The 144,179-nt window shown below is 40.3% G+C and overlaps 2 protein-coding genes and 3 pseudogenes across 7 annotated transcripts; 2 read left to right on the forward strand and 3 right to left on the reverse strand.

Moving 5' to 3' along the window:
• Nucleotides 1–5,587: 5,587 nt before the first annotated feature.
• LOC147830337 (U4/U6.U5 tri-snRNP-associated protein 1 pseudogene) lies at nucleotides 5,588–6,743 on the reverse strand (annotated as a pseudogene).
• Nucleotides 6,744–6,853: 110 nt separating this feature from the next.
• On the reverse strand, nucleotides 6,854–44,605 carry LOC110348702 (U4/U6.U5 tri-snRNP-associated protein 1 pseudogene; annotated as a pseudogene).
• Nucleotides 44,606–46,380: 1,775 nt separating this feature from the next.
• LOC101714699 (vacuolar protein sorting-associated protein 26A pseudogene) lies at nucleotides 46,381–47,456 on the forward strand (annotated as a pseudogene).
• Nucleotides 47,457–53,172: 5,716 nt separating this feature from the next.
• On the forward strand, nucleotides 53,173–110,513 carry Scaf4 (SR-related CTD associated factor 4). Of its 6 annotated transcripts, XM_087213171.1 has the most exons (22): nucleotides 53,183–53,621; nucleotides 58,334–58,437; nucleotides 58,646–58,726; nucleotides 77,188–77,271; nucleotides 77,909–77,953; nucleotides 79,483–79,644; nucleotides 81,043–81,178; nucleotides 81,496–81,635; nucleotides 82,182–82,358; nucleotides 86,668–86,891; nucleotides 87,203–87,305; nucleotides 88,779–88,946; nucleotides 89,539–89,624; nucleotides 90,022–90,212; nucleotides 91,259–91,359; nucleotides 91,732–91,845; nucleotides 93,177–93,333; nucleotides 94,820–94,977; nucleotides 96,226–96,391; nucleotides 96,478–96,564; nucleotides 96,722–96,913; nucleotides 109,225–110,513. In XM_087213171.1, the coding sequence occupies exons 4-22, from the start codon at nucleotides 77,200–77,202 to the stop codon at nucleotides 110,157–110,159; spliced, it is 3,414 nt and encodes a 1,137-aa protein (XP_087069297.1). In that variant the 5' UTR covers nucleotides 53,183–53,621; nucleotides 58,334–58,437; nucleotides 58,646–58,726; nucleotides 77,188–77,199; the 3' UTR covers nucleotides 110,160–110,513. The 6 variants fall into 6 exon arrangements, with proteins under 6 accessions (XP_004842333.1, XP_004842335.1, XP_004842334.1 ...); XM_004842276.3 differs by lacking the exons at nucleotides 58,334–58,437; nucleotides 58,646–58,726 and having other exon boundaries at nucleotides 53,173–53,621; XM_004842278.3 differs by lacking the exons at nucleotides 58,334–58,437; nucleotides 58,646–58,726 and having other exon boundaries at nucleotides 53,173–53,621; nucleotides 96,788–96,913.
• A 2,457-nt stretch (nucleotides 110,514–112,970) lies between these two features.
• On the reverse strand, nucleotides 112,971–118,935 carry Sod1 (superoxide dismutase 1). Its single transcript, XM_013071287.3, has 5 exons — nucleotides 118,734–118,935; nucleotides 116,271–116,364; nucleotides 115,033–115,102; nucleotides 114,125–114,242; nucleotides 112,971–113,181 (listed from the first exon to the last, which is right to left on the reverse strand). The coding sequence occupies exons 1-5, from the start codon at nucleotides 118,803–118,805 to the stop codon at nucleotides 113,074–113,076; spliced, it is 462 nt and encodes a 153-aa protein (XP_012926741.1). The 5' UTR covers nucleotides 118,806–118,935; the 3' UTR covers nucleotides 112,971–113,073.
• Between the last annotated feature and the right edge of the window lie 25,244 nt (nucleotides 118,936–144,179).

Below are 144,179 nucleotides of genomic sequence, written 5' to 3' on the forward strand. Positions count from 1 at the left end.
ATTCTTGGGTCAGTGGTGGGGCAATCTGATGGGGAAGTCCGAGGCAGAGTCGAGAGGCTGATGAGCCATCCTGGCCATCCTGTTATTTTGCAGCCACTTAATTACAAAACATGTCACCCCCACAAAATAAGTTAGATGGTATATCTCAAAACCCCATATGAAATGTCCCCCATTACTGGTGTATGTGTGGTCAGTGGGAGCATTTGGTGTCCCAAGGAAATTAAAAGCTCTTAAGGGCATGAGTGGAGCTGACTTTAACCCTCCCCACACCTGGAGGAGCAAACTCTGCCCTGAGAATGTTGTGGAAATGTGGGTCCAGTGACCGTGGCTTCCAGTGAAGAAGGAGGGACTTAATGGGGACCCTGGGGATTGTGAGCTCACAGGCAGGGAGAATGCAAACAAGCATCCCTTGTTCCTCTCCATGTATAAAACAATGTGTATTGTGCTATGAAATTATTAATGAAATTATGTTTTTAAGGCAGAAGACCTTAAAACATGGGAAAACAACTAGGCTTCCTGATTTTTCCTCTGAAAGCAATGCCGTGGGGTAATTTGGGTCCTCCCAGATTTCACATGTTGGAGTCCAAATCCCTAGTGCCTCAGATGGCGACTGTACTTGGAAACAGGCTCTGTGAGGAGGTAATTAAGTTAAAATGAGGTCAGAGGGGTGGGCTCTGGGGCAAAATAGCACGCATCCTTGTAGGAGCAGCATAGGACACAGACACACACAGCGAGGACTGTGTGAAGATGCACACAGAAGGCCACCATCTGCAGGGCCAGGATGAGGTCTCAGAAGAAACCGTCTTTGCGCACAACCTGATCTTCTGAACTCCAGCACTGTGAGAAGATACATTTCCAGGGCCGGGGGATGTAGCTCAGTGGCACTGCACCTGCCTCACAAGCGCAAGGTTCTGAGTTCAATCCCCCTTACCAAAAACAAAAAAAAAAAGGAAAAAGAAAGTACGTTTCTGCTGTTTAAGCCCTTAGTCTGTGGTGCTTTGTTATAGCTGCTCTAGGTCTTACTTAATACAGCAAGTTTATAGTTTAATTTTGTATACTTTTAAAGTTTGGAGAAAGTACATCAGTTTTGAAATGACATACTTGGTACGTGATTACTGTAAAATAACTTTGTAAACAAAAAAGGAAAAAGAAATGTCTTCCCAGAACTTTCTCTAAACAAAAATATATGCATGTAAATATACAAACATTTTGAATTGAATAATAATATACACATACAGCCGATAATCAACTTCTTCACTATGAACTTTTGCTCTTCCATCATAGGAAACATAAATTTAATTGTAATGATTGTGGATCTCCAGCATATAAATGTAATTAACTCATTTAATCAGGCTTCTATTTAACATCTACATTTTTTTCTTCTTTTTCTTTTTCTGATATGGACACAGTTCATCCATATTTGCACATTTTCCCAGTAATTTCCTAGGAGACTGCTATAGCAAGAAAAAAATGCTACTGCCACAAGAAACCCAAATGTAAATAAAGAGCAAAATAAGGTCGAGATGATAGGAAACAGGAAAGTAGACTTTTTGGAGTTGAAGAAAAAGGGGAAAGAGGATGGAAAGATACCATATACATGCAGCAATTCCCTAGTTATTACATATCACAAACATATACCAGTAAAAAAAATTTTTTAAAGAAAGAATGCCATTTACAGACTTGCAATACCTGTTTAAGGAATTCGTTTTGCGCTCTACTATATCCCAGCACCTCAGACCTCCAGCACAAAATAGAAGCTAATCGGTATTTGTTTAATTAATTGACATTGCCAGACTCGGTAGAGGTACCCATTGAATGTATTTCAAATCTATTTTTAGAGGTCACCCAATTAAGAGTGGTTTAAAAACCCAACATTCTTGATTAGTCAGAGCATGGCAGAAATGAGGGCCCACAGGTGCCTTGGCATCCAGGACATCAGGGATGTTTGCCTTGCACCTGAGCCAGAGCACTGCCTCTTCCAGGTGAATGTCTCCCCAAAATCTGTGCTTTTGGCAATGTGTGGACAGGAGAGAGTGGAAGTGGGTCGGCCTAAGTGGGTTATCACTATGAAAACTGGGGGCTTGCCTGCTGCGCAGGCGCAAGGACCCGAGTTCGATCCCCAGTACCAAAAAAAAAAAAAAAAATGAAAGAAAGAAAACTGGGGGCTGGAGGTATAGCTCAGCGTTAGGGTAGAGGGTTAGCATTTACAAAGTCCTGGTTTCAGTCTCTAGCACCACACACACATAATAAAACTCCAACAAGAAACAAAAACAACAAAAAAGTAACCACACACACACACACACACACACACACACACACCCCAGCCCAGCTCAGTTTTTCACAGAAACCAGCCCATAGTGCTTCCAACCTCCTCTTCCACAGAGACAGAAAATCAACCTTTTCTCTAGATCAGTGGCTCCTCCTTGTATATCAAATACTTGAACCACCTACTTTATTAACCTGAAATGGAATCCGTAGACAGCAGGACCACAGCATGCCTGTGTGAGTGCTTGTGTCTAGCTCCAATAGGAGACATCAGTAAGAAGTCACACATGAGTCTCACCTGTAAACTCCCCGTGAACAAGGCAGACACAAGGGTACACTGAATCAGGCGTGTTATGCTGGCAACTCAGATCCCAGGCTGGTGAGGCAGTGCCCAGAAACGTGAATGACTCTTGGTAAAGTTCCCACAAAACAGGGCACAATGTTCTTTCTGTTTATACAGTAACTGTAGGACAGGGAAATTCCATGTAGATAAAAAGCATATGAAACTAATCTAGACTAAACTTGATTTAAACATGGCATAATGTATACCTGTATGGAAGCATCACGTGATGCCCTACAAATATATATTATTTTCTTGCTTTATGCATTAGTTTATAAATTAATTTAAAAAGAATAACCAGGCATGGTGGCACATGCCTTTAATCCCAGCACTCAGGTGTCTGAGGAAGGTGATTGCCATGAATTTGAGGTCAGCCTGCACTACATAGTGAGACTCTGTCTCAAAAAATAAAAATGAAAAATAAGAATAAAAAAATAAAGGGCCGGGGATTTAGCTCAGTGGTGCCATTGCCTGCCTCGCAAGTGTAAGGTTCCGAGTTCGACCCCAGTACCAAAAAAATAAAAGAATAAAAAAATTTAAAACAACAGTATTTGTGTTAGATATTTACAATAGAGTTTGGGTCTGGTTAGATTATTATCAGTTGGTTTTTCATTTACACAAATGACCAGCAGGGCATTCAAAAATAATGAAGGCTAAGAAATAATTCACCATTGTGTGTGTGGGGGGGAACACCCACCTGCAAGAATGACTTGCAGGATGGGGAAGTGATTGGATCACGGGAGTGTGATATTCATAGTAAACTAGCCCACTGATAAGTATACAGCTGAATGTGCTGTTGGGAAGTGAAGCCTGGTCAGAGGAAATGGGTCGCTATGGGCGCGGCCGGGAAGGGTCTGTCTCCCTTCTCCTCCCTTGATCTCTGTGCCTCCCACCATGCCATGGACTGTTTCTCCTCTGTGACACCCTTCTGCCATGCAGCCCAGCCCTGGGGCCAGCCAACTATGGACTGAAACCTCTCCAAACCTTGAGCCAAAATAAACCTCTCCTTTACGTTGTGGCTGTTGGATATTGTGTCTCAGTGACCAGAAAGTAGCTAAGACAAGAATGAAGTAGAACATCTCAGCGATGCCAAGTTGGGATTTTACATATTTTTATTTTCAAGTGACAAATAATTATTCCATATATTTATGGGGTACGGTGTGACATTTCAATCCATTTATACAATGTGAGGTGAGTAGATTAGGATAACTGCCATATCCATCTCTTCGGACATACATCATTTCTTCGTGTTGGACTTATCAGAAACCATCACCACTAGCTATTTTGAAATATTTAATTGTCAATCATAGTTATCCTGCTGTGCTACAGAACATTAGAAGTTTTTCCTCCTTCCTACTGTAACCCCACACTCATTAGCCATCCTCTCTCCATTCCTCCCTGCCAGACTGGTTTTATCTCCAGACATAAGCAAAAAAAAAAAAAAAGTTCAAAATAAGAGAGTTTACATCTCTGGGGCTGCAAACATGTGGCATACAGATCACCCTCCCCTCCTTTCTTGCTCACAGATGGACAGAGGGTGATGTGGATATAAATGATCATCCTCAAACACTACTCCAAAGTCTAAGGAGCCTCTCTTGAAGGCGGGAAAGGAGTGGTGGCATTGGAGAAGCCCCTGAGGAACTGATTGCTAGACATTCACTGTGTTACGAAGGTGTCTAAAACTACGTTGGGGCTCAGCAAGGAAGATCACCACCCTCTGTCCATCTGTGAGCAAGAAAGGAAGGGAGGGTGGTCTGTATGCCACAGGTTTGCAGCCCCAGAGATGTAAACTCTCTTATTTTGGACTTTTTTTTTTTTTTTTGCTTATGTCTGAACCACAACATTGAAATTGCTTTTTGGCAGTGAAAAAAATGCAACTGACTCACATCAACCTCCATTTTCCCACATTTTGCAAAACATTTCAGAATTTAGAGTAAAGATTGTATTCAAATATTCAAAACCATATGCATTTCACTGAGCAAAGAGAAATAGACTCACTGACAGAGAAATAGAGAAAAATAGAACTGCATAGCAGATGTGTAAGGCATGGTTCCTGTCGGGAGCAGTCTGGATGAATGTACACACAGTCAGGTCCAAAATTTAAGAATCAGATAAATCCTTGCACTTAACTTTGCTTATGTTTTCCGTCCGTGGCCTGCCCCCTTGTGGACATGTTAATAAGCAATGAATTCACTTGCGATTGAATTTACCCAGCACAAGGGGGAAATACGGAGTTTATAGAGAAGGGTTGTTCCCCCAGGACCTTCTGAACAAAGGAAGAAATAAGCTGTGGCTGCTACTGCTGGTGGTGGTGATGGTAGTGGTAATGGTGGTGGTGGTGGTGATGACACTCTCACAACTTTATGGAATAGGTACTTTTACAGTCTATTTACACATGAGACATTGAGGCACAGGGCAGTCACATCACTCACTCAAGGTAACAGCTAGGATGTGGATAGAAACACAGAGCCTCCCAATATCCTACTCTAAAATGTGAATTAAACAGATTTTCCTAAGAATTAACTCTTACACTCTGGTTACTCTTCAAGTCTCATAAATCTTTCACTTTTTACTAAGAATTTGTTCCTAATCAGAGTTAAGGAAAAGTGCAAGTGAGGCTTAGTTATGACTAACCCACTATGGAGACATGGATATAAATGATCATCCTCAAACACTACTCCAAAGTCTAAGGAGCTTCTCTTGAAGGTGGGAAAGGAGTGGTGGCATTGGAGAAGCCCCTGAGGAAGGACAGGCTTGGAGGGAGAGAGATTCTTTAGCTGGAGGACTGGGCTCAGGCAGCCAGAAAGCAGACATGTCTGAGTCAAGAAGAGAGTCTGAAGGTGGTCAGGCAGGAGATTAGGGCATGGCAGAGTGGCTGGACAATAGGGTATGGCCTGTCAATCACAAAGATGCAGGACATATGCACAGAACAGCCTCCTGAGCTGTGCACCTGATACCAATCAGAGCTCTGTCTTCAATTCTTCAGGCAGGAGATGTGATAGGCTGACCTAGACCTGACATCAGGATGGGGGTGTAAAAGATGGCAGCAGCCATTGGCCTCATGGCCACTGCCTTGTTTCTTTGGTAGTGTCTCACTGAGTGCAGGGTGTATTTTCTTTTCTCACATTCACTCTGCAGAACGCTTCTTTTCAGAGAACTCCCTTCTTTTCTCCCTTTTATCTCTGTGTCCTTCACCTGTCTCATTCAATTCTTTGAACAGGACAACAAGAGTCTAGAAGGGACCCTGGGCGCCCCACCACCCCTTAACATTGGGAGGGTCCCAAGTAAAAAAAGCTTATTTGCCTTACAAGTTGCCCAAAAGACTGCCATTGGTATGTGCAGACTTGGTTAATTTTCTAGGACAATAGTGAATTCACTCCTTAGAAGGCTGGGATGGCTGTGTCCAAAGATCATGCAATGGTTAAAATCATCACTTCACAGCATTAATCATGAAGTTTCTTTTTGTTTTTGTTTTAATAAGGAGGGAGGTTTATTTAACATCAAGGTGGGGAGGGGGCCAAACGGTGACCAGTTCACTTGGTGATGGTGTTTGCGTCCATGCCCTTGCTGCTGCTGCTGCTGCTGCGCACAATGTTCAGAGTCTTCCCTGCCTTCTGCTTCTCCTGGAGCAAAGCCACCGTGCCCAGGGGTGTGTCGCTGGAGCTCATCTTCCTCAGGAGGGCCTCCTTGTCCGGCTTCTGCTCCATCTCCATCTTGCTCGAGCCCTTCCTATGGAAGCCATGGGACAGCTGTCGGGAGGCCTCCTTAGGTGTGAGCTTCCTGCCTGTCGCATCCACATACTCGATCTTAACGTGGGGCTTGTGGAGGTTCTTCTCCTTGAAGTCCTGAGTGCTGCCACAGTACAGCTCTCGCCCGCTGTACTTGTCCTCGAGTACATGGCCATCTTGTCCCCAGTGCAGTATGGAGCTGAGGGCAGGGACTTGGGGGCCCCCACCCGGGCACCTTCTGAACTGTGGTCCCCAGCAGACCTTTGTTCTGACACAGGAGCAGGGCAGCGGCCAGCCCTCTGTTCGCCATGGGCTCCTCATCCAGGACGGTGGTGGAGGAGGCAGCGAAATCCTGCGGCTGCTCCAGCCCAAGTTCTCTTCCCCACCTGCCTGGCTCAGCACTCCTCATCCGGCCCTGAGCTCCTCTTGCTCCTCCGGGTTGCCAACCAGCCCGCAGATAGGGATCTAACCCACGGCATCATCCGATGGCCAGGCCGGGGCGCAGGCCCCTTCTGGGTGTCTACCCAGCCCCAAGCCCTGAACTAAAGCCCCCAGCTTGAGGCTGGTTCCCAAGAGGCAGCAAGTCACCTGCCCACATGACCACCTCCTTCTGCTTCTTTTGGATTTTCTTCACCCTCCGCTTGGTCTTTTTAAAGGTCAGCATCTCCTCGGGGGATCAGGTACTCAGAGGCCAGCCGTGGCCCCACCGAGCTCAGGGACTGCGCCTGAAGCCGCGGCTCGGGCCAGATCCGGCCCAGCTCTGGCCGGAAGGAGAGGGACCGCTCACTCTCCGGCTCCTCGTCCTACTTGGCCAGGACAGACAAAGGTTTGGGCCCCTTCTTCCTTCGCGGCTCCACGTTCTGCTCAGCCGATCCTTAGCCACCAGCTTCACGTTCACGCACATCCTGCCCGTCCTGCAGCACATCTTCGTGCGTGAGGGTGAGGATCGCAGTCTCCCCTCTCCGCAGGACTCAGCGGCTCGAGCACAGCCAAGCCCTGCAGGTCCCGGGCACGGAACAGGTCCGGCTGCCTCTGCCCAAAGTCCTCCTCCCCTCCCGCAGAGGGCTGAGGCCGAACCCTTGGTCCATCTGGTCCCTCAGCTGGGAGGCCTCGGCCTGGTTTAACCCCGCCTCCGCCGCCCACTCGCGTGCTTGCTCCCACACGCCCCGCTCCCTTCCTCGCTCACAGCCACTGCTTTCGCTGGGGCGCTTTATTTTTTTTTTTTTTTAGTAATTTTATTGGTGCATTTTAGGTATACAATATGATGACGGTCATCACTGGAAATTTGCACCTTTACATAATCTCTTGGTTCTTCTATTTTCCCCCTTCCCTTGCCCTCCAACCCCTGGACTCCTCCCTATTTACAAAGACTTTGTTTCCATTTTTTCATTTTCTCATATTAATTCCATTCCCTTCTTTCCTTTCCCCAGCAGCCCCTCCCACTTCCTTCCCCTTTGCCCCTTTTCTTTCTATTTCACATTGTCTATTATACATTTTGATCCTTATTTACACTTTCAGTTTCTCACACTAGAGAAACTATTCGGTATTTACACATGGGTCCTGTTTATTTCACTTAAGAGTATTGCTTCAAGGTGCATCCATTTAGCTATAAATGCCTCTAATTTATCATTCTTTATGGCTGAGTAGTACTCCAATTTATTTTTGAAAACCACATTTTCTTTATCCAGTCTCCAGTTGATGGGCATTTGGGCTGTTTCCTAGTTTTAGCTATTACAAACTGTGTCTCTGTGAACATGGGTCCACATATATCACTGTGGTATGATTCTTTTTAATTTTGGGGGGAAGTTACCCAGCAGGAGAATAGCTGGATCAGATGAGACCTCTAGTCCTAGTTCTTTGAGGTATCTCCATACTGATTTCCACAGTGCTTGAACCAGTCTACACTCCCACCAGCAGTGGAGCAGGGTTCCTCTTTCCCCACAGCCCCGCCAGCATTTGTTATTGGTTGATTTCATGATAGCAGCCATTCTTTCTGGAGTGAAGTGGAATCTCAGCGTTGTTTTCATTTTCATCTCTCGAATGACCAGTAATGTTGAACATTTTTTCATGTATTTATTTGCTGTTTCTACTTCTTTGTCTGAGAAATGTCTGTTCATTTCAGATGCCCATTTTTGGATTGGCTCTTTAAATTTGGGAGGTCTGATATTTTTAAGTTCTTTATAGATTCTAGGTAGTAGACCTTTGTCTGAGGAACAGCAGGTGAAAATTGTTTCCCACATTGTGGGTTGTCTCTTCACACTGCTGGTGGTTTCTCTTGCTGTGCAGAAACTTTTTAATAAGAAGAGATCCCACTTGTTGATTGTGCTGGTTTGTGTGCAACTGAGGTTTTATTCATGAAATCTTTTCCTAGACCAATGCCTTCAAGGGTTCTACCCAACCTCTGTTCCAGCCGACTCAGCATTTCTATTGTAATATTTAGATCTTTAATCCATTTTGATTTTAGTTGAGTGCATGTTGAGAGATATAGGTCTAGTTTTAGTCTTTGGCAAGTTGAAACCCAATTTTTTTAGCACATTTATTAAAGAGGCTATCTTTCCTCCAGTGAGGGTGCTTGGCTCCTTTGTTGAACATGAGGTGGCTAAGTATGTCTGGAGTTGTTTCTGCATCTTCTAATCTGTTCCATGGGTCCTCAGTTACAAGAGAAAGAAATAGAAGAAATAAAGATAGGAAATGAAGAAGTTAAATGGTCATTTTTTGCAGATGACATGATACTTTATGTAAAAGACCCCAAGAACTCCACCAAGTCTTCTAGACTTAAAAAACCAAATTCAGTAGATACAAGGTCAACACACGAAAATCAATAGCTTTCCTGTACATGAATAGCAGACTCACTGAAAGAGGAACTGTAGAAACAACTCCCTCCACAATAGCATCCCCAAAAATGGAATACCTAGGAATCAACCTAATGAAAGAAATCAAAGACCTCTACTCTGAAAACTATAACATTCTGAAAAAAAGAGATCAAAGGGGATATCAGAAAATGGAAAGACAGCCCTTGCTCCTGGGTAGGAAGAACCAATATAGTGAACCAATATAGGGCATATTTCCAAAACTGCCATATAGATTTAATGCAATCCCAATTGAAATCTCAGCAGCATACTGCACAGACCTTGAGAAAACAATTCAAAAATTCATTTGCAACAAGAAGAGACCTAAAGTAGCAAAAGCAATTCTAGGCAACAAAGACAAGGTAGGGGGTATCACAATCCCCAATTTGAAACTATACTGCAAAGCTACTGTGATAAAAACAGCATGGTACCTGCGGGGCTCTTTTGGCAACCCCATAGTGGTATGTCTGGTACATACCCTGAAAAAAAAAAAAAATCATGAAGTTTCAAGTGCCTAGTAGTTGCAGCTGCCACTGCAGCTCCCAAATAACAAAAACATGAATTTAGTAGCAAGCTTCAAAAGTTGCATGAAGTCACAGATTATATTTTAGCACAGGGAATCGGGGGCAAGTGGAAAGGAGAGAAGATGATCCAGGGAAGGTAATGGAGTATTGATTTTATTTATCATGATTTCCTTGTCAAGTTCAATGCTCAACAAATGTTTGCTGATAAAGGGGAGAATATACAGAAGGCATCAGGGATACCCACTGTAAGAAGTCAAATTCAACACTTGTGATGTCATTGTCAGTTTCTTTTAGTTTCCATGAATACTCATTCCATCATATTTGGCATGTGTCTTAGTTACTTTTCTTATTGCTGAGACAAAATAGAGGAGGAAAAATTTATTTGGCTTACAGTTTTTAAAGGCTTCAGTTCACAACTGGCTGGCTCTAAGGCAGGGTAGCATGGCAGAGGGAAAACAGCCCATGGCAAAGCAGGGCAGGCAGAAGGTACCCAGCAGTGATGTAGCAACCAGCAAGCAACAAGCAACAAGCCTCTCTCTGTCCCTTATATCTGATCCAGGTGACTTAGGGCGGGTAGCACTCACACCCTTAATCCTAGTGCACTTGATCCTAGCATTGCACCAGGACAATCCCAGCGCCACACATTCTAGATTCAGCCACCTCTGAAAAGTCCCACCCATGACTGCATGAGGCTTTGAGGGGACATCTAGACACAGCCATAACAACACGGACCCCCCCCCCCCGCCATACTCTCTGTCTCTCAAATCAAGTCTCTGGATAGAGGGACAATATTTGTAGATATCTCTATTATAATACATGGTTTCTTTTTGTTGTTGCTCTTGTTTTTGAGACAGGGTTTTGCTATGTATTCCAGGCTGCCTTTGAACTCCCTATGTAGGCCAGGCTGGTTTCAAACTGAAAGTGATCCCCTTGCCTCAGGCTCCTGAGCACTGGGATTACAGGCCCCTGCCACCATACCTAGTATCTTTTGCTGATTTTATTAAAACTTTTCTTTTATTCTTTCTTTAATCCTATCAGTGGAATTATGTCACAAGATGAGATTTTCTGGGTGTGGTGGCACACACCTGTAATCCTAGCATTTGGGAGACTAAGGCAGGAGGATCACTGCTATATAGTGAGTTCAAAGCTAGCCTAGAAGACATAGCAAGACCCTGTCTCAAAAAGCCAAATTTTTTTTAAATAAAAACAAAAACAAAAGAACACTCTGCTATGTTTGGGAAATGAGTTGAGGGAAGAAGAGAAAAATATTCCGAGGCTCCAAGCAAGAGCCCAGGCCAGTAATGCTGGTGAGTAGTGCCAGGTTAGAAGCATAGAAGACAGAAGAGGACAGAGTCAGAGTGCACCTTGGAAAGAGCATGGGCAGGACCTACTTTAGGTTAGCAAAATAGGGAAAAGAACAGAAGCAAGGATTTGATTTTTGGCCCAAGTAGCTGGGAGATGCCATTTGTGGAGATGGGGAGGACTTAGGGTATAGTAATTGGTGATTTTTCTTTTGGGATTGAGCTCAGGAGTAGACCCAGAGTCCTGTTTGAGCCCCACTGACCTTGAGATGCATATTGGGCATTCTGGAGGGTTTCAGGCATAACATTGCAGATGCAAGTCTGAAATTCTGGAAAGGCTAGGCCTAGAGAAACAGCCCAGTGCTCCATGCAAGTAGGTAGCAAGCAACAAGTGTTTGCTTTGCTTGTTACAGCTTGCCTTCACCTGTGGGCATTTTAGCTCATTAATTTCACAATACTCTTACGGAGTCATTATTGCTTCTGCAGCTTTCTTCTGCAGCTTTGGTGATTAATAATAACACTTTCCATATCTGTCTCCCTTCAAAGTTGCTACAACACTTTCCCACAGGCTCTCTCCTTCTCGTTTTGCTCCTCTTAACATCCTCAGGAAATGGAAACACGTGGGCAGTGGTGGCCACGGGCATAGTGGTTTCACCAGCCAGAGTTCATCCCTGTGGAAGCACGAGGCAGATGGCACGTGGGCTGCATGCCTGTGGCCCTGGTGCTCCGTAAAAACAAGCAAAGTTTGGTGTTATGTACATAAGAGCCCTCTGCTGTTTGGAGTGGGTTTGTCCACTCACCCAGATTCTTCAGCTGAGCAATATAGAAGTATTAAATCAGAGTTCTCTTTAAATTATTGTAAAATGCTCTTGGTAGAAAAATCCCACATGCTGGCTATCAACAATTTTTGAATAGTTTAATTGGCTACAATTAATGACACCTGCATATTAGAAATTCCAGTGTCTTTTTTTTCAAAAAGCAACACTGAGTGAAAGAACTCAAGTGCTTTTATGTTTGAACAGAGGTAGTAATTTTGTGTCTAAAAGAAGGTAAAAAGCATCTAAACCGGGCAGGGGATTTGTCTCAGTGTTTTCACCACCTGCTGCGCAAGAGCAAGGACCTTCAATCCCCGGTACAGCAAAAAAAAAAAAGCATCTAAACCTTTATATCATTTGCTCATAGAAATGCCACATGAAATCAATAATCTTGTATTTCAAACAAATTGGAGAAATCTTATCATATTTACCAGTGTGATTTCCTGGTTCATGGGCAAAACAGCACTTAAACTGGGCCTGAAAGGATGTATGAGTATAAAGGGAAAAATAGAGCAAGGTCATTGATGGTGTCAAGATTGCAGAAATAAGTATTAAAGAATGTGCCAGATGAGAGGAACATGTCAAAACCAAGACACAGATTCCAGAGCTGGGCCCAAAGCTGGAAGGGCACCCAGCAAGGTTGGCTGAAGGTCCCAGCACCCGGCAGGCCTGGCCTCCACTGGACTGGCACTAGGGACCTCAGAAGATGCATGCACTGGGTGATGACATCCATGGTCAAATACAAGTTTGAGGGTGCTCCAGAAGGCATGTGTGGTGCATCCACAGAAACCACGCCTTTCTAGGGCTGTCATAGTGGGAAAGAAGCCTCGTGGACCATTACCCAGCCTAAGGAACTGAACATCACACTAGGCATGGTATTGCATGCCTGTAATACCAGAACTCTGAGAGGCTGAGGCAGGCAGATCATGAGTTTGAGCCCAACCTGGGCAACTTAGTGACTTAGCAATACCTTGTCTCAACATTTACAAAAAGTGGGGGACGGCTGGGTATATAGCTGGGTGCAAAGTCCCTGGGTCAATCACCAATGCCCCTAAAAAGGATAAAGAAAGCAATTACAGCCTACGTAGACCTCTTCCTGGTCTCACTGCCTCCCTCCTCGTAAAAGGGAACTACCCTGTCTGATTTGGATACTGATTATTTCCTTGTTTATTTTTTGGTAGCTTAACTACATTTATTCCCTCCCAAGATACTCATAGTTTGTCAATTTCTGAACATTGTATGAGTGGGGTTAGCTTGTACTTGTTTTTCTCAGACCCCCTTTTTTGGTTCAGCTTTATGTTCTGGAGTCACCCATAGTGAAGTGTTGCCTCTAGTTCATGCATCTTCCTGGACCGGGGATTTAGCTCAGTGGTTTTGCCACCTGCCTTGCAAGCAGAAAGACCCGAGTTTGATCCCTGGTACCAAAAAAAAAAAAAAAGGAACTTCTAGTTCATGCATCTTCATTTCTCTTTAGCACCACATTCCACTGTATGATCATATCTCACATTTTCTTATCCATTCTCTGGTTAATTGGATGGATTCCTTTTTTTCTAACAAAAATATTGCTGAGGTTGAGGGTGTAGCTCATGCAGCAAGGCCCTGGGTTCAATTCCCAGCACCAAAAGGAGGACTGCTAACAAAGGACTTCTTACATGTGTGACATGTGGTACTGCAAGGGCTTCTGGGTAGAGTGTGCTCCCGAATCTCTGGAGACACATAAATCATTTCTGAGATGACTGAGGGGACTCACTGTCCCCTCCCCACCATTAGATGTACCTATTCCCTTTCTTCATATCTTTTACCCTGGACACTTCTGAGCAAAGAACTGACCAGACAAAAGCAATATTCATGGAAGATTCATTTGGCAATGGAGGAGGGTGTAAGGCGAGAAGCACCTTCCAAGTAAGATGGATAAATAAGCAGAGGACATCATTAGATATCTCCCTAGAGAGGCCCTGGTTCTAGCAAGAAGCACATTCCCTTTGGGCCATGTCACGGCATGTGTCTAGATGTCCCCCTAAAGCCTCATGCAGTCATAGGTGGGGCTTTTCAGAGATGGCTGGATCTAGAGTGAGTGACATGGATTGATTCATGGTGCACTGCTAGGATTGAGAGCACTAGGATTAAGGGTGTGAATTCTACTCACCCTAAATACCCTGGATAAGATATAAGGGATAGAAAGAACTGTGGTCATTCTTTGCTTGCTTGGCTGCTTTCTGCCCACCATGAACTGTTTCTCCTCTGCTATGCCAGTCTGCTTCGGAGCCAGCCAATTATAGATTGATACTTCTACAAACTGTGAGCCAAATAAACCTTTCTTCCTTTAACTGTGAGTGTGGGGTATTTTGTCTCACCAATGAAAAAGTAACTAAGACAGGGCAGAAGCCCTACAGTTTCTCTTTTTTGCAGGAGTTGCTATCCATCAAGAGACCATCTCTGAATTCGGCATCATCATTTGCCCCCCAAAGAACTGATATGTGACACAGCAGATAATTAACAGTACATGGGGCCTCGGCACCCATAAAACTAAACATAAATGCTGAGTGCTGCTTGTAAGTAAGAACACATAATACATCTAGCAGGCTGGAAGCGAGACTGAATATGACTGTCCCATGCACTGCTTCCTGGTGACAGCTTGCATCTCACTAAGTTTGAAACAGGTTAGTTTTGTATCAACAGTACTTTCCCAAGCCACTGACTGCCTTTGCTTCCCACACAACTAAACGGGACTGCCTCAGGGGAAGAAGGCAGGAAGCATAGGCCACACCTCCCCATGCAGCCCCTGCACACAGGACATGGCTTAGTCATCATCAGCCATCCCACCGTGCTTGACCAAGGACTGAGGCAACTAGAACTTCTCTGGTGGCCTCACTTCAGGGCCAATAGCTTCAAAACAAGCATGGGTCCCCAGCAATAAGTGCTTTCAGGAATTGCTGCAATGCCCTCCTCCAATCAGGAAATGAAACTCGTCAGTGAGCAAACTTTATAGTACTAGGGAGCCACATGCAGAAACTGATGTTCTCACATGGACTGTTTTAGATGCTGGGGAGAAGCACTGAGGTTTTAATTTGTAAACGACTGCAAAACAAAACTGAGAGCTGAGCGTTGGGACTGTACACGCTCTGACTGAGTGTGCTCAGGCTGATACAACACAGACTGGATGACTTCCACAGCAGAAGCTTGTTTCTCACAGCTCCAGAGGGTGAAGTCCAAGATCAGAGAGGCAGTTTGTTCCCCTTCTGGGGAGGATTCTCTTCCAAATGGCAGACAGCCACCTTCTGGCTACATCCTGACATGGCAGGAAGGGGAAGAAGGCTAAGAGAGCTCTCTGGAGTCCCCTTTTTAGGGCACAGATCTCACTCGTGACACTTCCACTTTCAGTAAAGAAGTGCCTGCCAAAGGCCCCACCTCCTAATACTATTATGTTAGGGACTACATTTCAATATATGAATTTGGGGACAAGAACCACAATCCTTCCACAACATCCTCTCACCCATGTGCACAAGGAGATCCGGACCTTTGGGTGCATCCTAAACACCAGGTATGATCAGCATATCAGTAGAGGAGTAAGTAAATAAAATGTGATACTTCTTTTGGATAAAATTCTGTACAACTAAGGAAACTAAATCTCGATTTTCTTGTGTGTGTGCATGTTTGTGTGTGCATGTGTGTATGGTTAGCTCTCAAATATAATATCCAGTAAAAAAGCAAGTTTCTAAATGAGCATTCAGTAGAATATGTATTTTATTAACACAGAAGAAACATATTTCCTGAAAAAATGTATTTATTTATTGAAAGGTACATATAATTGTTAATAGAACAGAGAGATACTCACCAAATTTACAGCAGAGATTATCTTACAATGAGAAGATGCAAGAACAGGGTAAGGGCCAACAGAAGGGCCATGCTATCTGTAATGTTTTATTTCTTCTATTAAAAACACCAAACAAATACATCATGGTTAACCATCATCCATTCTGATGGTAAGGCAAGAGAAGGGGCAAAGGGAAAGGACCCACTGTCCCCATTTGGGTGGCAGGGCTCCGGACATCCCATGCACACATAGCCCTTTCTCACATCCTTCCTGCTGTGGGAAAGGAAACAGGCCCTGCCCCTCCGTCCTGTGAGTTCCCTGTAGCCCATGCCTTGCTGGGATGCTGGATGCAGCTCCCACCCCATTTCTGTGGTGGCTAAAAAGGACTTTTCCACCAAGCTCAAAGCCTTGCTGCTACCATATCCCTCCTCCAGGCTATAGGCAGTAACCTTGGACTAGGATGCCAAGGGACTCTGAGGAAATCCATGCTTCTACAGCCGGGAGTCCAAGCTCAATAGCTGGGGCAAACCTTCCACAGAGCAGCCTTGGAGACCAACCCCACAGCCCTTCGTGACAGCATGAGTGATGGTACAAAAAAGAAAAATAATAAACATAGATTTTCAGGCCAACAACAAAGCAGATCATCACGTTTGAGGGTCCCTGTGGCTATGTCCAGTCACCTCAGCTCAGAAGAAAATTCCCTCAGCTTAACTTGACCTGATTTGGAGCAACTTTTCCCTTCAGCCTCCTCTTCACACACGAGGAGTCCACGTTTCACACAGTCATCCAGCGTGGTGAGGCGTCCACCGGCTGGTCCTTCCTCCTCACCTGAGTGGAGACCTCTGCTACCTCCACACTCCCTTACTCACCCTGCTCACTCTCTGGCCTCCTCCCCACCTCCTGCCTCCCTCCCACCTCCTCTGTGGAGCAGAGACTCTCTCTGAGAAGAAGCACCCAACTCCCTCTGACTTTGGTGTCCATCTCAGCGGGATTCAAGAGTCTGTCTCCACTCCTGTGTGACCTGGGGGCAAGCTCAGCAGAGAGGAAGGGGAGTACACAGAAAATCGATTGCTCCTCTGCTCTGGTAGGTGAGCTGTCCACACCCATGAGCGTTTTGCTGTACTTTGGAATGGCAGTGCCTGCCCATGTATTAAAGCCTTGGTCTCTAGGGTGGAGCTACTGGGCTGTGGTGGGACCTTCATGGGGAGGAGCCTTGTGGAAGAAGGGAACAGGTCCTCAGAGGATACTGTGGCATCCTGCCCCCTTTCCTCTTTCTCTTTTGCTTCCTGGAAATGAGGTAAGTGGGGGTTTTTTAATTAAATTCTTTTATTGGTACATTGTAGGTATACAACACAATTACATTTCTCATTGGGAATTGTACCTTTACATGATGCATCTTGGTTCTTATTTTTTCCCCATTCCTAGCCCTCCCTTCACCCCCTCCACCCTTCCCTATTTACAAAGACTTTATTTCCATTTTTTCCATTTCTCAGCATTTTTCCTTTCCCTTCTTTCCTTTCCCCTCCCCCTCCCATTACCCCTACCTCTTTAGACCTTTTCTTCCTATTTTGCATTATTGATTATTCATTCTAATCATTGGTACATTTTAGGTACACAATATAATGACATTCATCATTGGAAATTTGCACCTTTACATAATCTCTCTTGGTTCTTATTTTTCACCCTTGCCCAGCCCTCCCTTCAACCCCTTCAGTCCTCCCTATTTACAAAGATTTTGTTCCTAGTTTTCCATTTTCTCATATTAATCCCACTCCCTTCTATCCTTTCCCCTAGCCCTCCCACTTCCTTCCCCTTTGCCCCTTTTCTTCCTATTTCACATTACCTATTACACATTTTAGTCCTTATTTACACTTTCAGTTTCTCACAGGTAAGTGGTTTTGCTCTGCCCTGTGCTTCCATCATGATGTGCTGTCTCATCCCAGGCCCAAAGCAATAGGGCCAAATTTTGGAGCCTCCAAAACTGTAAGCCAAAATGCATTAAATAAGTTTTTATAAGTTAATTATCTGTGTATTGTTATAATGATGGAAAGCTAATACATCCCTTATCCATGGGACATATGTTCCAAGACCTGAACGTGGATAATCCTATATATATTGTATTTTTTCCTGTCAATACATATCTATCTTAAAGTTTAACTTACAAGTTAGATACAATAAAAGATTAACACCAATAACTAAAAATAAAATAATTATAATAATATACTGCAATAAAATTGCTAGCATCATGCTACTCTTGCACTTTGGGGCCATTACTAAGTGAAAATAAGGATTACTTGAACATATACATTGCCATATCTGGACAGGTGATATTCTAAGTGAGACACTACTGACTAGTGAGGAGGTAGCATATACAGTGTGGATACATTGTACAAAGGGATAATTCACTCTCCCTCTGTTCAATGGGAAAGAACAGAATGGCCTGAGATTTTATCATGCTGCTTAGAACAGCACACAATCTAAAGTTTATGAATTGTCTATTTCTGGAATTTTCTATTTAATATTTTTGGATCACAGAGAAAAGGAGGGTTTTGGCTCTGCCTGTGTCTATAATCACTCAGGAAGAGTTTTATCCCTATTCCAGTGAGGCACCTACACTACCCTCTAGTGATGGGCTGGTGTCATGGATAGCATCTTCTCTGCCAGGCAAGACCTGGCCCTTGGGGCCTGAGCTTCCACTTTCTCTGTACTACTCTCCTTTCCTCTCAACAAATCAGCTGGAGCAAAATTCCCCCCCGCAATATTGTGCCTAGGCAAAAACCAGAGGAGAGAATAGAACTTTGAGATGCATGTGAATGAGAAGCCAAGACCAAGTCTCCAGCAGGAGAGTAAGGAAGACTAAGAGGGATCTGAAGCAGGTCCCAACATTTGAGATTCCACTCTATGCCAATAAGATGGAAAACACAGAAGAAATGGACAGATTCCTAGATACATATGAATTAGCAAACTTGAACAAAGAAGACCTAAAAATTCTAAACAACCCAATATCAATCAATGAAATTGAAAACATAATTAAAAACTTACCAAGAAAAGTCCAGGTTCTGATGGCTTTTCTGCTGAATTCTACAAGACATTTAGAGAGGAACTGCTGCCACTACTCTTTAAACTCTTCAGTGAAATTGAAAGGGAAGAAATACTCCCAAATTCATTCCTGGAAGCAAGCATCACCTTGATCCCCAAAGCAGAGAAAGACCCAACTGAACAAGACAAATATAGGCCAATCTCACTAATGAACATAGATGCAAAAGTCCTTAATAAGATACTGGCAAATAGAATGTAGAAAATCATCAAGAAGATCATACACCCTGACCAAGTGAGATTCATCCCAGGGATGCAGGGATGGTTCAACATACTCAAATCAATCAATGTAATACACTATATCAATAGAGCCAAGGACAAAAACCATATGATCATCTCAATTGATGCAGAAAAAGCATTCAACAAAATCCAACATGCATTTATGATAAAAACCTTACAAAAAATTGGAATAGACAGTCTCTACCTCAATCTGATAAAAGCCATCTATGAAAAACCAACAGCCAATATCATACTAAATAGTCGAAAACTGAAATCCTTCACACTAAAATCAGGAACAAGACAAGGATGTCCACTATCACCAATCCTGTTCAATATACTTTTGGAAACATTAGCCATGGCAATTAGACAAGAAAAAGAAATAAAAGGAACAAAGATAGGAAATGAAGAAGTCAAACTGTCACTATTTGCAGATGACATGATACTCTATATAGAAGACCCCAAGAATGCCACAAAAAGTCTGCTAGACTTAATAACCAAATTCAGTAGAGTAGCTGATACAAGGTCAACATACAAAAATCAATAACTTTCCTCTATATGAACAACATACTTACTGAGACAGAAATAGGGCAAACAACTCCTTTCACAATAGCATCCAAAAAACTGAAATACCTAGGAATCAACTTAATGAAAGAAATCAAAGACCTCCTCTCTGAAAACTATAGCACTCTGAAAAGAGAGATTGAAGATGATATCAGAAAATGGAAAGACATCCCCTGCTCCTGGGTAGGAAGGATCAACATAGTAAAAATGTCCATACTTCCAAAGCTGCTATATAGATTCAATGCAATCCCAATTGAAATTCCAGCAGCATACTTCATGGACCTTGAGAAAACAATCCAAAAATTCATTTGGAACAAGAAGAGACCCAGAATAGCAAAAGCAATTCTAGGCAATAGAGACATGGCAGGGGGTATCACAACCCCAACTTGAAACTATACTACAAAGCTACTATGATAAATACAGCATGGTACTGGTAAGAAACAGACCTGAGGACCAGTGGAACAGATTAGAAGATGCAGAAACAACTCCAGACACACTCAGCTACCTCATCTTCAACAAAGGAGACAAACACCCTCACGGGAGGAAAGATAGCCTCTTTAATAAATGGTGCTAGAAAAATTGGGTTTCAACTTGCCAAAGACTAAAACTAGACTTATATCTCTCAACATGCACTCAACTAAAACTGAAATGGATTAAAGATCTAAATATTAAAATAGAAATGCTGAACCGGCTGAAACAGAGGTTGGGTAGAACTCTTGAAGACATTGGTGTAGGAAAAGATTTCATGAACAAAACCTCAGTTGCCCATGAACTAGCACCAACAATCAACAAGTGGGATCTCTTCTTATTAAAAAGTTTCTGCACAGCAAGAGAAACCACCAGCAGTGTGAAGAGACAACCCACAATGTGGAAAAAATTTTCACCTACTGTTCCTCAGACAAAGGTCTACTATCTAGAATCTATAAAGAACTTAAAAAAATCAGACCTCCCAAATTTAAAGAGCCAATCCAAAAATGGGCATCTGAAATGAACAGACATTTCTCAGACAAAGAAGTAGAAATGGCAAATAAACATATGAAAAAATGTTCAACATCACTGGTAATTTGAGAGATGCAAATGAAAACAACACTGAGATTCCACCTCACTTCAGAAAGAATGGCTGCTATCCTGAAATCAACCAGTAACAAATGCTGAAGGGGCTGTGGGGAAAGAGGAACCCTGATCCACTGTTGGTGGGAGTATAGACTGGTGCAAGCACTGTGGAAATCAGTATGGAGATACCTCAAGGAACTAGGACTGGAAGTCCCATTTGACCCTGCTATTCCCCTGCTGTGTATCTTCCCCAAAGAATTAAAAGAATCATACCACAGTGATATATGTGCACCCATGTTCATAGCAGCACAATTTGTAATAGCTAAAACTTGGAAGCAGCCCAATTGCCCATCAACTGGAGACTGGATAAAGAAAATGTGGTGGGTTTTTTTTATAAAATGGAGTACTACTCAGCCATAAAAACTGAGAAATTAGAGACATTTATAGCTAAATGGATGCACATTAAAGCGATACTCTTAAGTAAAATAAATAGGACACACATGTATAAACACCAAATAGTTTCTCTAGTGTGAGAAACTGAAAGTGTAAATAAGGTCTAAAAAGTATAATAGATAATGTGAAATAGGAAGAAAAGGGGCAAAGGGGAAGGGGAAGTGGGAGGGGTAGGGGAAAGGAAAGAAGGGAATGGAATTAATGTGAGAAAATGAAAAACTGGAAGCAAAGTCTTTGTAGATAGGGTGGGTAGAGGGGTTGAAGGGAGGGCAGGGTAAGGGGGAAAAATAAGAACCAAGATGGATTATGTAAAGGTGCAAAATCCCAATGATGAATGTCATTATATTGTAGACCTAAAATGTACCAATAAAATAAATTTTTTTTAAAAAATTGGAGGTTCCAGTAAGTCCAGCATTACTTCACTCTCCCACCTCTTTATTCATTCATTCATTCCTCCATTCATTCACTCCAAGAATATGTCAGGCACCACACTCTGCACGGGGCACACACGGAGACTTGGCCCTGACCTTGGTCCTTGAGGAGCTAGCAAGGTGGAGGAAACAGTCATCCAATGATCTCATTTATGATGGAAGGTCAAAGGGTGAGAAGCACTACAAAGAAGAGTAAATTGGAAGAGGGGGACAGAGAAAGCCTGGAGGGTGGCTGTTCCTTTAATTTGCATGTTGGAGAAGACTTCTGAGAAGGTGACATGGCAGCAGAGGCTCGAGTGAAGGAAGAGGGTGTTCTGGGCAGAGGAAGCAGCAGGTGAAAAGGCCCAGAGGCCGGCCCTCCCTGAGAGACTCTAAGAATATCAGTGCTTCAGGGAAAGGTTAGAGGAAAGAAGAGGAATTAGCAAAGCTTAGACCTTAGAGCCTTCCTAGGCCAAGGTCAGAACTCCAGATTCTTCCAGGTGACATGGCAGTCCATTGAAGAGGTTTGAGCAGGAGAATGACTAGACTGGATTTTGCTTTTCAATGTCGTGCCAGCCTAGCCACACCAGCCAACTGGCCCCTCTTTTTGATACCACAGTCAGAGATCTCTGAAGCTATCCCATCTCTTCGTCTTCTTCCTAAATTCAGATCTTTCTTCCACATTTTCTAGCTCTGGTGCCATTTATCTCAGGGGTTGACTCTCACTTCTTGCCTATCAGCTCCTAGATGTTTGTTCCACAAATCTTCTGTCTCCCAACTGTCATTTCAGGCTGAGGAAGGCATATTTGCATCTCACCTGCATCAGTGGAGAGAAAAAATGGGGATAGTGGAATAAACAAATTGGAGGTAGAAAGCATTCAAAGTCAAAAGGGAAAGGAAAAACCATCCAAACATAACCAAACACAGATTTCACTGTAAGCCATGTTGCTGAGGTGCGGGCATTTACAGCAGGTGTTCAGTTTTGTTTAACAGAACACACAAGGCTTTGCAAACTTTTGAGGGACAGGAGCTGGAGATCAAATCCAGGGCCTCACACATGCCAAGAATGAGCTATATTCCCATCCCTTTGCAGTCTTTTGTGTGTGGTACTGGGGATTGAACCCAGAGCTTTTGCACAGAGTTGCATCCCCAGCCTTTTTTTGTTTTGAAACAGGGTCTCATTAAGTCTCTAAATTCCCCAGAGTGGGCCTGAACTTGTAATCCTCCCTCCTCAGCTTCCCAGATCGCTAAGATTATAGTCATGTGCCACCACTCTCAAGTCTGCAATCATTATTCAGGCATACACTGAGAAGACTGGTAGGGAAAGAGCCTTTCTCATTGCTTTGCAGATGTGGAGGGCTGAGAAGCAGGAAGGTGAATTAGCTTACCACGGTCTGATGGTTGCTAAGTGCCAGGGCGGGGAAACCATCCCAGGGTTCGTGACAAAGAGTCAAGGCCTCTTTCAGCAGCCCCACATTGTCTCTCAGAAAAGACTTATACAAGGCATGACAATAATAAAATAAATTTGCACAACTCAGACCGAATGAAAATTAAGAAACTGACTTGAGGAACAGAAACTTGGTTAAGGTTGGCCTACCTAACAAATACCAAAGAGAAAGTGGAATACTTAAAATAGAAGAAAAAATCTCACGTGACTGAAACCATGATTTTCACTCTCAAAACCTGTCAGGTTGCCTGTTGAAAGTCTTGTATTCAAACTTAGAAATTTCAAAGTCTAATACAAGCTTCTCCAGTACATCATAAAAGAGCTGATATTTGCAATGTATGTTTGCAAAACACTGTAATCATGCTCAGCTGCTTACATGCTCTTTACAAAAATCCCATGAAAAGCTGAGAATCAATATCTTCCTCACCCCCATTCTACACATAGGAGACTGAGGCATAGAAATGAAATGACTTCTTAAAATCATAAACTGAGTCTTGAACTGCAGGCTACTGAACTGCTTTTATAGCAGAAGGAAACTCAAGCCTGAAGACTGGATGATGCAGATTTGAATTCTGGCTTTTCCACTTTGTTCTTCCCTGTTGTTGGGAAACTTATTTACTGCACAGAGCTTCAGCTGACTCATCTCTAAAATAGGAAGAATTAAACCGATTTTAGAGAAGGCAATTATTTCGAGGATTCATTGACGGAATGTATGAAAAGTGCCAGTTTTGGTGCCTGCCACAAAGCAAGTACTCAGGCCAATGGCCTCTGGTGTTACAAATATACATATATATATAGCTTCACTTTGACATTCTTATTTCACAGCTTTCCTAGCTGTTCATTACACACATGACTTAAAGACACAGGAATGACTTTCTATCATCTGGTCTCAGTCCTTTATTTCTTATCTGGTCCCCAGCTCTTTTTATTTCCAGGACAGGGACTCAACTCAGAGCCTCTGCACTGCGCTACATCCTTAGCCTCTTTTTTGTGAGACAATGTCTGCTCTGGCACAGACTTGAACTTGCTACCCTCCTGCCTCAGTCCTCCAGAGCGCTGGGATTATAAGCATGCAGCACCATGCCTGGCTCTTGGCTTGGTTTCTTATTTTAAAAGAGTTCGGTATGCTCTATGGTTTGGGTGTGATTTATCCCCAAAAGGTTCATGTACTGGAAGCTTGGTTCCCAGTGTAACAGTGTTGAGAGGCAGTGGAAGCCGAGTAGAACACGCAGAGCCAAGAAAAGGTAATAAGGTTATAATTGGTTATAAGTATAATAGTCATTATAATTCACAATATTCACTTTGCACACCACTTTTTAGAAGAGAACAACCAGGGCCGGGGATTTAGCTCAGTGGTTTTGGTGCCTGCTTCACAAGCACAAGTTCCCGAGTTCGATCCCCAGTACCAAAAAAAAGAGAAGAGAACAACCAATGGGTCACAGATGAAATTAAAGAAGAAATTAGACAATTTCTACAATTAAATAATAATGATAATACAACATATTAGAACTTATGGGATGCAATGAAAGCAGTCCTATGAGGGAAATTTATAGTGGTGAATTCCCCTATGAGGAAAACAGAGTGGGCTCAAATGAACAACCTAATGTTGAGCCTCAAGCTTCTAGACAAAGAAGAGCAAATCAAGCCCAAAGCTTGTAGAAGGGAGGAAATCATAAAAATCAGAGCAGAAATTAATGCAATGGAGACTAAGAAAACAATACAAAGAATCAATGAATCAAAGAGTTGGTTTTTTGAAAGATTAAATAAAATTGACAAACCCTTAGCCAACCTTATCAAAAAAAAAGGAAAGAAAAGATTCAAATCCATGCAATTAGGAATGAAGAGGGTGAAATCACAACAGATCCTGCAGAGATCCAGGAGATCATCAATACCTACTTCGAGAGCCTATATTCTAATAAGACAGACAATACAGAAGAAATGGACAGACTCCTAGATACATATGAATTACCAAAACTGAATCAAAAAAATATAGAAATTCTAAATAAACCAATATCAGCCAATGAAATTGAATATGGAATTTAAAAATTACCAACTCTGCTCACTTCGGCAGCACATACACTAAAAATTACCAACAAAGAAAATCCCTGCCCCTGATGGGTTCCCTGCTGAATTCTATAAGAAATTTAGAGGAGACCTAATGCCGCTACTCCTCAAACTCTTTAATAAAATTGAAAGGGAAGCAACACTCCCAAATTCATTCTTGGAAGCAATTATTACCCTGATTCCAAAACCAGAGAAGGATCCAACCAAAAATGAGAATTACGGTCAATCTTCCTAATGAACATAGATGCAAAAATCCTCAGTAAGATACTGGCAAACAGAATGCATCAAATCATCAAGAAGATTATACATTTTGACCAAGTTGGACTCATCCCAGGGATGCAGGGATGGTTCAATATATGCAAATCAATAAATATAATATACTATATTAACAGAGCCAAGGATAAAAACTATATGATCCTCTCAATAGATGCAGAAAAAGCATTTGACAAGGTCCAACAGCCACTCATGATAAAAAAAAAACCTATAGAAAATTGGCATAGATGGTTTTTACCTCAATCTGATAAAAGCCATCTATGACAAACCAACAGCCAACGTCATACTAAATAGACAAAAATTGAAAGCTTTCACTCTAAAATCAGGAACAAGAGAAAGATGTCTGTTGTCACCACTCTTGTTCGATATTGTTCCGGAAACACTAGCCAGAGCAACTAGAGAAAGAAATAAGAGGAATAAAGATAGGAAAGGGAGAAGTTAAATTATCATTATTTGCAAATGACATGATACTCTACATAGAAGACCCCAAAAACTCCACCAAAAGGCTTTTAGATTTGATAACCAAATTCAGTGGCATAGCTGGATACAAAGTCAACACTCAAAAGTCAATAGCTTTCCTGTACAGAAATAACAGACTCACAGAAAGAGAAATTAGAGAAACAATCCCTTTCACAATAGCATCCAAAAAAGTGACATACCTAGAAACAATCTAACAAGGAAAGTAAAAGACCTCTACATTGAAAACTACAGTACTCTGAAAAAGGAGATTGAAGAGGATATCTAAGTATGGAAAGATGTCTCTTGTTGTTGGATAAGAAGAATGAATATAGTGAAAATGGTCATACTTCCAAAATTGTTATACAGGTTGAATGCAATCCCAAAAAAAATCCCAACAGCATATCCCACCGAATTTTTTTTTAAATCCTAAAATTCATTTGGAACCAGAAGAGACCTAGAATAGCAAAGGCAATTCTGGGCAACAAAGGCAAAGCAGGGGGTATCACAACCTCTTACTTTAAATTACACTACAAAGCTACTGTGATAAAAACAGCATGGTACTGGCAAAAGAACAGACCTGAGGACCAATGGAACAGACTAGAGAATGCAGAAACAACTCCAGACATACTCAACCACCTTATCTTTGACAAAGGAACCAAACACCTTCACTGGAAGAAAGACAGCTTCTCCAATAAATGGTGCTGGAAAAACTGGTTTTCCACATCTCAAAGATTGAAACTAGACCCATATCTTTCATCAACCACTAACCTAAAATTGAAATGGATCAAAGATCTAAATATTAAAACAAAAGTACTAAATCTCCAAGAATAAGTAGAACACTTGAAGACATAGGAGTAGCCAAAGACTTCATGAACAAAACCCAGACCACACAGGAAATACTACAAAGAATCAACAACTGGGACCTCATCTTGTTAAAAAGTTTTTGCAGAGCAAGAGAAACTACCAACAGAGTAAAAAGACAACCCACAGAATAGGAAAATTTTTTTACCAGCTATTCTGATAAAGGACTATTATATAGAATATATAAAGAACAAAAAATCAGGATTCCCTCCCCCCAAATTTAAGCACCCAATGCAAAAATGGGCATCTGAAATAAAAGACTTCTCAGATGAAGAATTATAAACAGCAAATAAATGTATGAAAAATGTTCAACATCACTGGTCATTCGTGAAATGCAAATTAAAACAATGCTGAGATTTCACCTCACTCCAGAAAGAATGGCTGCTATCAAGAAATCAACCAATAACAAATGCTGGTGTGGCTGTGGGGAAAAAGAACTTTCTCCACTGTTGGTGGGAGTGTAGACTGGTGCAACCACTGTGGAAATCAATGTGGAGATTTCTCAAAGAACTAAAATTAGAGGTTCTATTTGACCCAGCTATGCCTCTTCTTGGTATCTTCCTGAAAGAATTAAAAGCATCATACCACAGTGATATATACACATCCATGTTTATAGCAGCACAGTTTGTAATAGCTAAATCTTGGAAATAGCCCAAATGCCCATCAACTGATGAGTGGATAAAGAAGATGTGTGAGGTTTTTTTTATACAATGGAGTACTACTCTGTCATAAAGAAGGATGAGCTTCAGACATTTGTAGCTAAATGGATGGACGTTGAGACCACACTCCTTAAATGAAATAAATCAGACACACATGTTTAAATACTTCATTGTTTCTGTGGTGTGAGAAACTGAAAGCGGAAATAAGGACTGAAATGTATAATGGCTGTTGGGAAATGGGAAAAAAGTGCTCAAATGGGAAGGAGAACAAGGGAGAAGCGAAGGAGAAAGGAAGGAAGGGACAAGAAAACAAGTGAAAATAGAAGGAAAAATGGAAACAAAGCTTCTGTACATAGGGAGGGGAGTAGGCTTGAGGGGGGAAAGGTATAAAATAAAATAAAATAAAATTTATTTTTAAAATATATATTTTATTTTTTTATATATTTAATATATATACATATCAAACCCTGATAAAAACCAAGTTCTCATAATGGTACATTTAAACATACTTCCCAGAAACTGGCTGATCAAACATAAAAATGAATGAGGTTTGAGAACTCCTGACTAATAAAATTAGAACTTATAATCTAATAGACATAGGGAGAGAAATGTTTTTACCTTTCAGAAATTACACATTTTTTCCAAACTGCATGAGACATTCTCCAAACATATTAGGCCACAAAGAAAATCAAAACAAATCCCTGAAAGTAAAATTCTGACAATACGTATTTATGAACTATAATAGAAAAAATTGAGGAAGTTATAACAAAGATAACCAACAAAAATCTATCCTCTTGTATATTTTTAAATATTCTACTAAACAAATCTTAGGCTTGAAAAGAAATAAAAGCAAATTATAAAGTCTTAAGGTTGAACCACAATAAGAACAATGCATAAATATCAAAACCCACGGCTTATGTGCAAGCAACGTTCCGCAGGAAAATATACAGCTTTAGACAAATATGGTATATGTGCTGGCGAAGCGAGCACAAGACAAATATGGTAGAAACTCAGAAAGATTGAAAATAAATGAAGCAACCAAGCTTTGAACTCAAGAAGCTGAAGGTAGGGAGAGGGGGAAGACAGAATAATGAGAAGAAATTGGAAGGAAGGAATTGAGAAAGATAAAGTTATTATTAATAGCAAAAGAAAACAAAACAACATTGAGGGATTAAATTGTTTCTTGGAAAGAACCAGTGGAAAGGCAAACCTCTCAGATCCTTGTAAAGAAGATAGAATAAAGCAAAGTCTGAAATCCAAAGTGGTAAGAATGGGGGCATTTGGAAAATTACTGGATGAAGGGACTAATTTCCTAAGAAAATAATTATAAAGATCCATTCAAGGAAAAATAGGAAGTCGGGCATGGTGGCACACACTTGTAATCCCAGCACTCAGGAGGCGGAGGCAGGAAGATTGATGAGTGTTTGAGGCCAACATGGATTACACAGTGAGTTCAAGACCAGCCTGAACTACGTAGAAAGACCTTGTCTCAAAACAAAAAGAAAAGAAAAATAGGAAAGCTGAATAAAATATCTATAACCCAAAATGAAGAGTTCCTAAAAGATCTGCCCTTAAAATAGGCGTCAAGTCTAGAGGGCTTTTCTAGTAGATTTGGCCAGACCTCTGGAAAAAAGATAAATCTAGATAAACTGTCTCAGAGCCTACGAAAGACAGCAAGTCTACTGAGCTCATTTTCTCATTGTACAGCATAGGATCAGTACAACACTGTTAACAATACATATATGATGATCAACACACATTTGCACAACGTATGTACATATACCATATTTATACAATGCATGTGCATATACATAAATATGCAATGTCTCATATCCAGCAGCATATTAAAGGAATAAAACAAAGAGATGATTCTAGGAAGGTGAAGATATTTCCATATTAAGAATCTGGTAAAGAGATCAAAGTAGAAAAACTATACGATTGTATTAACAGATGGTTTAGAGTCATTTGATAAAATACGACATCCATTTATAATAGCAAATGGGGGGTGACCCTAACAAAGCATGTTAATAACCTAAGCAAGCATTATGTTGTGGGTCAATTATAAATCCCTCCCATGAAAGTCAGGCATAAGGGAGGAAAGGGATGAGGGAAGTTGGTTAATGGGGAGAGGGATGCAGTTGGACTGGTAGTCATTTCTAATACTGTATGGCACAGTATAGTTGACATCAAATAATTATAGAGTTCAAAATTGCTGGCAGAGAAGACACTAAATGTTCCCAATACAAATAAATAATAAATGTCTGAAATAAGGGATATGCCACTTACTGTAAGCTGATCATTACACAATATAAAAGTGTATAAATATTGTACTATACCCCATAAATATATACAATTTTATGTTAATTAAAATTTTAAAATTTGAAAAGAAGCGTTAAGATAAAGTTCTCATGGTACTGCAAGTACTATATAATACATGAAGATCCGGAAAAACTGATACTATTCATTGGCAAGTCTTTGGGTTAAAGAAAACAATTCCATATATCTGTTTGCACCTTACAGTTTACAGCAGGTTTCTATAAGCAATATCTGCTGTAACCCTCACAGTGTTCAGGTGACCTGAAGACAACTGTTACCTCAATTTTGAGGATGATGAATGTGAGGGTTGTAGAACTTTTAGATTTCTCTAAAGACAGAGAGCTGGTAAGCAGTGATGGAGGAACCAACCCTCTTACTTCCTTGATGCTGGGCACCTTTGCTTACCCTGAGCTCCACCTCACTACTACCAGAGACTGACTATAATAGGTAGCTTTTCATCACTGTGAGCAAATACCTGAGAAAAGCAACTTATAGGAGGAAAGGTATATTCTGGCTCACAGTTTCAGAGGTTTCAGTCCATGGTCATTTAGTTCCATCACTATGGCCCTGAGTTGAAGCAGAACATCATGGTGGAGGGGTGTAGTGGAGCAAAGCTGCTTGCTGTGGCAGCCAGGAAGTAGAACAAAAGAGCCAAAGAGGAAGAAGCTAGAGAGGAGGTAGAGTCCCCAAGGTCATACACCTATGATCCACTCCAACAATTCCCATCTAAGTTTCCATTACCTACCAGTAATGGCATCAAATTATAATCTCATCGGTGGATTAATCCCCTTTGTTTTTGTTTTGAGACAGAGTCTTGCTATGTAGTTGAGGTTGGACTTGAACTCACTATGTAGCCCAGGCTGGCTTCAAACTCACAGCAATTCTCTGGCTTCAGCTGCTCAAGCACTGAGATTACAGGTGTGCATCATCACACCGTTTGGATTAATCCACTTGATGAAATTAGAGCTCTCATGATCCAGTCACTTCCCCAAAGCCTATCAGCAACCACATCTCAACACAATGAACCTTTCCATGGAATGTATTAGACCCCAACCATACCACTGACACTACACAGGTCACTGTCCCTCTGATAAGTTAACTCTGAGCCACAGGAGCCAGCTAGGATGAGGATGGAGAGGGAGAAAAGCAATAAGAGCTGGGGAAAAGAAAGAAAAGAGAGGGCTGGGGATTTAACTCAGTGGGGCCACCGCCTGCCTCGTAAGTGCAAAGTCCTGAGTTGGATCCCCAGAACCAAAAAAAAAGAAAAAAGAAAAGAGAACACTGGAGACCTCTGTTCTTGGTGTTCTGAGCGTCTCCAAATATGCTGCCTGACAGGTGAAGCTGGATACCATTGGGGTATACCTACTGTGTGCCAGGGACTCTTCCAAACACCTTTGTATGATAACCCATTTAATCCTCATTAAAAATCTTACAAAGTTACTATCACTTCCATTTCACATATGAAAAAGCTGAGACACTCAATGGACAGAGCTAGTAAATGGGAGGGCAGGATCCAAAGCTGGAAATCAGGCTGGAAATCCTGGCTCCTGAGTCTTTGCTTATACTCACTACATTACATTATTGTATGCTTAAGCTAATACACTCATTCTGGGGACCAAAAAAAAAAAAATGGAAACCTCCTACCCAGTGTGCGGCTTAGATATAAAAATAGTATCACTGAAAGAAGAAAGCATTGATTTGCTCACTCATCCCCCCCCCCCGGAAGGAGAAAGGCTTGAACACACACACATACACACACATAAACATACACACACACACACACACAAAATCTGCTTAGAAACATTACTTTTATTAAGTAGCTGTTGTGCTGCTTCCTAAAATTAGATTGAACCCACAGAAATAGAGGAAGTGGTGCTCGCCTTGCCTCGTTTCCCTCAGCCTGCAGCCCTGTGCACTCAGGAAGTGTGATGGTTGATTGATTGTGTCAGTTTGAGTAAGGGAGCTCAACTAAATTGGTTCAGCAATTACACACCCTAGGGTGTGGAAGATCCACGGTAGGGCAGCTTATCACCTGGATAGTACAAAGGGGAAATGAAGAAGGATGGATCTGCTCCTGTTCCTTTGGAGGAGCTCCATTCTTCACCTTCACCTTGGACAGTCATCTCCTGGCTTCCAGCGCAGACCCCAGCTTTTGGTGCAGCTCCTTCAGCCTTCCGGTGTAGACTCTTCAGCCCTCCATCGCAGACTCATCAGCCTTCTGATATTGACTTGCATGGGACACTGCAGCGAGCTCCAGACCTTCCACTGAATCCTTCAGTCTCCAGTGTGCCTGCAGACTCTCTGCACTCTTCCACATCCAACTCTGCATGGCCATTGTAAGCCAATCTTGTAATGTCTCATATAATTGTATATCTTGTGTTATATCTGTTTCTCTAGTAAACACTGACTGATACAGTTAGGGTCTTACTCAGTGGAACCATAAAGGAAAAGGAGAAAATTCTGAGGGCCCAGCTAGGGGCCTAGGGAAGGACAAAGTAGAAGTGTTTGGGGTTTTGTTTTGTTTTGGGGTGCTAGGGACTGAACCCCAGGGCCCCAACACATGCTAGACAAGTGCTCTACACTGAGCTATATCCCTAGCCCCCAGAAGTATTAAAGGTTTACTTAGGTAATTGGGGGGGGGGGTGAGGCAGCATCTTCCTTTGTAGTTCAGACTGGCCCTGAACTCACTATGTAGCTCAGGCTGGCCTCGAACTCCTGGCGATACCCCCACCTCAACCTCCCGGGTGCTGGGATTACAGGAGTGTGCCACCACGCCCGGCTTATTTAGGTAATTTAATTGGTCACTGAAAGTGACCTGTATCCATGCATTTACTCATTTCTCACACCACAGGTCCCAGGTCAAACCAGTTAATAATGGTTTAGTCCAATTTTTCCTTAAGTAAGTACAAGAGCATGTGCGCGCGCGCGCACACACACACACACACACACACACACACACACACACACACACACCCCAGTGTCCAGACAGACAACCCCACTGTACCCTCTGTGGACCTGCTAGAAATTACCCCCGCCGAGTCGCTTGGCACAGCCTGTCGCTCCCTCCTGGGATGTCTTCCCAAGCCAGCAATCTCTCCTGCTTCCTCGAAGACCTCGGTCACCTCTTCCAGGAAGCCGTCCCTGATGATGCTGTCACTAGGAACGGAAGCTCCTTTAGCACTGCACCTCTCTCTCTCTCTCACCCCCCATATATATATATTTTTAATTTGTCAGGCTCCCACCTGAAATTGCAAACTCCAAGAAAAGAGGGATCCTGCCCCCTTTAGACATCTACCTCCACTTCTTCTGGATGAAGACATAAATTAATACTTCAAGTTTAAAAATTTGTCATGGAAATTGAAGATCAATGCCTTCAATACTGCTAAATAATATAAACTTTTAAAAATATTAAGTGTTTAATTTCCATAATACTAAACTTTAGATAGAAGTACCTTAGAAATAATTTATATTTCTAGTAGCAAAATTATAAATAATGTTTATTAAAAAATCAATAAAACAATGATTTTTTTCATCAACAATATATTTGGACATTTCCTTAAACCCTTATTAATAAAGAGCCCCAAAACTCTTTTTTATTTTGGTACCGGGGATCGAACGTGAGACCTTGCTCTTGCGAGGCAGGCGCCAGAACCACTGTTCTAAATCCCCGGCCCCAAAAACTCTTAATAAATCAGGATACAAACAGGGATAGGGACAGTTACTGTCGCTTTGATGAAGCAATTTCTACAGAACTCTATTCCAGGAAGTATATTTTTTTAAATCTTTGAATTGATATTTGTGTAGGGGGAAGGAAGGAAAATAGAGTTCTGAATGATTCTGATAAACGGAGGAAGGAAAAATCAGGTATTAAATCTTACCCGGGCTAGGATGGCAATAATGTCACTTTGCAAAAGGAGTCAATGAAAATGTCATAGATAATAAGTGCAAAATCTGTCAATCCGAATAGTAACATCCATTAAAGATTTATGACCAGATGTCACTGCATTGTAAAATGATACAAATTATGTCTAGGGGAGACAGATTCTTCAGAGTGGCAAGAATTACAGAGAATCCTAGGGTAATTTCCAGGAGCTTTAAAGACAAATTGCCTAAAATGATCTGTACGGACAGGGGCCCTGGAGACAGCAGTTTCACTGCCAGAACTAGATGGGATATAACTGTCTAATAGATCATTGCAAAGCATAAAACATCAAAACATTAAAAATATACAGTGATACAGCCACACATCAGGCATTTGAACCGGTTCTGTTTATTCCGCAAGCTCTGTCACGTGTCACCATTTTCCCAAGGGAGAAATCAGAATGGATTTGAGCTGATCCAACCTGAGTCTTCGTGAACTCCTTACAGGCACAGATTTATCAGACCAACATCTAAGATTAAGGGGGTGACACACAGTTATGGAAGGGTGGAAAGCTGCCTGGTTTGAGCCATGATCAAATCTGGACCCTGCTGTACAGGAAATTCAGTATCTGTGAGGCAGGGGTGAGGCCAGCACAAGACCTAGGCCCTTTGTCCCTTTGATCTGGTCCCAAGGGAAAATGAGTTTCTCCTTTGATGTCAAAGGACAGCCTCAGGTCCTAAGTCATGGGTGAGGAGGGAAATGGGCCTCCTCAGGGACAAAAAAGGTAATTCCACAATTTCTTGGCAGGCATGGGCCAGGCAATAACAATATACAATTAATATGATAAAAACAGATAAACAATCTGTGATGTAAAGTAGCTAAACAGTTTTGTAGGAATCATTTATATTAACTTTTGTTATCCAGTAGAAGAGAACAAGAAGAAAAACATTTTATTTTAATTTCAAAAGTGTACTATTGCTGGGGATGTAGTTTAGTGGTAGAGCAACTGCATAGTATATGTGAGGCCCTGGGTTCAATCCCCAGCACCATCAAGAAAAAAAGTATACTATTTCCTTCCTCGTAAAGACCTTAAAAGGAACATGTATGTCACTAAGAAATCTGTATCTTAAACAGGGGTCTGCAAACTACTTATGAGAATGGCTAGATAATAAATATTTTAGGCTTTGTAGGCTGTATGTTCTCAGCGGTAACTACTGCACAAGTCTGCCATCAGAGAATATGTAAATGGAGAGGAGCTGTGTTCCAATAAAACTTTATTTATGGCTGGATTTGTCCATAGTTTTGCCAACCTCTGCTCCAAAATCTTAACAAAAAATAACAACATGCTCTAACATAAAACATACTTTCATGCGTCATAAGCAAAGATAAGCCAGATCAAAAATGACATGAGTATTTAAGCAGAAATGATTAAAAGAGAATAGTAATCACAATGATGGTAATAATACAAGAGGAGGAGAAACAGATTTATTTGTTACTTAAAAACATATAGTGATGGGGCCAGGGATTTAGCTCAGTGGTTCTGCTGCCTGCTTTGAAACCTCAAGGTCCCGAGTTTGATCCCCAGTACCAAAAAAAAAAAAATATAGTGATGACTAAGTGCCAGGTTCTAGTAGTAACACTTTATAAAAATTAGCTCATTTAATTCTCAAAACAATTCTATGCTATCATCTTACAGATAAGGACATTAAGGTATGAAGAGGATACGAAACTTACCCAAGGTCACAAAGCTAGTAGTTAGGGGAAGACAAAAATGCCAATTTAGATGCTCCTAGAAATATCATCAAAATTCTCCCCCTACCACTGACCACTACAAATTGGCACACAAAGTTATAGTCACCACACTGCCCTTCTTCCCGACTGCAGATTTCCTGCCTATCTCAAAGGTGAGTTTGCATTTGAAAGTGTTTTGTTACTTCTATTCACTCTCATAAAATGTCAGTTGTTAGTGTTTAGTTATCAATCAAATATATAGAGTACCCACTGTGAAGAAGCAGAATATGAAGAAACACACCAACGAATTTTCTTTTTAAACATGAAAATCCACAACCAATATAGGAAATGAAGTGTTTATCCTAGAACTAAAATCCTTTCATGATCATGGAGGCCATGGAGGCCCTCTGGAATTCAGATGGCTATGGTTGGGATCCTAGGTGTCCCCCAAAGTCTGTGTGGTGAAGCGTGGTCCCCAGCTTGGTGCTACGGGACAGGAGGAATTCTGTAAGAGGCAGGACCTAGTGAGAGGTCATCAGGTCCTTGGAAGTGTGCCCTAGAAGGGGACAGTGCCACCTCAGTTCCTCCCTCTTCTTCTTTCTCTTCCCAGCCCGGAGAGTGGTTTCACTCTGTCACATGCCCCAGTCAGGACACACTGCCAACAGGCCCAAAGCAACAGGGACACTCGTGGGCTGAGACTTCCAACACTGAGCCAAAATAAATAAACCTTTTCTCTTTATAAGTTGATTATCTCAGGTATTTGTGACCATAACAGAAAGCTGACACAGAAACAAATATAAAACCTGCCTCTACGCAGGCTTTATGATGATTTTTTTGTCCTGGATGAATTAGTATGATACTAAAAAAAAATGTTTTGTAGACTAAAGCCTAAGATTCGGAAAAGAAAATTAGCCCACCTATAGTCACGTTACAGATAAGACCCTGGCTGCTTCCAATGACTCCTAATAATAAAGCAGAGCAACAGGAGAGAAAAGGTAGGGAGAGGTCTAGACTATCACTTTACTTGTATAGATATTTTTTAAATACTTACATGTGCCTCATTTATTTATATACTATGAAATTGAATTATCAATATACTGTACTCAAAATCTTTGTTAACTAAAGCTTATCTCATTTTAAACTGTGTGTAACAATCATTCTTTCATATAATAATATTATATCAATATTTATATTTGTTATATTGCCATCTTAGTCCATATTCCAGTCACTCCTATCTTTTAAGACAGTAGTGATCATTATAAAGGAATTTGAGGTCTGGAAAATGCCAGTAGGAGTTATAAACAAAGAAGATTCAATATTGAATCAATTAGGATAAGTTCAATGACAAATACCAGAGAATCCAATTTGCATTCTCTTAAACAATAAGGAAATGTATTGGCTCTCATAAGTGCAAATCCACAGATAAAGCAGGCTTTGGGGTTGGTTTGACCCAGTGGTTCCAGTAACTTTCTCTTGTGACTTCTTGGGATGATCGTGCGGCACCTTTTTCCTTATAATGATATTAATGTAGTTCCATACTGAAACCCCCTGAAATGTTACTGGAAACCTATGGAGTAGGCTCCAGTCTCCTGCTCAGTATATGATGCAAGCCTGAGAAAAAAACCTAAAAGACAGAACTAAGAGGGACAGAAACCAGGGCTCTAGGACAAACAATGCCAGGACAACCAACAAAGGCACTGGCCAGTCCAAGCCACTGATTTTTATTGGTAATCAATTGGGGTAAAGGTGAGCTCTGTGCAAGGGCAGAACTATGTGCAAGGATGCTCAATTGGGCAGTTTCTATGGAAACTAATGTAAGCAAGGGTCACGGAGGACAAGACAAAGCATTCTCAAATTAGGACAGAATAGAGAAAATATATGGTTGTAATTAGAACATTGTCCTCTAGTTAAGAAAGTTTTAAATGTGGGAATGGAATTTAGGTGCGAGTTACTCTGACCTTGGCATGTAGGCTTGGGCCAGACTGACTTCTATAAACAAGGCAATTATGGGGTTAACTCTGTACAGCCTGCACTGCTTATAGCCTGCTTTGGGGATAATCACTATTGCAGTTCCAGATATAGCACACAGAAGATACTACTGTTGTCTTTCTTTCTCTAGCTTTCTGGAACATGAGAAACTTTTCCCGAGGGCCCCACACCTCTATCAAAGTGCAGGCCATCTTGTATCTCTCCAGACCACAGTGTGTCAGATACCTATTCCTGAACTAACTTCAGAGGTCAGAGGAATGTCACGTGCTAACTGGCATAGGTCTGATTTTCTCTTTTTTTTTTTTTGGTATCAGGGATCGAACTCGGGTCCTTGTGCTTGCGCAGCAGGCAGCGAAACCACTGAGCTAAATCCCCGGCTCAAAATTCTTAGTTCTTTTTTTTTTTTGGTACCAGGGATCAAACTCTGGTCCTTGTGCTTTCAAGGCAGGCGGTGGAACCACTAAGATAAATCCCTGGCCCTGATTTTCTAAATATATCACTAGCAAAGGGGGTTGCATTATTAATCTTCACCTGAATAAAGTATGATCTACCTTTGGAGATAGGATTCATATTCTAAAATTCATGGTTTTTAAACACTAGACGAAGGTAGAATGAATTAGGAAAAAAAATTGCCACTGTTTTTGTCTGAACAGCCTTGGAACCATCTCCTTATGTTTGGAATAAAAACATGGAATTAATCCAGGCATGGTGACACATGCCTATGATCCAATGATCGGAGCACTCTGGAAGGCTGAGGCAGGAGGACTCTGCCTCAAAATAAAAAATAAAAGGGGGAAGAGTTGGGTTTGTAGCTTAATGCAAAGGCTGAGTTCAATATCCAGTATTTTTTTTTTTGGTACCAGGGATTGAACTTGGGTCCTTGCACTTGTGAGGCAAGTGGCGGAACCACTGAGCTAAATCCCCTGCCCCTCAGTATTTTTTTAATGGATTTGCTTTCCCAGATTATAAATCCTGATGGAAAGTAGATTCTCCTTCTCATGATTAAAACCAAAGTGACAGATTTATGATACTCTTCCAGTATCTGTTGCAGCCAGGGCATGGACTTAACCACCATCATCACCCCCAAATTACTCCCAGCCAGTGAATAAGGAGCAACCCAAGGAACTAGGACCAGAGTAGAATCAGAATGCTCTGTCTTGAAAGGGTCTTTCACCATGGCTAATTGACCATGGGGTTTCTATAACCAAAATCACCAAGAAGTCCAACAGAGGCCTGGACTAAGCCACTGGAATAGAGTCTCGATTCTGAGACCTGAATTAGATTATAGACCCAGAGCTTCTTGAATGAAGAATTCCACAATAAGATCAAAAATAAAACAGAAACACTAAACTGGATGGAAGAGAGGTTAGGTAGAACTCTTGAAGACATTAGCATAGGAAAAGACTTCATGAACAAAACCTCAGTCGCACATGAACTAGCACAAACAACAAGTGGGATCTCATCTTACTAGACAGCTTCTGCACAGCAAGAGACACTACCAACAGTGTGAAGAGACAACTCACAATGTGGGAAACAATTTTTACCAGCTGTTCCTCAGACAAAGGTCTACTATCTCAAATATATAAAGAACTTAAAAAAAAAAAAGAACTTAAAAATATCAGACCTCCCAAATTTAAAGGCCCAATCCAAAAATGGGCATCTGAAATGAACAGACATTTCTCAGACAAAGAAGTAGAAAGAACAAATAAACATCTGAAAAAATGTTCAACATCACTGGTCATTAGAGAGATGCAAATGAAAACAACACTGAGATTCCACTTCACTCCAGAAAGAATGGCTGCTATCCTGAAATCAACCAATAACAAATGCTGGCGGGGCTGTGGGGAAAGAGGAACCCTGCTCCACTGCTGGTGGGAGTGTAGACTGGTGCAGCCACTGTGGAAATCAGTATGGAGATACCTCAAAGAACTAGGATTAGAGGTCCCATTTGACCCAGCTATTCCCCTGCTGAGTATCTTCCCAAAGAATCATACGACAGCATTATACGAGCACCCATGTTTATAGCAGCAGTTTGTAATAGCTAAAACTAGGAAACAGCCCAATTGCCCATCAACTGGAGACTGGATAAAGATGTGGGTTTTCTTTTTTATAAAATGGAGTACTACTCAACCTTAGAATAAGAAAATAGACATTTATAGCTAAATGGATGCACATTGAGGCCATGCTTTTAAGCAAAATAAATAGGACACACATGTGTAGATACCAAACAGCTTCTCTGGTGTGAGAAATTGAAAGTGCAAATGAGGATCATACTTATAATAGATAATGGGAAATAGGAAGAAAAAGCCCAAAGGGGAAGGGGAAAGGGAAGTGGGAGGGGTAGGGGAAAAGAAAGAACAGAAATAAATGATAAAAGGAAAAAACAGAAAAAGATCTTTGTAAATAGGGAAGTGTGGAGGGGTTGAAGGGAGGTCAAGGGAATGGGGAAAAAATAAGAACCAAGATACATCACGTAAAGGTACAAATTTCCAATGATGAATGTCATCATATTGTATACCAAAAATGTACCAATAAACTTAATGAATTTTTAAAAAGAGATCACAAATAGATATTGTAAATCCTTGTCTTGATCTTCCCTCAAACAGCTACTTCCATTGATTAGCATAAATGTGTACTAGAGAAAGAGAAATACCTAGATAGTTGAAGGTTTTTTAGAAACCAAGTACATTCCTAATGCTAAGTCCTGTGGTCCCAGAATGCTAGTGTTGCCTACAAGTCAGAGAAAGGATTCATGACAAGTAAGGTAACAAATTGAGTCCTGACTTGTCTTCACTAGGCTTGAGCACTCCCAAATTTGTTTATTTCCCCAGCTTCTAAGGTTAAAAATGAAATGGGTATACTCCACAGACAGCAAATCCCACACTGCCTTTCTATTCCATGAAGTAAGGGTCATGATGACAGCTACAGCCAAGTGTAAGCTCAAAGAAGGAACTCCTCATATATAAAGTGGTACATCGCATGTGATATCACATCCTTAGGAGAATTTCTAAAGCAATAGACCTCAAAGATCCAGAAGAGATAATTGCTATCCAGTCCCATTAACTCTAGTTTAACTAGTGAAGGAAACCAGATAGATCCTGAAGAACAACAGTGTGTGATCATAAATTTAATCGCTGATATTGCTCTACCAGGTTTCATGTGACAAGAGCACATATACAGAGCTCCTGGCACCTGGGCTGCATTTATGGATTCATTAGCAGCTTGTTTTCTTTCTCTTTCCCAACACAGAAAGAACACCAGAAACAGGTGGCTTATGTAGTTGTTTATTTGGCCACGACAACAGTACATCTTTTCCTTATCTCAGTGTTATCTCTCTCCAGTACTGTGCTACAGTTTGGTCTGTGGAAACCTTGATCATCTCACAAGACCTCCATCAAGCTGGTAAGATCCAGCGAACTGACACTTCTCACCAAGCGGTGGGAGATTCATCTCACAATATACAGCACGTTCGGGGGAGAGTGGAGGGAGGTGTCCAGTGATCTGCAGCCGGGAGGGCGCTCTCACCAAGGGGCTCTGCCTCCCAGGCCCTGATACTAGGAATCAGGTGGAACGCGTGGCCCTCTGTGAGACCTGTGTAGCACATTTGGGCGTATAGGCTCGCTGCAGGGCGACTCACTGGATCCTCCACTTGGGGAACAAGAAGGCCCAGAACTGGCCCAGGCTGCAATGCAAGAAACTCTGCCATCTGGTACTTGTGATCCAGCTGATTCAAGAAAGCCAGAAGCGTCTCTGGCCAGCCAAGATGTGACAAGGAATCTATGGCAAGCCCCGACAGAAGAACCAGAGTAGGCAACCCTGGAGTTCCAGGAGAGGTAACAAACAACAAGCAACAAACCTTTCCAGACCCCACTCTTGAGTTGCAGTGCTACAAGGCAGCCTGACGCACAGTCAGCCATCTGTATCTGTGTGTCTTTATCTAAGGGTTCAACCAAGGGCTGACTGAAAATACCTTTTGCAAACTGCATCTGAGTCACATGTGGTGCACAGACATTCCAGCACTTGGGGAGGCTGAAGTGGGGGATTCACAAGTTTGAGTACAGCCTGCTCAACTTAGTGACTTAGAATCTGTCTGAAAACAAAAATTTTAAAAGGGAGGGGGTGTAGCTTAGTGTGAAGACCTTGAGTTCAGTCTCCAGGACCTAAAAAGAAAATCACATCTGTCCTGAACATGTACAGATTTTCTCTTTGTCATTATTCCCTACACCACATAGTCAGCATGTACATTGGATTAGGTATTATAAGCAATCTGGAGGTGATTTAAAGTGTACAGGAGGATGTGCATCTGTTAAACGAAAATACTATGTCATTTTATACAAGGGATTGGAGTATCCATGGATTTTGTTATCTGTGGGGATCCGTGAACAAATCCCCTGTGAAGGCCAAGGAAGTGACTGAGAACTTGGCTCTGGGTTTGGATCTCATCTCTACCACTTCCTAGATGTGAGGCTCTGGATCACTGCCTATCTCTCCTTTGCCTCCACTTCTCTTCTATAAAATTAGCATAACATTAAGGGTTTGTTGAGAAGTTTAATGGGCTAATGCATGAAAAGTGTTTGGCATGGTGTCTGGGACATATGCGTGCTTAAATATTAGTCATTGGACCCAGTACATTAAACAAACATTAAGTATCCAACAGCTTCCATTTGGTGGTTAGAATGTGAGAATGCTGGACTTAACAGTGTTACATCTTCTCCCTCCCTGTCTTTTTGCTCATAGCCTGCAGTGGAGGGGGTGGCCCTCTAGCCTTCCTCTCTCCCTGCTCATGTCTTCTACAGCTTGCCAGGTGCTGGTATAGTCCACTAGGGAGGGGGGGCAGGGGTGAGGTGGGGACAGGTTAAGTTCTAGACCAGCTCTGACTTGGCTGGTAGCTTCATGCTGAGTCTCAGGGCTGGTAGGTTGTTAGATCTCTCTCTCTCTCTCTCTCTCTCTCTCTCTCTCCCTGTCTCTATTGAGCTCTGCAGAGCTTCTTTCCTGGACCCTTTTCTCTTCCACTTCCTTTGACTACAAAAGATGCACCCATTCTGGTGGTCCCTTGCAGTTCCTCCTTCATCCCTGAGCATGCAGAGACAACCTCCAGCCTCCGTCTGCACAGATTTCCCAGTGGTCCACCCAATGAGACCCAAAAGGAGATGCAACAATGCACTCTGTCTCCCATTCAGTCCTGAGTGGCCCTCAGCACACTCAAAAGAACCAGGACCCATCAACCAGATCCCAATGTCATAGCACTGGTTCTGCCACCAGAGCAGACAATTCTAACACCTTAAAGCTTTGGTTTCTTGAAGTCCAAGCATATTAAAAGTAGCAAATTTCAGCAGTCTCACTGTCTGAGTTTCCTACAGAGGACTCAGCCCTCAGCCCATAGCTGCCTTCTTAGCTGCCATCTGTATCTCCCATCTACTGGGACACACTTCTGAACTGTCCTAGTAGACCCTGAAATCTTGTGGATGAGGTGTGAGGTCAGGACAGGAGTCAGCAAGCTTATTCTGAAGAGCCAGGTAGTAAATAGTTTAGGCTTTGGGAGCCCTAGGTCTTTGTGGCAACAACTCCACTCTACCATTGCAGCTTACAAGCAGTTATAGTCAATATATAAACAAGTAACCATGGTTGTATCCCAATAAAAGCTTATTTACAGAAACACGCTGTGACCAGATTTGGCCAAAACCTTGCTGACCTCTGGGTTCCATCCCACACTTCCTTCCCCAGATAGAAGAGGGATGGGAGCCCATGATAGGCAACTACTTTCTCCAAACTGCTCTCATTACCCATCTCATTACACCTTTACACCTCTCTCTCTCTCCCTCTCTCTCTCTCCCCCCCAATGGCCACTTTCATCATCTCAGAATGGAGAAGAGCTGTGAAACACCTTCTCAGACATTTCTCTTGAAAATCTCAATACATAGATTTGCCTTACATTTCTGTAACCACTGGCAAATTGGTATTCTCTATCGAACACAAGGCAAGAAGAGTTTAAAATGTACTGGGCTCAAGGTGGCTACAGATCCAGAGAGGCATTCCAGAGTTGAAAGCTTTCCTTTAAAGTCACAAGGATGAACTGACCATAGTCGCTGTCCCAAAAAGGCACTGACATTGTCCTCCATTCTATCACACACTGCCCTGCTTTCTTAAACAAAAAATGTGGTGCTCTCCTGTACCTTATTAGCCAGGGTTTGATACTTTAGCACCCTTGCTGTGACTTCCTGTAACACTGATGCCACTGGAGGTTGTGGAGGTCCCCAGAACTAATGTTCTTTAAAGTGAATGACCCTAATAGCTTTGCTTTATTGAGCTGTCTGCTTTCTATATATTTTGCTGTCTCCCCTTCCACTGTCTGCTTGTCAGCAGTTACCTCCTGCTGCTGTCCATGTACCTAATTTTTGTGACTTCTTCCACTATTTGGTGGCTTTTTATGTGTTTGGACTTCTTTTTTAAAAAGACAAAAAAAATCAAAGTGTTAGAATTGTCATACAACTATAGTAGGGATGAGTGCTGAGTGGCTGCCCAGTGATAGTGTGTGTGATCCTCATGTGCAGACAATGAGACCCTTATTCTGGGCCCTTACAGATTGTTTCCATTTACAGTTTGCCCTCCATATCCAAAGACTCAACTAACTATAGATCAAAAATGTAACAGTCTAACAATTACTTACATAGTGTGATAGTTAACTGATTGTGTCACCTTAAGTAAGAAACACTCAACTAAATTGGCTCAGTATAGTCCTGGGTATGGAAGACTCACTGTAGGGAGGATTGGTACCAGAATGGTATAAAAAGTAATTGAAGAAGGAAGGCTTGCTTCTATTTCTTCAGAGGAACTCCAGTCTTCACCTTTGCCTTGGATATCATCTCCTGGCTTCCAGCATAAACTCTTCAGCCTCCAGCACAGACCCTTTGGCCTCCTGAAATGGACTCACATGGGACACTACAGTGGACTCCAGGCCTTCAACTGGATCCATCAGATCTCCAGGGTGCAGACAGACCTTTTAAACTCTTCCACACCTGACTCCGTGGTCAGCCATTATAAGTTAATCTTGTAAATTCTTATTTATTTGTAAATCTTGCATTAAATCTGTTTCTCTAGTAAGCACTGACTGATATACATAGTACTGACATTGTATTAGGTGTTATAAGCAATGTAGAGATGATTTAAAGTATACAGGTATGTAATCATACAACACACACACACACACACACACACACACACACACAGTCTTATGACCATTAATCATTGCCCATTCTACAGCCATACCTTAGAGCCCTTCCTCTCTTTCTTGCTAATAGAATTTATTTGCTCAGGTGGTAGGCAAAGATTCCCTTCCCTAAGTATGAAGGAAAGTCACCCATTTTATAGACCTAGCAGATGAATATTCATTGGTTCTAAAAAAGCTCCATCATGGTCAACAAGGGGAAAGAAGAGCTGTGTGGAGACATTTGTGGAATAGCTTCCTTCTTTGTATAAGGGACAGATTCAGCAGGTGTCAACTTACCTCTTGAGTCATGGTTCAAAATAGATGTGATCCCTGGAACTGTACCAATCATTTTGTAACCATAAAGTGACAAGGAAGTCAGAAAGCCAAAATGTTAAGAAAAGTGATAGGAAGAGACAAAAGGCCTCAGTTGGTCTTTTGCTGCACCATTGGAACCAATGGTGGAAACCACCTACTCTAGACTTCTTATTCAATGAGAAAAATAAACCTTTTTAAAGCCATTATTGGCCAGATTTTCTTTACTCACCAATGTAAGCGTTCCTACTTGATAGAGAATTTGGTGTTTTGAAGTGGATTGTGATAAGGAACAGACACTGTATCAGTTGGCTCTGTAGAAGAGGCAGGACAAAAAGGCAATGAAAATAAATTGCTCCAGGTCTATGATTTGTTGATGGCAAAACAGTCAAACTGTGACTTGCCCTACCTGTGACCTAATATACATTCTGTACTATTAGGAGAAATGGTGAGAAACTTCAGAACATTGATGCTTTGACTAATTGTTACGACTCTCGACAAAGTCCAAAAAGAGCCATGGTGAGGATTAATGATTTTTTTCTCATATCCATTGGGGCTTTATTCCCATCAGTAATAAAAGTTTGCCAAGGTTCAGTGGGATACACGTCCAACCTACAAGAACACTTAGCTTTTCGGGCAGTTGGGTAGTCATGTGACTATGTTCTGACCAATGAGATGTAAGCAAACATGGGCTATGCAACATCCACTCAAATACTAAAAAGGAAACTACATGCCTCTACTTCCTCTTTTCCCATCCTACTGGCTAAGAAATTGTGACAAGTGGAATGGTCACTCTGGAGTTCACCAGTTGAGGATGGCAGAAACACCTCACCAGCCCTGAAATGCTCCTTTCTGGAGTGTTATCTAAGAGAAATACACCTTAAAAACACCGTATTTGTGTTACGCTTAAGGGAGCTTCACTGTTATCCTAACTGAATGGTCAAGAAAGGAAACACTAATTTAGAAATACTTTGACATCTGAGGCGGGGGGAAATATTAGCTTTGCTAAATTGTGTAATTCTTCACCAGTCTTAACAGAGAACCCCATAATTTGAAGCCTGACCAGGTTAATATGGGTAATTTCCCCCCAATTTCAGTCGAAGCAAATACAAGAAGCAGAAAAGTGCCTACTGAACAGAGGGAGTGAACACACAGGCACCAAAGATATGACTAAGGGTAGCACCTCCCATGCAAATCTTTTCTGTCAATTTGTCTCACACAGTTGAGGCTGGTGGTTCACATCTGTAAAACCCGTACTTGGGAGGCTGAGGCAGGATAAATCTATGAGTGTGAAGCCAGCCTGGACTACATGACAAGGCTCTTTCTCAACAAAACAAAAAATCTCTTGTGCAATGGCCACTGGACCAAGTAAGAGAGCACTGGATTGTACACAATAGCCAGCATTTTAGAGGCAAGAACTCTTTAAGATTTAAAGGCTATTTCTCTACAAAATCTTTATATGCAATTATGAACATACGAAGTTTTTAGGCTAGACAATAGAATCTACACATTCATTGTGGAGAAAAATGTGCAGAAAACAAAAGCCATAAACCCAGTAGTTTGATCCTAGGACTCCCAACACTGAAGGCAGTTAATTTTCAACCTCAGCTTCACACTGGAATTAACTGGGGAGTTTTAAAAATTACTGAAGCCAACTCTTTGAGATTCTGATTTAATATGGCTGAGGTGTGGCTTCCTGTCAAGTTTTTTAATTCTTACCTACAGCCAAGCTTGAGATACACTACCGCAAGCCAATTCCTAGGCCTCAATATTACATTAAGAGAAAGAGGGCTGCTGACAATGAGTTTTCTTGGAGGCTTTTTTGGTCCCATTTGTGAGATTGATGTTGTCCTTAATGATGGGGAAACAAGGAAAATGGCAGAGATGAAGACTGAAGATGGCAAAGTGGAAAAACACTGTCTCTTCTATGATGGAGAGTCTGTTTCAGAAAAGGTAAACCTACCCTTTAAGCAACCTGGAAAGAGGCTAGAGCACCAAGGAATTAGAATTGAATTTGTAGGTCAAATTGTACTTTTCAATGACAAGAGTAATACTCATGAATTTGTAAACCTAGTGAAAGAACTAGCTTTACCTGGAGAACTGACTCAGAGCAGAAGTTATGATTTTGAATTTATGCAAGTTGAAAAGCCAAATGAATTTTACATTGGTGCCAATGTCCACTTGAGGTATTTTCTTAAGGTGACAATAGTGAGAAGACTGACGAACGTGGTGAAAGAGTATGATCTTATTGTTCACCAACTTGCCACCTATCCTGATGTTAACAACTCTATTAAAATGGAAGTGGGCACTGAAGATTGTCTACATATAGAGTCTGAATATAATAAATCAAAGTATCATTTAAAGGATGTGATTATTGGAAAAATTTACTTATTAGTAAGAATAAAAATACAACACATGTAGTTACAACTGATCAAAAAAGAGATCACAGGAATTGGACCCAGTACTACAACGGAAACAGAAACTATCGCTAAATATGAAATAATGGATGGTGCACCAGTAAAAGGCGAATCCATTCCAATAAGACTATTTTTAGTAGGATATGACCCAACACCAACAATGAGAGATGTGAACAAAAAATTTTCAGTAAGGTACTTTTTGAATCTAGTGCTTGTTGATGAGGAAGACAGAAGGTACTTCAAGCAGCAGGAAATCATCTTATGGAGAAAAGCTCCTGAAAAACTGAGGAAACAGAGAATGAACTTTCACCAGTGATTTGAATCTCCAGACTCACAGGCATCTGCTGAACAGCCTGAAATGTGAATTGAATAGGAGGAAAAAAGGAAAAAATCCATAACTGTTAAGTTCAGCAGGTTAAAGATGGTTGCAGCATGTTGGGGGGGGGGGGGAAGAGGACAAAACTCCATATATAATAGTCTTCCTTTACCTTACAGTGCTGCATTTATTTTACAATGTAACTAAATGTTCTTCATGTATAAACATTTTAAAAAGTGCTTTCTTTGAAACACTGGAGATTTCCTAAGCTGCCTTTTTTATTTTTATTTTTTTTAACTGCACACTTTGATGATAAGCACTCAGATATTGCATCAGGATAAACATTAATGATTTTCATTTGAAAAAAAAAAGAGAAAGAGGGCTACAAAAGCGGTGTTATTCCACAGTAAGCACATCCTCCCTCATGGGGAAGGAGAGCAGAGAGCTGCAGGGAGAGCTCCCCAGAGTACAGCAGAGGTTCCAGATGTGCTAAGCATGGGATAACCCCACACCAGGGCAGGGAGTCAGGCCCGTCCTTTCCAATGGGTTTGACGTGCGCCATGGGCCAAGGGTTATTGTGCTTCCCCATCTCCCTTTCTCAAATGGGAGTTGTTAATACACCCATTCAGGCCCCTGTCCATCATTTTATATGGGAGCACTAGGGGCAGATAACTCATCTGCTAGCTTTTGCCAGGTCATGAGGATGCATGTATGAACTTGATGGAAAAGATACACATTCAGGGAGAGGGGCTGACACATCTGGGTCAGGGTTTGGAGCTGTGTCCTTTACAAGAGCTGTGAGCCTGTGAGCACAGGAATGCAGAGCAGCATAGATGATAGTTGTAATGATTTCAACAAAGATCTTTTTTTTTTTTTAAACAAGGGAGAAACAAGAGCTATGTCTAACATTGCATATGACCCAGCAGAGAGAAACTGATGATGCAGTGTAGCAAAGAAAGGTCAGAATGTGCATGCAGATACAGGGATTAACCTTTAGAAAGGAGCACAGACATTTCACTTATGGTACAAAAGAGGAACTGGCATCTACACACTGAGGCTGGTAAGTAGATGGACACAGTAGTGTAAGTCTGAAGATGTTCTCTCAGCATTTCCATTTCTCAGTCACCTGGAAGCAAAGTCACCATTTGAAAGTGAGAACAGAGGACAACTCAGGTGTGAGAAGAGAGGAAAAGATGTGAAAGTTGTCAGAGAAAGGAAGATTGAATCAACGGGGGAATTGTAGTATGATCCTGGTTTTATGGTGGATACTTCTTACAGTCTTGACTACTAACAATCAGGACTCTCAACCAAAATACAAAGAATATGTTTTTCTTCAAAACTGACAAGCTGAAGTCAAAATCTATAAGGAAATGCAAAGAAACTAGAACAGTGGTGGCAAATCTACAGCATGTGTGCCGCAGCTCAAATATGTTATCATTGAAAGCTTTAAGAGGTTCACTATCATTGAACAAGAGTAACTATAATAATCTTGAAGAGGAGCAAAATTAGATGGCCTACTCTTCTTGATCTGGGTTCAATCCCTAGAATCAATTTTTAAAAAGAAAAACATGTTTTCTGTAGAGCTTTCTGGAAAAATTCCATTTCCCAAATGCCACCAAGCTCTTCGCTCTTAGAATTTCTATTTCTTTTATAGTCTGTTTCATAATTTTGGTACAAACAGCATAAAAGGGCATGAAGACAAGTTGACACAAAAAGGACTCAGTGGTCCCCACCAGGGATGAAGCATTAGAAAGAATCCATTTTCTCTTAAATTCTTATCCTTAAATATTTTCTTGGGATCTTCAGGAATGAGATGGTTTCTCTCCATATTTTCTCCGTATGTTGTAGCCAACATTCCTTTCAGGAAAATGAGTTGACAAAAGGCACAGAATTAACCAGAATAGAACTTCCTGAATGCTGTCTCTTTGGTCTTTTGACTATTGATTTCACCTATCTTTTTCAAAAATGCAAGTTTGTTTAGACTGGCTTTTCCGAACTATTTTCACACCCATGTGTGAACAAATGAATGTTTAAATCTATACTCTTTGAGAGAATGCAAGCTTGCAAGTGGGAAGACTGTCTTGCTGATTTTTATCAGTCACATCAGTTTGTGATCCTCTGGTCACTTTTTTTTTAATAGATTGAATTCCTACTGCTGCAAGGTCTACTCACAAAGGACACCCTTCATGAGTTTTTGGCATTTGCCAAAAATTTCTTACTGGAAGATTTGACTCATCTTCCTAGAGAGACAGAGATGGAAGTCCAGTAATAGCTGTGTGAAAGGCTGCCATTCGTCCCAGAGCAGAAAGATGCAGCTATCTTCAGAATGGAAAAATGCTAGAAGATGCTGCCAATGTACCCAAAGTTGAGCTGACAACACAATTTCCCAAGAACTTATTTAAAGACCTCTCAAACACTGTCATCCCCTTCCAGAAAAGTACCTCTTAGATCTAAGTTATCTACCTCAAACACATGGATCTGTGAAACCTAATCTTGTTCCTTGTGCATTCAAATCTCAAGAGAATGATACACAGAAGATAACCCCTGTGGACCATTTATTCCCTCATTCAACAGCCATTAGAGAGCCCAACAAGTATAATGCATTGAGTCCCAAACAGGCTACATTCCAAAGCTGAATATGTCACCCTCTTTCCCCCAGCTCCTCTGACTCCAGCTCAAGACTTCACCTTTGCTTAACCAAACCCATTTCTCCAATGCACAAGATGAAAAATAACTGCCTGTGTGAATGGGGGCAGAAGAATCCCATTCAGTTTTATGGGCTCATTTTTAAGGTCTTCCATGGTTCATAGAAAGAGGTGAGTCAGGACAGAGTGGAATGCAGATTCTTTCAGGTAACAGCAATGCAAATTGACAAGTGCTGTAGCCAGGTTAAGGAAGCACTCAGTGGGAGATTCTAACACTGGCTGGAGGAAGGCAGGGAAGCTTTTCAGCACAGGGCCTGGCAATACATAGGCATGAAATATGTGATTAATGAATGAAAGGAAGCGACCTCTGAACATCAGATAGATGCTAAGTGGGCCTGCATACATTGAGCAGGGAGGGCTATTATATGGGGGCAGAGGTCCCATTTGTGGCAATTCCCAGATGTGTGCAGGGAATAACAAAACTTCAGTTGTGCCCTGAACGACGGTGGAAACACGGTTTGGGGTCTCGGTAGTATTTGGCAAACAATGGTTATTCAGAATAGCCAACTGTTGGAGATAAAAATTTATTGTCCTTACTTTCTTAATGCAATGTTGGCATTTCTATGGCTGACAGCTCCTACAGAAGCAAAATGGATTTAGAAAATACCATGGAAGTTCAGCTGGGATAAAAAGGTAATAACATGAAGTGATAAAAATAAAAGTTGGGATCCAGTTTGTTAAGAAATAATTCAGTACATTTCACTTACATTAAAAGAAACAAGCAAACTTTCTCTCCATCCTGCAGCTTTTTCCTGGTGTCCTCATAACTTCCCCGGACAGCTAGGTTTCTGTAAAATTTCTCCTACCTGTCTTCCCTTCTCCAGCCAAGGTGTAGGATGAGCTCCTAAATGCTAAATCCACCAGGCACTTTCCAATATTTTTTAATTGAACTGAACATATTTATGGAGTACAGTGTGATATTTCAATACATGTATACAATGTATAATGATCAGATTGGGTGACTGGCATAACCATTGCTGCAGACAATCATCACTTCTTTGTGTTGGGCACATTCAAAATCCTCATGTGCTGGGGGTAGCACTCAGTGGCAGGTTTGCATAGCATGTGCAAGGCCCTGGGTTCAATCCCTAATGCCCCACATCCAAATTCCTTTTTACTCGCTATTTTGCAATATTCACTTCCTTGTTGTCAACCATAATTATCCCATTGAGGCACTTTCTAATTTTTATCTTGTAGGACTTCTACTTTTCAGCACTGGACAGGGCTGGCCATTTCTCTGCAGCTCTTTTTCCACTTTTTTTTTTTTTTTGGTACGGGGATCGAACTCAGGACCTTGCACTTTCGAGGAACCACTGAGCTAAATCCCCAGCCCCTTCCACCTCTTTTTACCCCAAGCTTCTTATTCCTTAAGCCTCTGCATCCTGGCCTTTTCCCCTGTTTATTGCAGCTCCTCCACTAGGAGCTGTGCATTGATGACTCCCAGATGTCTCTTCCTAGCCTTCTCTCCTGCCTCCACACGTTTACCTAACTGCCTCCTAGACGTCCTCACTTATTTGTCCCAGGGACAGCTCAAACGTCACAAGCCCCAAACTAAATCATCCAGCTGTAGGACCCTGGGCACAGTAATTAATTGAATTGGGCTTCACTTCCTCAACTATAAAAGGGGCAATACTAACAGCCACCTGATAACAGAAGCCTCTTATGGAGATTAAAAGAAATAGCAAAGAATTGGATGTCAGGTCGACACTGGCATGTGCTAAGTGATCTGAAGTGTTAACCATTTCTTCCTTAAACTTTCTCCCCATATATCCTCCAGTTGATTCATAAACTAACCCATTCAAGCCAGAAACTTGAGCATCTGGAATACCTTCCTTTCTCAGCCTCAGTCATGATGCCCCTGCCCTTCTGTTCTGCCTCCTACATATCTATGCCTAGTTCTCCCTGCCATCTCCTTTGCCCCTCCTCATTCCCAGGGACTACAGCCACGCTCTCCCAGACCCCTCTTAGTACATACACCATTCTCCAGAGAGGGAGCACATTGCATAACCCCGCTCTCCTCTTAGAATCTTTCAATGGCTTCCCACTGCTGTGCGGACAAAATCCAGACTTTCTGGAAAAGCAAAGGCTCCTTAGGACCTGGTCTCAGTTACTCCCTCTCATCTCCTAAGCTCCAGCTGGTCCTCCTTCAAGGGGAGGTGCCCTGCAAGCCTCATCAGGCTCCCTTGGCCCAGAGGGTCCTCTTCCCCCTACTTCTCTTCCTTTTTGCCAAGATGCCACTTCTTCTGTGAAATCTTACTGGACTTCTAGTCGGACGATTATCTTTCTTTTGCTCTCCAGGGCCTTAACCCTAACACAGGCTTTCATAATTATCTGATCTCCTCCATGTCCTCTCGGCTAAACTGAGGTGTCTGCGAGCAAAAATAGGGGGAAAAAAATCTATCTTTTCATTCAGATATCCAACAACCTGCACGATGCCTGGAGGCAGTAGGTACTCAAGGAAAGTGAATCAGGGCAGTGCTTCCGCCCTAAAGGAAGCCACTCGGTTTCGGGAACCAAGGTCAGGATTTCGGGAATCCACTCCTTCCCGGGCTCAAGGCTGCAGAGGGCTTCCCTTCGGCCGGCGTGGGTACCCAGGGCGTGCCCTTCGTTCTCACTTTCAGCTCACGCAAAATTAACTTCAAGAGCAGACACAGCCGCGTCGGAGACGTTCCCCTCTTTTCTGCAGGGCACACGAGAGATCGCAAATGCTCGCCCGGCGGGCGAAGGTTAAATTCTGCGCCCTTTGTTCCGGGCAGCTGCGAGCGAGCAGCTCCGAGCCCGCTGCCCCAGCCGGAGCATGGCCTAGCCCAGGCACAATGGCAACACAAACGCACCGCGAGACTCCGCGTCCGGCGGGGGCGCGCGCGCGCGCGCGCCACGCCTGCTCAGCACCAGCTTCGCGACCCCGGGAGGCCGCGCTCTCCAGCGCCCCTCGCTGTCCCGGCCCGGGTACCAAAACGTCTCCCCGGCCAGGAGCCACAACCCGCCGCGAACGGCGGGAAAGCGCCCGACGTCCCGTCGTCACGCGCCAGCGAAGCGGCGCGCGGGGGCGGGGCGGCGCGGGGGCGGGGCCTGCCGCGGGGCGGGGCCGGCGCCGGGCACAGGAAGCGCTGGGAGGCCTGAGCCGTCCCAGGGTGCCCCGCGCGGCGTGGACTGGGGCTGCTGCCGCCATCCCGCTGGCGAGAGCGAGAGAGAGGCCCGCCTGCTCGCCGGCCAGGCCAGTGTGGGCGAGTGCGTGAAGGCGCGGGGGACCGTGTCAGCGAGACGCAGAGCGCAGCCACCACCCCCAAACGGACATGTTGGAGCCCAGCGCCGCCGCCGCCTCCTTTTCCTCGCCCAGCGAACGGGACTGAGAAGGAGCCCGCCACCCCTCCGCCTCTGCCTCTGCTCGGCCGCCCGCCTCGCCGTCTCGGCCTCAGCCGCTTCCTGCCCGGCCTCGGGCTCCGCCACTCGTCGTCTTCCCCGTCGGTTCCCGGCCCCGCTCCGCCGCGGCGCGAGGTCTATGTGACCGGCGGGCCGGGAGCAGCCACCGCCGCAACGCGAACATGGACGCCGTCAACGCCTTCAACCAGGAGGTGAGGGAGCTTGGGACAGGGGTGCGGGCCCGCTGCGGGAGCCGGGCCCTCTTCTCCCGCCGCCGAGGTTTGAAGCTTGGCTCGGGGTCGGGACGCTTCCTGCGCGGGTTCCAGAGCGGCGGGGCCTGCGCGGAGCGGCCTTGTGGCCCGGGAGAGGTCGCGGCCACCACGAGAGCTAACCCCACACCCTCCCCCCGCCCCCCCCCCCGGACGGCGACCTAGGGTGGCCCCCTCGCCCCCTTCCGGCCTCCTCCGGCTCGCGTCCGCGCCGCCGCCTCGAGCTCCGTCCCGTTGCGTGCTAGGGCTGTCTAGCTCTCGGCCCCCGGCCGCGTTCTGGGCTCCGCTGTGCTGGGAACCCGCAGGGGCTGAGAAAGAAGCGCGGGCGGGCGCGGGGGCGGGGAGCGGGAGCGTCTGAGTAGCCTGGCTGGCGAAGCGGCGGCCTTGGGGCTCCTGTTGCTCGGGCCATGGCGTGTCGGCAGCTGGACTCTGATCCCGGGTCGGGAGGAGTTGGGAAGGGTGTTGATCCCCCTCCGGAATTCACCCACTTTGGAAAGAAGGTTCACGAACGAAGAGGGGTGGCTCCTTATCATTTCAAGTCGTGAATCTAACTCTCTTATAGGATCTAGGGACCCAACGTGACACCTAAAAAGTTGAATGGGAGAGAAGAGTATTTGCTCCGCCTTATTTAGTCCTCTAGGAAGCCGGCGTTGGCTGGCAGTTCACTACCCTTGCAACCCCGTCCCTATAGTTAGTCCTGGGCTGCTTTCTACGGGTAGTTTCACAGGGAAAACCTCCCCAAACCGCTAACAAAGCTTCCTGCTGCCCTAAAGTTCTTTAGTTGTAGTTCGAATCTTTCCAGGTGGTGATTTTGGAGTGTAGCGTCAGCACCGTAGTTACAGAATGAAAAGTAGTGTAGAAATCAGGTGGAGTAGTTGGAGATGAGCCTATATGGCGTTAAAAATTTACTGCATCTCACGATGAGATTTTGTGGGCCACTTGTAACAGAATTATGGTGAGATAGCTTCCCTATTTGTAGTGCCATACTGTGGAACTCTCCAGTTAATACTGCATTTGAGACCATTCATTGCCATGCACATTATCCTAAAATTTATTTTTCTTCAACTAGGTGGATACGTAAAATGTATGAACTGTAATAGTTGGAACTGGTATTGGATAGTTTTGAAAAAATTCAATAGAGATGATTTTGAAAATAAAGTATTTCCTCATAACGTTTGGTTGTTAGAAAATTTGCCATAATGCTCCATATGTTATTTTAAGGTTGGACTTTTACTTCGTTTCCTGATGGTAAAATTCCCTGGAATTTTGGCTCCATGAGGCCAGGGAGTTTCTGCCCTACCCACTTCCCTCACCAAAGCAGGTGCCTGACAAATGTAGTTCTTGAATGAATAAAAGCACAAATGACACAACAATTGTTAAAGGATTTCAAGCACATTTTCCTCCCGAGATAAAAACTATTGGGTGTGTTTAAGGACAAGGAGGGAGATTTTTAGTGTTTAATTGTGATTTCAGGTATTACAGGGTTAGGACATGTTTTTAAAGTATCCTATATTAATCCTAAAGAAAAGTATAATCAGTAGTACTTTGAAAAGCCAAATTAGAAAAAGGGAAATGACCTTTTTAAATATGGAAAATTAGTATTTTGTCATTGTTCTGCACATAATTTTCCTTTCTATGCTTAATCTTTATAAACTGCAGATTATTTATTAGCTATATTAGATGTACATTATCAGGGCCAACAAACTTCTGATAAATTGCAACTTCTAGTAAAATTAACGTGACTTAAAATCCATATAGTCTTGTGTATGCTTGACTTGTAGTGCTTCTCAACTATTTCTCCCCATTCTTAAAATGTTATTATTTTCCTGTAACCTCCAGTCTCCCAAGTGCAATCTGTCTTTTAACAAACATTTGAGTGCCTGTTTAGCTGTATAGCTGGGTCCTGAATGCTGTGGAGTCTCTGTCATCTAGAAGTCGAATCTATTAGAGGACATAAGACTTAGGCAAATAACTTTAATCTATGATAGAACAGCTTCCTTTCAGACCTTTCTGTACCCTGTGGGATGGCCATGGAGAAACAGCTAAGACTTGGGAGGAAATGAAGGGGTGTCAGTGGTTTTAGGATTTTAGGAAATAGTGATCTGGGGGTGAAAGGCTGAGAAATAAGTGAGTAAGTAGTTGATTCTGGAAGCTGTTGGAAAGTAAAAATGATAAAGTACTTTAGGACCTGACAAGTTTCATGTCTGTCTAATGTATATGAACTTCATTTTTAGGCTGTGGGTAAATATTGAAGGTTTTTGATGGTGAGATTATATAATCAAAAACGATTTCATTTTTGGTGGTATGTGTTGTAGGAGGCAGTGACTTGATTGGGAAAGATTAGTGGGTTGGATACTGAAGTAGGAAAGGTATGTAAAACCTGAACTTGGCATTGAGTTCAAGAGAGGAAGGGAAGAATGAGGCCAAAGGAGTCCATAGACCTTGGTGTCTGATAGGTTTAGGAGCAGATTTTTGCCACTACATACTAAATTCTTAGACAGTGATGATACCATTACAAGTCAGTCATCAGAAGTATATTTAGTGAAGAAAATGTGTTTGATTTTTGAGCAGGTTGAGTTTGAGTTCTGTGTGGAACAGCCATGTGAATATTTTTGGAAGACTCAAACTTGGAAGCTACCAAGAGATAGAGACATCTGGGAGTCACTCACAGATGGGCCCTGGAGAAAATTCAGAGGGGGGAGGAAAAAAGAATATAACATTTATAGCATGTTGGGTACTCTCTACATACATGTCTTACTTATAGATATGTATTTCTACAACTTTACAGAGGTATCCAATTATAGTTGAAGCTGATTTGCAAAGAAGTTTAATAATTCATCCAAGGGGATACTGTGAGGGCAGAGCTGGCATTTGAATGCATATCTCTCCACTTTAATTGTTACCTGAAGATAATATTTTGTACAATACCAGGGAAGTGGTCACAGGTTAAAGACTTAAGCAAAAGCACTGAAATTTTCTGAGCATAATAGGATTCACAGCTTAGGATTCAGTAGTGATTGGGAGATAATGAAACAAGAGGTAGAAAATACAGTCTTTTTAGAGGTTTAATTTTGAGAGACTATATGGAATAGTTGCTGTATGAAGGGAAAGAAGAACGATTAAAGTATATCTGGTGCTAGGTAGTTTATAAATTTATATAGTATATATTAGAAGGTTTTAGCCTTAGTGAGTGATGTTGAAACCTTATCTCTAGTACATGAATGTAAAGGTGAGCATTTGAGGGGAAGGGAATGTAGAAAAGCATAGTTTGAAGCAGCAAGAGGCAGTGGTTAACATGGAGTAAAATTATGGATAGGAAAAGGACAGGTTGGAACTACAGGTAAAAAAATCTATTAGGAATATAGAAGGAAGAGGACATAAGAAAAGTGAGGTTATTAAGGACACTTATTTAACAGGATTTTTGGAGAATTTTTACAACAGGACACAAGGTTGTGAAAGGCCGTGTGTGGTGGCACACACCTGTAATCCCTGCACTTGGGAAGCTGAGGCAGGAGGATCACAGCAAGTTCCAGACCATTCTGAGCTACCTAGTGAGTTCAGAGCCAGCCTGAACTACAAAGCGAGACCTTGTCTCAAAAAAAAAAAAAAAAGTTGTAAAAGATGAAAAACAGTGAAAAAGAATAAGATCTGTTAAGGCATCTGATTGTGTTTTCTGTTGTGACACTCCTTAATGTGAAGCTTGGTAGTATTTCATTAAAGTTTATGAAATGAATAAAGGTTATGGATTAGACTTTTTAACTCATTCATTGGTTGTATTTGAACCTATAATCAATCTTTTGTATATCCAAAAGAATTTATCTTGCCTCCTCCATTTTTATAGCATCTACAATTTTCTCAAGACTTAATATACAAAAATAGTGTAGAGAAAATAAAACAAGTACTGACAGTTGATACTACTTTAAGTTTTGGAGTTTTCTTGTTTATGCTTTTTGTTTTTGAGACAAGGTCTCAATAGTATGTAGTTCAGGCTGGCATAGCAATCATCTTGCCTCAGCCTCCTGAGTGCTAGGATTATAGGCAGTGCTGTGATTACAGGCATGTGCTACCACACCCAGTTTATTAAGTATTTTTAAAGTCCTTGACTTTCATCCCCACAACAATCCTTTTACACATCAGAGCCAATCAGATAATTTGGTACTAATCTCTGGTTTATAAACCATATACTATAATCTATGTGTGATATACATGAGTAGTTTATTGCACATATTTCTAAATGTGCCCTTTTTGCTCAAACATTGTACTACAAAGATGCAGTTCATTTTTTACTGACAAAGTGCAACAAACTCTCAGACATGTCTCCATGTGTGCATTCTCTGGGACAACTGTTCTCAAACTGCAATTTTCACCCTTTTAAATTCATAAAAATTAAGGACCACAGAAAGCTTTTGTATTTGATATTTACTGTATTATAAATTTGAGCTGAGAAATGTATTACAGTGGTGCCTCAGTTCGCAACGCTTTTGTTTGCAAACAGAAGCGTTTGGCAGAATTTTGTTTTGGTTTGAGAACTCTGCATCTGGTGACTGGCCATCTTTCCCACGTGAACACGAACGTGGCCATCTTTTCCAGTATTGTGGAGCGAATTAAGTTCGTGAACCAAGGCACCACTGTATTTCTTTTGTGTTTTGAGACAGGGTCTCGCCAACTAGTTCCAGCTGGCCTTGAACTCACTATATAGCCTAGGCTGGCCTCGAACTCATGTCAGTCCTGCCTGGGCCTCCCAAGTGCTGGATTACAGGTGAGAAATGTGTTTATTAAAAATAATAAGCTCATAACATACTAGCCTAAGTAACCGTGCGTGTACGTGTGTGCGCGCGCGTGTGTGTGTTTGTGTGTGTGTGTTGTGTGTTTCGTGCTGGGAATTGAACCCAAAGCCTTGTGTGTGCTAGGCAATTATGCTACCAATGAAGTACATTCCCAACCCTTTTTAAAATTTTTATTTCTAGACATGGTCTTATAAAGTTACCCAGGCTGGCCTCAAACTTTTGATTCTCCTGCCTCAGCCTCCTGAGTAGCTGGGATTACAGGTGTGTATGACCATACTCAGCAAAACAAGTAACATTTTAAATGTAAAATAATATTCCCTGCAAAAATGAGTGACTCTGTTTTACATTTTTTTGGCAAAACTCTTCTAAACTTTGGTTTTATAAAACCTGCTTTTACATTTAGTTTTTTGTAATTGCACAAAGTAGCTTCTGGAAAACACTGGTGCATACTTGTGAGAAAATGAAGGAAGGAGGCATGAAATCTCATAGTATTAATTTGAAAACAATTTTAACCTCACAGACCACTGCAAGGATCACATTGGAAGCCCTAGAGGTCCTGTATTACTCTTTAATAAGAGCCTGTAGCACTAAGGTGATATGTACATATTGCTGCTTTTCAGCATGGGCAGAAAGTTTGAGTAGTTTAATATTCATTTTTATCTTTGAAATCAGACAAAAAATAAGTTTTGTGATTTCTTAATGTAGAATTGATTTTAGTATACTTACTGAAGTTGTCTTGACCCCATTCTGAAGAAAATTGAATTCTGTTTCTCAGTGGGGAGCTCACTGCCCCTTCCTGTTTTAACTATAAATTGTTTTGTGTGACTATTTATTTATTTATTTATGGTGGTACTGGGGATTGAACTCCGGTCCTTGCACTTGCAAGGCAGGTGGCAGAACCACTGAGCTAAATCCCTGGCCCTGTGTGACTATTTTATATTTTCCTGTTAATAGGCCTGATGGTTTTCAATTAGATCAGTCTAATCTGAGGAGAATGATTCAGTATTTTTTAACCTATAATACTAATCTTTTGTTTTTGATCATTATTCTGTGAGAGGTCTATCTGAAAAAATGGAAAAGGGTTCAAATGATGTTCTTTGTGTGTATATAAGTAATATATACAACTAGCCTAACAATTAAAGTAAATTGGAAATTTATCATACTACATTTGACCATGTTGTGCTCTTACCTCAAGAGTTTTTGAAAACCAAAAGCTACAGTTTTTTTCTGCTCATTCTTAACTTTTAGTGAGTTCTTAATTTTCGATATCAGTTGAGATATGGCTTTATAGTGAGTAAAATAAAACTGGCTCTTTAGGAGCTTTCTGTAGCAACATTTACCCCTGATATTCTTGGTGAACATATACTCTTCTTTCATCTGTCTAGTTTGTTTCAGAAAAAGTCACCTTGAACACATGACAAAGAATCAACTCAGGAAGAAATTAGAATAATGGAAAAGATTGGTTTATAAATCTTGTGAATTCTGGATAATTCTGTGAATTCTGGATAATTCTGTGAATATAATTTCATGAATTCTAGATAATCTGTACCTAATAATAAAAAGCTGGTAAAATGGTTTTGTTTGCTTATTTATTTGTTTAAAACCAGGTACAAATTGTAGGCTGTTCTGTGCCATGGATCACAAGCAAATATAATAATTCTAGATAACTTTTGTATAGATGAGTGCAGACATTCAAGTCTCATTTTAAATTTGCCTTGTAGCGTGATAGGAAAAAAATTGTTGCATAAATGAACCTTTAACATTACAACATTTGCTGAAATGGTATGCTAAATCCTTTTTTTAGTGATTTTTTTAATGATATGCTATCCTTTGATATCCTTTTTTTAATGATGTGCTAAAAACTATAATTACGTTACCAGAGTGTATAGAAAAAACAGCTTACCTGTTAAATAGTTCAAATTTTTGGTAGTATTAGTTAATTTATTGATGTTGTATTCCTTCTTATTGAATCACTGGAAAGGTGAAGGTGGGTGATAGCCAGGTTTGCATTAGAATAAGTCAAGATTTGTTGAGGAACTTACACTTGGAGAGACATGTTTTTGTGTCACTAAGTAGCAGTTAACTTTTTTTTTTTTAAGTGGAGATTTCACAAACAATCGTATAATTATAGCCTTGTCTTTATCTTGTTTAATAGTTACATGATTTATTCATTTCAGTCCTTTGCTTTATAGAGCTCTTCACTGATGCTTGTGAAAATGTACATTGGAACTTTGATATCCTGGTAACACACTGTACTGCAGTAATAGTAAATTCCTCAAGAAAACCAATGTAATGCAGGAATGGAGATAAAGATAAGAAGCAAGGGTTTTGACGGGGTGAGCAAGATTCAGTAAAGTGGATAGCAATGCCCAGATACTTCTTGAAAGTTATAATGCATGTTTGGATAATTGATGATTCTTGACATAAATCCATATAGGTCAGTTCCACTTGGGAGAAACCATAAAGTAGCGGCATAGCTGCATATTTGACATCTTTTGCAGGTCTTTTTTTTTTTTTTTTTGAACACATTCTTTTCTGTAAGTTTCCAAAATAATCATTAATTGAATATTTTAAATGGCCAGAAAAAACCTTTATTATACACATATACATACATTTAGGGACTCATAGCAGTTGCTAATATTATAGTGGAAAAAAGTAGTTGATTAATACTTTTAAATTGCACCTATATCTATATGTTTTTTACCAGTATATTTTTAAACTGGGAAAATTTGCTAATTGCTATGTTACAATAGTGAGTAATAGTATTTTTGTTTCTTTTCAAATTTTAGATTTGTTAGTGACTCTCAAACTGGATCTCACATATTTCTGTTGAGTCAACAGATTTATTAGCCTGCACTCATAATTGAAGAGCCCTTTTTGTTAATTTTAGATACAAAATGGTGTACATGGCGCAGCACATATGCACCCCCCCCCTTTCTTTTCTAGGAAAAGGGTCTCGCTGTGTAGTTGAGGCTCTTCTTGAACTCACATAGCTCAGGCTGCCCTCGACCTCAGGTAATCCTCCTGTCTCAGCCTCCCAAGTGCTGGGATTTCAGGTATGCACTACCATCCATACCTGGCACAAATTATTAGGCCTTAAGCATAGGGTTGTGTTTGATAGGGATTTTTTAAACCACACTTAATTCTGGAAATTACAGTACTGTGTTCAGCCTTTATTCAGTGACTTTCAGATGTGTTGGTCAAAAAATTTCACTACAGTGGTTTTCACCCAAAAAGTTAATGTTCAACTGTACTATGTTTGGTAAATACTTTTGAAATTCTGTGTTAATTTCCACTTCCTTATACCTGTTGATTGGTAATAGCAATTCTCCATACTTTTGTTCATGGATCTTCAGTTTTAAAGCTTTGTATTCCACTGTACGTTTGTTCAAGGCTGATCTTGGTTTTTTGTAAATAATTGTATTAGACAAAAATATCAGAAAAATTGCACCTGGCTGTCTTATTTTGATTATAATATTCGTATTCAAGCTCAGGAATACATATAGGTACTGCACTATCAGAGACAGACTGAGCCTGAGGAAAGCTTAACTATCCCGAACCCTTTTTGTGCCTATTTTTTATAAGAATGGGTATATGAATTTTGATTGTGTTGAAACTGGCCATCTTGACTGAGGAGTTCCCTAATGAACTTCAATTTTTTATTAAACTGCAGATTTGGTAAAACTCAACAGTAGCAGCAGTAGTTTACCATGTAGTGAAAGTCTTGGTGGAGGAAAATACCTTATTTCTAATGTTATTTGTAATTGCCAGTGCTTTATGATAATAGAAAACAAAGGACTGAAAGTTTTTTGTTGTAGGATCTTGGACCAATTCACTGCCTTACTCCCTACACCTGCATGCTATTGCCCTCTTCTAAATACGTCATTATTTAAGGAACCGTAGTTGACTAACCTTGTAGTCTCTTAATTTCCCTCTGCAGTATCTTCATTATATATTTTAAGTACTTTATCATTAGTTTTCTGTTTTGTTTCTGCCTTGTGATTTTGTCAGAGCTAAGTTTTAGCTAAAGTAGAATTATAATACATACTATGCTTCCCCCCACACACACACCTGGGATCCAACTTAGGACGGCGCCACTGAGCTACATCCCTGGCCCAATAATACATATTGTGCTTAAAGGAAAGTGATTGAAGTTTATTGTCACGTTTTAGGAAACAAAATATTCTTTACACTTTAATGGTTGTTAAAAGTTACCTAATTTCCCTTAAGAGATGCCAAGTGATAAGTAACTTTAGAAAAGATAGCCAATTTGGAGCTATCCTTTTGCCATTTTCTAATTTAATATATGTAAAGATATATTTTGTCTGTTTATTTTTTGAGAGATGTAGTTCAGGCTGGTCTTGAACTCACTGTGTAGCCTAGGCTGGCTTTGAGGTCACCGAGATCCCCTGTCAAAGCCTCCCTAGCGCTGGAATTACAGGCATGCGCCACCAGGCTCGGCAATATTTTTAAAAGCATAAATTTTAAAAAGTTAAAAATGTTCTAAATAGGCAAATCCATAGATGCAGGAATGGTTCAACATACGCAAATCAATCAAGGTAGTACACTATATCAATAGAGCCAAGGACAAAAACCATATGATCATCTCAATTGATGCAGAAAAAGCATTCGACAAAATCCAACACGCATTTATGATAAAAACCCTACAAAAAATTGGAATAGACAGTCTCTACCTCAATCTGATAAAAGCCATCTATGAAAAATCAACAGCCAGTATCGTACTAAATGGTCCAAAACTGAAATCCTTCACACTAAAATCAGGCACAAGACAAGGATGTCCACTGTCACCTCTCTTGTTCAATATGGTCTTGGAAACATTAGCCATGGCAATTAGACAAGAGAAATAAAAGGAATAAAGATAGGAAATGAAGTCAAATTGTCATTATTTGCAGATGACATGATACTCTATATAAAAGACCCCCAAGAATGCCATGAAAAGTCTTCTAGATTAATAACCAAATTCAGTAGAGTAGCTGGATACAAGATCACACAAAAATCAATAGCTTTCCTCTACACTAACAACAGACTCACTGAGACAGAAATAGGGCAAACAGTTCCTTTCACAGTAGCATCCAGAAAACAGAAATACCTAGGAATCAACCTAACGAAAAAAATCAAAGACCTCTTTTCTGGAAACTATAGCACTCTGAAAAGAGAGATTGAAGATGATATCAGAAAATAGAAACAGTAGATTATTGATTGCTAGGAAGCTGGGGAAAGACAGAAAAGTGACTGCTAATTGGTTTTTGTTGTTGTTGTTGTTGTTGTTGTTTGGGGGGTTTTGTTTTGAGACAGAGTCTAGCTATGTAGTTCTGGCTGGCCTGAAACTCACAGCAATCCTCCGTCTCAGCCTCCTGAGAGCTAGGAGTACAAGTGTGTGCCCCCATGCCTGGTGGTATGAAATTTCTTTTGAGACCAGTGAATATATCTGAAAATTAAATAGTGTTGTTGGTTTTACAACTGTGAATATACTGAAAACCACTGAATTATACATTTTAAAGGGAGAATTTTATAGTATGTGAATTTTATCTCAAAGCTATTTCAAAAAACTCAAAAACTTTAGGCTCTAACACATTGTCATTGTTTTCTTGTTTGATCTGATTTCCTATCAGGTTGAAAACAATACGCAGTAACTAATAGCATGACTCTTGTAAATTAATTTGTTGATCTTGAATCTTAAGTTTTTTCAAGGGATAGCTTTACTTTTGACGTGCTATTTTAAGAAGTAATCTACATGGTTGAAGAGGAGGACAGGAAAAGAATCCCGTATTTGCTTGTTAAATAACAGCCAGGTACTAGCTAACCGATTAGATGTTTTATATATGACTTTGCATCCCCCACACACAAACACACAACCTTACACTTGTGAGGCAGGCGCAGCAACTGCATTACATCCCTGGCCCAGCATTCTTTCTATTTTAAAGGTAGAGAAACTAGAGTAGTGATGTGAATGGTACCGTATCACACAGTGTAGAGTGGCACTTCTGAGATTTTACTTACATCTCTTAAAACGCATCTGAGCCCATTCCATAGCTCTGCAAAGCTGCTCTGAAGTTCTTTGAGCAGCTGATCCAGGTCTGCTAAACTTTTCATGAGAGAATGTAGGGACTCAGTGAACATCTGTGTGTAGCAGGTGATACTATCTAAATAATTATTTTGGGGAAGGACTTGTTAGTGTGTTAAGTCATCCACTATAATGTAGTAAATAACTGTCAGTATTTAAAACTTAAGATTAGTGTTTGTATTTCTTTTACTAATTTATACTCAAAATTAAATTTTAATTAAGGTTTTCATAAATACTGACATTTTTATTTTCTGTCATAGTTTTATATCTTGGAGCCAATTCTCATTTCTCCTGTTGCAGAGTAGGAGGAAATATTTATTTCACAAAAATGTTTCATAGCTGACTTTGAGGGACACAGAGTTCACTATGAGGCATGATAAAAGTAAACTTGAAATCTGACACCTGTGCTGGCTAGTGAAATAGCAATGGAATAGACAAAATACTGACATTTCTTAAAATCATGTGACATATTTCTTAAGTAAAAAGGAAAGAGTTGCCAGTTGATTGCAGTTCACTGAACCAAAATAGAGGTAAGGAATAGAAAATGACCTGTTGTGATAAACTGGATTTCAGTGGACTAAAAGCTGGTTGATTTGGTTGGTTGGTTGGTTGGTTGGTTGGTTGGTTGGTTGTACTGGGGATTGAGCTGGAGCCTGCATAGTGAACTATTCTCTACCACTTTTAAAAACAAAAAAATTTTTGAGAAAAGTCAGTTTGCCTATCCTGGGCTCCAACTTGTGTTCCTCCTGCCCAGTCCCATAGTGCTGGGATTACAGGTATCCACAACCACACCCTGTTGAGGGACACACAGCATGGTTCTGTAAGTGAAAAGCTTGAATAAAAAGTAGACCCTTCGAAATGGTAGGGAAAATAGTGTGAAATGAAAAAAATGGCATATTTTATAATGTAAGTCATCAGAAATTAACTACTTAGAAAATTCTGCCAACAGCATATGGTAACAATGAGGGTTTGGTGATAAAAGAGTAAGAAATGGTGCAAAGTTTAACTTACATCATTGACTCTTTTTACTATGTCTGTTTTCTTAATGAACATAGAAGTATATGTAGTTAATCTAAAAGGTTTCATATTTAATATTCACTGTAATTTTATACTTATGTTTATTTTACAAAATGTTTCTAATTTCTGAACTAGGAGCAAAGTTAGTGAGTTTGTAGAATGTAGTAAGGGAAAGGAGATTTAGGGGGAAAGGAGGAGATAAATACATTTCCAGCACTGAGAATATTAATGTGTGGGATTGTTGCTGTTAAGTATTTGATTTAGAACACTTGGAAATCAGAAGAGTGGATTTTATGGAGAAATAGATGGAACCATACTGTAATGTTAACATCAAGCTAAAGATGTTGCTTAGTAGGAGCTAGGAAACCATGGAGTATATCTTTCCTGATTGTTTTTAAGAGCTTTGTAAATTTGCTCTACTTAGGAATATATCACTTATTGATGCTAGATCTGTTTGTTCTCATACCTTCCTCTAACCAGAGAAGAAATGGTTAAACATTAAGGTTTCAAAGGACTTGACTGAAAAGTAAATAGAATTTATATGGAAATAAACTACATAACAATAAATAAAGGATGCTCCCTTTAACTTAGATATAAACAAAACATATTTAAAACAGTGGTTTCCCAGATTTTGATTTGTATCCTCAATGACTTAAGTTATTGTAAAGATTTAAAGGAGGAAATTGTATTTAAAATCTTAGTTTTAAAAATTTTAGAAATTTTAAAAAGTTTTAACTATAAAGATTTCAAATAACAGAGTACTTGATAATTTCCATGGGCAAATCATCTGATAATGACGGTTCTATATTCTTTATCACTTAATCACATTTATAATCAAAATTTGGGGAAAGATATATTTCTTAAGCACAAATTAAAGTTCATTTTAAAATCTGAATTCTAATTTTTTGTTTTAATGGAAGTTAGGTAAATTTAAGTTAGAAAATGAAAAAGAATCCCACCAAATTCCATACCATTTGCATTTTTTGTCTGTTTTTCCTTTTCACTTGTATTTGGAAATTTCTTTTTTTCTCCATTGGGGACTAGGATTTTATGTCACCCTATCTGGGACTGTGGATGTGAGTTATTATGCCAGCCTTGTGTAACATGAAATTACTCATTTTCTGAATAGTTATTGTAGAAAATTTGGGAGCATCTATTGCTTTAGAAAAATTTCTAGAAGTGGAATTACTAGTTTAAAAGGTGTGGCCTTTTCTTGATTTTTTTTTTTCCAAATTTTCCTATTTCTCTCTGGAGTTAAAACTTGCCCATTAGGACTTCTCAGCTGAGTACCCTTTTTGTTTTATGCTAACCTACATTTATGGTAGATAAATGAAGAATTGTATTTCACTGTTTTAACTTGAACTTCTTTGGTTATTGATTGGTGAAGTTGAGCTTTTTTTCTATGTATAGTATTTAGCTATTGGGATTTCTTTTGTAAATTGAGTTATCTGTACATTTTGCAGTTTCACTGTACCTTGTATTGTCTGTACATGCTATTAACTCATACACTGTGTTCTGCTTTTAAGAATGGCATAGCAGTACTTCTTTAACATGTGATTGGCCTTCTTCCCATCACATTACATTGCCCAAATTACCTTCAGTAAATGAGACAGGAAAGGTATAAATGAAATGCCAGGCATAAAGAGACTGTAAACTATCCCTTACCTAATTGTTTTAGCAATAAATGTTTTATGGAGATGTCTTCAGATAGTAATTAGATGGATAAAGCAGCTTTTCACAAAAGATGATCATTACCTTTGTTAAGAAAGTTAGTGTGTACTTTCATAAAGTGTTTATGTGTTGCTATTTATTAAAGTTGTGTTGACCTTAACTCTTGATTTAGTTTAAGCCAGTGTATCTGATAAATCAAATGAAAGAGGGGGAAAGACTGTATAGAATTAAATAAACACTTTGATATCTGCATCTAACAGGAAGGAGGTTTGAGTACCTGTTTGTCCCTGTGAGTATATATATTTCTTTTTGGAAGCATTCCTGTTTGTCTTTGAATTAAACTTTGCAATTAAAGAAAAGTTGCTTTGTCATCTTGGCGGTTGTAATATGAGGTATGCTCAAAAAAATTGATTTTTTAAAAACATATTACAATAATAGAAACATGGCCATGAATCTTCCTTCCCCCTCACTTCTTAACTCCCTTATCCCATCCTTCTTGCCACTTTCTGAAGCAGTTCTGGAAGTCCTCTTTCATGGCTGTCTTCAGTTGGGCTATTGTGGCTACCTTGATGTTCTGAATGATACAAAACTTGAACCTTTCATGACCATTTTGACTTTAGGAAAGAGCCATGTATGGTTGTAAGGTGGATGAGGACACACCATAATGTTTTTATTTGCTAGAAATTGCCAGAAACATTTGTCAATTCAGGACATCAGGCGAGCCACAACAGTGCAACTAAAGACATTCATGAAAGAGGACTCAGAACTGCTTCAGAAAGTGACAAGAATGATAGGATATGTTTTTGAAAAGTGAGGGACATTCATTTTGAGGGGCATTAATGCCAGTGTGTCTTTTACTGTAATAATTTTTAAATTAAAACACACCATATTTTTGATCAGTTCTTATAACAAAGAAGGGAATGCTAGATAATCAGTATAATCCATTACAAAGTAAATTTAAGGAAAATACATTTTTTAAAGTTTAGCTTTTAAAAGTTTAGGTGGTAAAGAATATCCATTGAGAAAGATTCAGGAAGGGAATACTAATTGAGAGCGAAAAGGTTTTTAAAAATTACTTAGAATAATTATATAGCTTTCTAATTCTTTGCCTTGACACCTTAATTTCAAGAAGTAGGAAAAGGGCATATTCTAAAAATGGTAGACTGTATGCCACTTCACTTCTGTCTCTTCCAAATCTGTTTATGAACAGCCAGAACAGATTCACTAACAATTTATGACAGAATAAATTTAAACTTTTTTTTTTTGTAAAATGTGTTATGTCTAGTGAAAACGGTACACCAGTTTTTTCAGAAAGATACTGATTTTGATTGCATTGTGAAAAAATTAGAAAAATACAGGTAAGATGAAAGTATTGTTAAGTGGATTTTAGCTGTGAAAAAATAAAGACTGTCAAAGTCATTCTACAAGTACTGTAAATTCTGTTCTTCTGATTTTTAAGGAACCACTGGCTTAGAGAAAGGCATACAAAGTGAGTTTACAAAATTTACAAGATGTTTGGAATAGAATAGAAAATAATTTCCTGGCTATCTAAATAGCTTGAAAGCACTGCTGAAAATCAACACAGTTGACGTGAAGATTTAGTTTTTATAAAGATCATTGTACAATCTGAGGATTTTGGTTGTTACAGATGTGATTTTAACAGTGAGTGAAGCACTGTTTCTTAAAAATGTAATAAATGATAATCCTCCCACCTCCTCCAGTAGATGTCCACAATCTGGTTTCTAGAACCTGTGAATATCTTATGTGGCAGAAGGATTCAGGGGTGTGATAAAAGTAAAGATCATCATATGGGTTGATTATACTGGGTTATCTGAAAGGACTAGTGTCATCACAAGGGTCCTTACACGAGAGAGGTAGGAGTCAGAGAAGGAAATAAGGAAAGCAGAGGCTAGAGAAGGGAGAAGGTGCTATGCTGTCAGTTTTGAAGGTAGAGGAAGAGACCATGATTCCAAGGAATGTGGGGAACCTACAGAGTCTGAAAAGGGAAAAAGTAGATTCTCCCCAGAGCCTCCAGAAGGAGCCTGGCTGTGCCAACACCTTGATTTTAGGCTATTGAGATTTTGCCCTCAGAAGTGTAAGACAATACATTTGTGTTGTTTTGAGCCACTCAAGTGTGTGATAATTTTTTTCACTACAACAACAGGAAACTGTTGATTAGCTTTCTGTAACTGTGACAAAATTACCTGAGAAAATCTAAAAGGAAGAAAGATATATTTTGGCTCAGGTTTCATTCCATGCTCACTTGGGCCCATTGCTCTGAGTCTGTGGAGACAACATGGAAGGGAGGGAGTACATGGTAGAGCAGAGGTGCTTAGCTCATGAGGGCCAGGCACTCACAGAGAGGGAGGGGCCAGGGGGCAGAATACACTCTTAAAGAACATGTCCCCAGTGACCCACTCTTCTGCCTCCTGGGAGTACTTGGTGTGTCAAGATTCTGCTTGTCCGGCTGCAGGACAGCAGTCATGTTTGGACTTTTATCTCATCCACTTAGTGACAGGACAAAGAACCAAACTCACATTTGCTGCTGTCAAGTATCACACTCTTCCTAATACACTCGGGCCTTATGAGGGGGTCTCATACTTTTAGAGGGCAGCAGTTGCTGCCTGTGTAGGAAGATTTCATGGTTTTCTGGGCTGCTTTGACAGATGAAATGCAAATACAGGCAATAATAATGAGAGGAGTACTGCAGCTAGTGGTATTCATTGAACACCTGACCTTTGCTAGGTGATACTTTAGTCACATCATGTGCAAAACTTGATTTAGTTCTCACTGAAATTAATACCTTTCAGTATATCCTTTTTACAAATCAGAACACTATAGCTTAGACAGGTTAAGTCATTTGCCCAGCTTAATTTACATTGCTGGGCCCAGATTCAAAAACCAAGTCTTTTAGGCCTTTGTAGAAGATATCTAGACAGTATCTGGTGGTGGTGTTTTTTTTAATCTTGGAGTCATAGATAATTCCTAGTTTAATGACCTACCTCTTAAGACTATTCAGACTTAAAAGGGAGGCATGCTGTCCAGACTTAAAACAACTTGTCTTTTGTGTGTGTGCAGTTCTGTACACCTTGTTGATAGAGTCTCAGTGCCTTTTTTTGGTATAATACACCTTGTTTATGCAGTACTGTAATTTTTGCTGGTTGTACTGTACAGTACATCACTAGTTTTTTGTCGTTATACATTACAGTACTGCATGTGAGAGTTATGCAAATAAAAGCAGTCATCAAATTGGAGTTTCCTTTGACCATTTCTTTGTTCCTCATTTAGTGACCAATTCACATAACGACCCAATTGGGGGACAGAACTTAGTTGTTAAATGACTAGTGAATTTATCCTATTGTGTTTTAGGCACATTCACTAAACATGTTGTACAAATTAACATAGCGTTCATGAAAAGACAGATGTCTTCAAAATATGAGTTATTTCTATAATATCTGGTATGGGGGAGAATAAGCTACCTGACTTTTTTGGATATTGAGGTAAAATAAGCACCCTCATGATAGTTTGCTTGTTTTGCTGCAGAAGGGAGTGATTTGGAGGACAGTCTTATGACCTGTTGAACACATGAGATACAGACAGAACAGCTGTGCCAAACGAAGGGCCAAGAAGAATTTATCAGTGCACTCTGTTGGGCTCACTTCTAAGGACTGTTTGCTTCCAACAGTTCTTCAAGTGATAATAAAACTGATTCATTTGGCGTTAAATAAATTTTCAGTTGTAAACAAACTCTTTAGAAGCGTTACTTTTGAAACCTTTCAGCATGTAGAAATGTCTCGTATCATCGGTACAGTTTTCTCAAGGGTTATAGATACACTTCCAAACCACAGGAAACAATTATCAGTGTTAATTCTTCGCTGTTATTGTTCTGTGTGTTTAATTTTTGTCTTACACTCTTTGCTAGTAAGTTCCTTTACTACATATTTTATATATCTTTCTTCCAAGGTATTTACCGTAGAGGCAGACAGAGCAGTGGCTTAATTAATGCCAGTTTCACTGTCAAGGATATTTGGCATTTCCAATGATTATAAAGTCAAGCAGGTTCATGGTTCTTTGATGTCTTACTGGTAGTATTTTAGTTTCATTGGTCCCTTGCAGTGACCTGCAGAAGCTTCTTCATTAATGAGCCAAAATTGCACATTAAAAACGCATCTTCCAGCCATACCAACTGTGTGATCAGTGTAACCTTGAATTTGTGGAAGCTGCTAGGATGCCAGGAGAGGGCATAGAGGAGGAAATGGAGGAATAGACACTATTGATTTGCTAAAGATCACGTCTGGATTGCATCTGTTTTGCAATCATGATTATTGATGAGCACTTTCTATATAAGATATCCTGGATTTTCTGAATAATTTTCATCCCTACCTTTTCTGACATACAAGGGATCATCATTGCCTGAACGCAGCTGATGTGATGATTTGTTGGTGGCTCCTGTATTTTATTTTAAAGGTTATTGGAGAGTATGTATTCTTTTTTTTTTTTTTTTGGTACTTGGGACCTTGCACTTGTGAGGCAGGTGCCGGAACCACTGAGCTAAATCCCAGCCCTGGAGAGCATGTATTCTTAAAAACAAATCATTTTCATTGAAGTATTTTGATAATATGTCTAATACAGATATTCTTTGTTTAACCTGTTTAATGACTATTAGGACTTATGACTGGGGCATGCTGTTTGAACTTATTACCAGCCACTTGGACTTACATCCCATCTTTAAAAAAAAATTTTTTTGTACAGTTCTGTACCTCTTGTTTATAGAGCCTCAGTTTCCTTTTTTGTACAGTACACCTTGTTTATACAGTGCTGTAATTTTTGCTGATTGTTCTGTACAGTATAGATCTGTAGTTACACATTACAGTAAGAATTATGTAGATAAAAGCAAAGTCATCAAATTAGAGCTTCCTTTGACCATCTCTTTGTTCTGAATATTGTACATACTACATATATACAATTCCTCATTTGGCAATCAATTCATCTAACAGCCTAGTCACAGGAACAGAACTCAGTTGTTAAATGAGTGTCTGTATGTTTTAGGTTGTCAGACTTAACATATAAAACTGATAGGTTTTTTTCCTCTTTCAGGTCTGTTAGCTGAGATTTGAATGTTGGTAAGAAATACGTGTAGTGATAATAGTTAACATCTGTTGTGTACTTAACTCTGTGATAGGTGCTTCACTGAGTCCATTTGTCTGTATTATTTGTATTTAATTCTTAAACTTTCTTAAATAAGTAGAAACTGTTATTCCCATTTTGTAGATGAAGATATAATTCAGTACCTGTAATGCAAATCTTATATCACAAGATTGGATTTTATACTTATGAGAGATTTCTCAACCAGTATCAGTGACCATGTCTGTCAATACTTTTTTATTTAAGATTATTAAATTGTAGCTTTGTTCTAGTTACAGGTAAGGAACGACTCAGTAATAAAGCATTTACAAACAGCAAAAAAATTTTGCTGTAAAATGAGAAAAATAAACCACACAAAGAAAACATATTAAAAATGAACAGTATGCCGGGGATTTAGCTCAGTGGTTCCGGTGCCTGCCTCGCAAGCGCAAGGTCCTGAATTCGATCCCCAGTACCAAAAAAACAAAAAATGAACAGTATAACTGAGTTTTGAGGAAAACAAAAGAGGAGGGAGGTTGGTATATGTGAGGGAGGATGGACTAGAGACCAGGAATAGAAAAGTGAGCTGACATTTACTAAGCACTAACTAGATGCTTTTATTTGGTAACCTGTTTAACAGTTCATAAAGATAGCAACAGGGTATTTAAAGACCTGAGAATTAAACTCAAAATTAGTTGAAACAGGAAGCCCTGTCTTCCCTGGAATATTTGGATGAGTCACTATTTGGGAAGTAGAATTTCACATTCAGAACATTGCCTATTTAAAGCACTCCTTCGTGTCCTAAGATAAAATTGAGATCTAAAACAAAAACAGTATGCTGCCTTAAATCTTGTGAAATTGAAATTTTTAGCCTTCTATTCTGATCATCTAAACTATGCTGGCAATTTTTTCCCCTGTTATATTCATTATCAAATTGTAGGACTATTTAAGCACAAAAAAATTGACATTAAATATTTAGTAACATATTGCCTTGAGCTTGTTGCTTGGGTGTACAACATCACTTTACTTCTCTACTACTTATATTTGTTGTGAAATTGTTGGGTCAGGTGGTATGGCACATGACTATAATCCCAGCTACACGTTAGGCTGAGGCAGGGGGATGACATATCGGAAACCAACCCTGGGCGTCTTAACGAAATCCTTTCCCAACTTAAAAAGGGCTAGAGGTGTTCAGGGATAGAGTGCCCCTGAGTTTCATGTTCAGTGCCACCAAAAAGGAAAAAGAAAAATCTTTGGGTCCAACCTCTTAGGACAATCGATTATATTTTAATATGTTACCCTCTAGTTTAGGTCTAAATTAGCTGCTTAGTCCTTTTAATGATTGTTTACATGCTATTTTATGTTGATATTTCCTAAATAAATTCCATATTATTAGACACTTCCTCGAACTAACTCGAGTTTTGGAAAATGATAATTACAGATTGAATTCTGCCACTTAATCAGCTTTATGACTTTGGGCAGATTCTTGAACCTCAGTGCACTTACCTGTGAAATGGAATTATATCTGCCTCGCCATAAAGACGACTTCTGTCCAAATTATTATAAATGTCAGTGTACTTGTTTACCAGGCAAGTATATCAATTTATATCAGAGTTTATCAGCATAATCTCTAGATATCTCTGTCCAAGAAGACATTGGTCTAGATTTGTGCTCTGAAGGGACCAATACAATATTAGTAACATTCATTGAGTTTTTTAAAGGCAATTTTTTATACCTCCAATTTTGGAACTTCTATATCTGCCTTTTGTGTTTTTCTTCATTAAATAATATCCAATACAAACTCACAGCTTGAAAATTTTAAAAAAGCATTGGTAAAGAAAAGTAAAGGGCATCTTAAGCAACCTAAGAAACATGAGGGTGGTCATCCATAAAGCTTTGAAACATGATCCCATTGCCTTAAGGTCCCAGACATTGTCATTGGCCACTTAAGTTCTCAGGTATTCAGTGAATGAAAGAAAAATTACAATGCACTCCTGCCTCTTCACCTACCACACATTTAATCAGTTAGAATTTGAAATCACTTTCAGAAATTGAAGTCACTTACAGCAACTTAGTTACCAAAGTGAAAGAACAAAATGTGATTTTATTTCTAGGTGTCTGATTTGGGCTGCTGTTTAAGCAGCTCTTCTCTCTTACGTTACGTTTGAGTTTTTTGTATACTCTAGCTACATATATGTTCTGGGTTTCCTTGTAAACACAAACTCCTCCTCACCTATTCTGCTGACTGCAATTCTGTAACCTTTTCTTTTTCTAACCAGAATTGTCTTCTGTGTTAAAAGATCCTTATTCCTGTCCCTGTCTGGATATTCAGTTCACATCCCAAATTAAGTTTTCTATGTTTCATTGTTACCCAGAATCAGTAAAATATTCAGGCAGGAGTAGATAACTGCCTGATTTTTTCCCCCTGAATTACCTATCATAAATAATTATCAAAGATAACAATCTGAGAATAAAATTTTACCTGTTAATTCAGCTTCTATGTAAGTGCCTGCAAAGGTTGGAAAGTCATTTGCACTATTGGATTTGGAGAAATCACAGGCTTAGACATTGGAGAAAGGATATGTAGGAATGAGCCCGAATCCTGCCATCTGCCCTGGCATTTCTCTGTTATAGTCAGTGGTCTCTGTACAAATAGTAAGCAATATTGAATAAGGGATTGAGTGTGCTGTTAGGGAATATGAGCTTTAGAATCAACAATTTTTAGTTTAGATCCATTTCCTGGATAATCTTTCTAAGTGTCATCTCAAAACAGGTATAAGAAATCTACTTTAGTTAATATGATTAAATAATACAATGTACCACCTAACTCATTACTGCCTGACCTATGGGAGGTAGGCCAGTGTTGGTTCCCTCCTCTTTTCCCATGTTTCCTTTATGACTTGTTGGTCTTTTGTTTGAACGAATGTTATACTGCTGTAACATGGAATCTGCTTTCCTTTTTAAAATGTTAGGATAATTAAAATACAGACTATGGAGTTTTTCCTAAGAAGCTATAATCATCTGTCATGTGCTCATTTGACTTTTTTAAATACAGGAAGTTGTACTGCTAAAATGGTAAAGAAGTCCCATTTGGGGCATTAGATAAATATTAGCTCTGGCTTAGGCTTCATTAAAATATACTCCCCAATTTTTTCTGCTCAGAGAAGGAGTTCTTACTGTGGATCACTTTTGAGAACTATATAATAATTTTTGCATTTTCTGTCTCTGCAAGGTATAAAGAAGGAAATAAAACTATAATAAGCAGTTGTCTTACATTATTATAGTTAGAATATACCTTTTATAAATGTATATAATTTATGAATCGTGTAGTGTTAATTTTTAGAATTTGTGTTCAAATTGATATATTTAAATTGTTATTTCTTAGCCCCTCATTGCTTTAGTTAGTTGATGGGGGGTCCATTTTTTGAGACAGGATCTTGCTATGTAGCCTAGGCTGGCCTGGAACTCCTGGCTATCCTCCTGCCTTAGCCTCCTAAGTGCTGGGATTACAGGCATGTACCACCACTTCTGGTTATTTAGTTTCAAAGATTATTATTTCCTTTATAATTGTTTTTCACATTTATTCTCAAGGAAAATTTTTTATTCTCTGATAAATAAAATTACTTATTTAGACATTTTCTTCCAAAATGATTTCCTCTTTAAAATATCTCATGTGATTTTCTTTAGAGAAAAATTTCACCTTTTTCTGCTTAAGAATATCTTGCCTTATATTGATTATACCTGTCATCCCATGCCTCTTCTAAAATTGTCGTCACTGTTTTTTTGTTTTTGTTTTGTTTTTTGGTACTGGGGATGGAACTCGGGACCTTGTGCTTGTGAGGCAGCTGGCGGAACCACTGAGCTAAATCCCCGAGTTTGATCCCTGTTACCAACAAAAAAAAGAGACATTAAAATTGTCACTGCATCTATCATCCCACTGTGTCTGTAATTTTGAAAAGCTGTGAAAATTGTGAATTTTGAGAATGCGCTGCCAAATGTGGCTATTTACTCTGGGAAGAAGACATTTGCTCTTTCGGCTGGCTGCTTTGTAGCATCTGCCAATATCTGAGGTGGTCTATATATGAGATACTACATTAACTGGAAAGAAAGGAAACTGGGATTCTTGAAAGATTTGTAATGCTCAGGAATCCCTGAAATACATTTCAGAATAATTTTAGAAGTCCCAGGGGAGTGCATACTTGTGAGTAAACTAAAGAAAAATAAGAATTTAAGAGGCTAGATAGAAGCTTCTTCATGTCAAGATATTTTGTTTAGATTTGGGAAAGGAGTGTTAAATGCATGGTTAAGCCCCATGGAAACACCTGATGACTGTTGTGAGGTTTATTAATTTGGTGTTGACCTTTATATAATGAGCTGTTGATTTTGTGACTAAATGAAGAAACTGTAAATTCTTATGTTGGCATTACATATTATTAGAACTTTATAATGGTGTTTTAAATTTCTTGCCTGATTTTATGTGTCTCCCCAAATGAGCCTTAAAATTATTTGAAATTCTCTGAAATCTCAGATTTGGATTGAAAATATGTTAAATATTGACAGTCACACACTGTTGTCACATTCAGTCCAGGAACATGGTGTGTTTGTTTCCATTCAAATAATTTTTTGTTTCTTTGATAAAGTTTTAAAATTTTTCTAAGTGGTAATACAGATATGTGGGGAAGTTGATGATTTTTTACTTACTGGCCAAACTTAAAACTCTTAGCTCCAAAAGCTAGTTTTTCTCTTAGTAAATAGATTGCACATATCTTCATAGAACAAGGGAGTTGACCTCTGAATTTACCTTTTTACTTCTTTTTCTTTTAAGCTCTTTTCACTTATGGATATGAAACCTCCCATCTCTAGAGCCAAGATGATTCTCATCACTAAAGCTGCTATTAAAGCTATTAAGGTAAGTGTAAAATAAATACATTTAATTTAGAAATGTTCTTGAAATTTTGAAAATGTTATTTAATGAGATTTCATTTTGTGAGTTTCAGGCCTGAATCAAAGCATTAGAACACTACTCAGCTTTTGCTTAAGGTTTACTACAGTGCATTTATTTGCATTGTAATGTATTGTTTCAAAAAGTTTCTTTATTTTATTTAATCCTAGTTATAAACCAACAATTAGCTTCCCTCTTATTAAAAAACTTTTTAAAAGCCCTCAGTCTGCATGAAATTAAATGTCCTATCTGGGATTAAACTTAATTTTATAAACTGCATTGCTTAGTTCTTACTCCATTGTTCTTAAACTTTTTGTTAAGGTTGCCTGATACCCTGCTTTATCAAGTTTTATTGATTAAACATTGATGAAAAAGACCTTCATGGGGGAGAGAGGGTTGTTTCGATTTTTTTTTTTTTTCTGATATGTTATTTAAGGGTTTTTTTCTGTTGGTCATTTTAGATTATTTTTGATGGTTCATTGAGTATTATCTTAATAATTCTTTAAACTCAGCAAATATCAGTTTTAAGAATTTCCTAATTATAGGAAATGTAGAATTATCTAATTATGTAAATTTGCAATAATTTTCTTTTAATTCTTTTCAGCTTTATAAGCATGTAGTTCAAATAGTAGAAAAATTCATCAAAAAGGTAACTATCTTATTATTACCTCATTTTATTTGATGCACATTTGTAAATCTTAATTTGGATGCTTGCTTCCAAAACCACTCTACAGAAAAAGTAGTAATTGGATGTTCTTTTTAATCACTAAAAGTTTAAAAAACAGTACTATTGATTGAGCATTTACTGTGAGTTTGGCAATGTACTGAAACTGTTCTACTGCATCTAATAGTTATCTTTCTTTGGGCTAGGATCTTTCCCTAAGCCTGGTGGGCTTCTTGTCCGTCATTTCATCTACTCTGTTGACATTTTAACGTGCCTTTGAGTAGTACTTCAAGTGAAATTACTTTTTAAAAAGTTGCACAGTATTTCCCTATTCCCATCAGAATTAAAACAATTTTTAGTTCTATAGCTGTTACCTTCTGATTAGCTTGTATGATTAGCATGTCCTCAGTAGAAGACTGAGGACAGTCTCATATATCTTTGTCTTATCCCCTTGACTTAGAAGTGTGTTGTATAGTATGTACTAATACATGTATGTATCAAAGTATAAGTCAGGCATGATGGTACATTACTGGGAGCCCAGCCTGGGAAACTTAGCGAGACCCTGTCTCAAAATTTTAAAATGGGCTGGATATATAGCTCAGCCCAAAGGCCCTGGGTTCAGTCCCTACTACCACCAAAAAAAAAATAAGATTTTTACCATGATTTATTGTCAGTTCCTTTCAGCTGGATATTTAGATATTTCTCATTACTTTTTAGAGAAAATGCTTTGAGAGCTAACTTTATGGAAAAAATATATGCATCTTTGGCTCTGTTTTCTTTAGCATCGATGCCTAGATGTAGAATTGTTGAGACAAATAAGGCTTCGCCTTCATTGCTAAATCGTTTATATCTGGAAGGGAGTTGAGGGGTGGGGGGATAAAGGAAGGGAAATAAAAGATTAAGATGTGATGTGTATGTTCCAGCTCCTGCAATGATGGTATTTATATGTATCACAAACATGTACTACTTTTAAAAAGGGGTTATACCTTTTTCCAGCACAACTAGAAATATATGTATATGTATATATAAAAATATATGCTTTTCTATTTACCTTTGTCAACACCCACAATATCAACATCATTGAAATTGGTACATTATTAACATTTTTTAAAGTAATTTTAAAGGGTAAAAATTGTTGAGCTGGAGTGGAGACTACCATAAATGAATTTGTGTGGTGATGGTGTAAGGATTGGTAACGTCAGTTCTGAGTAATTGTGGCAGGGGAGGCAGATGGATCAGAGAAGAGTAAAATCTTAGGCACCTAAAGTATCAGTGAATACTGGTTCTCTATACATTTGTGGGAAATTTTGACAAATTAGCCAATTAGATGAACATCTGAGTAGTTTGTAAGCGGTCATTGAATGGATGTCAAATTGTGATTTTGCTTTCCTTATATATCTTTTTTCTTTTTTTGGTACCAAGGATCCAACTTGGGTCCTTGCCACTTGCGCAGCAGGCGGCGAAACCGCTGAGCTAAATCCCCGGCCCTTGACTTTATATCTTTATCCTTGCAGTGTAAACCAGAATACAAAGTTCCAGGGTTATATGTAATTGACTCAATTGTGCGACAGTCTCGTCATCAGTTTGGAACTGATAAAGATGTTTTTGGGCCAAGATTCTCTAAAAACATAACTGCCACATTCCAATATTTATATCTTTGTCCATCTGAAGATAAGGTATTGTTAATTTTTAAATTTAAAATTTGCTTTCTTGTTGGTTTGGGTTTTATTACATTTATTTAAATGTATATTAGCCTACTGTATTACCAGATAAGATAGTTGTGTAGCGTGATCTCTGGGAGTTTGATGTGATACCCAATTTTCTTTGCAGTGGTCATTTCACATTTTTTGTGTGTGAAATCTTTGAGGAATGTTGAACTGTTGTAATATGAAAGGAATCAAATTTATAGACTCAGTAGAATAGTGATTACGGGGGGGAGAGAAATGGGAAGTTGCTAATCAGCGGGTCTGAAGTTCTAACTAAGCAAGATGTATAAATTCTAGAGATCTGCTGAACAACATGGCACCTATAGTTATCAATCCTAGATTGTACACTTAAAAATTTGTCAAGAAGGTGAATCTCATGTTAAGTGTTCTTATTGTAAAAAATAAAACTTTAAAAATATGGTAAAGAAATATCTTTAAAGAAAATACGTTGGAAAGATGTGCTTCTGCAGTTTAGTAATGAAAAAATTTTATAGTAGAGAAAGACGGTGCTCAGATTGCTGCTTATTCCAGAAGGAAGGGGCAAATAATTGATGATTTTTTCCCAACAGACAATGATGGTAGAGCAAGCGTAGGTGGTTTTAACAATTATATTGTAGAGCACTGGCTGGTGGTGAACCTATGGCACACATGCTGCAGCAGGCTGTTTATATCATTGAAGACTCTAAAAGCCTTGCCATTGTGGCTGTAGTGTTTAACTCTTCACATATATGGCTGGTTTTACAATGTAGTTTAGAGAGGTAGAAGAGCATTACAGACATAGTAAGTGGACTCTGAATAGGTGGAAGAATTAACACTGGTATGTATACTCAGTAATGAAGAATGGAGCATTTACAATAAATGGCATATAAATTTGGGTGTTATAGGATCTCTGCTTATATTTCTATGGGAATGCTCTTGTGAGGAAAAAGGATAATTCATTGAGTAGGAGTTAAAAGTTGTATTCATGTATAGCACATGTTCTCTGGATCTCCTTCAGATTTACTTTGTCACAAAACAACTAACTTCTCAATTACAGACCAGTTTCCTAAATATTTTAACAGTTATCATTTTAGTTCTCTTAAAATAACTTTTTGGTCCATGATGGAATACCTTTGTGTAACTGTAAATAAAATGTAGTGAAAACACCAGCTAGTATTCCCTGGGTCTATATTCTGTCTCTGGTCCTTGGCTAAATTATACCCACCAAAGTAGACTAATTAAAATAGTTTAACTAGGTTATAGTTCTGATGGGATTGTTTGTTTTTGAAAGACGTGGTATATAAAAATGTTAGCGGGAAGGTGGCTCTCTTTGTAAAATACCGAGTATAATGAATTATTTACAAAAAAAATTTTTTTGGCATGTAACAGAGTAAAATAGTTCGTGTGCTGAACCTTTGGCAAAAAAATGGAGTGTTCAAAATTGAGATTATTCAACCTCTTTTGGACATGGCAGCAGGAACCAGTAATGCTGCCCCTGTAGCAGAAAATGTCACCAATAATGAAGGTACAGTCAAATCTATTTGTGAGCTTAGATAATAGTACAGATTTTGTACATGAAGGGTTTTGGATTTGTGTATTTTGGTGGAAACTTGCACTTACATCTGGAACAGTTTTTTTCCATAATTCTTATTTTCTAATGTAAATACGCTTTTTTTTTATATGCTCTTTTGATAACTTGTTATGATATAAACCCTAGTTACCACAATCTATATAAACTGGATGGAATTTTATTTTAGCAAAGAAATTTAAAGGGGCTTTAAAAGAGAAATCTGTAAGTTCACATTTTCTTAGGCCTTTAATTAATGCCCTTTTCTTTTTTAGGCTCACCTCCACCTCCAGTAAAAATTTCTTCTGAACCTCCACAAGCCACTCCGAACTCCATACCTACTGTACCACAGTTGCCCAGCTCTGATGCTTTCGCTGCTGTGGCTCAGCTGTTTCAGACAACTCAAGGCCAACAGGTAAGCTGCTACTCAAGGATCCAAGTGTTCGCATGGTTAGGTACTGTTGTCAGTGCTTATCTTCTATTCTTATTCAGAAGCACATTAAAGAGAGAAAGTATGTCTACTTTTGAACTTAAGTTTTCAGTGGGGAAGCAAAGACTGAACTAATAAAGAAAATGTGAAAGTGAAAATCAAGGGAACAAGAACTGCCAGGGGCCCGGTGTTGTTCACGGTTCTAGCATTTCTGACTGACTGCAAAATTTTGGGGATTGGAAATAATTCTGTATTTCTAAAAAACTTACTTTGTTCACATTCAGTGTATTTTCTCTTTGACCATCATATCTTTGGGATTATCGGCATACATTTTTAACTTTTAAGTGATATACCCTGTACCTGCCTGATATATTCAGTCACAAATTTAACCTATTAGTAAAAGGTCAATTTTTTTTTTCAGTTTTCTTAATGCCTATGCTATTTTCAGTCACCCTTAAGGTTTTTTTCAGTAGATTAATTTTGATACTATGGTTACTTTGTTGTGGTTTATCAGTTTTCCCATTCTTTAAGCTTCAGCAGATCCTTCAGACTTTTCAACAACCTCCAAAACCACAGTCTCCCGCCCTTGACAATGCTGTGATGGCTCAGGTTCAGGCTATCACAGCTCAGTTAAAGACAGCTCCTACACAACCACCTGAACAAAAAGCTGCTTTCCCCCCACCTGAACAAAAAACTGCATTTGATAAGGTACGCTTCTCTCACATCACCCACCTCACTGTCGCTCTACTTGGCTTGTGGGAGTTCCCTTTTGTGCTTCTCTGGATTGTTTGCTTTGTTTATGGTTTGAGGGATCCTCTTCTGCACCAAAACATTATTTTTCCTGATTATAAATGTAATTATGTGCTCATTGCAGAAATTTTCAATAATAAGGAAAGTGGATAGAAAAATTTTTCTCATAACTCCCATACGTGGCTATTTCTGTGACATTTTGCTGTGTGTCTTAGAATTTATTGCCTATGGAGATAATGCTTTTCTTTGATATAATATACATCTGCATGTTTTGATCTTAATACTTTTGTTTGGTTGTTGTTGCTTTTAACGGATTAAGATCTGTTTCATTAAATCCTTACTGTGTAATACTGCATTACATGGGCATATCACAGTTTAGCCATTCTCCGTGAGGGCTTGGGTTGGTTCATTGTATTTCACTGGCACCGCTGGGCATTAGGATTCTTAGGCATGTTTAAGAAGCTGCCACTAGGGGCATGGGTGTGCCAGACATGAACAGCTTAAGAGCTTCCTGTGGGATCTTAACCCACACAGCTTCACTCTTGTCTATTTTTTTTTTTTAATTCGGTTTATGGCTGTATAAAGTTTCATTTTTCAAGTTTCACTGCAAAACAATATGAAAGCTTAAAAGTCGTAGAACTAAATGACAACAACTTGTTTCATCACCTCTAAAATTTCTGATTCTTTCCAACATTCTAATTCTAAGAAATTTATTGCTAGCAGTTCAAATTAAAAATCTATATGGTAAATACTGGTTTTCATTATAGCTTGGTGATTTATGAATGACTACTGATTAAAAAGTTGGATATTTATTTATTTACTATAGGGATTGGATGCGGGGAGCAGGGAGCTACATCCTTAGCCCTTTTTTTATTTTGAAACAGAATCTTGCTATGTTGCCTAAGCTGGCCTCAAATTCATAATCCTCCTGCCTCAGCCTCCTGACTGAGTAGCTAGGATTACATGAACATACTACCATGCCCAACAGTTGAATAAATTTTTGAGTAAAATTGGAGTACATGCTTGTATGGAAAAGCAAGTTAAAAAGGAAAAGTGGGAAGCAGTTTTCATAATACTTCGAACAGATTTGTTTGTGTATGTTCTTTCACACCTGTTTCTGTGCATGAGTGAACATAAATTCTTAATATGGGTGGTTTTGTTCATGAAGCTGTTTCTGTGTTTTGATTTGCAAATGTTCCACACCTATATTTAAAATAATTCTATATACTTTTCTAGTAGTTTTATATCTTTGTCTTTTGTGTTTGTCGTTTAGTCTCTCTGGAATGCATTTTAGAGTTTGCTTCAATATAGTTGTCTTTACAGTTTTGAAGATAAGCCTGTATTCTATTATTCAGTATTTTTTCATACGCTAAATTTTCTCTATACTTCTATGTTTATTTCTAGACTCTTCTGTCAGACTAATATATATGTTTCTGCATCATGACAGTTGAAATAACGTGTGTGTGTTTGTTTTTTGGTGCTGGGGATGGCACCCAGGGCTTTGTACATGCTAGGAAGGCACCCTACCACTGAGCTCCACTCCCAGCACATATATACTGTATTTTATTTCCGCATGTTCCCTACTCAATCTCTCAGACCTTCTCTGGCTATTCATGATCATATAATATAGTGGTTCTTCAGAGGAACAGAACCAATGATTTTTATCAGTTGATTGATGGATGGTTGGAAAGAGGTTTATTTTAAGGAATTGGTTCATGTAGTTGGGGGCCCAGCACATTTGAAATTGGTTGGGCAGGTCAGCAGTCTGGAAATTCAGGTAAGAGTTAACATTGCAGGCCTGAGTCTGAATTCCACAGGGAAGCAAACTGGAAACTCAGCGTGTTTCCCTGTCATAGTCTCGAGAACTTCAGGATGCCGCAGTTTTTGTTCATAAGACCTTCACCTGATTGTTGAGGCCTGCTTATTAGAGAGGATACCTGCTTTACTCAAAGCCTACTGGTTTAAATCATTACTTCATCTAAAAAAAGTACCTTCGCAGCTATATCTGGATTAGAGTATAACCTAACAACTCATCACTAACCTAGCCAAGTTGACACATAAAATGAACTATCACAGTATATTTGTGTAGGTGAACTTTCTGGTAAATGTTAGCATTTTTCTGAATTTAAAGGTTAATTTGGGAAGTACTAAAAACTATAGACTTAGACTATCCATTTACCAAAACTGTATAATTTTCTTTATATAGGTCTTACACATTTTTTCCTTATTATTTGGTCGTGTTTCATAACACTTAATTTGATTCAGAGTGTCATAGGGGAAAAAAAAACTTGTATTTTATTTTGACTTGTGAATGGTCACAGTAATAAATGCTACTTTTCTACTTAGCTGTCATGAATTTTCCACTTAGCTTTCCATAGTGTCCTGATGGCTATGACTTGCAGAAAAATATTGAGTAAAAGCCATGATAGTGGGTAATCCCTATTTTCTTAATTCCTCTAATGTTTTTGTCTTAAATGGATTGGCTACTTTTGACGCTTCTATGAAATTTACAAAAAGGAATTCCCTGCTTTTTTATTTGGCTAAGAAGGTCTATTTTAAGCTAGTAACTTAGAATAATTTGTCTATTTCACCTTCTTCCTAGATGTTCAGTTTCCTCCAGAACATTGAAAATTTATTTTTGGATAGACTTCAGTTTTTTAATCACTTCATGTCTTCTTCCAGAGCAATAAATATAGATCACAAAATGTTAAAGACCCTATCTGTGATAAGCTGCAAAGATCATAGGTTTTGTTTTCTTGAAAAACTTGGGCCAAAGTTTTAATTTTGGCTCGTTACTGACTATCCTATTGTTGAATTACTTAAATGTTCAGAGTTCATCACTGTAAAATGATGGTAATAACTATTTTATTGCTACCATGGCGGTTTAAATAAGTTAATATATATGCAGAGTGCCTAGACTATGTTTGTGTTTGGAAAATACTGATTGTTCATTTACAAGAAATAATTACCTGAGCTAAAGTCAAATAAAAAAACACATTAGCTCTGTCTATCCCAGAACACCTGGTTTGGTACTACATTATGTTGTTTGTTGTCCAAGGAGGAACCTTCCCTTCCTAATTTAGAGCTCTGTTGTTCAGTAAAATAGAACCAGAATCTCTAGGCAGAAGTGCTGTAGAGCAACTTCAGTTTAGGAATTTGAGGTTAAAATCCATGAGTAGAGTGGGCCAGTTTGAAAGCAAAGTTTGCTTTTTGGAGGCCAAATACTGAGCGCTTTGAAGTACAAAAAGACCACTGTCCACATCTTGATTCTGATTCTGCCATTTACTGACAGCACAACTAAGTTATATTTCTTAATTACCTAAGCCTTTGTTTCCCTGTCTATAAAAAGAAGAAACTAGATCTACATTGCAGGGCTCTTGTGGTATTGAAGTATCTTTGTAGTCTATGGGAACACAGTAGATGTTCAATATGTTACCATCTTTTCTAAAGAAGTCTTTATTTTTAACCCACCCCCACCCCCAGTGCTGGGAATCAAACCCAGGGGTGCGCTGCTGCTGAGCTGTATCCCTACCTCCCTTTTCTTTGGAGACGGTCTCACTAAGTTGCCCAGGTGGGACTCAAGATTTCCAGGCCACCTGCCTCAGCCTTCCTCAATGCGGGATTACAAACATGCATCACTGCGCCTGGCTTAAACTGCTATTCTAGACATTGAACCTCATGAAGTATATTGATTTTTTAAAATGAAAATCACCAGTAATCTGATATAAGCTATGAAGTTTTGAGAAAGAATGTAGTGAACAGGTGAAATTCCTTTGTGCTCTGTCCTACGTCACTCTCTTTTTTACATTAATATATTCTTGTGCAAGCATGTGGGCATTTTTCTATATGCATTTATAGTGATTATATAGGACAGTTTTTATGTTTTATGGCGACTGAGAGTGAACACTCGTTTTCATGTGCACAGAGTCCCAGGAATTTTTAGTCTCAGTAAATGAATACTTTAGAAAAATAGTATATTGCCAAATTAATTATGAAATGAGCAGATAAAAAGTCATGAAAAAAGAAACCATTGAATTAATCATTGGAGAAAGAAATCAGAATAAAAAATGTTTTTCCCAGAATGACATTTATAAAAATTATTAATGCTTTTGAACCAAGATCCTCTTGAACATGTAGGAAAATGAAATTGTATACAACAGCATGGTGTGGTTATGTGTGAAGGCAAACATCTGTTGTTTCTGTAAGCTTCTTGTTTCGTGAATCACAGCCAGCATTTTAAAATGGAATATTGACACACCTATTCCAGAAGCTGCTTGATAGATTTGATTATGATGATGAGCCAGAAGCTGTGGAAGAATCAAAAAAAGAGGATGCCGCTGCCATTCTCCCTGCAGCCCCTGCTGCAGCAGCCGCCGCCACTACTGCTGCTGCTTCAGCACCTCCTGTGCCTGTCGTGGCCACGCCTGTCCCCATTGCTGCTGCTGCACCTGTTGCACCCGCTGCTGCCTCTCCTCCGCCGCAGGCACCATTGTAAGTTGTTTTTAATTCCTTGACGCATAAAGTTGGTAGTAGTTGTAAGACAACTAATATTTAGCAATAAAAGCAGTTTACAATGGAGTTATTGTTTTTGTAAAATTGTTCTGTTAAGGTTTTCTTTGAAACAAAGAGGGTATCTTTTCAGATTTAAAATAAAAATGGCTTTTATATTGAGAATAATACTGAGTATATAGATTAATAGATCAATAAATATATGATTCAGTAACATGCTTATTAGTGACTTCTGAACAGCATTGTTCCTGTATCTTAAATGTGACTGAGAATCTTACCCCTCCTTTTTTTAGTGGGTTTCCTGGAGATAGCATGCAGCAGCCAACATACACACATCAAAATATGGATCAATTTCAGCCTCGAATGATGGGAATACAAGATCCCATGCGCCACCAGGTATAGCCATTTTTCTCAAAGTTGGATTATGATAACTTCAGTTATGTTCCTTAGTGTGGTTTGCACTTTGCAGACTACTGTTACTTAGTTGTATGATTGGCTAAGTAGAACTGTGCCTTGGATAAAAGCTGTTTTGAGTTGCGTTTTATTTTAATTAAAACAAGGTTGCTAAATATAATATGCTTGACTATATTTGAGTAATAGGTATTTTAGTTAAAATAGTTTATAGAGATAGTTAGCTTTTTCCCTTGCAGGAGCCCTTTTGACTATATGTTGTATGATTAGATATTTTAGAGGACTTTCAACCCAGTGTTTGGGAATATAGTTTGAAATCTGTAATAAAAGGAATGTATGTAGCACACTGGAGAATTAATTGTAGGAAGTTAATAGAGATTTGCTCATTGGACCCTGTGTCTTTTTTTTTTTTCTTGGTATCGGGGATCAAATGGATCTGTTTCTGTAAATCCTCTTGATTGGGCTTTTAAAACTAGGCTGTGCATCTTAAATTATGAGGCCAGGGAAGGCATTTAAAAACACAGTCTAGCCCTCCCGTGCTATTGTAGTTCTAAAGAATTGGTGCTTTTTTTTTTTTTAATTCTACAGTGTAGTGATCCTGTTGTACAACCAGCTTGTAGAAATACTGCTTTATAGCCTATTTAGAAACAGTTCTGAAACCTCTTTACACTATATTCATTTTCTCATCTGTATCATTTTCAGTCCTTTTTTTTTTGGGTACTGGGGATCAAATTCAGGACCTTGCACTTAGCGAGGCAGGCGATGGCACCACTGAGCTAAATCCCCGGCCCATCAGTCCATTCTTTATATTTGGTAATATGAAATTGATACAGTGATTTATTGACCCATTGATGAATTGTAGAAAGTATTTTATAAGCCTGTTTAAAATATGGAGAAAACCCATGAAAGTATTTCCAGTAGTTATTGAATGCATATTTCCAACAGTTAATAAATAATTTAGAAAGATGTTTTATGACATTATAGTAAGTTTTGTATTGGTGTTTGAATTGTACGTACAGAAATATGTTAGGTTGTGGTTTCCTCTCATTATTACTATATTTTATTTGAAACTCTTAAAAAATTCAATATATTGAAGTTGCTCTTAGTGAATTTTTTTTTAACTTGAAAGAAGACAATTTGCAGAAATATTTTTTGACTTTTGAGTTCAATGCTTCCTTCTTTTAACTAAAGCTGTCCTTAAATACATAGAACCAAATCAGTGTATTTAAAACTTTTGGAGTGGATCATAGAATTTTTAACCTATATACAGGACTTAAAAATGTAATGATACTGCAGAGAAAGACTATCCCAGGAGAAATTGCTAAACAGTGTTAATTTCATTGTAGCTTTTCCTTGATCAAAATTTATTGACTATATTTTACTTTTATGTAAAGTAAATTACTATTTTTTGGTAGCCGTTACTTAAAATCTACTCATACCTATGTTTAAAAACGAAAGGTTCCACTTCCTCCTAATGGACAGATGCCAGGATTTGGACTTCTTCCCACACCTCCATTTCCTCCCATGGCTCAGCCTGTGATTCCTCCAACTCCACCAGTGCAGCAGACTTTCCAACCCTCTTTTCAGGCACAAACCGAACAACTTACACAGAAGCCACATCAGCAGGTAAAATTTTGTTCTTGGATTGTCAGTTGTCATTTTGGTTGCCTTGATTTATGTGCAGATTCTTGCTTATTTGCTGAATTCATTCTTTAATAGGAAGGAAAACCTTGGGCATATTTTAAACCCTCTCTGTGCTCTTAAATTTTTCACCTGGAAAGTGGACATTGTAATACTACCAACTTCCACAGAATTCTGTAAGCATTGAGATGGAGTGTAGGAGGCTTAACCAGTGCCTAATTTGTTAGATGATAGTTTGTAAAAATGGAGGGTAATTTGTGCAAAGTAACTTCCAGACTAGAGAAGTATTTCCTCTAATCTAGTGAAATTTTTTTGTTTGGTATTTTTCCCAATGATGGTGACTCCTTATTAAACTAGTAATTTAGTGGGCGGGGGATTTAGCTCAGTGGTTCTGCCACCTGCCTCGCAGGCGCAAGGACCTGAGTTCGATCCCTGGTACCAAAGGAAAAAAACCTAATAATTTAGTCCCAAGTAACCAAAAGACAGTTTCCTCAGAGATTTTTAATTTAGCTTTTGTTATATTTTAGTCTCTTTATAATTCCCACATGTCTCACTCTATGTTGGTTTTGTTTTTAAGGAGATGGAAGTAGAACAACCTTGTATTCCAGAGGTTAAGCGGCATATGTCTGATAACAGAAAGTCAAGATCTAGGTCAGCATCCAGGTAATTTATATTGCCAGCTCTGTATGTCTTAGGAGACATATAGATGAAAATCAGATTAGACAATTTTCAGATACTGATATCGTTAATACAGTAACAGTATATTTATATGCCTGTATGTGGGGAAAAGAGGGCAAAAGAAATGCTGTTTTGTTTTCTTTTTAAGTCTAAGGTCTGTTATCTTACCCACATTGCTTCCTTTGAATTGATCCCGTGCTTGTGTATAGATATGCAAGGGGCAGTAGAAGTGTAGTGAATACTTAAATGAAAATTTATTATAGTGTAAGACATTCCATTAATCCCCCTCAAAATACTCTTCCTTGCTTTGAATGCACTTACCCTATTATCCTCTGCTTTCTCTTCCTGTGCGATCCATTCTCCCTCGTAATGAAAATACTAGGTCACCAAAGAGGAGACGATCAAGATCTGGTTCTAGATCTCGAAGGTCTCGTCACCGACGTTCTCGATCTCGATCCAGGGATAGACGTAGACATTCTCCTCGGTCTCGATCCCAAGAAAGACGGGATCGAGAGAAAGAGAGGGAACGTCGACAGAAAGGCCTTCCTCAGATCAAACCAGAAACTGCAAGTGGTAAATACAACTTTGTATTCAGACTTCCTACCTTATTTTTTGTCAGAGATTTGAAATGCTTTGTAACTGTTAGCAAAGCCATAAATGAAATGTTATGACTTTGTTGTTCTATTCTAAATATTGCATTCTCATGCCTTGTTTGAATTTATGTACTATAAAATCCTTAGCTAGGCCGAGGATTTAGCTCAGTGGTTACAGTGCCTGCCTTGTAGGCACAAGGTCCCAAGTTCAATCCCCAGTATCAAAAAAAAAAAAAAAAATCCTTAGCTAGTTCAATATACAGTGGAAAGATGGGAGGATGTTCTTTTTTTGGAATAACTTCTACCTTCTTTCTTTTATAAACATTTGATTGTTTACAAAATGTATTAGCTTGCAGTATCTCCTGAATCATATCAGGTATCTTTAAAATATGTTTAATAAGCTATACTAGACATACTCTTGATGTAAATCAGTAACTTACACAGATTTAATTCATAATGAGTATATGTAAAATTCCTGGCTCTGTAAGTATGAACACAGCCTAAAAGACACAGCATAAAAGAAAAACTGTACACTCCAGAGTTGGGAAAGGATGGCTGCATATGGTGAACAGAGCACTAAACTGGTTGGTAAGGACTTGGACTCAAGTCCTAATTCTGCTGTTGACTGGCAGGGTAACAGTGGGCAAGTGAATCTGCTTTTATGGCCTCAGTTTTCATAGATGATATCTTTATGTCTATTTAGAAAAAGAGCGTTTTTCTCCAACTCTTGAGTATGCCTGTCCCAATTCCACTTGTGGAAGTACTGACAAAATTTTCTGAAATCTTAAAAAAATTATATAAGGGGCCGGGGATTTAGCTCAGTGGTTTTGCCGTCTGCTGCGCAAGCGCAAGGACCCGAGTTCGATCCCTGGCACCAAAAAAAAAAAAAAAATTATATAAGATTTTCTGTTTAAGCTTTTGGTATCATAATATAACTCGTACATTTTATGTAATGATTTTTTTGATGTAAGGTACAGTGGTACTTATCAAATGTTAATACTGTCCTGATTATAATTTTATTTTAAGTTTGTAGTACTACTCTCTGGGTGGGACAGCTGGACAAAAGGACTACTCAGCAGGATGTTGCAAGTCTCTTGGAAGAGTTTGGTCCCATTGAATCAATTAATGTGAGTTTGATTATTTAATGACAGGATAGATGTGTTTAATGTCATTATATGAAATTAAGGACTTGAGACCTGAGTCACAGTTTGCACAATTTGTGGCTGCAAGGTTAGGTGTCCTCTGTCCATGTTTAGCATTCTCTGAATTTAATATATTTTGGATAGCCAAGTTTACCTTAAAACCTTTTTTCTAGTAAAAAGTCTTTGTATAACAAAATTTGGAAGAGTCAGAGACCAATGTTACCACAAATTAATTTAACCTTAGATTATACCTCACAGGCGTGGGCAGTGAGGAATAAGATTGTTGAAACTGGTTTCTTAACATTAAATATTCTTGCTCTTTTGCTATCTTTTGTAATACTAAATGTTTTGGACCAGATGATTCCTCCAAGGGGTTGTGCCTATATCGTTATGGTTCATAGGCAAGATGCTTATCGTGCCCTGCAGAAACTGAGTCGAGGAAATTATAAAGTGAACCAGAAGTCCATAAAGGTACAGTTTTATAATTCATTATTTTAAAATTTTAATACGAGGTTACGTGGCTTTTTAAAAGTAATTTTGGGCTGGGCATGGTAGCACACGCCTATACTCCCAGCACTTGGGTGGGAGGCTGAGGCAGGAGAATCGCCAGGCTGGGCTACATAGTGATTGCAAGCCAGCCTGAATTACATAGCAAAACCCTGTCTCAAAAAAACAGACAAACAAAAAACTAATTTTGAGCTTAGATATGACTTAAGGCATTTTGCATCTTTTTTTTTCTCAAGTTACCACCTGAAAAACTAGTGTTGAATCAACACAAAAATTTAAATATTAGGTGCGTGTCTCTGTTGCGTTGTCATCATCCGTGTCCTGTCGTTGCCATGGGGCCCAACCCCACCCACCCACCCCCGTTGTCTTTCCATTGTCGCCGCCCGCCAGCCCTGCCGCCCCCAATGCTGGGGATTGAACCCAGGGCCTTTGCACTGAAATACATCTCCAGCCTTTTTTTACTTTGAAACGGTCTCGCTAAGTTGCCCAGGCTGGGCTTGAACATGTGGTCCTCCTGCCTCAGCTGGGATTACAGGCGTGGGCCACCACACCCAGCTAAATGTAGTGTCTCATTAATGTTTTCTTATTCATAAATTGTGGCTATTCCACATTTTAAAAGTTTTTCATCTATAAAACTATAAAAAATAATCACTAAACATAGAGAAAATAATATAGTTAGTGTACATGGGCATTCATCCTTTAAAGAAACAAAGTTAGTATTTCCTCAACATCCTACCCTTGAATTTTACCACATAAAGACTTTGTCTAATGTGTAATAAGTGCTAATTTCCCATAGACATTTTTCTCTTTATTTGGAGTCAGGGTCTCGCTATGCTTTCCATGCTGACCTTGAACTCACTATATAGCCCGAGCTGTCCTCAAACTCAGGACAGTCCTCTGGCCTCAGCCTCCCAAGTGCTAGGATCACAGGTGTGCCCCAGCACACCTGGTTTTGCCATAGGCTTTCAAAAGTGCTGTCCAGTATGCTGGGCTGTAAGAAAACTTCAGTCTCTCCCTGATCAACTTATTTCTTTTCTCTTAAGTTTTAATTGGGGGGTTGGAGGATAAGGAAAAGATAACAGTGAAATTTTCATCCTAAGACAGAGAGAATGTATGGTAACTATTTCCGTGATAAGAGGCTTTGAGCAAGATCCAGCCAAAGATGGCTGGACCAGATCACTGTCTTGCTGTCCAGGTCGAGATGAACACAGTGATAGGGAATGGTGAACTCTCAAGACCTAATAGCCTTCTTTTCCCTTTCTTTTCTTTTTATGTTCTCACTAATGGTGAAATAGATTGCCTGGGCCTTAAACAAAGGAATAAAAGCAGATTATAAACAGTATTGGGATGTTGAACTTGGTGTTACTTATATTCCATGGGACAAAGTAAAGCCTGAGGAACTGGAGAGTTTTTGTGAAGGAGGAATGTTGGACAGTGATACACTTAACCCAGGTAAAGCAGTGCTTAATTTCTTTCACAATCCATATATTTGCTTGGTGGTTCATAGGACAAATGTTTGGCGTATTCTCTACATTAGGAAGAAATTTGGGGGAACTTTTCAAAAGTACCCACTATGTGCCAGTTTCACCATTGTAAATTGATGGTACAGTAGTGAAGAAACATGGCCTTTCCCCTTATGTAATGTATCCAGTGAGAGAACACAAACACAAGGGAAGTTATTATTGACTGTGGAATTAATTACAGAATTAAGTAAATGTTAAGTCGAGTTTTTCACTATGAAAATTAACTGATCGGTCTAACTGAGCATTACTAGTCTAGGTTGAGCATCTCTAGTTCTCAGAATTCTCTAAAATCTGAAACCGAGCTCTAACCTGAGATTCAAGAAGTTTTGGACTTTGGGGGATTTCGGATTTCAAGCTTCTGGAGTAGAGATGCTCCACTCATAAAATCTATGCAGATACTCTAAAATCTGAACCATTTCTTGTCCCAAGCATTTTGGATAAGGGATACTCAACCTGTATTGTGTTATAATCCAGTGCTTCATAATAATTTCTTTGGAAATGTCCAGACATTAAAAAAATGTGTTAAGACCAGGAGGTTCGGTTGTTTGTGTGAATATTATAAATGCTGGATTGATTGATTGCAATAGGAAGAAAGCATGGCAGAGTGTGCAGATATGACCTAGAGGTAGGAATGAGGAGCATAAAGTGGAGTGGTAAAACAAAAAAAGTGTAGCCTTCAAGCAAGAGTGATAGTTTGAGTGCCAAAAGGCAGTGAGACAGCCCATGCTCACCACCTTCCATAATGCATGATGCTACCACCCAAAGGACTGAGTTAAGTTTCTGTTCAGGCAAATAGGCCCACTATGTGCCAGACATCTGGGAAGCTCTGGACCAGGATAAAAGGAAAAAGATAGTGGAATCCTGGAATTCCTAATCCCGTGAAGGGTTTGCTGAAGACACTGAGAATATAGGAGACTGATGGAGCCAGGACCCCAGAGGACAAAAAGGAAACATTTTTCTCTTGGCTAGAAGATACATAGAAATAGGTGGAAGGATATCCGAGTTACTCTTTAATAGTAGGCACAGTTAGCTTGGTATACTTCTGTGGTTAAGAACATACTGTCCAGAGCCAGATGTGTCCCCTTACTAGGAATGTGCCTTTTGATAAGTTGTCTTTGCTTTCCTGTTTGTAAAATGAGAATAATAGTATTGTTTATGGATAGTTACAAGAATTAAGTAGTGTACATGAAGTGCTTAGGACAGTTCCTGGCATACATAGTAAGCATTTTTCACATGTTTTCTCTTCGTCTCTATGAATACATTAATTCAAATAATTACTACTTACAAAATTAACATAGGAATTTCTTTAATCAGGTGACAACTTTTTTAGTAATCAACATTTTTTATTTCTAGATTTCAAGTTATAAACTGAAAACGGTAAATTTTTATTGTTGACATTTCTGTAAATCTTGTAGATTGGAAAGGAATTCCCAAGAAGCCTGAAAATGATGTTGCTCAAAACGGAGGTGCGGAAACCTCACACACAGAACCAGTATCGCCCATACCTAAGCCTTTGCCTGTGCCTGTCCCTCCTATTCCTGTTCCTGCACCTATAACAGTGCCACCTCCTCAGGTGAGAATGTTGGGGCATTATTTTAATTTCTAAATCTTCAGGTCTATCTGTGTCTTATCTATATTCATAGTAAAAAAACGAGTACGTAAATATGCATATTTTTCATATTTTGGTATCACATCCATTGTTTATATAAACTCTAAAATACACATTATTCTTTTGTGTTAATAAAACCAGAATACGTTTGTATTGCTTTACATTTATCTAGATTATTATGTCTCACAATATCCTAGACATAAAATTTGATCCTGTTAGTTTCCTGTATTCTTCTTACTCTCTCTCTTTTGGGCCTTCATTCTTCAGGAGCTTTATGCTCTGAAGCGGCTTGGATATGTACACAGCTGCTTTGAGGGAAAGGGAGTTTCTTAATCTTCACTTTGACTGTTAGCCGCGTGAATTTTTTTCTTGGATGATTGAAAGCTATCTAATAATTTGAACGTCATTAAACATGAAGATATACAGTACTCTTATAAAGTCTTTGCCAGCAAGCCAGCCAACCTGTTACTTCAAAAGAAAAAACCCAGATTCTAATAGAACTGAATTTGATTTCCACTCCATTGCATATACTCAGGAGATGGCTTTGGGCAAGTTGCCTAACTTCTAGCTTTAATTTTTTTACCTCTTAACTGTGCAAATTTCTTTTCCTAGTTTCCAAATTTCTTTTTTTTCCTTTGCCTCTGGTGTTCTGCCTTTTTGGATATGTTTTAAGGATTAAAAGAGATAATGTGCAGGGTATGATGGGAAAATACAATGAATGTTTTAAATTCTAAAAAATGTATTACAGGAAAGGAAACATTGCCATTAATCCCTCCTCAGAATACTTGCTCTCACTTTGAACACAGCATGCCACTTTCTGAAGCAGTGCTGGAAGTCCTCTTGTGAGTGCCTTTAGTTTTGCTGCCATGGCTGTGACAGTATCCTGAATAGATTGAAAACATTACCTTCATGGTCATTTTGACTTTGAGGAAAAGCCAGAAGTTACACAGTACCAGCTCCAGGGAATAAGGTAGCTGAGGACATCCTAATGTTTTTATAAACCTGCCTTTCTGTTGGATGACACTTGGCGGCAGTATTCACCACACTGTTGATCAGACCTCATAAAGACAGTCACGGAAGAGGTTATATCTAATCAATTTATTGGGCTGCAGTAAGCACAAATTGAGAAACATCTGTATTTTCAACAATGTAATATTCATCTATGCATACCACGTGAGGGACAGCTTGATATGTGTTTAATTTTCTTTCTAGGTCCCACCACATCAGCCGGGTCCTCCTGTAGTTGGTGCTCTGCAGCCGCCCACTTTCACACCTCCCTTGGGAATTCCTCCTCCAGGCTTTGGGCCTGGTGTTCCTCCTCCACCTCCCCCTCCACCATTTTTGCGCCCAGGATTCAATCCAATGCATTTACCACCAGGTACACTAAGTTGTTTGGAAGACATTCCTTTAGAACTTAAAATGAAGTGACAGTAGCATACATTAACATTACTTTTCTCGTTCTAGGTTTTCTTCCTCCTGGACCCCCACCTCCTATAACTCCACCAGTATCCATTCCTCCTCCTCACACTCCACCAATAAGCATCCCAAACTGTAAGCATATTTTTCCTACATGTTCACTTGACCTCTTGTAGCTGGGGTTAGCAGGGAGAGTGAACCAGTAATAGGGTCTGTGGTATGGCAGAAAGATGTTGACCGGGGAGATAATTAATTACTCAGCTTCACATGTTGGTGTAATTATATTCCTTAGCTACTATCGCTGGTATAAATGAAGACACTACAAAAGACTTATCTATTGGAAATCCCATTCCAACAGTGGTGTCTGGGGCTAGAGGAAATGCCGAATCTGGTGACAGTGTGAAAATGTATGGCTCTGCTGTGCCACCTGCTGCACCCACGAATCTGCCTACCCCTCCTGTAACCCAGCCTGTTTCACTTCTTGGTAAGTTAATATTTTTATCAATAGTTTTTTTCCCCCTTCAAGCTAGGTTTTTAAAAAATGTGAATTTTGATAAAATGATCTTCAAGGCTAGTTTTCTTTGAGGAAGATCTTTCTGTTAAATCAGATGTGTGCACTTTGCCTTTACCAAGAGACAGCCTCAAAGATGAAATCATGTTTGTTAGCTTGTCTTGGATAAAAGTTTGGACTTGCATATCTTAATTTGGTATTTAAAGTTATTAATGGCCAGGGGCCTAGCTCAGTGATAGAACACTGGCCCGGCACCACCCCACACAGTCTTTATGCAAAGGAATTGGTACCCAGTCCATGATTAACTTAGCCTCAGACTCTCAGAGCTCTGAAACAGACATTTCTATGATAATACGAGTTTTTTCTCTGTGTGGACCAATTTTAATCCATCTGAACCCCTGGACTTGAGTCGCATTTTTTATAGGCTGGTTAAAAAAAAATCATCTTTGATGCATTGCAATAAAATGGCTTCGTTTTTGAATGACAGTTGGATGGACTAAGAAATCACTTTTCCCCTGACCCCTCGGTTTTCTCCCACTAGAATTTATCTGTTATACTTTTACCAACAACCCTAACACCGTGATCAAAGGGAGGTGATTTGCTGTTGTTTACAAACCCTTTAGAGGGCTAACTGTGGCTTGTTTAGATTATAAATACATCACATGCATGTTACAATAGACTACCTTTTAAACCAATAAATTGTTATATTTGAAGAGATATTGCTAAGTATAATTTAACATTTGATTCTCCTAACTGGAAGTTAATACTTTCTGAATGTTACAACTTTCTAGTTCTGTCAGTATTTTTCAGGGGTATATGTGTGTACACATTTGCTTTCATAGTCTTAGATAGTTTTAGGAAAGAAACCACTGATTATTTCTGACATATAGGACTGTGGAACATCAGTTTATGATAAACATTTAAATTTTTTCACCTGTACTTTTTAGTACTATTGAAAATTTTTATTTCATGCATGTACCACATTTATAATAAAAATCAATTTGTTTTTAAATGGCATGCTGTATTCTGCCCTCTCCAGGACTGAGTATAGGCCCATAAATTTCTCTCAGCATACAAATTGGGCAATGAAAAGAGAGAATTGGAGACTAAAATTCACTAAAAGTAGTTTACTACTTTAAAAATTTTCTAAAAGTAGCAGTAGTTATCATAATAATGGAAAATTTGTTTAATGAGGAAGTTGCTTAAGTCTAATGGAAATCATACAGTAGAAGCAACATTGGACAAGGAACCTTACTGTCTTTTGATCTCAGTTTGTATGCTTTTTTGCATATTTGTGATAAGGTGGTTGCACAAGAATCATAGATTCTAAATTGGAATTTTCTCCGATTTCCTCTTCCTCCACGTCCTCTCTGCCCACACCCCATTATGAACTCATTTTGAAATGAAATCTCCTTGTCTAGAGTCCATGGATATTAGGCCATCTGAGACTGTTTACAAAACCATGCATTTGTGCTTTTCTCTGAGCTCAGTAAATTCATTTGAATGAGTGGAAAGATTTCATGATCCCAAGAGTTTAAAAGCAGACCACTGTTTTCAGACTACTCTGAAGAGTAAGTACCTGCCCCTGATTAAACAGCAGGTCTTGAAAGCCCTGCCCTGCATTTTTTGTTCCTACTGAACAATTTAAACTTTGGATCCAACATGTGATATACAGTAAAAACACAAATCAAAAGTTGGTAAACTTGAGAAGTAACCTCAGTAACCAAAGCACTACTAGAAGAATAAACTCCAAATCTTTATTCACATTTCTCATTATCTGACATGTCTGGCTGAGCCTCCCATCTTCCCGCCCTGAGTCTAAGGTGCATGAGACAGGCACATCTGTTCCATGAAGAAGGGGATAGAGAGATAGGCAATTTTCAGTGCAGAGCTGTTGATACTTCTTGTCTGTACATTTTCAAAAAAATTTTTAAATCCCAAAACGTTTAAAATTTGACATAAGATAAAAATGGAAACCTTTATTTAAGCACTATAACTAAATGTAGTAATTCACTTCCAGTTGTAAGAAAGCCTTCTGTGTGCCTTAAATTACAAATTTTAAAAAGAATGTAACATGATTTTTGACATTTTTTAAAAAGTGAAAATAATTGCAAAGTTTATGTAACAAAATTTAATACACTGACCCAAGTTTTGCCTCATAATAGAACAGACCCTTCGGAAAGGGCACATGGATTTCCCTGCTTGAAAGCCGTTATGTATACACATTCCAGGGCTTTTACTCGGTAATACTATTTCCTCATATCACCACCATTCCAACATTGTTCTCTTGCCCCAGCTTACCATCTTTACATGTTCATATCAACAAGAGTCACAAAGATATCAAATCCCCACATTCAAATCCTTGAATATATCTACCGCCTTTTAATTTCAGTGATAACTTCCTGTCCATACTTGTTTTTTTTCTTTTAACTCGGGAGGATGAGCTTTGCTCCTGGTGTCAGAGCTGCTTTTAAAAGAGATTTTTTTAATGTATATGCAAATAAAGGAAGATTCGTTGAAAAGATTAACCATAATTCCATCATTTTGAAGGAATATAGTTAATTGTATTGCAGTACTAAAGGATCACTGATTGAGTTGAGGTATTTCTGGTGTTATTCAGGTGTTGAGTGCTGGGGCTAAGGTGCTTCTGGTTTCCTCTTGGTGGTCTGGTATTTTCTCAGTTAAAAGAAAATGTTGTGCTGAACAGAAAACTATAACTCAGAAGTTTGTACTGAGCCCCCTTTTCCTCTTCTGTAAAGAGGGATAAAAATGACATGCTAGGGTGTCAAGATTCAATGGGTTAACGCATGTAAAACACATGACAAGGGGTGATTATTACATGTACCATATGTCATAGATGATACTTAAACACCTGGAGAAGAATACTTTTCAATTCTAAAACTGTTACTTTAGCTGTGATCCATTTTAAACTTTTATTAGACAGGAAACAACATTTTTAGGAAAAAAACGTATCTTGACATAGTTGCCTCAGATATTTTCACAGATTAGGCCAAATCATAAGTTCACACATAGTTAAGCTCCATCATTTGGCTTACTGAGAAAACGTGAGTGTTAAGTCATAGTGAGTATTTCATTTAAGCAGCACAACTCAAAATCCAAATTCTTCCATTAATGATATCTAATAGTTTTCTTATAAGAAGCAGTAAAGTAAATGTATTATCAAGGCTTAGTTCTTAGGTTGTAATTTCTAAAATATACCAATTTTTCTATAGTAGCAGGGGCCAAAGAGTTGTTTAGCACATCTCTCAAAATTCTGTGCTGAGGCCAGACAATAATAATACAGTGAGGCAGCCAGGTGCCGTAAGGATGGTTTGGTTCAAAGAATTCTGTATTATCAAATTTAAGCATGGGCATTTGTTTGGAGTTACTCCTGTGTCTGGAGTTGGGCTGAGTTAGTCCCTACTACTGAATTTGGGAAGAATTAAACTTACATCTTACAGAGATTTTGATTCTTCTATATTACTGATCATCTGAAAATATGAAATTACTAGATGCATTAAAAATGATTTATTGCTACTTGATTTTAAAGAAATCTGTGCTTAGTACCTCATTGGCCAAAGTAGCTAGAGCAGTGGTTTTTCATACAAGATGAAGATAACATTCTACAGTTACTGGTCATCTAAGGGAGAAGGAACATTAAAGATGATAGCAGTTCAGCTCATTCTCTTGATTGTATAAGCATCTGTTTACTTTTCAAAAACTTTTGTATAATATGTATCGCTAATACGATGTACAGCATATTTTTATTAAAAAGTTCATTGTAAATGTGAAGTTTGGGTTACTTTGGTGTTCCAAACAATAAAAAAAATACCCAAAAATGTTTGTTTGTGTTACCTATCTCTATTGTGTTACCAGGATATCTAAAATGTTTTCAAACAAAAACTGTTCTAAGTTGAACTCACTCCTTTTGGTGAAAAATGAAAGCTTCCTCTTGACAAATCTATTTACTCATTAATTTAATATGAGAAAGTTTCCACCAAGTTTGTATCACACTACTGCCAATGATGGTGAAATTTATAACAGATATTTGCTTTATACAATAGTTAGGATCCCTAAAACTGTTAAAGATGGGTAATTTTACCAGAAATTTCAGTAATTTCTTTAAAATATGTATTTGATTTATAGTTATTACACTTAGCTCTGACTTTTTGTGCCCAGTCTGTCTAGAATGTTATATTTTTTAGCAAGTAATTTTTAACATTTAAATTAGAATCTTAGAGCTTCAATTTACTAGTGACACGTTAGTAACATTGGAAGAAAATCTAAAGGAAATTCTAGAAATTAGTTTTTAAAAACAATGCCTAATTTTTGAAAATACATCTTGCATTTTAATTATTTTATTCCAAGCTCTTAATACATATTGTTTGGTTAATTAAATTAAAAATTTAAACAGATAATATCCAGTGTTCAATTTGGTACCAAAAAAGCCTAGTGACTCTTATCCTTCAAAAGTGTTTTTTAGAAGCTTTAAAATATTTGAATTGGTACTCCAATTATTGTATTATGTCATTCCACTAGCATTGCATAACAGAATTGATTTTTAAGTATGTATTACAGTGCCTTCAATTTAGTATATAACATTGTTCGGTGGATAATTTGAAATAGTAATTAGTCCACAACAAGTATTTGTCTTGAACATGAGTTTATGCATGATTACACTATCTCAGAAGACGAAGCACCTCAAACAAAACATGAGGAAAATACTGAAAAATTCCAAAGAGCATTATATTGTCTCCCTGTCCTCCTGGGTTGTCACATCCTAGGCTGTGGTAGAACACCAGCCTGAAGAGTGTCTTTAAACTTAAATCTGAGGGCAGAAACTTTGGATTCTAGATTGATTTTGGTAGACACAGATACTGCTGTGAAGAATTCCAGGTAAGACTTTTTGCAGCTAAAACTGAAAATTGCCTACAGACAATGGCATTCAGTGATACAAGGTTAATAGAGTATTCCAAACTTACTGTGATAGTGAAATTAAGTCAGTTTTTCTAAAATATTTAGCAATTAGTATACAAATTCTGAAAAGTAAATATAAATCATCTGTAGGGAAATTGACCACACAAAGCTTACTATAAATTATTTTGCAAAAACTCCAGGCTTATTTGTGAAAGATAATAATCTGACTTTATTTGAAATTCTTTTTTATGAATTAGATATTATCAAAACATATGTACCGTTACTCTAAAAATAGATAAGACGGCTCAATATACCTGCATTATGTATTATTGGAAATTCCTTGTTTCTTTTAAAAATAACTTTCTGAGCATGGTTTTTATATAATAATGTATAATGCAACACAAATGAAATATGCTTTCCCTCATTTTTGAAAACTGGCTCCTTATTCTTTTATTCTTGCCAGCTCTCAAAACGACTATTGTCGTTTGGGAGGGTTCCCAAAATCGGTATGTCTGTCAGTAATTGGTGAATCTAGGCAAAGGAAATATATGTGTTGTACTATTTCAATTTTCTAAAGGTCTAAAATTTTTAAAAAACACTTTTGCTGATTAAACATTTATTTGCCTAGAGATTTTCAGACATTGGTAGAAGAGATGAGGGAAGATAGATCTTTTTCCTCATATATGAGAAGTTCCATATTAGCTTTATGCAAATGCCACAGTGATATTTATTCTGTTGGGACCAGATGTTTAATGGAAGAACAGAAGTTGAAAGAAAAGTGCAGCCTTTTTCAAAGTTCAAGTGGTCCTAGGTTTATGCTAAATAAACTCACTGCCCTGGGGGTGAGACCTGGCTGATGGTATCTTCTTGATGAGACTAGTCGCTACCTCTGCAACCACCCATTATTCATGCATCACTGTCTGCAGGACTACCTGTGTGCCAGCCATCCTTCCAGGTAGTAAAGATGCCAGAATGAACAAATGAAACCTCTCTTATTGGAGTTTATATTCTAGTAGGAACTTGGACAATAATTTCATATAGAAATATTCCTGTGAAGAGAGGACTGTATGATATGAGATAGACCATTTTCAGTAGGAAAGCCAGGGAGGGCATCTTGAGAAAGTAATATAGAGAAACCTGAATAAAGGAGAGAATAAGCCATGTAAATACAAGCATTTCCGATAGAGGGGCCTAAATTAAGAGAACTTGATTTGTTTTGAGGAAACAAGTCTGACCCTCTAAGGGAAGAGTGGCAGGAAGTGAATAGAGAAGGTTGCCAAGGGCCTGGGTATGAGTGCAGTGAATAGTGGTGTAGGGTTTTGAACCATGTTGTGATGTAGTTTACATTTTTAAGGAGTTAGTATATTGTTCTATAGGAGTAAAAATGAAAAGCGCAAGCCAATCTGGATGCAGTTGTAGCAGATGACTGTTGGACTACTGCAGTGAGGTGACAAGTGTTTGAAGCCCAGACGAATTTTGAAGATGGAACCTTCGGGATTATTGCATTACTAAATGTGGAATATGAAAGATGTGAAGAATAACTTATATTGAGCAATTGTAGATTGTAACTGCCATTCCTGAGATCCAGAAATCTGTGGACTAGATTTGAGGGAGGAGTAGATTCCCAGTTAAAATGTGGGATAGTTTGATACCCAGGTGCAAATGTCAAACAGCTGGATAAAATCTACAGATAGAAATTCTGGTCTCATCGGCAAAGAAAGAATATTTAAAACCACGGAAGCCTGTAAGGTAATCTACTGAGAAATTGCAAATACAGAAATAAGTGAGACAATGGAGTCTAAGAATCCTTCCTTTAGTACTATGTGGTGCTGAGAGCTAAGACACATAGTTTCCCTTGCCAGGAGTTCCCCTAAGCAGTTAGTGTACATTTTTAAGCCTTACAGTCCTATGAGGTGAGCTCCATTTCCTAGATGGGAAAAGGGAAGTATGAAGATGAAATGACCTTCCCAAGGTCACATAGTTACAGGTGGTGGAGCTAGAATTCAAGTAACAAGAGCTTTTGGCCACTACCCTCGGTATTTGGCAAAGAATACTGAGGTGTAGCCAGTAAGCTCAGGTGCATAAGTAGGAGGACATTCTGGAAACCATGTGAAGAGAGTTTGAGGGAGAGATGAGCTGCTAGATGGCAATGATGGATCAAGAAAGGCCTGAGTCTTTCTAACTGGATTTAACAAAATGCAGGTTTCTGGTGGCCTTGAGAAACATGGTTTCAGTAGAGTGCAAGGTTCAGAAACCTAGTCAGACATGGTCAGAAGAGAATGGGAAATGAGAAATGAATACAGTTACGATTTTGAACGTTGCTGAGATTTGTCATGTAAGGGTGATAGCTGAAAGATACAGAGGGAGGGAGGTTTTTGTTTTGTTGCTTTTTGGGGGGAGGGTGGTCATTCCTAAAAATGGACGAAGAGGGGAGAGTCTGGGTGCAAGGAAGAAGGAACCCATAACTGCTCTGTAGGTGTGAGGAGATGGAAGCAGGACAGGAATAAGGGCTTAGCTTTTGGAGCACAGCTGGCCGTGCCAGGAGTAATTTGGATACAGATGCAAATTGGATACAGATTTTTGATGGTGAGTGAATGAAAAAGTTTTGCTAAAGGCTTATTTAAAAATGGTGACACAACTAGAATAAAGTATGGTATATCCACACAGAATGTTTACTTGGTGATAAAAAGAATGCAGTACTTATACTACATGACATGGATGAACCCTGGAGAGAAGCCAGTCATGAAAGACTACATATTGTATGATTTGTATGAAATGTAGAGAATGGACAGCCAAATCCACGGAGAGAATGTGGGCAGATGAAGAAGTTGGGGGGGGGGCGGCGGTAGAATTAGGAGTGATGGCTAAAGTTGGAGAATTTGTTTTGAGAATATTTAGAATGCTCTAAAGTTGGTTTTGTTGACTGCTTGATTCTGTAAATATACTAAAAAATATTGAATCATGAATTTTATGTAGGTAAATTATAGGCTGTGTGAACTTACTGAAGTTGTCATAACTAAGAGTAGATAGAGTAAGATCATGGACATGTGCAGTAGACAGGACATGACAATGTGAGTCACTTGATGTGTTTGCTGGCCAGAGTTAAGGGCACACGTGAGGTTGTAGTTAACAGACATTAAAAATGAGAGTACTTAGCATGCTGGGCCTCAGGGTGACCCTCGGCCATGTTTGGGTGCAGGTTAGGTACAAGAGTTGCATTTAAAACCAGTGTTGGGGTTTCTCCAGGCATCTGTGATGAGAGAACCGTGAACTCAGGAGTCAGGTAAGGATGAATGCAAAGGGCATTGCCAGCATGAGCCTGGTGGGGTTGAAAACGGGGCTAGGGTGTTCCAGAGGAAATGAATAACCTGGAAAAAAGAGGAGGATCAGAGAAGAGGATAACTGCAATGAGAATTCAGAAACCAGGAATGGATGGTGAAACATCCATTACCTTGTTAGAGGCAGCGGCCCCAAGAGAATGGGAGCCAAGTCATTGGCCAAGAAGAGGCGAGGGACAGACCTCTTGCCTGTTGTTCACTGTGCCCTTCCTCCAAGCCACCTCCCCCACCTTTTCACATAGGAAGGTGGTCCTACTCTCCTTTAAATTGGACTGATTGGTCCCTCCTACAGTATCAGACCTTTGTGTAGTCCTTAAATGTTTCATATCTTTCTCTGATACATGCACTGCTCCTTGGCAGAAAGTCCCCCGGTGCGTTTATGTAGTTTTGTGCTCCCTGTTTACATTTTCCTGAGATTCAAGGACCACATCCTTGCGCTTGAGAAGCAGGCGGCGGAACCACTGAGCAAAATCCCTGGCCCTGTGCTAGATTTTTAAAATAAGAACCTGACTACTCTGCCGTGTCCTACTCCACCTTGCTTGCTAGGATCTTTCAGAACATGAGATCGTCCCCACTCAGAATTCCTCTGTAGTGTCCTCCATCGCTCAGGTAAAGTCTGGTTTCCTACTCCTGGCACACAAGGACCTTGAATTGAGATGGTCCACCAGATGAGCCTTATCACCCTTAGCTGAGGGATTCCCCCCTGCCCTCACTTGTCATCAACAGTCATTCTGTTGCACTTCTCTGAATAACACACTTCACTGCATCACCTTGTGTAGCCTTTTCAGTAGCTACTCCTTTTTTGACCACCAATGTCCACCCTTACTCACATAGACCTTGTACATCTTCCCTTCCATTGAGACCCGAACCAGACTTCCCTTGGGACTCCCTCTCAGATCCACACTCCCAACTTTATCAGTTCTTTTGTGTTAACATACTACCTTGAGCCATCTCCTATCACAATAGAAATTTTCTATTAGACTTCGACCCCTTTGAAAGATTTTTATCCCTGACCTCTCAAATGAGTTAATAGTATCCAAATTTTCAATATGTGTGAATGTTTTAAAATTTATAAATCTAGAAAAGTTTTCAGTGATATATTTCCAGATAAAATGAATTCCTACTTTGAATGCCCATTTGACTTGGAAAACTCACTATATTTCCTTCTAGTGTGCACATAATGCCAGCTTTCATAATAAAGATTTCTTAATAAAAATTTAGCTGGTATGTCTACTGAAGACTTTTGCTACCTGATATATTTTTAGCTAAATATCTTTTATTTTAAAAGTAATACATGTTCACTTTTGCAAAAGAAAAAGGGAACTACAAGTGAGTGGTTTTTAAAGTCCATAGTCTGTAGGCCATTTGGGCCTATGGGAATATTCTATAGATAAATCTGTAAATTTTGTTCATTCAAAAAGGCTTAAAAGGAAATCGAGTCTCATCTTAGCACTATTTATAAAGCAAGAAAGGGAATTAATTATATTTTAAGCAAATTCTAAATACAGATAACGTGTGGAATAAAGTGGACAGTTTTTCTTTATGGAAAGTTGTGCTTTATAGAAGCATGTGTTTTAATATATCTACAGTTAAGCTGCTGTTAATAGTCTGTATACACCCTCAAATACATGATATAAAGAACTAGATGTATTTCTAGAGACTGGGGCTTAAAATCATTGCCCATGTTTTCTCTTCTGCCCAAGGTGGAGGTGGCTTTGTATCCTTTGGCCACTGATAATTGAACCCAAGTCCTCAAGGGGAAATTGGGAAGAGGATTTTCCCATTGCCTTGCAAGAGTCTTTTGAAGACTTCTGAACTTTAACACACTCCCCTTAATCTTTTGAACATACTGAAATTTGGGTTGGACCTTAAGCCCATAGATGGGCACAAGAATGTACCACTCTGGCCTCCTAGTCCTTCAAAACAGACTTTCTGCTAAAAGTTTGCTGGGAAAGTAAAGTTTGGTTGGCTTTGAGTGCTTTTATATAATGAAATCTCTATTAGAAGCTGTTTATGGATATGAATATTTTAAGTGCATAGATGTTGGAACTAGATACTGTTCCTTTCAAAAATTGAGAGCAAGAACATGTTTCAGATGCTTTGTTGTATGGTGTGTACTCAGTAATCTTCACTAAATACTGTGAGTTTCATTTCGGTCTGAAATACAATCCACGTGGTGGTCCTGTGTGTATTTGTCTGGAATTTTCTTAATGATAGTCTCAAGAGTGTGAAGGGACTGAGTTATTAGCTCTTTTATTCATTTCACAGTGTCTGGCTTTTTGCTGTGATATTTTTGCATATTGCCATGAGACCTGACATGTTTCCGCATGTATATACATGTACATGGATGCTCAGTGTATGTGACTTTTTTTCCCAACTCCCAAACTTGACTTTAAACTATGATAGGCGTTGGAGGAGCAGGAGGAATTCATAATTATAAGAAATGAGAAATGTGTTTGTTTTGTAAAATCAAATATTTTTAGGATGTTTGTCACTTTCTAAATAATGTGTGGGATAATTTCAACAGTTAACTGACCAAGCACTGAACTCAGCATATTCCATTTGATCTTGACAAGTGGCCAGTATTATCACTGTGCCTATTTTATAAAGCAGAATACAGAGGCATGTGTCCAGGATCACTCTTGAGCAAGACTATTTTTTCACTGAACATATTTAAGCATTTAGAAGAAGATATTTGAAGTAAATACTACAGCTGGTAGTCTTCATGTTAAGAGTCATATATACTGGTAGCCAGGTATAATGACTCATGCCCATAACCCCAGCATTCAGGAGGCTGAGGCAGGATTGCCACAAGTTCAAGGCCAGCCTGAACTACATAAAAGACACCCTCAAAAAAAAAAAAAGTCATATATAATGGTATGCTTGCAATTTTAGGTCTGCTTTAATGGTTAAGACAGAATATTGTACCACATAATGATTAGCAAAAATTGAACTAGAAATCCTTAGCGTTTTCATGTTCATACACAAAATACAGAAATGTGCAGGACTTGGAAGTTGATTTAAGTTGTCAAGCCTAGACTATGTTGTGGGGAGAAAAGCTGAAATCACTTAGTACTAAAGTATCGGGGTCATTTTTCTATTAGTATCACACAAGCATTTCTGTTACCATTGCCAAATGATAATCATGAGCTATAATTTGCTCAGAGACCCTTGTGTATAACATGTTGAGAGATAGATTTTGATGCCTGTTACAGAGAAGTGGAGAACCAAAACAAATCCTTAGTTTTCCTGTACAGTGGAGTGTTGAACTTGTATGATGGTTCTAATGGAGTCAACAGCTCTGATTAAATGGGAAAATAAAACTAGTAAGTCATTAACCTTCAACAGCTTTATCAGTTTCGCCACCTTTGGAAGAGTAGAGAGGTGCACAGAGCCTGACCCTTTGGCATTGTTCAGCAGTCCCCATGGCACACATTATGCTTCTGAAAAGAAACTGCAAAAATAACGTTTACATTTGCATATGGATCTTTATTTTCTAAACATTAGTGTTGAAATCTTCAATATTTCATAAGTACATGAGGCGTTCTAATAGTGTGGACTAAGTGTGCCATGCAATCAGGCCTTTCTCCTGGATTTTGTAGGCCAGTGACCTCTCTCTCTAGTAGTAAGTTGAATTTTAAAAAACAACCTTCATAGGGTTAAATAGTTACTGATAGTGAATGCAGTCCTTTCATTCACTAGGACTCAACACATTGTGTTCCTCAAGTGTTTTAAGTATTTGAGGTGTAAAACGATTTCTCGTGAAGGCCACAGGAGATTCCACAGTTCAGTGATTGCACATTCTCTTCCAGCCTGTTTTGGCCTCCACCTGTGTTAAGAACTCATGCGGTGGTCTCTAAGCTGGCCATAGGTTGTCCTGACCCTCACATTGGGTTTGGGAGTGGTTGGCAACCACGATGAAACTGAAGGTTCTGGATCGTATTTCAATTTGCTTTAAATTCCATAGAGAAACAGCAGAAAATCAAACAGCATCTTCTGTGGCATTTACATTTTGTTGTTGTCTTTTAGGCACTCAGGGAGTCGCACCTGGCCCTGTAATTGGGCTGCAGGCGCCATCAACTGGTCTTCTCGGTGCCCGACCCGGCCTCATCCCACTTCAGCGCCCTCCGGGAATGCCTCCCCCTCATCTGCAGCGGTTTCCTATGATGCCGCCTCGCCCCATGCCGCCACACATGATGCACAGAGGGCCGCCACCGGGACCAGGGGGCTTCGCGATGCCGCCACCTCATGGAATGAAAGGGCCCTTTCCTCCACACGGGCCCTTTGTGAGGCCCAGTGGAATACCAGGGCTGGGGGGCCCAGGACCAGGCCCCGGGGGTCCTGAAGACAGAGATGGAAGGCAGCAGCCGCCTGCGCCACCGCAGCAGCAGGCGCCGCCGCCACCGCAGCAGCAGCAGCCGCCCTCACAGCAACAGCCGCCAGCAGCTCAGCAGCAGCCACAGCAGTTTAGAAATGAGAGCAGGCAGCAGTTCAATTCAGGTAGAGACCAAGAAAGGTTTGGAAGAAGATCTTTCGGAAATAGGGTGGAAAATGACCGGGAACGGTATGGGAACCGTAACGATGATAGAGATAATAGTAATCGTGAAAGGAGGGAGTGGGGAAGAAGAAGCCCTGAGCGGGACAGGCACAGAGACTCGGAGGAGAGAAGCAGACGCTCTAGTGGGCATCGAGACAGAGAGAGAGATTCCAGAGATAGGGAATCTCGTAGAGAGAAGGAGGAACCCCGAGGAAAGGAGAAGCCTGAGGTGACAGACAGGGCCAGTGGTAACAAAGCCACTGAACCTCCCCTTAGCCGGGTGGGAAATGTAGACACTGTTTCAGAACTTGATAAGGGGGAGGCCCAGGCCACTGTGGCAAAACCTCCTGAAGAGTCACCTGCTGAGGCTACCTCATCCGTTGAACCTGAAAAGGATTCTGGCTCAGCAGCAGAGGCTCCTCGCTAGAGACTGCGACTTGTCAAAATGTGACAGTGACACTTGCGGAGTGTAGAGCTTGAGGTGTACAGATGCTGTATTATATTTGCTCCTGCTATCTCACAGCCCCGCAGTAGTTGGGGAATTGTAAGCAATTTGATTGCTTCCCTTCTATTTAAAAATAGCTACAAAATAACAAAAAATACTGAAAATGAATAAATATTACCCTTTTTGCTGTAACTTTTTAAAAGTTTTGACTTTAAAAAGTTTACAAATCGTAATTAGAAGTGCTCTCTATTTTTTTTTTTAATTTAAGACAAGGTAACGGTGAAAGCTCCTCAAAACAATAGGGATGTTTTTAATAAACTCTATTTTCGTAACAAACTTTAATGTGTGCTATTCTTCCTACACTGCATTAAGGTGGAAAAGGATTGTTCACCTTCAAAGTTTGAGCTGTTAATAATGTGTGAGTCTAGGGCCGGGGATTTAGCTCAGTGGTTTCGCCACCTGCTACACAAGCGCAAAGACCAGAGTTTGATCCCCGGTACAAAAAAAAAAAAATGTATGAGTCTAAATTAGACTTAATGTGATGGAAATGGACATTTTTATGTAGTTCTCACTTTCATTTGTAATTCTCTTGAGTTTTTAGCACTTCAGTAAGAAAAGTTAGTGATTTTAATGTTAACTGAAAAGCTCGCGTTTGTAATTTAGTCCAGGTTTTCTATTTCCACTGGCTTTGTAGTAATGTTGCCCTAATTTGTAAAGGAGAGTTTCTGCTGGGGAAATATTGGATTCTCAGCATTACACATTGTACTGTTAATTATCTGATAGCCTAGGTATTAGGTTAACTGTTTAGGGTTTGTGGTTTTGGGTTTGGTTTTGTTCTTGTTCCATCCCATTAAGTTTTTTAAAAGGGTAAGAGAAAATCCAGGTAGCATTTCCAATCTGAAAGCTTCTTATCTTATGTAAGGATTGAAATGAACCTGCTGTTTCCTATAAGCCTTGCCTATTGCCTTTACGTTTTTAACTCCCCTGCTAGGCAGAGGTAGCCAGGTTTTTGCCACATGTGAAGCACTTTTTGCTTTGCTTAAAATTCTTGGGTTGGCTGCTGGTAGTGTACCCTGGTGGTACAGTGCTTGCCTAGAATGTGTGAAGGCCTTGGGTCCCATCCTTAGTACCAGGAAAAAACCTGCTGGCTAACTAGGAAAATAGTTGTAGGTTATCCAAGAAGTACCACATGAAAACATCCGCCACCAAATTAAGCCTGTATCTCAAACAGTACAGAGAAGCATAAAACTATAGACCCAGTGTTACAGCCTGCTGAAGCTTGCTTCAGTTCTTAAGCCATCCTGTTTCAGTGTGCTGAGCAGTTAATGTTCTTTCCCCCATTGCCAGGTGAAGCTGCTTCATGACTTTGGGTTTTAAATTGTACTCTGCAGCAAGGTCTTTGTTATGGACAGAGGATGTATTCTAGGGCAATATTCCTGCCTTTTAAAGCAAGAAAATTCCATTTCGTATCTGTGGACTTAAAAAACTTTTATGTTGGCCCAGCTTAGAAGTTTGAAAGTCCTAACTGAAACTGCTTTTGGAAAGAAACACTGATTATCTGTGTCCAGATTTCAAGTACTTTCAGCTTGTCTTTCCAGTTGAAAGCATTAAGACCATCCTATCTGCACATGAAAAAAACCCAAAAGTACTATCTGGTAGTATGATTATACTTGAGGCTTCAAGTCAGTCCTTGTACTTGAATCATCCCACATGTGCAGCAACTGTACACTGGTATGTTTTTAAACTACTGGAAGTCACTTTAACCACTATGAGCATACTGCTCTTTATCACATTTTTATACTTTGAGAACACTAGCTGTTCCTCCTAAATGACATCCTATATATTTGATATAGTTCATATTTATGAACAGGATTATTCCTGTTTTCTCTATCAGAAATACACGATTTTCAACGGAATAAAGACCTGTAATCCTGCCAGGGATTTAGCTCAGTGGTGCTGCCACCTGTCTTGCAAGCGCAAGGTCCCGAGTTCAATCCCCAGTACAAAAAAAAACAAACCTGTAATCCAGATAGTCAAAAACCTGAATTTTCATTTAAAATATGTTCATTTACATGAAGATAGACAATTTCACTAATTGGGTGTAGAAGTTCTTGTATTTCAAAAGCCAGACCCACAATGAGACACTTCCTTGGTTTCCTCTTCCAATATTAAATATTAGTCTATTTCTTTAGAGGTCCAATCTGAAGACAGATTATGCCAGAATCCACCTTGAAAAGTACCAGTGTAGCAGGCAGGTAAATTAATCTTAGCTGAGGGCATGGCTTCCTTTTTACAAGTTCACTAAGTTACCAAGGAGCTCTTAAACTATCATCTGCTTTTACAATAAATTTAAGTACTTTACGAATCAATCAAGTTTCCCTAAAGGTGACCAAGGACAACCTATTTGTCTAGATCAAAGTTTAGGTTGCCATAGCTAACAGACCAGCTGCTCAAAGTTTATGCATTTTGATGGTCTGACAACATTTTCAAAACAGTGCTATGAAATGGTCTGTTCCATTCAAGCTCTGTGTGTAAATGAGTAAGAAAGCTCATTAGAATTTTGGTTTGCATACTTCAGTGCCACAAACAGTGTTTATTCACTGGCTTGAATGAGACTGAAGAAGTTCAGACAGTAAACTCAATATCCACGTGTGATCAAATCTGGGAACATACAGAAATCATTGAAACAGACATTTAATTGAATGATTTTATAAAACTATACAAATCTTCCAACGAAACAAATCAGTTTTCATTACACAAGTACTTAGAGCAATTAAGAAAAAGCCACACAAATTACACTTTTAAGATTACACTGTTTAATGTTTTTCAAGTTAAATTTCCACAGCTAGCAGGATGACACGAGTGACTAGGACTTGGACCACATAGCAGGGAATGTTTACTGGGCGATCCCAATCACACCACAAGCCAGGCGACTTCCAGCATTTCCGGTCTTTGTACTTTCTTCATTCCCACCTTTGCCCAGGTCATCTTCTTTTTCATGGACCTTTAAAAAGATTGAAAACATTTAATTGTGGGCTATCAAGTAATTAACACCTATTCCCACCAATACTCCAAAGACTTTTAAGAAAAACTGATGTTAGAAAATAGTATGTTAAAATAACCCTACTAGTAGAGAAATAATACTGGTATTTATGCTAGCAGTTTAACAGTAGAAATTACCACACAAAGCTTTTCCTTGCTGGTGCAAAACCGTGTTGTCTTTAAATACTAGGTAAGTGTTGCTATTTCTAAATGGAATACTTGCTTACAGGCCACCACGTGCTGCTCTTCATCCTCCACAAAACTACGAGTAACCTTAGTTAATAGTAAACTCAAAATTTCATGCCCAATAACTATAAATACTTAAAAGTATTTAGCAATAGTACTTTAAGTTTTGCACATCAAACATTTAGAAATGATTTTTCTGCTTCACCAATAGGGCTGAAGAAAATTCTAAGGATAAAGGGCCAGCTGAAAGGAAGTCCCTACTGAATGTTAACTGCCCCGAGGGAGGAGGTATGAAGCCCATGTGGCTCCCCAGGGAGACCTGGGAAGAGCCATCCCACCGGGTAAACAAGGATATTAATATTGAAGTCCATCCCAATTCTAGACTCAACAAAATGTCTGTTTAACTACAAAGGTTAACAGTTATGGCAAGAAAATCTAGCTGTTTGAAACCAAAGACTACTATTTCCCCAATTCATGTCCAATATGATCAAATGTAACCTGCTTTTTATTGTGTCTTAGAATAACATTTTTACCTGATCCAGATAAATCATTTTCACTGTAATCATCCAATAACCAAACTGCTTTTCCTAATCTGAACTGAAAGTACAATTTACATGGCTCTTGAGAAACCAGGAGCATCCATCTATGAAGTGATGAAAAGATACATGGTTGTGTATTACAAGAAATCTTACACATATCCTCCTTGTATGAAAACTTACCACCATTGTGCGGCCAATGATGGAATTCGGTCCGAAAAGTGAGATCAAAGAATCCTCAATGGATACTTCAGCCACACCATCTGTGCCTGCAGTCACATTGCCCAGGTCTCCAACGTGCCTAACAGTGAAAAGGCATCAGATGGATTAGAACTGGATTCCTCTGAACATCAGGAGAGTAATGAGATAAATTAAAACGTGAGTCAAACATAAGGATGGGGGCTCAGAGTATTAGACAAGATTACTTTTCCAGACCGAGCAAAGTTGGAAAGCACAAATTTAAAAACAAGTAGCTAAATACAGCTCTTCAATCAAGGCTTTCAATGCAGAGTAATGGTCTGAGAAGTCATGGGATGGGTCGCACCTCTGACTGCAGGGGTAAAGAATTAAACAGTAAAGGCTCAGCTACTGAGTTACGCCTACTAGTTAATCGCATAGTTAAGAAAGATACCCCTAGGCCTCTGTTATAAAAATTAATCCTTGTTCTTAAATTCAATACTTTCTTAAAAGGCTTTCAAAAAACTTACACATGGAAACGGAGTCTCAACTACTTTGCAGTACCAACAGTACCTACAGAAGCTTGTTTCAGAATGACAGTTTATTTTGCTAATGGTTGACAGTACTGTTTTTCAAGACATTTCTTGTATTAGCTCCCTTTGGCACTTGTGTTAGTTCTATATTCAATAAATGCTACAAAACCAATTGTTTTAAGTGTACCCATTTGTCAACTCCTTGGCCCAGGGAAGAAATCATTCCAGCACTTGGGGATGGGGGAGTTGAGGGGGAGAGAAAAATTCAAAAACAGAGGCAGGGAGGCTACTCAGTTATCTCAGTTTCTGCAAGCAGACACCATATTAACCCCACAAAGCCCTAACCATTGCGGTGTAAGAGCTAAGCATCTTGCTGCTCACCTCTCTTCGTCCTTTGGCCCACCATGTTTTTTGGACAGAGGATTAAAGTGAGGACCTGCACTGGTACAGCCTATTTCAAAAAAAAAAAAACAGAAACAGCTAAATTATGAATCAAAATAAAAAATTATAAAAGTGATCACTGCTAAAAGGTCCAATGAAGAAAGCACTGAGCTGCATCACGATTTCTGGGATAATAAAACCAGGAAGCAACACGTTGGGGTGGAGTAGAGATGAGTGGTAACTACTGACACGAGTCAAGTTAACATCCTTCTCTGGCTTTGGTTTCTTCTTCTTAAAACATGCAAGTCAGGCTTCATGTTCAACGGCTCTCTGGTAACTAAAATCCCATGATTATGATCCTGGTTTGTAAGAAGGTAGCGTGCTTTAATTATAGTTTATCTCGCCAACAACATACCACCAAGAAGTTCTGCCTGCAGCCTTTACTTGGTGCAGCCAGGATATTAAACTGCACCTATATACAAGGGCCAAAACTGCTGCCCTGCACAACTCCAGGGAGTGGCACTCCGATTGCAACCTGTATAAATGGCACTGCTTTGGTGACACACAGTTGTAGGTCACTAAGACCACAACTGACACTGTAAGAGGTCCCTGTATGATCGGGCCTTCTTCATTCAGCAGCCAATGCAAAGTTTCCAGTGTTTATAGCTCCTACCCAGCCACTGGGGAGTCCCACACAGGGGAGAGGCAGCTTAGAGGAAGTACCTTAGCAAGTCAAAGCTACAGAGCAGTCCCCTCCAAACTGGGGACAGAAACATCAACTCTGGTCATTACGTACCTGTATGTGACACACACATTCTGCCAAAATGGATCGAGTTCTCACCATAAGGGGTCTTCTGTACATAAAGTTCAGGTTATTACTCAAATAGAGCAAAAGAGCACCAAACACAATTTTACCCACAAAGCTTCGTTAACTTGCTTCTAATCCCAAACTGAGAAAAATCAAACTCATTCTAAAGTACCACTATCTTCTAGCTTCGGTTTGTACCTCTTCCTTCTTGGCCCTGGTACCGCGGACCGAACCCAGGGCCTTTCCACCAAGCTAGATCACCCACTTCTATACTTTGTACCACTGTGGTCTCATGTTGGGGTGTGGAGCTGTTCTCAAGTGTAGTGCAAACATACCACAGCCTGTGCTTGAAGCAGCCACTTCCAACCCCTAGTGCACAACACCTGGAGAGCGAAGGTATAGGTGGGCATTACACCAGCACAATACCTACCTTTGGTGTTATCGCCAAACTCATGGACATGGAATCCGTGCTGGCCTTCATTCAATCCTGCAATGCGTCCCTTTACCACAACTGGCCCGTTTCCCTTTATTCAAGGAAAAGTGCATTAAGTTTAGTAGCCAAAAAACACCGCCCTATCCCACTGCACCTGATGGGAGCAAGAGGCACCTCTGCAACCAGGTAACTTTCCCTGGTAACAAAATCAAGGCACTAAAGCAGGCGGAAAAACCGAAACAGTTCCAGGTGCCATTCAGGCAACAGGGGTGATGGTGCCACAGGGCTACATCCAGAAATCAGGGAAGTTATTATCACGGCTCCAAAGCGACCTTAGAACTCAGAAAATACACACAGCAACCACACCACATGGTACGTAAGGCACACGCCGCTGTCTGTTTTTAGGTTGGCTTGTTTTTTAAACAGCCAGAGGCAGCAAGTACAAAACTAAAGTATCAATTCTCCCTCCCCTGAATTTCAGACACCTGTATGCACTATTGCTCCTATCCTCACAATTCTGTAAATCACTTGAAGTAAACCTCACTCCTAATTTTTAAGACACGAACAACGAAATTTTCCTCCAGTTGGTAAGCTGAAGATTGACTTAACAAGTATTCTGGCAACTGCCCTTTTTTTCCTTTTTGAGAAACTATACTGAGTCTTCTCGGTACAGCATTAATTCTAGAAGAACTCAAATATGAATTAAGACAGGTACTTTGAAACCTCCACTTAATGGGTAATGCACACAGCACTTTCACGTGGCTCTTCACAAAGTAAGCTGTATCGTATGGCACAACCCCCTGCGACCATGCTCACTTCACAAGAGCTTACTGCCCCAAGGCCAGTGCTGTCTTGGGTTAAGGGAGGCCTAGCAAGAACACATCTCCAAAGTCTTCAGGATAAGCTAGGAACCAGATGTAAAAAAATTCCGATTTTTAAAACTTTGCACCCAATCCAAAGTTTTAAACACTTAAGAGCCCAAACCAAGAGTTTATAGCCAATGAATTGCAACCTGCAAGAGCTGTAATGCTTAACTATCCAAGGGTCCTCCTCAAGTACAAAGGGCACGAATATGAAGTTTGGAAATGAGCTGAGGACCCCTGCAAGTTGCTCTCTGCAAGTGAGACAGCTGGTCTTTCCACTCCTCAGTGGCCGGAGGGAGGGTTCCCTCAGAGCCTTCCCAAGAGTCACCAGTAACTGGTGAATTATATGGCAAGAAGAAAAAAGGGGCAGTAGAGCCAAGTCTTACAAATGAAACAAAACAATGCAAAATGTAGTCAAATGCAAAAAATACAACCTTTTTCCAGAATATGGAGACCAACAAAGAAAAAAACCTCAAATATCAGTTCTCTCTTGCAGAAACCACAGAGACTCGCATACACTGCTTCTGCTCATTCACATATTAAATATTCTCTCGTGGTTATTAGACTATGCGTTAACAACACTTCCCTGCAGTTAGTTGGTAATCCCACTAAAGCTCTGCTGACTGCCTTCTCACAAGCACTTCCTCAGAAAATTCTCTCTGAGGGCCAAGGGTATAACTTGGTAATTCAGAGCATGCACTAGGCCCTGACCTCAATCTCCAGCACCAACAAATTTTTAAAAATTGTCTTAACTATCTCAGCAACCTGCCTACTGGCAGTGTAACTTTAAAGCCACTTTACAGAGCATTTGGTTGAAAGAACCCTCCAAACAATTATGAAAAATGCCAGCTTCATGTAATAGAAACTTCAGGTGCCAAAATTTCCAAATTCTACACCCCGCCCACCGTACACAGGTCTCAAGTCTACGTGCGTATTAAGCCCACTTTGGAAACTTTAAAAAACAGCAATCACTGCACTGAGACAAATCTTTCTGTAACTGGTGCGGGCCAGGCCCTTGAATCTCTTTCCTAAAAGGTCCCAAATGAGTCCCCTGGGCACTAAAGGGGATAACAGCAGCCCTGGAAAACCCCCCAAGAGTCAGTAAGGTCTCGGGCTTCAGAAGCCTTCAAATAGAAAAAGGGTCATTGTCCAAGGCCACCTTCTCCGCCCCTGCGGCCTGACCATGACCCAGGACAGACGGGCCCTGCACTTTCCTGCGAACTGCCGCCAGGCGGGCTCCGCGGCGCTAGGCACCCCCGGAAATCGGACTGCGCCACTTAGGGCCCGCGGGATCCTCCGCAGCAAACAGAAAGAACCCACCAGGGAGGGCCGGCGACGCTTCTGAGGCGGCCCTGGTCACCCCGAGGCCCCGCGGGCGGCACCACCCCTCCTTCCCGGGCCTGCACCGCGGGACCCAGCCCCGGCCGCGCCGTGACTCAGCAGCCGGCGGGCGCACGCGGGCGGCAAGGAGCGGAGAGGAGCGGAGCGGGCGGGGGCGTGGAGAGGGCCAGGGCGAGGGCGGCCGGGCCGCGACGCGCTTCGGGCGCAGGTGCGCAGGCTGGCGCGCTTCTCCGCGGGCCTCCGCCCCGGGCCTTGCCTGCTGCTCGAAGTGGATGGTGCCGTGCACCGGGCCGTCGCCCTTCAGCACGCACACGGCCTTGGTCGCCATGACTCGCGGGGCGCGGGCGCCAATCCGGGGCTGAGCACTGCACGGGTGGCGAACGACGCGGCGGGAGACGCCGGTGCCGGTCGACTTGCGGGAGACTCGGCTACTTTATAGGCCAGACCTCCGGGCCCGCCCACCCTGGCCCAGAACCAATCGCCGCCCTCGGGCCCTGCCCACCTCCAATGGCTGCCGCGGGACCCGAGTGGCCGGGACTGCGCGGGGGCGGGGCTGAGGGCTGCGTGGGGAAATCCGCCCCGGGACTCGCTTTACCCCGGCTCCGGAGAAAGGTCTAGAAACCCGAGACCGCTGGAGGCCGACCTTTCGCCTCCAAGCCCTGTAATCCGCTGATCGCACATCGGTACCGGGAAGATGAGGGCTACGCGGAGATCTGGGAAACCTGCAGCCCCTTTGTCCAGAAATGTAATTAGTTAGGACTGAGTTTGGTCCTCTCGTCTCATTTGCTGTTTAGAAATAGGAACGCATCAAGATGGATGCTTTTCCTAGTTTTCAATTTTGCTCTGTTTTAGGCTGTCTGACGGTGTTTGAAATCGATACCTTTCAAACTCTGAGCTCACCTTTTCTTCTTTGCAATTGTCTTAGTCCCTGGCACACAGAATTACTTGTTTGGTTAGCAGAATTTTTTTTTCCTGGCCAGGGCGCAAGATAGCAAAATACCAACTGATTGGCTTCTATCTATCCCGTGCGTTTTTTGTCTGGTTCTAAGGCCACACACTCAAGGACAAGGATAGAATGATTAAATAATTTATGATACCTCCGTACAGCAGAAGAGAGAAATATTTGACCCTTCAAGGAAAATATTTCAAAAACATTGTGAAATGAGCAAACAGCACAAGCTATTTTTGTGGGCTTTTTTTTTTTTTAAAGGATCAACATGTTTACTTGTGTGTTCAGCAGTGTCTAGAAAGAGAGATCATGGGTACCTCGTAGGAGTGCAGAATAAACTTTTACTGAATTGTCTTTACCGTGACCGTGCATCTGTCTGCAACAGCTTCGCTTTGCTTTTCTTAGAATGTGATCATACACTTTATTTGGGAGAGGAGTTTGTCAACAGTCAGGGGAGTGGCAGGAGGACATCCTCCATCCCTGGGGGTGTCCCTGGGTAACCACACATGTGGCCGCCCTGTTCTCTGATCAAGAGTGGGTTCACTTAACCTGCAAGCCACACCTCATCACCTTGGGGGCTCCTGGAGTGGCAGGTACCTGGGCCCTGGCTCAGAAGGTCTGGGGCAGGGCTTCAGGAGTTGCATTTGTGGCTTGTCCCCTGGGGAGCACCTCTAATTTTGGCATTCCTCATGCCTGGTGAAGTGAAAGCTGGGGACAAGACTTGATTCAAAAGAGAAAGTGAAGAAGGTGACCAGAAAGAGACGGGGCAGCCAGATGGGCCTGCCATGGGACAGCTTGAGGGATTTCTGTTTTGTTTTGTCAGATTTAAATTATCCCCATTTCATCAGCAGCTAGCAATACAATCTGCATTGCCCTACTGCTCAGAAGACAGGGTTCGGTTTTTTGAGACAGGGGTCTTGCTGTGTAGTTCAGGCTGGCCTTGAACTCACCTGTAGCCCAGGCTGGCTGGGAACTCATGATGATCCTCCTGCCTCAACCTCCTGAATGCTGAGATTACAGGTGTGCACCACCCCACCCAGCAAGATTTAGTTTTGAGGAAGGCAGAGTACTGAAGTCTAGATCAAGCCGGGTGTGAAACAAGAACAGAAACTGCTCCAGTTACATTCAGGGCACACTTTCATTTATTTGTCTATTTAGACCATGGAACTCTAATCCATTTTCTGTCAGAGATAAGCACCTCACATTATATCATCCTCTAAGAAGTGTGCCTACTTGTAATTTGCACTAGGGCACTAGTGCAGTTCTAGGGTATTAGGATACTAGTATTCTCCAGATAACTAGCATGTGGTAAACAGTTACATAAGCGCAAATGCCAGCCAAAGGGCCTTTGTCCGAGGCTGAAGTTTCTTAGGGTTCCAGGAAGTTAGGCAGAGTTCACTTCATTGTCGACTTGCCAAGAACACAGCTCACAGACAGAAAGAGCCGCCTGGGATACTGAGTTAACAACTCACACATGTTCAGAGGAAGCAGATGGCCCCTGTCTGGATCCAGGGAAGGGCTCTGTGTCCTGCAGCTGAGAGGCATTCTGAGTGTCCTCCTACTTCCTCTCACCCCTGGGCTTCGGGTGCCAGGCTTCAGAGGCCCTGTTCTGCCCTCCTCAGGTGACCTCCCCCTCCCAAGATTCAGTACAGCTGAGAAGCTGCTCCCATCCACACCTCGCCTCTCCTAGAACAGGGTTAAGGGATTGCTTACTGTGTGATGCTGTACTTAACAATATTTGTGTCCTCCTAACTCCCGTGCCCCAACTTCCTCCCTGTTGACATTCTGGGCTGATAATTCCTTTTTGGGGAGGATGTTTAGTGGCATCGCTGGCCTCTTCTCTTTAGGTCCTAATAACATCCTCCACCTGCTCCCAGGGTGTGACACCCAAAGATGTCTGCAGACAGTGCCTGGACACCCCCAGCTGAGAACCACTGTCCTAAACACTGAGTGAATATTACCCAAGACCCTAGAATTCCCTGCCCAAACAGCCTTGAATTTGTGAACAGGCAAAGGAGGAACTGTGCCACCAAGGCTGACCCTAGGCCCCTTGCAGTGTGACAAGAGCCAAGGACGGGAGATGGGGAAAGACCAGTAGTAGGCAAAGTTCAAGAATTTCAGAGGCGAACAAAACCGCCTTCAGATAGGGGCGTGTTTGCTGAAATGGGAAGATAGGATCTATTTTGTTTAGCTGTGTTGTTTTGGTTTATGACAGCTAAATCCTTCCCCCTTGGTATGAGGGCCTCTATGCTTTGTCTTAGTCCTGCAAATGTTAGGGCCGGTCTGTTTCTTCCAGCTTTGACTTTGCTCGATCCTATGGCTTCAGGGGGTTCCTGCCTCTGTGATGTAGTCAGAGTCCCTGTGTTTCAAACGGGTTTGCCAGAAGGACTCAGAAATGGAATTTGGAAAAGTTCACTCTTGTACCAGGTCAGTTTCTCAGTCTTTGTCTCCAAGAAGTGGGCAGAATCCGACGGTCGCTTGGATCCTTTCCCACCTGGAACGTGGCTTGAATGTGACAGGCAGGATGTGGCCCACGGAACCCAGAGACCAACTGCGGAGAGGAGGAGGAGGTGCTGCAGGTAACTTGGGACTTCAGTGTGTGCTGATGATGAGGCAGATCCTGCATGGCATCCAGCCAGTCCTGGGAGTGTGGCCCTGTGGTTGGGGACCCATATGGCCCCAAGGTGCACAAACTGGGTGGAAATTCACTCTTGTGTTTCCATTCCTTTCCTTGTCCTCCTTGCTCTTTCTTAGGACTCTCCCTTCTATTTGCCCCTTTATCTCATCTTTCTCTTCCTGCAAATTGGTTTTTCCTCTGTGACCCTCATCCTCAGGAAAGAGGTAGTTTTCTGTAACCTCCTGCAGATACTTCCCAAAGGGATCGTCCCCAAGACCTCCGCTCTGAAGTCTTCCCAGCACATCAGAACTAAGTGAAACCCAAACGACACAGAATACAAAGAGACTGTTTCTTTCAGATTTGGAGGGGATGTTTTTTATTATTTAGTACTGAAGGTTGATACCAGGGCCTCACGTGTGCTAGGCAAGGATGCTACCACCATGCTACACCCCCAAGATTTTTATTTTTTTATATGACACAGAGCATTGCTGAGTTCTCCAGGCTGGCAGTCCTCCTGCCCCAGTGTGCCAAGTAGCTGGGATTACAGGTATGTACACTGTACTCAATGGGAGCCGTATTTTAATGCTAAAAAATGAATGTACTGGTGACTATGGAGCAACTTACAAAGAGTGAAAAGTAGTATTAGCTAGTACCTATCTGCACATATTTAATGTCAGTATTCCAGTTTCTTTTCTTCTTCCTCCTCCTCCTTTTCCTCCTCCTCCTCCTCTTCTCCTTCTCCTTTTCCTTCTCCTTCTTCTTCTTTTAAAAACTTACAGGCATAGTGGCACATGCCTGTAATCCCAGCACTCAGGAAGCTGAGGCAGGAGAATCACTGACAGTTCGAGGCCAACCTGGGCTACATAATGACTTTAAGGACGGACTGAAATACATAGTGAAATCCTGTCTCAAAAAAACAAACAAACAAAAATTTAATTTATATTGCTAGCAGGAATGAATAGCCTGGGATTGGAACTTTGGATAAGTCTGACTTAGCTGTATATTTAATCATCTGGATAATGACACATGTCACATGCTGCTTAGCACTTGCAGTTGGTTTCTGACCCACCTGTGGCCCATCGTGTCATCCAGTCCTTCCCTCGATGCCTCAGCTGTAAATCACAGGTACCTGGGCCAGACGCCGTGGGTGACGGCCCTGGCTGCACATTAGAATCATCTGGGGAACTTAAAACCAAACAAAAAACCCACTGAACTTAGGCCTCACCATAATAAAATCTTTAAATTGTGTATATTTCTATTACAATAACAATTTTTTTTTGGTACCGAGGATCAAACTCGAGACCTTGCGCTTTCGAGGCAGGCAGCGGAACCACTGAGCTAAATCCTCGGCCCTATATTTCTATTACAAATGCACATTACATTGTCGCAACACACATAAGAACTTGTCAGCGCTTATTGATGGAGATGGGCTGCTAATCTTAGCACTTTCCATCATGTAAGAAAAAATAAACCTTTCTTTGGTTACATAAGTAAAGCCAGATTTCTATAACGTGTGGTCAAAAACAATTTCTTTTTTTTTTTTTTTTTTTTGGTACCGGGGATCGAACTCAGGTCCTTGCGCTTGTGAAGCAGGCAGCAGAATCACTGAGCTAAATCCCCAGCCCAAAAGCAATTTCTTGCTGGTGGAGATGGGAAGCCACCGAAGGAGTTTCAGCAGGAAGCGCCCTGATTCTTTTCCCCCAAGGGGGACCACGGTGTACCGGAGACAGAGCGGGTGGACTGGAAGGAAGCGGGTGACAGTGGAGGCGGAGACCGGAGAACTTTGGGGAGACTTGATAAGGGCCCTGCCTAGGCCGGTACAGGAAGGAAGAGGAGAGATCAAGAAAATGGGACCTCAAACTCCACTGAGGGGACGACCACGATGCCCCCAGCGCTCCGGCTCGGGTGACCCCGTGTGTGCTGGTGCTGTTTACTGGGAAAACTAGGTCGATGGCAGAGGTTTGACTGAGGACTCCATGCGTCTCCTGCATCTGAGGAATCCAGAAGCCCCAAGCTGGAAGAGTCCCCTGGGATGCAAGTCTGAGCCTCAGTGTCTGGGCTCTTTATCAAACAACGTGCAAGCTACTGAGATTTGTAAAGAAAATGTAGCTATCTTTTCTCGTTAGGGACCATAATTTGTTTGATGATCCTCTACCACACTGAGGGGGTAAGAGCCTGCTGTGACTCAGACTGACGAGTGATGCTACCCCTGGGTCACACTGTGTGGCTTAACCAGTCGCTTTAGAGAAGTGATTCACAAACTCTGGTGTTCATTAGCATCCAGCTGGGAGACTTGTTAAAATGCAAAGCATGGGCTCGCAAATCACAGGGGAAGTCAAAGTCACACTGAGCTCTCACTGGACACCACTTAGGATGACTGTCCTCAAAAAGCCAAGAAATAGCAAATGTCACAAAGGGTGCAAGGCAGCGGAGCCTTCAGTGGTTTTTTGTTTGTTGGTTGGTTGATGATTCTAATGTGCAGCCAGGGCCATCACCCACGGCGTCTGGCCCAGGTACCTGTGATTTACAGCTGAGGCATCGAGGGAAGGACTGGATGACACGATGGGCCACAGGTGGGTCAGAAACCAACTGCAAGTGCTAAGCAGCATGTGACATGTGTCATTATCCAGATGATTAAATATACAGCTAAGTCAGATTTATGCAAAATTCCAATGCCAGGCTGTTCATTCCTGCACTGGGAGTGGGAATATAAATCCACTACAGTTGCCATGGAAAACAGTACATAGTCTCTCAATACAACCACAGCATTGATACCCCGATGCTGGGGTCGTATCCCCCAGGTTGATGAAGAATGAAACTGAATGGACAAGGTAGGGTACAAGCAAATGTATTTAAAAGATACAAAAGCAAGGAACTAAGCTCTCACTAGGTGAGAGGAGGTCCTGAGGAGGGTGCTCAAGAAGGCTCTTTGAGGATTTTTAAGGGGTTTAGAAGGGAGCTCTGGCTGTGGGGTAAGCAATATGATCTCTATCTTGTAGGAGACTACATATATTTTGGGTCCAATCTATATAGTGTTTGTCGCCAGGCTGAGTCTTTACTCAAGCTTAACCCACTCCACTGTAGCAGGCTTGCTGACTCCTGTTGCAGAAAAAAATTTTTCAGGACACTCCAGAAAGAGATGTGAGTAGGATTTATTAGGCAAAGGTAAAGCAAAGGTTCTTATTAAAGAGTGAAAGCAGAAAACAGCCTTTATTGTAAAGCAAAAGCAAACAGCCCCCAGGCAAGTGAACCTGGGAGGGGGCCTGAAAAGGGTTGCCCCAAAAGGGACTCCAAGTTTAGGGCATTTACACTCAAAAAGGACTACACGACTAAAAATTATCAGTATAAACACAAAAAAGACATTCTTTAGAAGGGTATCTTATCTTGCTCCTGGGCAAGACAGTTTTACCAGTCTAATCAGGCCTTTGTTTGTTGAGCCTCTAGCCTTGGTCATCCACAGGTCCTTTATTGAATCTTTCTGACTCCATCTTTTTGCGTGGCTTTTTCCTGCCTGTAACTCCCTCTGCCAGGACCCTGCTGATGCCAGGCCTCCTCATACACACAAACTGCCAAGCTCCTACACCTTACTTTTTTAACTGAGTCAATGCATGGCTTTAAGTAACTTCAGCTGTGTGTTTGCTCAGTGTCTGCAGGGCCCATGTGCCCTTGAGACAGTGGCACACCTGATCATGCTCTATGGAGGTCCCCACCAGTCACAGGACACCTGAAAGATGTTTTTGTAGGATCACTGGAGGGTTGTGACTCAGCAGACTGCACTTTGGGCTTCCTGACTCCATTTGGGCACCACTATCCTTACTGCATAGTAGAATCCTAACTTCTATCTCACTAATTCCTATTACAATAAGGCCCAGCAATCTGTGTGTTGGGTATATACCCAAAGGAAGCAAAATTAGCACCTCAGATATCAGCATTTCTATATTTTTTGCAGCGTCATTTACAATAGCCAACTATGGAGACAACGTAAGTGTCCATGAGGGACGAATGGATAAAGAGCATGTGGGATGCATGAATGCAGAAATGGGAAGATGTAGGTCCAAGGCCACATACTTGGAGATATACAAGATAAATAGGTCTGGAGACCTCATATACAGCAGTAGGATAATAATTAATATTGTGTGCTATACTGAAAATTTGCCAAATGAGTAGTATATAGGTGCTTTTGCTATACACAAAAAGGTACTATGGAAAACAATGGATTCTAAATTTTCTTGACTGCAATAATCATCTCAGGATGTATATGTATATCATCTGAAATGATACAGCATGTGTACACCTGAAATATATACAACAAAAAAGTTAAACTAGGTATCATATTTGTTGTTGTTAAAGTACTTCAAAAACAGTACTTTATCATTAATATCTAAAGAATGGTGTTCATCTTCTTTAGTAATGAGAGTTCTGAGGTTACCCTGAGTATTTCCTTCAAGTTCACTTATCCATTGTCTCAACAAATATTTGGTGATCCACTATGTATCCAGCACTTGTGATTATGGATTAAACAGAACAAAACAGATTGAAACTCATGTTATTAGATGGAGAGAGCCCAGTGGGGCTTCTTTCCAGGTTCTTGGTGTCCCTAGTATGCTTTGCAAAGTGAGAATGGGTAGGTAAAAAGGCTCACAGAGGTCCTGAACATAGGGGAAGGAGTAATTTGTATCCAAAATTCTCCATTATTTCTCTTTCAGGCAAATAAGGCATTGGGAAAGTTGGCCTGTCAGACACTTACTTGGCATCAGGTCATGTATAAATGGGCCTATCAAAAACTCATTTGGCTTCCCATTACATGTAAGTGAAGGATCAGGAATAGTATCTTTTGTTTGGTTGTGCCCATGTCCAAATGAAGGAATGAAAAGACCATCTTCTTCCCCCGCCCCATTAAGTTTATTGGTACATTTTAGGTATAAAATACAATTACATTCATCATTGGGATCTTGTACAATTACATGAGTATCTTGGTTCTTATTTTTTCCCCTTACCCTGCCCTCCCTTCACCCCCTCCACCCTTCCCTATTTACAAAGACTTTGTTTCCATTTTTTTCCTTTTCTCATATTTTTTCTTTTCCCTTCTTTCCTTCCCCCTACCAATCCCACTTCCCCTGCTCCTTTAGACCTTTTCTTCCTGTTACACAATATCAATTATACATTTTTAAAATTATAATATCAAGATCTAGGAGACATTACCACAGATTTCACAGAATTTAAAAGGATATAGAAAGCATATTTCAAAAATCTTTTTTGAAATAAATTGGACAACTTCTAAGAAGTACCTTGGAAGACAAATTAATGAAACTAACTCTGGAGGAAATATAAAATTTGAATAGCACCTATTAAAGAAAATATATTCCTAGCTTGAAAACCTACCTATATGACAACAGCAGGCTCATATACATTTTAACTGATAAATTATATCAAACAATTAAAGCAGAAAAAAGAAGGAACACTTCTCCCCTCATTTTAGGAACTCAACATTGTGCTAATCCTAAAACTGGATAAAGATAATAGAAGAAAAAAGTATTAATATAGGCAGAAATTTGTTTAACAAAACAAACTATTAGAAGTCAGATCTGGCAGTATGTAGAAAGTGGTTATTTTTAAAGGGATGGCAATGTTGGTTCAGCATTGGAAGATCCACCCCCAAAAGTCATCATTTTAACAGAGGAAAGGAAAAAGCCATATGATCCTGTCACTACATGGAGAAAAAGTATTGGACTAAATTCTACAACTGTTCATGGTAAAAGCTATCAGGAGACTAGAAGTAGAACAGAACCTTCTCAACAGATTAAAGACATGTACTCCATACTTCTAGCGAGAAAGCCTTATATGAATGGAGAAGATACAATGCTTTCTCCTTAAGGTGGGGAACAAGGGCAGATATGCTTACTCTTCATCTGTCCATTAAACTTTGAAACCTAGGCCCCACCAAAATAGTCTGGCAATAAAATGACACAATTAGGATAGGATTGGCAAGGTAGAAGCAAAATCTTTATATGTAGATGAAATGATCATCTACAGAGAAAATACTGAGAAATCTCTAGGAGCCCCTAGAACTTGTATTTGAATTCAGCAGGATTAGAAAACACAAGGTATATATAAAAATTCAGGTCTGTGTATACTTGCTATAAATGAAGAATTGGATATTGAAATTTAAAAGTTATGTAGGAGTACAAAGGACCTAGAAATGTTAAAAAACAAAAACAAAAACAGTGTTGGAAGACATTTAGTACCTAATTTTAAGACTTCTTCTAAAGCTACAGTAATCAAGGCAGTGCAAGGCAGTGTTGGTGTAAGGAAAAACATACAGATCATTTGAATAAAACAGAGAATCTAGAAATAGAACTACACATATATGGTCCACTGAGTTTTGAAAGATTATTTAACATTAGCATTTTATAGAATATAAACTCAATTCAAGAGCCAAGGAAGAGACAGTGTTTTCAGCAAACGGCACTAGAACACCTAGTATCCATATATAAAAAATTAACCTCAACCCTTTATTTCCATACATGAAAATAACTTGAAGGGATCTATGAACCTAAATATGAAAACCTAAAAGTATAAAACTTTAAGAAGAAATTATAAGGGAAAATGTTTATGAATTCAGGGCAGGCAAGAACTACCTAGGATACAAAAGACATGATGTACAGGGCCAGGGATTTAACTCAGTGGTTTCGCTGCCTGCTGCACAAGCACAAGGACCCAAGTTGGATCCCCGGTACCAAAAAAAAAAAAAAAAAAAAAAAAAGACATGATGTATAAAAGAAAAAAATTGATAAATGAGATTCCATCAAAATTTAGAACTTTAAATGACATCATTAAAATGAAAAGTAGTCCTTAAACAGACCATATTTTCAATGCATACAACCTATGACCAGAATATATAAAGAATTCTTAGAGCTCATTAAAAGACAACCTAATTAAAAAGTAGACATAAGAAGATGATAAATAGCCACTATAGCACAAGGAAAGGTGTGCAACTCTAGAATCAGAAAAATACTAATCAGTACAATAACAAGATTGAATTATACACTCATTAGGGAGATGAAGTTCAAAGTTTTAAAAGCCTTGTCATGACTTTTTCTTTTTGTTGGATTCTCCCGCTTTGCATTTAATTTGTCACGCCCAGTGGATTCATTCTGCTGGGTTTCCTGGGGTTGTGATCCTCATTTTCTTTTCCTAGGGTATTGTCTAAAATTTTTTGGAGCACCGGTTTGGTGTTCATGAAGTTCCTGAGGTGCTCTTTATTGTGAAAGTATCTTATTTCGCCATCAATTTTGAAAGATAGTTTTGCAGGGTACATTAATCTGGATTGGAGGCTGTTTTCCTTTACGGCTTGAAATACATCACTCCAAGCTCTTGCCTTGAGGGTTTTGCATTGAGAACTCTGCTGTGATGCTGATGGGATTTCCTTTGTATGCGATTTGTTTCTTTTCTCTCACTGCTTGTAGAATTTTGTTCTTCTGTTGGATTTTGGGAATCCTAACTATTATATGCCTATGTGTAGATTTTTTTTGATCAAGGCTAGCTAGAGTCCTATATGCCTCACTTATCTGTATGTCAAGTTCTTTTCCCCTCCTTGGGAAGTTTTCTGCCATCACTTCTGTGAACAATTTTTTTATGTCATCTGGACTCTCTCCTCTTTTTTCATTGACCCCAATCAGTCTTATGTTATTCTTCTTTGCATTGTCTAGCAGCTGCTTGATTGATTTCTCATGTTTCTTTACAATTTTAAAGCAATTTTTCTTTTCTTGGTCACTAATTGCAATCTTTTCTTCTATATCTGAAATTCTATCCTCACATTGGTTCATTCTGCTGTGCAGACTTTCGATGGAGTTTTTCATCTCCTGGAAATCTGTTTGCATCTGTTTTATGGATTCCATTTGTTTCCTATGTTGGGATTCCATCATGTTCCTCAGATCCCCTATTTTTTAAATCTGTGTCCTCTCTAGATTTATTAATCATGTCTTGCACCATGAGCACAATCTTTGCTGTTATCTGAGTAATTATTTCTGATTTCATTTTCCCCAGATACTCTTTTGTTGCCAGTTCAGAGAGTCCAGGTGGTTGAGTATCAGAGTGTCCCATCTCATTTCCCTTTGGTGTTGCTGTAGGTGATCCAGAAGTCTGTTTTTGAGGCTTGTTTACATGTCTTCTCATTTCCATGGGGTGGGGGGTGCGCTTCTGGCGCCCGCATGGCTCACCTTCTCTGCCCTAGGAGCATGGGATTGTAACTATGCTTCTCATACCATCTCCTTCTATGCAAAGTAAAGCATGAGATGTTCCTTCCAAACTTGCACAAGTGCATCTGCTTGGCAGAATCTTATTTCATGAGAATATCTTGATTGTGGTTCCTTTTCTTCCTTTGAAGAGGCGGCAAGACCATCTGCTGCTGCAGGTACTTGGTTAAAGATTAATCCAATTCTTCTAATGGGCCCCTCTCCTTTCCCATTGGTGCCCCTCCGCTGTCCCCCCAGAACTCACGACCACACAGACGGTCCTACCCCTAAGGCAGGGGCCCCGGACCTCACGCCATGCCAGGGCGCCGAGCTGGGTGTCCTGCCCCGGTGTGTAGCCGAGGTGCAGCGCCACTCTGCAAAATGAGCAGAGCACTCCAGAATCACACCGGAAGAGCGGCACACGGAGAAGAAAAGAACGTTACTTTAATTCGGCTTCCCCCTGGACCCCCGACATCTGGGGTTGCACTGACTAGTGCAGCAAACCCACTCGCTCCAGTCCCATTCCCCAGCCTCTCCTTCTCTTTCCCTGCCTCCCCTCCTGAAAAGAGCATCTTCTCATTGGTCCTGTGAACAGCCCCAGATTTAAGTGAAGGATTGAAAATAGCAAATTTCTGATTGGTCCAAAATAGCACTTTTCTGATTGGTTCTCTGTAAAGTGATGACCACCTCCCTGTATTAGGAGTGTCTCTCCCTGGGGGAGGGTCCCTCACCTCTTTGCCCTGTCTTACTGAGACTTAATCAATCTGGCATTCTTATAAGTTACAAATGAACAAGTAAAATAGGGATAAAAGCAATTAGAGAAAAAAAACAAGGTGTATAGGCATCATTGGTGGTAGGATTGTTTTAAAATTTTCGTCAGTGAAGATTTTAGGAATGGTGCAAAAATTGATACTTAAATTGAGACAAATGATACAGAAGGACATATTTTGTTTGGGATCATTAAATTCCCCCAAGGGTAATAGAATCACATGTTTTTCATGTTGGTACAGTAGTCCCTCTGTATGCACTGGGGATACCTTCCAAAACCATGAGCAGCCCAGAACCACGAATAGTACCAAACCCAATATATACTGTTTAATAGGCATGCATACCTATTAAAAATTTATGAATTAGGCAAAGGAAGAAATTAACAACAGTGACTAATAATATAATAGGACAGTTGTAATATCCTATAGTAAAAGTTGTGCAAATGTGATCTTTCAAAATGTCTTCCTGCACTTTCATCTTTTCACGTTAGGGTATCCCTTTGACATCTCCAGGTTGGCAGGGTCTCCACTCTTGCAACCTTGGGCCAAGTAAAATAGTAGTTGCTTGAACGCAACTGCCGTGATCCCTTCACAACAATCTGACAGCTGTGACAGCAGCTAAGGGACGAACGAAGTGTGTACAGTTCAGATGCACTAGGGATGATTCATATCCCTTGTGGGATGGCTTGCGATTTCATCAGATGACTCAGAGCAATATGCAACTTAGTACTTATGAATTGTTTATTTCTGAATTTTCCATTTAGTACTTCTAGACCACGGTTGACCCAGGGTAACCGAAACCTTGAGAAGCAAAACCACAAACGCTGTATTGTACAGTTATATCCTTATCACAAATTCTCACTGCTGGCTGTGGGTGTAGCTCAGTGGTAGAACACATGTTCAGCGTGAGAGGCTTTGGGTTCAAGCTCCAGCACCAAAAATATTCTTAAAAAGATTGCACTGATCCTAAGAAAATAAACCTTTATTTGATTAAACAAGCATAGCCAGATTTCTATCACATAGAGTCAAAAGCAATTTCTTAATAGAAATGAGAAGCCACCAGATGAGTTTTAGCAGGGAGTAGGGTGATTATGATTCATTTTCTCTTTTTAAATATGTTGGTTAAAATATAATAGTTTTTGATCCAGCCTGTGCCACGCACACCGGCGGGGCGCCAAAGAGAGGTCCCAGGTCTCAGGGAGCCCCTCCCCATCCAGCCCGCGCCAAGCACATCAGCAGGGACCAGCCAGAAGGTGAGACCCCCCGCTCACCACTGGCCACGTCCATGGCAATCCACTTAGCCGCGCGGGGCGCCTGCAGGACACCTCCCCCACCCTGGCCTCTTGGCTGTACCTATACCTAGTTCCACGCTACAAAGACACAGGGGACACCAGACCACCAGACCACCAGACCACCGTACTGGGTAGGTTGGAGGGATCATCACCTCCCGTGAGAACCTGGACTATCTTCAGGGGAAGGGCAGCTGGAACCTGAGGTACAACCTTGCAGAGTTCAACCCTACAGGAGGACACGGAGCTCAACTTGGGACTTGCAGCCAGAAATCTGCCTGAATCTCACGGGTCTGTGGCTGGCTTGCTGAGACTCATTGACATATCTGCACACTGCTGCCCACGTTGTCTATTGTGACAGCAGAGACATACCCTGAAGGAGGCCCTTGGCTTTCATTTTTATTTTTTATTTCCAAAATTATTATTATTGGTTTTCTTTTTTTGCTCTCATTTTTAATTTTTTTCCTACTCTTTGCAAATTTTCGTTTTTCTCTTCTTTTTTTCTTCTTTCTTTTTCTTTCCTTTCTCTCTTTCTCACACTCACTCTCTTGCTGTCCCACATTATTCTTCATCTCCATTTTTGTTCCTGTTCTGGCCCTAATTCGGATTTCTTCTTTATTTTTCTTTTATTCTCTTTTTTCCTTTTCTCACCTGTGTCCTCTGGCCTCACTGCTAACCTTCCCCTATCTTTCTACTTGTCTATCCCTCCCTCCCCAACTCCTTCTAACCCCCATCCCAAAGGGTAAAGTTGCTATATTGAAGAGTTTATTCATTATAAACATATGTTGGGTTGGTCCTTGATTTTGATTTAATTCACACAGTTAAAGGTGATGAATTAATAACTACCATAAATTGTCATTTTCTAAGATGTACTTGATGCTATGGTGTTGCTGATTGTATTACTTGGGCTAAGGTGTTGTTATTGATCTAGTCAGTGGTCCTTCCTGACATAATGAAAATGAGATAGCCTCAGAGTCATTAGAAACTCAAAACCTAAAAACCAGCTATATCTGAAAGACACCTCTGAGAAGCAATCATTCCATAAGGGTTCTAATTGCAAGCAACAAAGATACTTACAATAAGCAATACTTACAATAATTTCAACCCAGGAATTAAACCAAGGATAGTACCAAAAACAAAAATGAGAAGACATTTAAGCAAGGCACAAACTCAGACTTCCACCCCACTAAGGGTAAACTCTGGGAGAAATGAGGTGGAAAAGTCTGATAATCAACCACCTGGACACCCTGAACTGATAGCACAGGAAGTAACAAAAGAGACGAATGAGGCTCTAGAAAAATTCAAAACAGAAATAATCTCCCAGGTAACTACAGAGATGGTGAGCAGAGTGAAAGACATGATTAGAGGCTCTAGAACAGAATCAGATAAAAAAAGTAGATGAGCTCAGAACCATGCTGGAAGCCATGAATGCCCCGCATAAAAAAGAAGTGGAAACCATGATCACCCAACATAAGAAAGAAATGGAATCTATGAAACAGATTCAAACAGATATCCAGGAGATAAAAACTCCATTGAAAGTATTCACAGCAGATTAAGGAAATATGAAGATAGAATATCAGATATAGAAGACAGGATTGCGGTTAGTGACCATGAAAACAGAGATTTCTTTTTTTTTTTTTGGTACCAGGGATCAAACTTGAGACCTTGAACTTGCAAGGCAGGCAACAGAACCACTGAGCTAAATGCCACAGAGATTTCTTAAAAATAGTAAGGGACCACGAGAAATCAATCCAGCAGCTGCTGAATGATGCAAAGAAGAATAACATAAGACTGATATGAGTCCATGAAAAAGCAAGAGAAACTCAATTGACATAAAGAAACTGTTCGCCAAAGTATTAGTAGAAAACCACCCAGACAGAGATTGAAAATTGGACATACACACAAGTGAGGCATATAGAACTCCAACTAGCCACAATCAAAAAAATCTACACCTAGACATATAATAGTCAAGATTCCAGAAACCCAACAGAAGAACAAAACCCTTCTCCATTGTTGGTGGGAGTCCATACTGGTGCAACCACTGTGAAAATCCGTATGGAGACCTCAGAGAACTAGGACTAGAGGTCCCATTCGACCCAGCTATTCCCCTGCTGAAGATCTTCCCAAAAGAATTAAAAGAATCATACCACAGTGATATATGTGCACCCATGTTTACAGCGACACAGTTTGTAACAGCTAAAGCTTGGAAACAGCCCAAATGCCCATCAACTGGAAACTGGATAAAGAAGATGTGTTTTTTTTATATATAAAATGGAGTACTACTCAGCCATAAAGAACAAGAAACTAGAGACATTTATAGCTAAGTGGATGCATATCGAGGCCATACTCTTAAGTGAAATAAATGGGACACACATGGGTAAATACCAAATAGTTTCTCTAGTGTGAGAAACTGAAAGTGTAAATAAGGATGAAAATGAATAACTGCTAATTTGAAATAGGAAGAAAAGGTCCAAAGGGGTAGGGGTGGTGGGAGGGGAAGGGGAAAGGAAAGAAGGGAAAGGAAAAATTATGAGAAAAGAAAAATAATGTAAACAAAGTCTGTGTAAATAGGGAAGTGTGGAGGGGGTGAAGGGCACACAGGGAGTGGGGAAAAAATAAGAACCAAGATTCATCATGTACAGGTACAAGCGCCCAATGATAAATGTAAACATATTGTATACCTAAAATGTACCAATAAAGGAATTGAAGAATTATATATATATATATATATATATATATATATATATATATTAGTGTTTAAAAATTGCTGGCCTCTACTCCCAGGTGTTTGGGGGAGGGTCTGTTTTGTTATGTTTTTTAAAAGTAGTTTATACCCAGGCACGGTGTCATACACGTGGAATTCCAGCCACTTGGGAGATGAGGCAGGAGAATCACAAATTTCAGCCTAGCCTGGGCAACTTAGCAAGACTCTGTCTCAAAACAAAATTTTTAAATGGGCTGAAGATGTAGCTCAGTGGTAGAGGGCTTCTGGGTTCAATTCACAGTTGTAAAACAATAAAAATTTAAAATACTGTATATAAAAAAAGGGAAAATAGAAGGAAAAAATGGAAACAAAGATTTTGTACGTAGGGAGGGAGGGGGCTTGAGGGAGGGAGGGAGCTTGAGGGGGGAATGGGATAAAATAAAAGAAAGTTTATTTTTAAAATACTGTATATAATTTGAAGGTGTTCGACTGCTGCCATCTTGGGAAGACCAGAGAGCATTTTAAGCCTCTTCCATCGTACTCTGCTCTTTCCCCTGCTAAGGATGTACACTAATGGGTGAATAAGGCCCAGTGAGCACAGCCACCCCATAACTCCCATCATCCTTCAGCCCTGCTCTTGACAGGCAGCCACCACTCCCTGTGCTTTCTTAAGCCTTGTCCCTGGCAGGTAGCACAACTGCATTCCGCTGCACGCTCCTCTCCAAAGTCCCATTCGGTCACTTTCCTTTCCCAGCCCCCCTTTATCCCCATGACCCTGTAAAAGACCTCATAGCCTGTATTAGAGTTGCTGGTCTAGTCCAAGTGCCAGGGCTGTCCCCTCTCATGTTTGTCCTGAAATAAACCTGTTCGGTTGATCTTGTACCTTTGTTTTTTTCCTAATATAATTTATACCTAATAAGATTCACCCATTGTAAGTGTACGCTTCAGTCACTTTTCAAAAGTAAATTCACATAGCTCTCTACTCTAACTACCACAATGCAGTGTGAAAGTATTTCCACCTGCCCAACAAGTTTCCTCATGCCAGTTGTGCTTAATCTCTTCTCCCATCCCAAGCCCAGGGCAACCACTGATCTGCTCCTTTGCACAGCATGGGGTGAGGGGAAGGAGCAGTCCTAGCCTGGACCACCTCGGCAGCCACTCTTCTTACCCAGTGCTCAGCACTTCAAGATTCTCAGCAGCTTTAGCTTTCTCAGGTGGTTGCATGACACTGGTCAATGTCCAGAGCAACAAGATGGTGGGAGTCAAGGCTGCTTTCAAAGGAGAAGATTTGCTGGCTTTTCATTGGGCCACAGCCAGCCACCTACTTCCCCTCTGGTGTTTCTGATCCTTTTGGCCTGGGGGACAATGGGAAAATTTGCCTTTTAATGGGATCCCAGGCAACGGTGCTGTTGCTCCGCTAGGGTCCACTTGTCAAACCACCGCCTTGGGCAATCCAGTCTCCACCCCATAACTTCAACACAACTTGCTCAGATGCAAATTCACATGAGCACGGGTGCGATTTCATTTTAAACTTGCTGTGGGAGGTAAGGCATCTAATGAAGCCGGGTCAGAGATTTCTATTAATTTTTTTTCTTTTGTGGTGCTGGGAATTGAACACTGGGCTACACTCCTAGCACTTCTTAAAATTTATTTTGAAACAGGGTTTCACTCCATTGCCGCAGCTGTGCCCACACTTGGGATCCTTCTGCCTCAGCCTTCCAGAGTGCTGAGATTAGGGGTGTGCACCCCATGCCCAGGTCAGTGATGACCTTTAGTTAGGAACTCTTGGTAGCAGGAAAGGTGATGTAGTAATAGTGTTACCGGGTTCTGGAATCCCACAGGCTCTTTTCAGGGATTCTTTCCAGGTTCTTGGTGTCCTTAACAAAGAATTGTACAAGACAGAGGCAAAAGGTAGGAGGTTTTACATTTATTAAAGTAGGAATAGAAGTATGCTCTATAGAGTAAGAGCAGGCTAAGTAGAAAAAAATGAAAAGACATACACTTTGCAGAGAGAGCAGGCCCCTGAGGGGGTTTACAGTAGCCATGAGGTTAATGGTGAAAGTCTTTTATAGCTCTCATTCTTCGAGCTGACATCAGAACTAGGCTGTCCTATCAAAAACCTGCTTGATTTTGCACCAGAAGAGTTGAAGATAGCACTTTCTGATTGGTCCCAGGTGCAGGGCTTGGGAACTTATTCAGTACATGTGTCCTGGGTCTCCATGACTGATTAACAGCTCACACCTACCTGCTTGGTGGCTGGCCGCACCCTAGTCTCCTACCTTAATATAGTTAATGTTAGGTTCAAGAAACACTTGTCAAACTGGGTGTGGTGGCAAGCCCAGAACTTAGGAGGCTGAGGCAGGAGAGTGGTAAGTTCAAGGACAATCTGTCCTACATATTGAGACCCTGTCTCAAAAGTAGCAAAATAAAACAAGAGGAAAGAAAAGCCTATCAAGTGAAAGATGATGTGTTCAACACCAGCCTGATAGCAATTTAGGGCACTTATAACAAGATGCCCCGAGGACTCTTAGTTCTATCAAAGACTCTCAACAGATTGTCCCATAATCTCATAATCCCCACTAGGAACTCCCCAGAGGAGGTGTCAGTTACCCTAGGCCTCACAGTCTTTCTCCAGACTGCCCTCCTCCGATGTGCATGATTCTGTGTCCCCCTGCTAAATGCTCTTCCCTCCCTTTCCTGCCATCCCACTCCAGAAAAGGCCCTGGACATTTGGTTGTCAAAGTCAGGCAGCAGTGGGGAAAGACTATGAGGCCTCAGCAGTGTCCAGTCTGGTTCTAGAATGCTGGTGGCTGCAGTGTGATTCATCCTATCCTCATTTCCTGTGGTTTTGTCCAAGTGCCTCCTGTTGCTGGATTCCACCTCTTTGCTCTGGTCCCAGGCTTCTGCAGTCTCAAAGTCAGCTTGGCACAGGCCAAGAAACACCCATGTCCTCCCTGTCTTGATGCCTGCCCTTCACACCAACTGCCCCATCACTGGTTACCAGGCTGAAATTCTCCACAGGTGCTGCTCCTAGAGGTCTGCTTCTCCTCCACTATGGGATGTGCCCCACTAGCACTCTTGATGTCCTCAAGATCTTCGCTGCTATCTGCAGATTGTGCCTCATGACCCCAGAACTCCACAGAGAAGGGGGAAGGGAGGACTCATGGCTGAAGCTGTGTGCTTCCTCTCCTCCCTCTCCTTCCTTCCCACATCTGAAGAAAAGGAGGACTGCAAACGTACGCACTTCAGAATGCACAGAATGTTCAATAAAGCACAGGTGACTCAGCCCATTCCTATAGCTTCTGATTCAGTAGGTCTAGGGATGGGAGGGACCCAAATATGTGTGATTCTAACAAATTTCCAGCAGATACTGGTGCTGCTGTTGCAGGATTCAAGAGACAGGAGAGACCACTGGGAAAAAGAAGAATTTTATTCTAGGTTTTAGGTGAAAACCGCTCAGTAGACTGATGTCCAGTGGAAGAGTGCTGAACAAAGGAAAGTTTTAGTTTTTATACATTTGGTCAAAGGAGGGGGATGCTCTTCCTAGTGATGTAGCAAGTGAGTTTATATGAAAAAGGACAAGGGCAAACAGTTTTGTAATTTAGCCTTGAGAGAAGACAGAGCCTTATGAATCATAGGAGAACAGAGTGTCAGAAACTTTGTTTACAGGACGTAGTTGTCAATTTTATCTGTACCAGAAGAAGGAGTTGCAGTTACAGGGGACAAGGGGTGTGATCTGTGGTGAGGGAGAATTTCCCAAGGCTGAGAAGGACTTGTTTTTCTTTAAGTCCTGCTTCATTCCCTGCTTTGAAGCTTTCTATAAGAAGCTTTAATAGAGAGCATCATCATCATCACCATCATCATCATCACCATCATCATCATCATCATCATCACCATCATCATCATCACCATCATCATCATCATCTCCTAGTTAGTTTTCTAGAGGAGAGGCCCCTTTCCCTGCTTTGTGGCTTTAAATAGGCGCTTAGCCATAAATGAGAAATTTGGGATCCAGATACAGCAGAATCCCACTGCCCCAGAATCTCTCTTATTTGGCGCTGGGTGGTTGGGGTTGGGAGGGCAGAGACAGCCTGGCTTTGCTCTATGCCTAATTGTCATTCCCCGTGTGTCACTATGAAGCCGAGATATTTGACCTCTTGTTGACAAATGTGTGTCCTTTTTCTTGGATACTTTATATTTAGTCCTTTGAAGTAAATGAAGGAGGTCTTTAGTTTCTTTTTTTTCTTTTCTTTTTTTTTTTTTTTTTGGTACCAGGGCTTGAACTCAGGTGCTTGCACTTGCGGGCCAGGCAGCAGAACCACTGAGCTAAATCCCCAGCCCTTTATTTTCTTGACAGTAGTCCTCTCGGTTTGGGGCTGTCAAGGCGCCCATCCATTTACTGCAGCAGGGTGCAATTGTCCCCCGTGTGATGAAAGCTTTGAGGTTGGTAGCCAGTGCCTCTCTAAGGGTAGTACAAGAGTGCCTGTGACAGGATCCTCACAGTGAAATGCAAAGATGGGCTGAGTGGTGAAAAAGGTGTCTTTCAAGTCTAAGCAAGTAAACCAGGCAGCATTTACTGGGATCAATGTGTCAAGATTTTATGTTTTAAAAGACACTTTAAATGTCCTTGAATGTCTTGGATGGCTTTTCAGGGCAGGGGGTGCCCTTGGTTTTAGTTTTACAATCGCTGGTGTTGGATTTATAGCCAGCCCAGGTGGATTATCTTCAGCCCATACCCCAGGACTCTTGAGTGTCAGTCCATATAGTTTATTTGTTTTTGGTGGTGGTGGTTCATTTCTATTTCTTAGCCTGTGGGACAAAAGGGTTAAAATCATGGCTTTTGGTTGAACCAGGCTTAAAATCCTATCCCCTTGCAGCCCAAATATATTTTGAGCCTGTAGTTTTCAGAGTAAGGGAACTGGGCAGTTTGACAGAGATCATTTTGGCAAAAATGATCTCTTCTCTGGAAACCCGGGGGCTGGGTGGGATGGATGGGAATTGCTCAAGGCTGGGAAGAACTTGTTTTTCCTTAAATCCTGCTGCACTGCTGGTGTAGACTTTAAAGAGCCACTGTTCTTTCTACTTTATACTCTATGGTTATTTTTGCTACCCATGATTTATTTAAAAAATTATTCCTTTTTTTTTTTTTTTTTTTTTGGTGTTGGAGAGCCAGTGAACCTAGGGCCTTGTGCATGCTAAGCATAAACTTTACCACTGAACTACAGTCCTCATCCTACAGTAAAATTCTACAGTCATTTTATGAAAATAAATTCTGAGTTTCTGGATGGATGCTAAAAATATTTAGAAAATCTTCCTTAAACAAAAACTTTTCAAACCCATTATTATCTAAGATAAAGTGACTCAATAATTCACTGTCCAAACTGGGACATCTTGAAGGCAAAATAGAATGCTCCTCATAGTAATGTGGCAGCTACAAGTGTGGGTGAGACTGTCCCAAGCAAACCAGGACTGTGGCCACCCCATGCTAAGGCCTCAAGCAAATCACCTCTCAAACTCAAAGCATTTACTTCTTTTTTTTTAAGGGGTGAACAAATGATTCTCTCCTGGGGCAAAAAGTCTGGTAGCTTCCACGTGGAGGTGGGAAGGTACCATAGAATGTGATTTAAGAGGAAAAAAATATGGCGGTTCAATATTTTCAAAGCATTATCCCTATCACACATATTTAGAGTTATCCAACTGTTACCTACGGACCAAGTACGTGGTCACACAGAATTCGCCAGTTTGCATTGGCCTCCAGGCACAATCGTCCACCAGCTCTGTTGACAATTAACCTGCCTCCCTGTCCTAAAAGGTGTTTATTTCTAGGCACATCCAAAATAGCAGTTCTAAGATGGTTACGGGCCTGGGGATTTCACTCAGTGGTTCTGCCAAATGCCTCACAAGCACAAGGTCCCAAGTTTGATCCCCAGTACAAAAAAAAAAAAGAAGACAGAGGAGGAGGGAAGGAGGAGGAAGGGGCTGAAAACAGAACTGAGCTGTGTTTCATACGCATACCAACTCCACAAGAGGAATGGAAACATTATGTACTGCAAACATGTATAAGAAATAAAAATTGAAGGGAAACAAAGTTGGTTTATGGGAATCCATTTCTGATGGGAAACAAGAGTTTCATGTTAACTAAAAATTTTGAAAGTTTGGAATTTATCTGGAAAAAAAAGTGAAACTTAAAAATGTGAATAACTTTAAAATTAAAATTTAGGGTTTATGTTGTATCATATTATAAACACAGTTTTAGAATAAACCAAGAATACATGGTGGTGGCGGGGGCGGGGGGGAAGATGATTGGGAAAACTGCAAGTGGAGCAGGCTTGAGAAAAAGATAAGGAATTTCATTTTGGACGTAGTTATGTTCATGATGTCTCTTAGCTATCTAAGAAAGCTAAGAAAGGGAAACGGGCGTTCCCTTTCAACTGCTACTTAATTACTACAGACAGCTGAATTGACATACAGAGGTTCTTTCCAGTTCCATCAGATGCTTCCCCCCAACCATCCTTTTCCCTTTCTCCTTCCCTGGCAGACTCCAGATTTTGTTCCACTGTCTGTCCTTTCCTTGTGGTTGGAGGAAATCCCAATAAGCTAAGGGAAACAGTCTTGTCATTCTGCTTGATGAGTGCGTGACCAGCCTGAGACCGGCCCAACTCTGATGACTGAGATCAAGGGGAAGTCATTTGGAAACTTCTTGGAAATGATTTTTTTCTTACAAAAAAGATACGCAAAATGAAGAATCGAACTGGTTTCTTCCTGTGCCCTCGGGCAACCATCTTGCAGACACGACAGGAATTAAACTGAGTAAAATAAGCCAAGGATTATAGAGATGAACGTTATCTCACTTCTGAAGTGAGATGGGGGTTCTACACTTACTTGTTAAAGCATCCCAACTGGTTCACAAAGTAAAGGAGAAAAAAATCTTTAGTCTGTTCCTAAATACTTTAACTAGATAAACTGAAGAGGAAACTACAAGGAAGTTGAGGGCAGTAGATTAAATTTCTCAGTGTAAAACTGGCAAAGTCAGGGCAATGCCAGGAGCAGGACAGCTCCCAGTGCAAGGACTGACTTGGTGAAGGAACTTGAATAAGGAACTGCTTGTTTGGGCAGAGGCCTCCCCTTTTGCTTTGCCAGAGAAGGCAGGCATTCCACACAGGTGCTGGTAACAGCGCCTCACTGCTGTAGGGTCTGCTTTCCACAACTAGCTCCTCCTTCACCCACAAGATTTTTCTTTTACACCAAGAGTCCATGAATAGTTTTCACATTTATTTAATTTTGTACTCAAATGCACCTGCTATCAGGAGGCAATGTTATTATCCCCATTCACAAACTGAGAGTTTAAATTATAGACTCGGAGATAGTAGAAATGGTAACGCCCAGGTTTGACCCCAGGTTTTCTGAACTCAAGGCTGGCACTCTTTGAATCACATCATGGAATTGGTTTTAGAGCCTAAAGTGACATCTGTGCATTGTTCTTATTTAATTACTCTAAATCTGTGTACTGAATATAAGTAAAGTAACTAAATATCACAAGACTTCCATGTATTTTGATTCAACAATGATAAAATGGGAAGCAACTGGTGTCTTTAGGGTAGGTTTGGTTTTCTTGTATTAATAAAAATAACAGTTTTTCTTCTTATGTCATTTGATCAGGATGCTCTTTCCCTCTTCCAAATTTTGTATATGTTCTTTGAGTTAATCTTTTAGTGAGTTATAGAAAGGGATTCAGAATAACACTAATCACAGAAGTGATTTTTGTACTACTTTTTGCAATGAACAGGTACTGGATTCTATACTGACCCTTGATATCCATAGTAACATTTCATGGAAAGGAATTATGTTTGTCCTAGGGTAAAGTTCTTTGTTTTCATGGGAATAAAAACTCTGAATTAGTTTGAGATGAGAAATACAGCCCAATTGTACCAGGGGAGACAAGTCTGGCCAGTTCAGCAGGGTGAAAGAGTGGTTCTCAGTAAGTTGGTTTGAGGATAAGTATGGAGTCTCTTTGTTTATTTTAAAAAATAAGAATTTTCTTATTTAATCTATTTTAAATATTTCAAGTGCTTTTTTTGCATTAATATTCCGTTTATTGTTGTTCTATCACTTAAATGGAACTTGATCTTTTACCTAAACTTGAGCAATGGATCACGTGAAATTATATAACTACGCTAAAGGGGTATTAGCTTCTAAATGTTGTAGCTGTGATATAAGAAACGCATAATAGGATTACAGAATCTGTGATAGTTGTGACATACAGACACACACAGAGAAGAGTAAACAGTTACACTGGAAACAAGGTGAGTTTTATTTTATTTTTAAGGTGTGTTTTATCTATTTTTTTTTTTAAAGTGTGTTTTAAAGTCTATCCGTTGTGGACTTTATCTGAAATTGTGAGAAGGTAAAACTCCCTTTTTGGTCTGTTTTCTTTTTCTTTTTTGTTTTTCTTTTTTCATTTGTTTGTTTGTTTGTTTGGTTGGTTGATTGGTTGGCTGGGTAGTTGGATTTTTGAGACAGGGCCTGGCTATGTAGTTCAGGCTGGCCTTAAACTGACTATGTAGCCCAGGCAGGCCTCAAACTCATGACAATCCTCCTGGCTCAGCCTCCCGAGAGCTGGGATTACAAGTGTCCATCACCACACCCAGCTTTTTCCGTTTTCTAGTAAGAAGGCTTCATTGAAGTTCATTAAGGTTAACAAGCTAAACTCTTGGTAAACATCCAACAGACAACCTCCCTGTCCTGACTTTCTCTTCTCAATCCTCCATACAAACAAAAAAAGTAAAGAAAATAAATGAAGTGAAGTTTTTGAGTATTAAGAAAAAATCAAAGCTGGGCATTGTGGTACATGCCTGTAATCCCAGCACTTGGGGAGTTGAGGCAAGACATGATAGTTTAAGGCCAGCTGGGCTACATCACTAGTTCGTGGCTAGCCTAGATTACATAGCAAGGATTTACACACACACACACACACACACACACACACACACATACACACACACACAGTTGCCTTGGGGTCAAGGGGTATAAAGTTTCAGTTAAGCAAGATGAATTGGCTCTAGAGATCTGCCGTGTGATGTTGTACCTACACTTAACATACTATATTATACACTTAAAGATTTGTTGAGATAGTGTGTGTGTT

This window comes from Heterocephalus glaber, unplaced genomic scaffold (genome assembly GCF_053883595.1).
Source record: "Heterocephalus glaber isolate CG9 unplaced genomic scaffold, H.glaber_assembly_v1.0 deba00000122, whole genome shotgun sequence".
Lineage (NCBI taxonomy): Eukaryota > Metazoa > Chordata > Mammalia > Rodentia > Bathyergidae > Heterocephalus > Heterocephalus glaber.

Coding starts and splice junctions, on each gene's coding strand:
- Scaf4 (XM_004842276.3), top strand. CDS start 53,592: ATGGACGCCGTCAACGCCTTCAACCAGGAG. Junction 77,272..77,908: donor CTGCTATTAAAGCTATTAAG/GTAAGTGTAAAA, acceptor AATTCTTTTCAG/CTTTATAAGCATGTAGTTCA. Junction 81,636..82,181: donor AGACAACTCAAGGCCAACAG/GTAAGCTGCTAC, acceptor CCATTCTTTAAG/CTTCAGCAGATCCTTCAGAC.
- Sod1 (XM_013071287.3), bottom strand. CDS start 118,805: ATGGCGACCAAGGCCGTGTGCGTGCTGAAGGGCGACGGCCCGGTGCAC. Junction 114,243..115,032: donor GGGCCAAAGGACGAAGAGAG/GTGAGCAGCAAG, acceptor TTTCACTGTTAG/GCACGTTGGAGACCTGGGCA. Junction 113,182..114,124: donor TCATTGGCCGCACAATGGTG/GTAAGTTTTCAT, acceptor ATCTTTTTAAAG/GTCCATGAAAAAGAAGATGA.